The following is a 109,826-nucleotide window of genomic DNA, read 5'->3' as shown; positions in this document are numbered from 1 at the left end:
ACCCCCCCCGCCCCCGCGCCCCCCCCTCCCGCCGCCCCGCCCGCCCCCCCCCCCGCGCCCCCCCCCGCCGCCCCCCGGTGTACGAGAAAAGGCAAATTCGCCTAACCCAGTGGCGGCGCTGAAGCTCGACCTGCCTATTTAGAGACAAACTGGAAGATCGTTTGGAAAAACAGTATAGCGAGCACAACAAACCCCGAGGGGCCATGCGAAACATATGACAGCATAGAATGTGGTGATATTACTGTCCCCAAACGCCGACTGTACCTAAGCAAAGAGGCACGTCGCCATCAACATAAACAGGTTGTAGTATACTATGTGATACCAGGGCTAGGCACACGTTAAGTTAAGTATAACGGAAACATGAAGTCTCAGAATCAGGCGACAGACTATGTATGTAGCTTCGAGCGGGATATGATAGAGCTATCCAATGAAAGCTCCATATAGTATACTGTGTAGTTGTTCGCTTTTGGCACATATTGAACAAACACGCGCATAAAAACAATAGCTAAGAGGTAGGTATCCGCACGCCACAACAGTTCTCGACGCTCATCAGACTGCGCCTTGAATATCAGCCTGTCTGAGTTAACGGCACTTGGATATCAAGTACAGAACTATGGGGAGGGGGGTTCACAACTTCTAGTTAACCTCAGATCGATCTACGAGTGACTCCGATTCCGGATCGTACTACCTATCCCGCCTTGCGATGATGTTTTTAATCGACGACAGGTAACCTTAGGTAGGTAGGTAGGTAGGTGGTGGTGGTGGTTGTGTGGAGGTGCTTCACCAGAAACGTTTACGTAGATCGGAGTGGCTTGACTTCCTCCTATACTCAACACAGTACATCATGCAATGTATCTAATATAAGTTCGGCATATGGATATATGTAAGTCAAGCCCCGTACAAGAAACCCCTGCCACCTCCACTCCCCCCCGGTATATGTAGGTAGGCATGTATGTACGTGTGGTCGTGCGTGTGTGCCCGGGGTACATACATTGAATAATACACTACATACCTACATACCACCTTAGATAGGTAGGTACCTAGTACCCTACACGACCCATTCACACTTACGACCCCCATGGCTCTTGCGCCCCGTCCTCGCGTCCACGGGGGACCATGTGATCGAATTCGGGATGTGGGAGAGAGTATTAGTCACTTTGGGCTGCCGCGTGATGGCTGCCTGCCTGCCTGGCTATCGGTTTCGTCTGTATGTATGTATGTACGCAGACATGTATGTACCTATGCAGACGTTAGGTTAGGTATGTATGAGTGGGTTATGCAGTCGACATATTCCGGTCCGCTCCCTTCACTTCTATTCCCTTTTTGAGGAGAGGAGAGGAGAGGGGGGGAATTCCTTCATATTTTGTCTACGCGCGTCGGTGTTTGAGGACTCAATTTTTTTAGGAGGGTGTGTGAAAGGAGGGATGGGATGGGATGGGATGGGGAGGGGCTGGTACTGTATCACACTTCCAAGAAGTGCGCAGTCTAATGCCTTAGGTATTTTATTCTCTTCTAGGGGATGTGGCGTCGAAATTTGCCACCGTGGGCAGACGGATTGCGTATTTTCATCTTCATATAGCCCCGTTTGCTTGGGGCAACTTCCATTCGCGGAGTTGGGGGGAGGTAGGCTGACACGATAAAGGGGGCAACGATCATCTGCTTGCACACGGCAGTATGCCATCATGATAGGAGTTTAGGTCTAGTTGAAAGAAGGGGAGGGCGAGGGCGAGGGCGAGGGCGAGGGGCTGATGGCTCAGTTCAACGTTCAGTTTCTCAGACTCGTTGCAATGAACCTCTCTGACAGCGGCGTGACCAAGTCAATCAGAGTATTCGTTCATGCCCCTTATGTTACTATTCAACTACATGGTGCATCAAATCCTTAAGGAGCTTCTCCGTGCACTTTGGCAATCTATAGTCTATCTCTGCTTTACAGTGAACTGAAGAATATGGCGTCGTCAATGGATTTACTGTCAGAATCATATAAATGATTTGATAATTCCCATAGTTTGTCTTCGTATGTATAAGATTATTCTCTAGCTTTACCAGGTCTGCGTTCATTTTAGTATTATTACAGTTTTGAAATGTATCTAGTATGGTGTTCCTGGGAGAGGCTATCAAGGGCAAATGCTTTGAGAAACTCTTGTTTGTTTCCTGTTCGTAAGGAAATACCAGGCATAACCAGATCATATTCAGCCGGATGAGCTATTATACTTTGGACTGCTAGTTACCTGTTATAGAGAACTATTCGTAAAAACAGGCGTGCCTCTCAACACAACTAGAGAGAAACTGTGAGTGGTATCACTCACAGAAACGTTTATTAGTCAACACGCTGTATAGGGCCAACTAGTTGTTAATAACATAGGACTCTATTTGAAAAGGATCGGTATTCTCTCAGAATAAGATTATAAAAGCATCCCTTTGTGCTTAAGGTATTATATTTATACCAATACATTACATTAAATTATCCCCGCCCCCTTTTTTCTGCCTCCCTATTCCTCTTTATCGTCACTACTCTCTACAGTGTAACTTTACTGAGAAAATTTTTCCAAGCACAATGCCTAATACTAGAGTGTTAGTGATATGGATATAACTACCTAGAGTAGAGGTTCATTGGCTACTAAAAAGGGTAGTTGTGTAGCTCGCTCGTAAGAGGATAGAAGACCAAGTGTTAAGTACTAGATCAACCCAATAGACTCTATTCACGACCTTGATACTCATTCCAACCCTGGCAGATGTAGTTGACAATTGTTATAGTATCTATCTAATGCTAAATTGAGGCATCGTGTCGCGAAATGAAGCCTTAGGCCATAGCTTATCGAACAAAATAGAACGATAGATGTACTCTAATAACGAATACCAAGTCTAGTCCACATCTACCGTTTACCCTGGAACCAATGAATAAAGCCGCTGAAAGTCCGGAGAGAACTTAGCAGGTCAACTAGAAACAGATACGAAATTAGTATACAGCATACACGTGCAGGTGTACCGAACAACTTACAGGCGCAGGGCCAGGGACAGTGTATGAGTGGAAGTTGGAGTAGATCTAATTAGCTATTAGCATGCCTATCACTAGGTAGTTATTGCAAATGATTCCAAGTCAGGAGACTCACGTTGGCAGTGTATCCAGGGTCGGTCTCCTTGAATGCGCCGGGGATCTTCACCGTCGTGGGGTTGTAGCTGCCGCTGCCGCCGGACACCTTAACCTGGGCGCAGGAGATGTAGAACTGAGGAATACCTGCCGGCCACGGGTTGTGGATGGCCAGGCTCTGGATTCGCAAGAGATACTCGCCGTCCTCGATGCAGGTTGGGATGGTGTAGGAGTACGAGCCTAAGCGACCTTGTGAGCTTTCGTTGCTATTACGAATTTTGCTATGTTGCAATAAGGAAGTATATAGGTATGCTTACCTGACATGTCCCATTTGGCTTCACCAGTCGAGAAGTCAGGAGCTGTAAACAGAAGTTAGTGGTCGAAACACCGAGGATTTAAGTTAGGTATTTGAGGGTCGCTCACCGAAGTCCTTGATCTTGAACCATTCGCCACTGCCGTCGTAGTCCGAGGCAGCACTAGGGGCCTTTGACATGTAGCTGGCGATTCGTTAGTATCGCTGGGTACTAGGTAGAGTACGGAATTCATCGATTGTTCCATACATGGAGATGGGCCCTTGGTGGTACACGGGCTAGTGAAGGAGTCAGTCATGATGCTATACAGACGGATCATGCCCAAAATGAACCACATACGGTATCAAGCGTGAAGGTGAAAGATTGACCGGCTTTCACTGGTACCGTCTCGGTGCCAGCACCCTGAGCACCGACATTGCACCTCAGGTCATTCGAAGCCAAATCTATAATAGGTACTTAGTATAGGCCGAGAAGAAAATTGAGGAAGAAAGGTTCAATCTTACCCGTAACGGGAGAGTTGTAGTTGCTGTTCTGTCGGACTATTCACATCGCATTTGCATTAGTCTTCGCTCCTATTATGACACATATAGCAAGGTTAAGAGTCCTATCCGTGAGACGTACTATACTCGAAAGGCGCATATTTAGCATCACCAAGAGAGAGCTGTTGGAAGATGTAGTGGGCGGAAGCACCATTGGCTGCGAGCGCAGCAGCGGCGGCAATGCTGGCGAAGTTCTTCATGGTGGATTAGGGGAAGCTATGAAGTCTAAGTATGACCGTGACGATGATGGCGCTGTGCTTGGTGTTTCACAGCATTTCTAAGACGGCAGAGAAGCACTTTATATAAATTATCCAATACCGGCGTATCCAGGATAGCGGCATCGGTGATGTCACTACCAAACGTTCGATAGCATTATTCGTAAGCGACTGAATTGGTATTCTATCCTGTTCTCTGCCTAGGTAGCTAGGTAGGTAACTATAGGAATCGTATTCCTCCCACCCGGCGTTTCAGACGCAGCTTGAGCGGACCGTCGTTCCATCGTCGGCGCCCATTATTGCGACAAAGCGGAGTCCGCTACACGGTAAACACATAAGTTTTCCGGAACGCGGACGCGCGCGGCGTGTCTTCGTGGGCTGTCGTGGGGTAGCTGTGGAGAAAAGGAGGCCGTGAGATGTCCGAAAGGGGCAATGCCGGAAGGACGTTGGGAATTTTACCCATTTGGCAGGTCGGTATAGCGTATTTCCATCTATTATATATACCAATAAGTGCGAACTACCGCAACCCACCTTGTCGGGTATAACTTATATTACACGCCGCATTGGAAATTAGAGAGCATCCTGCAGGCGACCAAGAATAGGAGAACCTTGTAGACGACGGGTAGGCTCATCACAGCCAGAAACGGCCGATTTATACCTTGTTCCCCATGCGAGTTTTCCGATTTAGACCTGCGATTTCAAAATACTACCTGGAAAAATAAAGAAGATGCATTTCGCGTGGTAGAGTAGGCCAATGCTTTGTTACCATTAGCTATTAAGAGGTGATTCTATTTTAGTCCTTCGGGCCGAAATATCATCGACTCTCATAACATTATGCGTACGTCTAAGACGATTTCATACCCAAAATATCGAGGAAAAGTTCTCAGACGCATCTTCCACCATCCACCTCGATGTTGACCCCAGTGATAAAGGCAGCTTCGTCGCTAGCCAGATAACAACAAGCGTTAGCGACGTCCTCCGGCGTCGAGCCTCTGCCCAGCGGAATTAGAGACTCGAAGGCTTTTCGGTTCTCTGCGGTGTTGGGCTTGCCGATAAACAGGTGCGTCATCCCTGTGCTTCCCACCACCGGAGAGACCGCGTTGAACCGGATTTGTTGAGGTCCATACTCGACTGCCATCGTCTATGATATGATATGGTTAGTATTTACGTATAATCTTGGTAAAGTCGTTCCGGGTTAGAGGAAGAAGATGGTTGTGGACGATGTATGTATCGTACCTTGGTAGCATTAATGACAGCTGCTTTCGAGGCGTTATACCAGGTAAGCCTCGGGCGTGGCCGGACACCGGCAGTGGAAGCGACCTGAATAAAGTTCCCAGGCTTCTTCTTCTCGAGAAAGTAGGGTAAGATGACGTTGGTAGAGATATATACGGACTTGACATTAACGTTCATGACGAGGTCGAAATCTTTGTCCGTCACCTCCTCGGTTGGTTTGTTGGCATACGTCGCTCCAGCATTGTTCACCACAATATCAAGCTGGCTGAACGTATCCAGAGCCATCTGGAGAAGGCGTTCCCAATCCTCACGCTTCGTTACGTCGGTCACTGCGAAGGTACATCCCAACTCCTGAGCCACAGTTCGACCAGCTTCCTCTGAGAGGTCGGCGATGATGACGCGAGCCCCTTCTTCCACGAATTTAGCAACAATTCCCTTGCCGAATCCCGATGCGCCTCCTGTTACGATGGCGACTTTGCCTTCTAGACGGGGTCGAGGAGCCATGGTTTCGATTGATGTCGAATCTCGTTTGCTTCTGGAAGATCGTCCGCGACTTGTTTTCTAACTATGCGGGAGTCTCGTCGAAAGTCGCGGACGAATATCGAAATATCAAATCGAGGTATCAAGTCAAGCTATCAAGCTGACGTATAGTATAGCAAGAGCTGCCTGGATTCATTATAACAACTGCGCCCGTAAGAAAGATGGCGGCGAATAGCGTGCGGGGAATGTTGGGGAATTCCAGGAACTATCGTGAAACCTTGGGACTTCGATGACGAAGATCCCCTCAGATCCTGCCGTTGCGCATGTAGTCATTTTTTGCCTATTGTGTTTGTGTCGTAGGTTGTAGGACAAGATGTTGTATATATCTCTGTCCCTTGTGCATTGATATAGGTATAATTATGAGATGTTGTAATGAAAATAGTTTATGTTGCAATAACACCGATAACTACTTATTACAGGAGGTATCCAACAGGTAGTTACTATGTAGATAGTTACAGTATATATTCGTAATTATACTATGTAAAATATACGTTAGGTATCGTTGTACAAGATAAAGAAAGGTAGAGTTGACTTTTGCTAACTAGCTAAGATGAGAAGTGAGGCCGTACGCGATACCACATCAAGTTTAGCGAGGATTAGTTCAAGCATCCAGCTCTGGGGAATTTGATCGCGCTGACAGGCTGATAACTAAACTAGGATGTTTCGAGTTCCCATATCCTTGTTGATTTACCTGATCTCCTTACCTAGTATGTATGCACTTTGGTGGAAGGATCCGGTTTGGAGATAAGAGAGCTTCATGTTATCAGCATCTTCGACAGGGGGTCTCTCGTATACCTGGTATACGTATAACTAACAAAAAACAACTCTCATAAGCTTCGCGATGCTCACCCACTCATCATTCTTTTCTTATTCGCATCACCAGTTTTTATTTTTATTTTTATTTTTTCACATATGCCCTCGTCGTTTATAGAAAACATCGCTAAAGATGGGCGGACATTCTATTACCAGCGCTGGACCCCGAAGGTCTCTCGAGGTGACGGCAGCCGATGACGCACTCGCTAAGATGGGATATAAGGCCGAACTGCCTCGAAGTTTGAGTATGCTTTCGGTGCTTGGCTTATCCTTTGCTATTGGTATGTACGGAAGAACGAGAAAAAGATAAAAAAGATAAAAAAAATAGCTTTATTCTAGCATAATAGGTAGACAAATACTAACTGCTTGTCGATAGTACGTGATATTATAATTATTCCTTTCTTTCTAGTAGAGCTTTTGTCTATATCGGATTTCCATTCCAATAACATCCCCTTATTCCACATACATAGTATATCAACAGCCATGTTTACCTAGCTGCATTAGGTAACTTCTATATAGCTTCATGCAAGTTACTAACATCAGGTATTATAACTACCTTATAGATGGCTGTTCCGTACGGCCTCAGCACTACATTTTACATATCCCTAGCGAACGGACAATCCGTTACCATAATCTGGGGTTGGGTACTGCTCTCCCTTCTTTCGACTGCTATCGCCGCTTCGCTAGCCGAAATATGTTCGGTCTACCCTACCGCAGGTGGTGTTTACTACTGGGCCGCACTGTTATCAACGCCTCGCTGGGCTCCCATCTCCAGTTGGATCACCGGTTGGCTGACGTTGGTTGGCAACTGGACCGTTACCCTCTCGATCAACTTCGGAGGTGCGCAATTGATCCTCAGCGCTATTTCCTTGTGGGACGAGGACTTCGTCGCCAACGAGTGGCAGACCATCCTGATGTTCTGGGCCGTCATGCTCCTGTGCTACCTGATCAACATATTCGGTTCCAAGTATCTGGATCTTATCAACACCGTCTGCATATATTGGACCGCTGCCTCCATCGTCATTATCTTGGTCGTTCTCCTAGTCATGTCGCCGAGCAAGAGGAGCGGCGAGTTCGTGTTTGCCCACTATGATGCCTCGGCATCAGGCTGGCCGGTCGGTTGGTCATTTTTCGTGGGTCTATTGCAGCCTGCCTATGTGCTCACGGGCTACGGCATGGTCGCAGCCATGTGCGAAGAGGTGCAGACACCTGAGCGCGAAGTCCCCAAGGCTATTGTCTGTAAGTGATCTATCATCCCCTATTTTCCCTCTTCTGTTTTTCATATAGGTCCTCTTATAGACGAATGCGGGATCACCCCTCTTTACGGGCTTCTTGGCTCGTAGATTCAACACACGTTGACAGCTTTTCTTTAATAAGTACCTATATTTGCTAACTCTGATCATAGTGTCGGTCGTAGCGGCTGGTATTACTGGCCTCGTCTACTTAATTCCAGTCCTCTTCGTGCTACCGGAAGTCCAAGCGCTTCTCGAGGTTGCAAACGGCCAGCCAATCGGCCTCATTTTCAAGACGGCAACTGGAAGTGCTGGGGGCGGCTTTGGCCTGCTGTTCCTCATCTTGGGAATTTGGCTGTTCGCTGGCGTCGGCGCGTTGACAGCTTCGAGCCGCTGCACTTACGCCTTCGCACGCGACGGCGCAATCCCCGGCTCTGGGCTCTGGAGTAAAGTCGACAAGCGATTCGACATCCCATTGTTGGCTCTCACTTTATCCGCGATCGTTGATTGTCTGCTAGGCCTTATCTACTTTGGCTCATCTGCGGCGTTCAGCAGCTTCACGGGAGTTGCCACGATATGTCTCTCTACGTCGTATGGGCTGCCAATCCTAATCTCCGTCGTACGTGGTCGAAAGCAGCTGGAACATGCATCATATTCGCTTGGTCGCTTCGGGTTTGCTATTAACGTGACAACGCTTCTATGGATCATTCTTGCTATCTTCCTATTCTGCATGCCCACCAATCTTGCTGGGCTGGACGCCTCCACGATGAACTACGCCAGCGTAGTATTTGCGGGCTTCGCTGCCATCAGTATCATATGGTATTTCGCATGGGGCCGCAAGCATTTCTCTGGACCTCCAGTATTGAAGTCCGAAATGGCAGAACATGGCGTGGGAGTGGTGAGAGGACAATCCCTGGACGAAGAGGTGGGGGGAAAGGAAGCAAGCACCAAGGAAGGGTTTGATTCGAAAGATGTATAATAATATCTAATGGGCATAGCCACCTGACCTAACCTGTCCTAGCCTGACTTAATATTGATGATTCGAAAGACTCACTACCATCTCCTTGCCAACATTATAAATACAGTATTCTGATGTATTAACGCAAAACCCTCAAGCCTTCTACATTTTAACTAAGCAATCTGCATCATAGATCTTTGGTAGTAACATGGAAGGCCTCATACCCCTTGAACCCCTCCACGGCGCCCCGGAACTCGCCAACCGCATCTTTCCAGGCATCGGTTTCGCGCACCTCTAAGTGGGCTTGAACGCTCTCCCATCCCAGGATAACGACCAGCACGCGGGCCTTCTCGCCCTTGTAGTCAACGTCCCTCTCGACCGACCAGCCGAGCGAAGACTCGCCCGTCAAGCCCGCGAATTCCCCTCCAACCAGCTTCGCCACGAAGTTCTGCGCACGGGCAAGCGTCTCGGCCCCGTCGGCGTCGGCGTCGGGCGCGAAGTACATGAAGAGCACCTGGGCAACGGGCGTCCTGCCCTTCCCGCCGGCGTTATCCAGCACGGCAGGCGGAAACGGCGCCAGCTGGGCGTGGAACAGGAGAGGGGGGAGCTTGGCGCAGTGCGGCCTGGCGGCGTCGAGGAAGGCGTTGTAGGATGCCGCTTCGCGGGTCCGGAAGGCGTGGTGCGCCTCGGCGCTGTCCCAGTCCATGAAGATGCCGACCTGCTCGGGGTGCTCGTGGACGGTGGAAGCGCGTATGGCCCGAGCGGAGGATTTCTCTTTTATGATGGAGAAGGCGCTGTAGAAGGACTCCACGTCTGCGTCTGGCTTGAGGGTGTGGAGGACGATTTCGGTTACGGGAGCCATGGTTTGTGATTTTTTTTTTAGTTGCTAATGTTTATCGAACGCTAGGATAGCTGGCTACAATACAGCTTTTAACGGGGGGATTGCGACTATATTTATACAGCTACCTCTTTCAGGACTATTTGGGCACGGCAGTACTAGTCTTTATAGCTATATTTTGTGCATTGTCGACGTGCCAGTAGTTTTCGAAGCGGCACTGAAGAGTCACCCTTAAGCATGCATTACACCCGTACAGTTGCATCGGCTAAGCGTTTATTCCACGGATTCGACGGCAATCAGGATAAGGGAATAGGTATGGCTTTAAGGAGCTCTCTACGCTCTTACTGCCTGGGGCGTCGTCATCATTTCACCGGAAATTCCAACGTATTGCTCACCACGAGTACCTTGGAAATAATTCGATGCGGAATACAGGGTTTACTCACTTTATGGTACTTGACCCTCGAGCTAGAAGTCTGACGGGTTAGCCGGGTTGACTGCAGCAATAGTAAGACCAGTGATCATGTTCCTTCAAAAAGAACCACGGGATTACGGAGTTAATGCGTGAACTGCCATCATATGATAACCTCTGATAATATATTACCTCGTAGGACTACAAACATCTGGTATTGGGTGGGGTAAAGCCGTCTATCTCCTTATCCCCGTTGGTTATTGGACGGACAGATACGTACAGTACCTGACTCATAGGAAAGTTCTGTCTCTTCCCAAGGCCTTAGTATAGTCCACTTAGACAACAGGCACATTATACTGTATTGCCTACGTCTACGATACTCTCTTTGCTAATACCACATTATCACCTCATTCTTCATCCAACTCGTCCAGTATCATATCTCTAAGGATGCTCGGAGATATCACATCGAAATATTCTAATTTGGGCGCCATCTTCTTTAGAAGCTGAGCAATAGCGACGGCCTCCGCAGCTTTAGCGTCGTCTGTGACAGAAGAGGACGCTAGCTGCCTAAGCTCGAGAGACAATAATTGAGGGAGGGATACATCTCTTCCCGCTAGGTTCAATAGGTTATAGGTCCCATACAAGTCAAGTTCTTCTAGTTTCGCGCCGCCGTGCTTCGCAGCCTCCGCCAGCGCAGATTCCGTGAGCTGACACGAAAACATTAGGCGCAGGGCCTTGAGCTGCTGTTGGACTTCCATCATGCTAGCGATGTGAGTATCTCTGAGCATCGGGGCCTCGACTCTATTGCCTAAAATGCCGAGCTCCTCTAACTTGTTAAGTTTCGCCAACCTGATAAGAGCTTCTGGGGTGAGATGGATATGTTGACCTTCTTTAGTTCCATATTCCAACTTTAAAGTCTGTAAGTTGATGCAATGCGAGCCGATGTTGTGGATTACGCAGTCCTGGATTGGAGTCGAAGGAATGGGTTTATATACAACATTGACATCTAGGCGAGAAAGGCCAGATAGATGCAGCAGGAGGTTCGTGAGCCCACCGGATTCCGCGACACATACAAGCTCACGAAGCTGTGGAAAGAGTTTCTCCACGGTGCCCTGCCGGGCTTGTTCCGTGACGATTTTCGAGGCGAGATCTTCGGTGATGAGTTCTTGGAACTCTAGAATCTCAAGCCCGGGCTTCGTAGCGAGAGCAACAACGACGGAGTCAGTTATAGCTCGGCTCATGCCGTACATAACCGAAACTCTCTTTAGAGCTCTGGCGCCGTCGAGGAACCGAAGGAAGCCTTCGGGGGAAATCAAGTCCCGCGGATTATCGATGAGCAATTCTTCTAGCAGAGGGCAAGAAGCTTGCATCTTATCCAGAAAGACATCTGAGATAGGTCCTCCATAGAAGATAAAGCGCTTCAACTTAGGCTGAAGATACGGACCGAGAGAGGCATCGTCATTGTGATCCGAGGCATCCAGCCAAAGCGTCTCAAGATTAGGAAAGCTTAGATTTTTGAATAATTTGTGATGAGCAGATTCATTAGCAATGAACTCAAGATTTACAACTCTATCAGCATAGGTTTGTAAAATTTGGGGCTCATTTTCTGCGATGCTGGCGAGAGCGGAGACGGAGAGTTTTTCGTCTGACATTATTATGCGTTTTGTGTTGTACTGTTATAAGCCATTCGTTAAGAATGGCGTCCTTACTGGAGGATAGAAACTTGTTCAAAACTGCTCAGGCTAGGTAGGTACCTAATATAATTGGCGTGTGGCAATCGATAGGTAATTCTTTAATTAATTTTAAGACAGTTAGAAAAAAAAAAAGAGAGGTGGATTAGATAGACCCAGGAGTTGTACTTAGAGTTGTTGATAAGTCGATTTTGTTATGAATAAAATTTTAAAAAGGCAAGGTCGTCTAGGTTAGCTTAGGAGGTCGGTAGGTGTATGTAAGTGTTGGTTGGGTATGAGGAAATCGCGATGATAAACAACTTATCAGTTCATGGGATATAACCCGGTAGACTCGGCCCCGGTCCCTTCTTCTTTCTACTAATTCTATAATGAAGATATAGTAATATATTCAGCTCTTCTAGCTTTTCCGGCGTCGCATCTTCTGGCGTTGCGCTTTGCCTCTATCAGATTTTATTCCTCATCTATCATTCCCACATAATATATTCATTATCGTATTAGATCTTGTCTTGAGCTGCGTGCCTGTTCTCTGGGGACCCGATACTCAAGATACGTCTAGTTAACGCCTAAGTAATTCTATATATATCCCAAGTTAGACAGACATCTTCATAGGGATCGTCTTGTGAGGATCGTAATTCAGGACCACAATGTCCTCCACCTTCCACCCGTCGATCGAGCCGCCAGTATCGCGCTTTAACTGGAGTTCCGGGAACGGCCGCGGCTCGCGCTCCAACTGTACCTTCAAGGCGTCAACGTGGTCGATGTAAACATGTGCGTCGCCCATGACGTGCGTGAGACTACCGGGGACGAGGTCGCACACGTGTGCTATCATATGCGTGAGCAGCGCGTAGCTCGCGATATTGAAAGGGACGCCGAGTCCCATGTCGCAAGACCGCTGGTATAGCTGACAGTGAAGGTGGCCTTTCGGCTTCTCCTCTCCGTCACTCTCCCCTTCCCTATTCTGTCTCGGGTATGAAACATAAAACTGCGCGAACATGTGACATGGCGGCAGGACCATCTTCTTCAGGTCGGCGGGGTTCCAAGCGGAGAGAATTAGGCGGCGATCGTAGGGATTAGTGCGCAACTTGTGGATGAGTTCGGCTAGTTGATCAACGCCTTGGCCGGTGTAGTCTGTGCGCGCATCTACGTATTCAGCGCCGAAGTGGCGCCATTGAAAGCCATAGACAGGACCTAGATCACCAACTTCGCGCTCCTTGAATCCCAAGTTGTCGAGGAATTCTCGCGACCCATTACCATCCCAGATCTTAACGTCCTGCGCGCTGAGTGAGGTCGACGACGTATTCCCTTCAATAAACCATAGCAGCTCGGCAACGACGGCGCGCAGGAACACACGCTTCGTAGTTAATAGCGGTAGGATCGGCTTGCCATTGTCGTTGAGGCTGAACTTGAGTGGTCGTGGGGCGAAGATGGAATATGTCCCGGTACCAGTTCTGTAAAGGAACCATATGTTAGAAGCTCGTTCTCGAGTTGGGTACCTAATGTATTTGGATATACTAGGCTAAAATATAGTTAATTGGGTATATAACGATGTAGCTTACCGGTCTGGTCGTCGCTCGCCATGATCTAATATCTCCTGAACGAGATCGAGGTATTGGTACTCCTCGTGTCGTGATGTGGATGCCATTCTAACCAGAAATATTATATTTTTGGCTTTGCTAATATTAGATGGAGCTGACAGGTAGCAAGTAAATCAGCAGAACAAAGGCGGGAGGAGAGCTTGGCAACTGGTGATGAGAAGCGTAAAATATAGAGAATATTTGTTAGCAACGCGACGAGGAACGCGTCTTGCTTAATAGGGTACTTAGGTACTCATTACAGGGTCTTTTAGTGCGGGGTCCTAGTGGGGTAGGGCACTGCTCTGCCTCTGCCCCCAATTTATGTAAATGCAGTTCAGGGGTTCATTATTCAAAGTTGTAATTTACCTCTTCTCAACCGCTATGATTTGGATTTTAGCTACATCCTACAGGCACCTAGGTACGTAACATGAGGTAAATATCATGATAGGAGGTTAGAATAGCCAGTTGTTTACCTACTTAGGTAATTCACTAGTAATTATTTTCTAAGGGTTCGTCAGTGTTTTCTTACCCCTGAAGAAGCCGCTCAGTTTTCCCATCATTTGTCCCAACCCCCCGTTCTCACTCCCCTCAACCAAGCCGCCACGGATCCAACCAGGTAGCTTGGTCTTAATACGATCGGCTGCAAACCGTCGGTCAACTAGCACGATAGCTGCGTAGTCGTTTCGGTGACGAATGGCGCGTCCGATGCTCTGGTTCACCGCGCGCATACACGCGTTCTCGTAAAAGTCGCGAGCCGCCTGCTTCGCTATTGTAAGAGCCTCGCTTTTCGGCGTGGAAGGGCTGGTGGCTTTCAGGCGTTCGAGTGTGGTAGACTCGATGTATTCGATCCGGGCTTTCCAGTCCGGCGAATGGATATTCGGATATGGCAGCCCGACGACTACTACGCAACGACCTAACCGGTCGGAAAAGTTGATACCTTCGCTCATCTTTCCACCAACAACGCTTAATAGCAACGCTCCGTTTCTATTAGCTTGAGAGCTAGGCTTGTTCTCGCCTAGGATTGCTTCGCTATACTGCGCCAGCACCTCGTCGCTTGATCCCCCCTTTGTCTCGCGAAACACGGCTTTCTTAGCTTGCAGTCTCTCCCATAGGGGTTTAGGTTGGCCGGCAATAGCTTCGCTCCATATAGATACCACTTCGTCGAGATATCCGTAGCTAGGAAAGAAAATAACGACACCGTCAGGAACGACAGTGCAGATGTTGAGGATTGCCATTCCCAGCTCGTAGATCATCGACTTGTCGCTGCGCTTTTGAAAACTGAACTCGAACTCCACGCCCTTAGTATCTGACTTTGGTCTCGGGGATGATAATGTCCAAACGCAAAGGTTCGATGACGGAATCACGTGGCCGCAGCTGAGAGTCGTGATCTTACTCTGCGCCAAGTCCGGGAAAAGATGTGCTGTGTAATCCTCAAACGGCGACATGGTGCCACCGGCGAGAATGACTGCTCGTGCACTTGACGCTATGGAAGAGAATGCGTGTGTGGGCGAGAGAAGAAGGTAAGAGAGCTTGATATCATCCTTAGAAACCTTGTGATAGAAAATACGACCCTCGGAACTCAGGTTGTTCAAGGAGACAAGAAATGAGAGAAGACCGTGGAGAACCGGCGTTGATCGTACTGTAGATGAACCATTGCCCTCGCTATCGCCCTGTGACTCAGCGTGTGCCACATATCCTTCAATTTTATACGCGAGTTTTGAGTCTTGTATGTACTGAATAAGTTTATACATATTGATCTGGTCGATGCCCTTGGATTTCAGAAGTATGTTAGGGTCGACTATTCCTTGATCGCTCTGCGAGTTATATAAGTTAGCAATTTGACTGATGAATTTACGGGTCATTAGGTAGGTCTAGGTAGTTTACTCTCACCTTCATTTCTACAGCGCCTTCTAGCCATACCCTTAGACCGTCCACAACCTTAGCAACTTGCGCGACCATGACTCGATTTTCGCCCTTGAGCTTTTTCCCGAATTTTTTCACATAAACACCGAGCATTTGCCTAGCTCGTTTTAACTCGTTCAGACTGATCTCCGAGGCATACACGTTAGCTACTGCGTCCATGATATTATGGGCCTCGTCAATGATCACCACGTTACCCTCTAGCTTGATGCCAAGAGCATCCCTCGCCGTCTTTTGTAGTAGCAAAGGATAGGGAAGCGTGATGATTTCTGCGCCAGGTACCGCTGTCCTTGAGGCATAATACGGACACACCTGCAGCTTCTTCCCAAGCTCGAAGAGATCCTCGATATCCGGAAGATTGGCAAGGGCGCTGTCTCGAAACTGGTGCGTCGAACTCATATTATCTGCATTCGGTACAAATTGGCACCTGTCCTTCGACTTCGACTGTTGAAGCTCGGTGCAGCGATCATTGATAGCAGGAAGAGACCCGAGCCGAGAGACAGCCGGGTTTATGCAGAGGCGCTGACGTGAAGATAACGGAAGATGCTTGATACCTTCTGGTACGGTGCCTGAGTTGTCACCAAGAAGGGAATCCGGCAGTGATGTTGGAAAGGTTGGTCGGCGTAGTTCCGAGATGAATTGTGTTAGCTGTGAATGAGTTCTTGACGTATAATAGATCTATGATAAATTAGCTTCAGTCGTCAGGGGTACTACCTATGAGCTAACGTGCCTTAATACCGTTGTCGTTTATGTCTTCGTTTTCTTCCGAGGGTTGAAGACTTCCTAAACCTAATTTGTTCATCAGGACTCGCGTCTCTTTGCTGAATCCTGACGTGTTATCACCACCTTGGGATAAATCCTCGTCCTGGCCTTCATCTAACAGCCACTCATCATCGCCGTCGTCATTGTTGCCAGCCTTCTTAATATTTCTGACGTTGCCGTCTTCTAGTCTTCTTCGTTTCGACCCTCTCTCTTCTATTGCTTTTTCCTTGGCTCGTATTTTCCTTAAGCGCGCCTCTCTCTCTTCCCATTGCTTAAGTATCTCCTCCTTCTTTCGCTTTAGCATCTGATCGACAATCCAATCCGGCTCATCTTTAAACTCCTGAGCGGCCTCGGTAACTGAAGTCTCATACTTCGATCTCTTGTGGTTACGTAACCAGGTGAGAGCAGCGCATATGAGAGAAAGGGATTTTCCCTGAAGAAGTTAGCACGAGGAAAACTTGATTATAGATAGACGTTGACATACGGTTCCAGTTGGGCTCTCGAGAATTCCGACTTGACCATCTCCTCGCTCTAGAACTTGATATGCAGTGTTCATAAATTGTTCTTGTACGTCATATGGTGTATATGGGTGGTGGAAGTCGATCCTTTGGACTCGATCTATTACCTCTTCCATGGTGGATATTGGTCGTTTGACTGTTTCACTGATCGAAGCATGTCCTCAACAGGTTGTGTTAAACTACCTGTTTAAGCCCAGCGGCGTTTAGGCACCTCGGTTTATGAAAGTTTAGAACCTTAGACTTAGGTAGTATGTACGTTTCTGCATGGTGAACACAGCAACGGTCTACTCATACGTTTTTACGACGAGGAACGAGGAACCCCCGGCAAGATCCTCAAACATTCAAGATACATTTATGCTGGCGGCCATTTACATATTCGCCGCGGTTCATGCGTCCTCCAGTACCTTAGCAAATGGATAGGGGGCATGTACCTATCATGTATTCTTTGAGACGATGTCTATAAATTTTCCAAGGTTGCAATTGTGAATTGTAATTGGCTTGGAGTGTAGGTAACGGTGTTGGTTTAGGTACGGATTACGCGAAGTGGGGAATAATAGTGGCTGATAATATTTTCTTGTACCTTGTAACTGGATGTAGGTGGTCTGTGTGGCTTGGAATCCACAACTGCATGGGCACAGCGCCAAACCCTACCCAAAAAATTAAACGAAAAGAATTTCACAAATTCATTACAACATTCAAAACCCGCCCTAATCTTCGCAGCCCACCCCGAGTAGGCAATTTCAACACATCACAACAAGCCACTCATCCGACAAAATGCCTACCAGATTTTCGAAGACCAGGAAGCAGTACGTTTTCACCGATGCCAATTTACTACCTGTTGCTGCAATTATCGTCGCGCCCGTCCACCGTCAATATGCCTTGAATTTTGGATATTTCAATTGAGTAGCCGTGAAGAGGGAACGGGTAAGAGGAGGTGCACCTAGGATCGATACGAAGATGGAATTCGAGAAGATTGCGCGATAATATTGCGATAAACTCGTCGGGTCGATAATTCAAGGCATAGATACGGTATCCGGCGCGACGAATTGAGCAGCAACCGATTTTCTTTGAATCTTATTCGTATGCTAACTACTTGATAGCCGTGGCCACGTCTCGGCCGGTTACGGTCGTGTTGGCAAGCACCGCAAGCATCCCGGTGGTCGTGGTTTGGCCGGTGGTCAGCACCACCACCGAACGAATCTCGACAGATACCACCCTGGTTACTTCGGTAAGGTTGGTATGCGATACTTCCACAAGCAACCGAACCACTTCTGGAAGCCCATCATCAACATTGACAAGGTACGTTGATCCAATATACATATTGTCTACCCCGAACCTGGTGGAATATCGAACAGAGAACAAGGAGCAAGAATTCCATGTTCTTGTTGTTGTTCGGGACCATATGGTTTTGAAGCTACTTGACTTCATTTTCAGATATACGTATTAACCCGATATTTTGTAGCTGTGGTCGCTTGTCCCTGCCGAGACCCGCGATGCTTACCTGTCCGGCGAGAAGAAGGACACCGTCCCTGTCATCGACCTCCTTCCCCTAGGCTACTCCAAGGTCCTCGGAAAGGGCAGAATTCCCGATGTTCCCTTACTCGTCCGAGCAAGATGGGTCAGCAAGCTAGCGGAGAAGAAGATCACGGATGCTGGTGGTGTTGTTGAGCTGGTCGCGTAAGGATGCGCAGGCGGGATGGTTTCTATTTGCGGAACAAGGGAACGGATACCTGACGTTTGGGACGGTTGTAACTCACGGGCCTGCACATATAGCAGGTAGTCTTGGGCTTTCTCGAGCATCGCATGGCATGATCGGATTCTGCGAAAGGGAGTTCAGCTGAATACAAAAAAATGCATTTTACTCAGTTGAGAAGGCGACCTGGTGCCCTAATTGCGATTTTCGGGAGCTAGACAGAGAAGGCTTCGCCGAGGGTGAAATCGGTTCTGTAGAGGATACTAGGTCTGACCAAGGCCATGTTCTTCTTTTTAGTGAATAACTAACTGCTTTACAGAATACCTAGCTTTTGACTGTAGCAGCGCACGGTCTTTGCTGTATAGTGATTGCGGTGATTCGAATGTGTGATGACTTGAACGGCGCCCAGAAATATTGGAGGTCGTAATTTAATAACCTTTCGTTTTGCTGTTCGCTACTTGGGGACATTGAAAACTGCGGGTTTTCAAGTTGCCCGGTTCGCCGAGAGGGCAAAAGGGTTAATGGAGTCAATGGAGTCGACGGAGACAATACGAGACAATACGAGACCCTGATATACAAACCTACCTAGGTATATGCGGCTCAATGCGAGGCTCAATAAAATATCGGACTTAAAATAATATCTACCTAGGTAGGTACCTGATGTACCTCTTCAAAAGTTGGAATATTCTCTCCGACTTTCGTCATCTTTATAGATCTGGCATGTGATTATGGTCTTGTGTATGTATTTTGCGTTTCGGTCAAGTGACTTGATGCGACTGATGCGACTGATACGACCCGGATAAGACCGTGCAAGCGGATTAGGTACCTAAGTACACATATGACACTGGCGGCTCCGCGTTTCCCGCTCTGCCGCTTTGATCGATAATTATAATTGGGTAGGGTATAATAATTGCTAGAATGATGATTGGAAGTACTTAAGGGATTAACGCACTGTTACATACCTTTCTCAGGTACGGACTTTTGTAGAGTTTAACCTTGCATCTACCTATCCATACAGGAGGCCCTCGGGGTCCCACGTCATTTGAGTGCTACATTTATCGATAAGTATACGAATAGAATACGATAAAGCCTGTAAGCTTGTGCTAGAGGTAGATAACGGGCAAGATTAGGTACCCGTGGACTTTACTGTATTGTATTGTAACGTACTTACAGTGCTTACTTCATATCCATTGTACAATATAATACAGTACCTCTTACACAGTTGCACAACAAGCTGCAGCACCTGCGATGTGATCCCGATGCGCAGTGCAGCACTTATCCTAGTTTATCCCAAGGTTGTTCCCAGGCTACCGATTCTAGGCTACATTCATCCACATGCAACACGCTTCCTATAAGTCACCTACTTCGGCCAATCAACTGATTCCTTCCCATCATTCCCATCATTCCCATCTAGTCACCCTTCCCCCCGGCCTGAGCACTGAACAGTCGTCGTATCTGGCGTATCTGACTGTTCAAGGTCTAGTAGCAGATAATAATAAATTAATACCAATCATCATTATCTGCTTCACATTGTCTGCTTATCCGCCTGCCCGTTCAGTTCGCTTTTGTTCACCTGCTTTCACCTTTTTTTTTATCGACCTTTCACCGTCGACCTTCGAACTTCGACCTTCGACCAAGTATCTCCCATCACCTACCGTATCGCCTTTTCGATGATGCAGAACAACCGTTAAATCTGTCGCGTAATCTTTTACGGGCTAATTCTTGATTCGATAGTTCTTGAGTCTGGCGTAACCTGGATTTTCTTTGTCTTTAACCCTTCCTAGGTCGTGGACCTTGGCAACGTTGGCTTGGATAGCCGTGTCCTTCTCCCATTCGCCTCTCGTTCGTGTAGCCTGTACCTGTACGACTTACTCGACGAAGCTAATTTGAGAACTTGGGCTTCCACTCCGGCGTGCGGAAGTCGGTAGTTCTTGAATATAACCCGGGTCTCTGTTCCAACTTCCAACTATGGCTCCCTCTTCAGAAGAGAGTGCCGCGCATTCGCGCGTTACTAAAAAGATCCACAAGAAACGTAAAGCTGATCACCGACCGACGATGGAACTCCCTGAACGTTTGAAAGACCACGGCGACGATGCGGATGAGGATGTTCTGTTACCCAACCAAGGCGCTCAGATGTTCATGAATATGAACCAATCGATATTCGGACTGATTGCCGCTGCCGGGTCGAATGTGGATTTTAACGATCGGTTCGAGGGGCAATCGAGCGACGAAGACGAAGATGTTGAACGAACCGAAAGACACGGGAAGCGTAAGGAGCAGGAACAGATCGCGCAAACCACAGTGTTAAAGAAAAATTACTCTGGAAGAGAGAAGGGCGATAAACAGCGTAGGAGATTATCGGGGCAGCTCTTACGCTCGTTGCCCCAACTTCCGCGGCTGGCCACGCGGTCTAAATCTAAATCATTTAAACCATCCGGTCTTCAACCCTCCAACTCGAGCGCTGGGGGCGAAGGTGGCGACTCGGGTCCCCAAACCGCCGTAGACTCGTACCCACCTACATTTGATATTTCGAAGACCGACCGCGAAGGTAAACTTGCTCCAGTCATGAGCCGAATGCTAGAAGCGAGAGAAGAAATGTCATCGAGGCCGAGTTTTGATATCGAGAGGCTATCCGGGGATCATCGAAGGGGTGACGGAGATGAAGCCGGACCTAGTCTACTAGCTCGACAGTTGAAACGCATATTTGAGTTCGATGAACCCGAAGAAGTCATAGAAGGTATTACTCCACCTCGTATCCCGCTGGCCGTCCAACCGTGAATCGTGAGATATGAACTGCAGCTAATTGCGCCCTCTCTTAGAATACCCTTGCTGGCTCCTACAAAGTGTCCTTTTGCAGGGCTACATGTACATCACCGCGAAGCACATTTGTTTTTATGCTTACTTACCAAAGAAAGCTGTATGGTTCTCCTTCTTAGAATATGGCGCTTCTACTTTCCTTCTTTTCCCGCGCTAATGGCTATAGCAGCACGAAGTTGCGAAATCTGGTTACTTATCGAAGAGCGGTAAACGGAATCCCAAATACAGCCGTTACTGGTTCCGTCTGAAGGGGGATGTATTAGCCTACTATCGCGACCCGTCGAATCTCTACTTTCCTCATGGTCAGATCGATCTAAGCTACGCTATCTCAGCAAGTATCGACGACAAAGAAAAAGATGGCCTATCTTTTTCCGTCGTCACACATCACCGAACATATCATCTCAGAGCTGATAGTGCCCCGAGTGCCAAAGAATGGGTCAAGAGTTTGCAACGAGTCATTTTCCGATCTCATAACGATGGCGACAGTGTCAAGATTTCCTTGCCGATAGATAATGTTATCGATGTTGAAGACAGCCAGATGATCGAATTCGCCGATACGTGCAAGATTCGTGTCATCGATAACGACGAGACATACGCCATTGACGAAGTAAGAAAGAAACTATTTACTAAATTTTATTCGTAAAGAATTATATTGTACTAACAGCATTTAACAGTATTTCTTCTCATTTTTTAGCTTTAGCAAGGAAGCAATCAACGTCCTCAAGATTTTGGTCGACGATGCATCGAAGCAAACGAAGTCAGATTCGTCACGGCAACAGAGCCAAGAAGGAGCCTCTCGGCACAGCTCCGCAAGCTTAAAACGGGATCGCGGTCCTGCTGCGTTAGAACTCAAATCCCCAAAGATCCGCGAACATGTTAGAGCGACATTGGTCCCTATATCGCCGCATAGTCCGCGAGAACTAAGCCCTCGACCCAGCGGCGATGGAACCCGTAGCAGTTTCGACGCATTCCGTCAATTCGGACGGCGGAGTGTCGATTTTGATACCCTAGCGCGGGATGCGTCACCTCGTCGAAGCTTTAGTACTGCCAGCAGATCACTGAGTAAACATCGTGTGCACGATAACACCGCACCGCAGGACAAATTGGAGTCCTCCGAGTCATACGTACAGTCTCTAGAAGACCCAAGTATGTCTGCTATAGCATCTTCGTCGAACGAGGACCCTTCGGGCAGCCAAATCCTTCGAGGCAGCGAAGTCTTTCATAGGCCTACTCTGCGTCGATCTACCTCTGCTTCACGAACTTCGAGGCGTGACAGATCAACCGGCACAAGCCGTTTACGCGAGCAATCGGACGAATCGATTTCTGATCATAAAGAGCGTGCCGTCACTACAGGACACATGAATGATACTGGAGTTAGTGAGAAATTTGACCAAGCATCGGCAGCTACACCGGGACTAAACAAAATCGCAAAAATGGGAGCTTATCCGTTGCAACGTGCAGGTTTATTTGCTAACTACTTGAATCAAACTGGCCGTCATATGAGTAACCTATTAGCCACAGAGTCGATGGGCTACGTGGAAAAAGTATCGGGCATGTGGAAAGGTGGTCGCAAGCACTACCAGGAGACTCCTGCACTTAAGCCTGACGGCGAACTAGACGACGATGACGGCGTTGACATGGATCGGTTCAGGGCGCATTTCGCCCTTCCGGAAACCGAGAAGCTCCAGGCGACCTATTACGGCTATATCGTCCGAGTATTGCCGCTCTATGGCAAGGTCTACATAAGCGAACGATATTTCTGTTTCCGTAGTCTGTTGCTGGGGACCCGGACCAAGTTAATCCTTCCTTTGAAGGATATTGAGACTGCCGAGAAAGAGAAGGGATTCCGCTTTGGGTATTCTGGCCTCGTAATTGTTATTCGCGGCCACGAAGAAATATTCTTCGAATTCAACAAGGCAGAAATACGCGATGACTGCGCGGTAACCGTTCTACGGAGTCTCGAGACGACGCGTTACCTCCGAGAAATTGGTATGTTGGATCAGGAAGAACAAGAGAATGCAGACGAAGCGATGGCCGAGCGCGACGCGCTCCACAAGGCACGGCTTCAGGGGAATATAGAGCACGAACTAAAACTGCCTCACGAGACATCTTGTCTCAGTGATTCATCACCAACGATTCTCTTCGACGACCCTAAAGCGTCGATTTTGAATTTCAAGCCCTCAGAACCAATGAAGATCACCTGCTTGACGATCGGATCGAGAGGAGATGTTCAACCCTATATTGCCCTCTGCAAAGGGTTGATGGCCGAGGGCCATAAGCCTCGAATAGCAACGCATGCCGAATTCAAGACCTGGATTGAGGGGCACGGCATTGAGTTTGCACCGGTAGAGGGCGACCCTAGCGAACTCATGCGCATTTGTATCCAAAACGGCACATTTACGTGGGCTTTCTTGAGGGAGGCCAATTCGAAATTCCGGGGCTGGTTGGACGAGCTTCTCGCATCTGCCTATACGGCATGCCAAGGTTCAGACCTACTTATTGAAAGTCCGAGCGCTATGGCTGGGATTCACATCGCAGAGGCCCTCGCTATCCCCTATTTCAGAGCTTTCACGATGCCCTGGACCCGAACACGTGCCTACCCTCATGCTTTCGTTATGCCTGAACATAAGATGGGTGGCGCTTACAACTACGTCACGTATGTTATGTTTGACAACGTATTCTGGAAAGCGACAGCCCACCAAATCAACCGTTGGCGGAACAATATCCTCGGCCTACCTAACACCAACTTGGAAAAGTTACAGCCGAATAAGGTGCCTTTTCTCTATAACTTTTCCCCGGCAGTCGTCGCACCTCCACTTGACTACAGCGACTGGATCCGCGTTACAGGCTATTGGTTCTTGGACGAAGGGACTGAATGGACCCCGCCAGATGATCTTATGCACTTCATCCAGCAGGCACGCAAGGATGAAAAGAAGCTGGTTTATGTTGGTTTCGGATCAATTATCGTACCTGACCCGGCGAAGATGACGCAAGAAGTTATTGATGCAGTATTGAAAGCTGACGTCCGATGCGTCTTGTCTAAGGGGTGGTCAGACCGCCTCGGTAATAAGGACGTCGCCGTGCCCGAACAAGCCCTTCCACCCGAGATATTCCAGATTAAAAGTGCACCTCACGACTGGTTGTTTGCGCAAATGGATGCCGCCGCTCACCACGGCGGTTCTGGAACTACAGGTGCTAGCCTGCGTGCCGGTATTCCTACCATCATCCGTCCGTTCTTCGGCGACCAGTTCTTTTTCGGTAGCCGAGTTGAGGATCTGGGTGTTGGTATCTGCTTGAAAAAATGGGGGGCCAATAGTTTTGCCAGAGCACTATGGGAGACCACGCACAGCGAAAGGATGATAGTTAAGGCTCGGGTATTAGGCGAGACCATCCGCAAGGTAAGATTATCTGAAGATTGGGTCAAATATACGTATCTAACAACGATTCTTATAGGAAAATGGTGTTGACACGGCGATTCAATGTATCTATCGGGATCTTGAGTATGCCAAGAGCCTGATCAAATCTAAGGCTGGGAAGAACGCAGCTACGGCAAGCAGTCCTGATGGCACTGTAGCTGACGACTCGGAAGAAGAGAGTTGGACATTTGTTGGGGGTGACGACATAGATCCAGAGCTCGTTGTTAAGAAAAGCGCGCTCTCCCAGATGGAGTCCAGCATGAGCGGAATGGCTGGGTCTACTGCATTGGGTTCTAGGTTGCTCGGCGGTAGAACAGGGACGAGTCTCGGCATAGTTAGACCATCGCCGACGGTGACGAGTTCTTAGGGAGACTCCTGCACGGTCGGCTAGTACCGTGGCGTCTGGACCAGAACTAGGGATTTTCTCCAGGGGACCTTTGATGATATTTGCAATTCAAGTGCGCAAACTGAACAGGGGGATACTTTACCAGGGCATTGAGCGACTCTTGAATTTTGGTACAAGACGTTACCTTTTGCACTGTATACCTGGATCAACACATATGGCGCGGGGAGCTTTATAGGATTCGTGGATTTTACATTACGCATCAGGCTGCGCGTGCATAGATTGGGCTCTCCGCATTGCCAGCGCGGGCGTTTGGGGCTGCTTGCGTTTTATTTTTATTTTTTCGTTGCTACCTATATCTCATAATGACTGTCTCAGCGTCTTGCAAGGAAGTACAGGGGTAAAGGGGTAATTAGCAACGGTTATGCATTGGTTTCATTGGGTATAGGAAGCTTATAAGGAAAGAAGTAAGACGATAGAGACCGGCCCGTCTCTATCACACTATCATCAATAATTGGTATTAATAGGTGATGACTGTGGTATGGATTACGGATGGTATTCTAACTTGAGAATTGCGGCCGCTTGAGATTCTGTACAACACGGGAATGCATAATGTGCTGCGATACTACCTCTAGATCTGGCGAAGCTGTGATATACCCATAATCAACCTAAGGTGACGAATGTTTAAATAGAGACCATATGGTATTCTGGTCATTTTTTTGAGAATATAATATCGCATAAAATAAAAATATGTTACCTCCGTTAATCCCTATGTAAGGTTGGTTTGATCTATGAAGTACCGTACCTGGATCATTATTTATTCTACACCTTTTTTTCGATATGAAAGATGGATATATCATAAATGTAATCTATTGCTATTCGAATCTGTATGATGTAAATCGACATCTGACGATCCTACAAGGTACGACCCGTCATATATAAGAGGTACATTACCTATGTACATTATGTAATCATGATTGTTGAAAGAAGTACCTAGCACTAGCCACGTCATTTACACATCCAATCAAAATGTGTATACGGCATAGCTTTCCCCCCGCAAACGGACAAGGGGCCACGAGGGGTGCAGCTCAGCCCAGGTTTCTTGCCAGCAGGTACAAAAAGGCCCCTCATCCCCAAGTGAGATTTTTAAGGGGACACCATCTCGCTTGTGAATTTTAGGGAGAAAGAGGCGTTTTGTTCGGTGGCTTGTGTCCAGACGAACGTTTCTTTATTCGTTCTCATCATCATCACCTTCACTTTTTTTTTGTCTTTCACATTTTCAGCATCCTGCAATTCCTTTCAGGTTTTCATCCCATCTAACTAACCTAATTACATCCTCTGAACTTTAACTTGGGGTGTTTACCTACCTACTTTAAGCATCCTAGGTATACATATCTCATACAAATAGGTATGTATATGTACCTTTACCTTTATAGCCTTTAAACAATATGAGCTAGGATAAGTTAACAATTATCATCTGTATAGGCATTTAACTTTTATACTTCTGGTACATCGATTTAAACGATCACCTTTAAATATTACGCCACCATCGACTACCTGGTACTGCAGTACCGCGGAAGTTTCACGCCCAACGCATTACCTTCAACATCCATAAGGTAACCTTACTTTACTTACATTACCTCTTTACTTTACCTACCTTTAGGTACCTCTGGTGGTTGGTTGGTTAAGGGTGTTCTTCTGCATTATTAACCCTGCTATTGACCAATTGGGGGTAACTCCCATTCCCCATTCTCCAATCCCCCGCCACGGAGCATTGAATAAAGATCGAGTTATTGGTTTCTTTTTTTTGCTGCTGCAGCCAATAAGTTGTCAAGGTACTCAGGTACCCAAGGTACGTTCGAACGATACATTTCTTTATGCATACAAGTTTCTTTTTAGTTGAGGCTGGAGCACCCGACTTCTTCACGTCATATGATTGGAAGAGGTATTTTGTACGTACTCATGTACAAAACAATGCCATCATCATCCTATTTTCTACTACGTGCAAGTGCCGGCTTATCTACTGTTATTTCATCCCATTGCTTTATTCCGCTATTCCGCCGCATCAACCACAGCAACCGGTGGAAGTCGGGTCTAGCTGTCGTACTATTTAATAAGTACTGCTCGGACGCCGTTCTACCTACTTCCACTACTGCACATATGCTTGGCAGAGGTACTTCCCATATCATATCTACCTTACATACTATGTACTTACCTAAGGTACATTTATCTATCTCCCTAACCTTTAGATACATAAAATCCATTATATGTACCTAATCTTACATAACAACACCCCTTATAAACCTCCATTCAATTCCACTCACTTACCTTACCGCCTAATTCGTCTCACCGAAGAAGCTTAGAAGCTTAGAAGCTTGGATCATTGATTGAAGCTATTTCCCCAATTAGAATCGTTACACAAGACCGGGATAAACCGTACACGTTTATTGGTTCTTTTTTTTACATGTATTACCACGCATATTCCCCGATTCCCTATCAATTGATCTAGCCCATTTACTTTTATTTAATCAATCTGACTAACCTCCTTTGGCCTTTTCCAGACCATTTCAGAAGTATTTCAGAAGCATTTCAGACCCCCAAACCTGGAAGCTATTGCAACGCGCGCACAAGCAATAAGCTCATACCTTCTCCTAAAGGCATTCACAACATTTCACACGCACGCCTTTAAATATTTACATCAGGTACTCACATACTTACACCTTTCACATCCTCACGTCTTCACATCTTTACATCTTCACGTCTTTTCGTCTTCCTTCACGAGACTTTCAACAAGAAAAAACCATTGTATCTTGTGGCGCGACTTTGTGTCAATACTTATTTGACATCACATCACCAGAGTACGAGTATTAGAACTGGCCGCTTCGCATCACAACAACTTATACGACGAACGTCCTATTTACGCTCTTCTGTTGCTGCTGCTGCGATAACCCTCAACCTGCCTGTCAGGTGTGCCGTCGCCTGTCAAAAGATCTCCCCCAATCCCAAGTGCAATGGGCAGAACTGAAGCTCTTCAGCTCAACCTTCAGCTCAACCCAGCCTTCCGCAGCTTTCGCCATCGATAGAGTGGCACATAGAGGTTAGTTACTCTTAACTCTAACCCTAACTTAATCTTTATTTTTTTTTCTATTCAGCGCACAATACAAAGTACATGGTCCTTCTTTGTCTTGTCTATAGTGTGCATACCTACCTAAGGTATTCTCTCGGTCACAGTCACGCAGTTTTAATTCTTTTCTTTCTGCTCTCCCTGCTAACTTACCTCAAATACCTCACCTCGAACAAGGGAGTCTGATTTATTCCCTGATGCACACTCCAACTTGAGCTACACATGAAGCCCGTCCGTACCGATAAGTGCTAACATTTCGTCCTTTGTCCAGACTTTAGTTCAGGGTACTTGATCATTCTCGGACCCTTTCAACACACTGCCAACCATGGCAAAAACGCTCCGACTCGGAGCTCGGCTCCGTTACCCCATTACCGTGTCCAAATTCCTCAAAAATCATGGCGACGATGTTTCCAAGCAAGAACCCATCCTTCGATATACCTTCAACTTTAAGCGCAAGATTGGCGACCCGACTATAAACGAAGAGCGTGAGGTAGAAGAAACAGGTGTCGCAGATTGGGACAGCCCTGCCGAGGGCAAAATCAAGCAATGGCGGGTTAAGATAGGAGACGTAATTAAGAGTGATCAGGACCTTGTCACTATCGAGGAATCCTGCAGTCACGAAGTACAATACGCTGGTCTTTGCGCCATATGCGGTAAAGATATGAAAGAGGCGACGTATGCCAGCGAGTCGCTCGACACTGAGCGCGCCACAGTCGCCATGGTGCACGATAATATCGCCCTGACTGTCAGTGCGGATCAAGCCGCACGCGCCGAGATGCAATTGCAACGCCGATTGCTTCAAGACCGGAAGCTCAGTCTTGTCGTCGATCTGGACCAGACGATTATCCACGCCTGTATCGATCCTACAGTGGGTGAATGGCAACGCGATCCGTCGAATCCCAATTACGACGCAGTCAAAGACGTGCGAAGCTTCCAGCTCGATGATGGTCCGCGGGGTGCGGCCAGTGGCTGCTGGTACTACATTAAGATGCGACCGGGCCTGGCTGAATTCCTCGAAAGGATATCCCGGCTATTCGAATTACATGTTTATACAATGGGGACTCGCGCGTATGCTCTCAATATCGCTAAAATTGTTGATCCTACGCAGAAGCTCTTTGGAAACCGGATAATCAGTCGAGACGAGAACGATAGTATAACGGCCAAGAGTCTGCAACGATTGTTTCCTGTAAGCACCAACATGGTCGTGGTCATTGACGATCGAGCGGATGTCTGGCCACGTAACAGGTCGAATTTAATCAAAGTCACCCCGTATGATTTCTTCACGGGCATCGGAGATATTAACTCTAGCTTCCTACCCAAGCGAGAAGACATTATAGCCGCACCACCACCCCCCGAGATGAAGTCGGCCAGTGGTAACCCCGCGCGGCCTGACATCAATGGAGGCAATACAACAAATCCCATACCGGATAATCAGAGAGCATTGGCTAACGGTAGCGACGAGAGTGCGATTCTACAACTACAAGCAGAAGAGCAGGAGCGTACTCTGGAAAAACAACTGAAAGACCGCCCCTTACTACATCTGCAGGAAGAGCTGGATAAAGTGGACGAGGAGGCCGAGAAGAACTCTGTAGAGAATGGCGACGGTTCGGAACTTGCTACAAACGGAGAGTCGGAAAGCCCATCACATCAACGGCATAAGCTTTTACGGGATGACGATAAAGAGCTCAAATATCTCGAACAACATCTCACCAGCCTCCACCACTCGTTCTACGAGCAATACGACGCTCGATGTGCGAATCGCCGAACTGGTGACATCGTGCCAGATATAATTCCCGATGTGGGATCAACTCTCAACTTCCTTAAATCGCAAATCCTCAAGGGCACGAAACTTGTGCTTTCCGGACTCATTCCGCTAGACGTTGACGTACGCAGATCCGAGATCGGGATGCAAGCTGAAAGCTTTGGGGCTGAGATACGGACGCGCGTGAGCGATGAGATTACCCATCTAGTCATTAATATGTCACGCCCACGAACTCAAAAGGTTCGGCAGGCGGCGCGCATTCCGACGATTAAAATAGTAAACCAAAATTGGCTTGCGGATTCCATCGCACAATGGGTGAAGCTCGACGAAACACCGTATCTTATACAAGTACATCCTGCCGATCGAAATGCGGAGACACCTTTAGAGGAAGGCTCGGCCTCACCTCCGCGGCCGAAAATCACCATCGTCAACCCAGGCCGTCCATTATTCGAAGACGAATTAAACGATGCCGTCGATGATGGCGATGCAGACGGTTCAGGGGAAGATGAAGACGACGATGAAGACGAAGAAGACGAGGATGACGAAGAGTTCAATGACCGATACAACGTAATGCCGCCCGAGATTGGAGACGGTCAGCATAGTCCCATAGACGACCTCGATGGGATGGAGTGGGGCGATGTCGATAAGGAACTTGAGGAGTTCATGGGATCGGATATGGACGACTCCGATTTCGAGAGCACTCAAGGGACTGACCACGGCACGGATACGGACTCTGAGGAACCTAAGAGCAGAAAGCGTAAGCTAGGCGACGATGACGACGACGACGATGGTGTCAGCGAAGAAGCTGAAGGAAGTGTGTTAGCTAAGAAGCAGCGCATCGCGAAAGCGAGGACTACGGGTCTTCGAAATGTAAGAAACGCCACAGACGAAGAAGATGAAGAGGACAGCGGATTGCCTACGCCGATGGGCACTGGAGACGAAGATGATGCCGCGCGAGAGGCAACTCTCAAAGGTAATGGGGAAGCCAACGATGACGACGAGGAAGATGACGATGACGATGACGACTTTGCCGACTTAGAGGCCGAGCTAGAGGCCGAATTACAAGCAGAAGGCGAAGGGGGCTGATTTATCAACCTACTCTTAAGAGAAGCACGATAAGGGCTAGGGGTTGGTAGAGAGGCAGGAAAGCAGTGTTTTGTTTTATTTTTCGACAGGATTGTCCGTCTGTATCACGAGTGGACGAATGCATGACTCTGGCGGCGCATAAAAAAAACAGGCACATCATCATAATCATGTTTATCATCATCATGCTGTGTAAGACTCATTACCTATTTCCCCTTTATCATCGCGCGAGGACATGATATACTCGGATCAATCGTAATCGGTACCTATTCATACTTGATAAATCTCCGAGGGGAGTTATTATAAGAGGAGTTATTTTGTCGCAGTAGTGCAGAGACACATAGGAGTCGGGGAGTGTAGGCTGGCTGGCATTTAGGTACCTCCTATGATATCCAACCTTGAATTAAAGGGGAGTTGTTAAGTGGGAAAGAGATGGGGGGGTTCGGTTCTACTTGAGAGGTTTGGGTTGTTTTTTTTGGAGGGGGTTTTTTTCTGGCTGCATAGCGCTTTTATTTTAGTTGAACCGTTCGGGGGACTATACAATACACGAATGTTTTTCTCCGCTTGGGTTTGTCGTCGATTACCTTGGGAATATGTATTGCATGTACATAGGTGCCTACCTTGGATTGTGCATAATTTATGAGCTTATACTCATAGTTACCTTATACATGATAGTTACACAATATCTACCTAACTACGTAAGGCCTCACGTGACATTGTTATGTAATCGTCGCAAAGCTCCGGTCCAGTGAAAAGTCGCGAGATTTCGAACCATCAACCGTCATCAAATCGGAGCTTTGACCAATTGGTTCCACCCAATTGATTGATTGATTGATTTCCCCGACGAGAACAACGAAAAAACAACGGAAAAGACCGACGACGACGACGACCATATCTTCTAAGCAGATATAAACATAAACCTATACGGAAAGACACCCAATTGCAGCTGGCCATAATGCCTCAGGATCTACCCCCCATCGGGGGCTACGGCCCTGTGCAGTACAAGGTCAGTTAATTTTATTATCTATGATATTTATTTATTACTTGCGTTGAACCTCTTTTCCCTTTTATGCCTGGCGATGAATGGCTAACATATGATCCTTCTCTCTCTCTCCCTACCTACAGCGCAACCTCCCCGGTCCCGGCTTCCGTCCGGCCACGCTACTCCTCGCCATGGGCGCCGTCATGACCTTTGGTTTTTACAAGTTGGGACAGGGCATCCACGAGCAGAAGTGTGTTTTAAACCCCTCCCCTCCTCCTCGCTTTTCCACCCACCCCCGGCCCGGCTACGATCAACCTACCTAGCCCCTCATTATTTATTCCAAGATGAGACGAACGAACGAAGATACATATACGCATACAAACATAGGTCCGTGGTGGCTGACGACCGTTACAGCGAGCTCGCCCGCGAGAAGATGTGGGCGCGTATCCACCTGATTCCCCTGCTGCAAGCCGAGGAGGACCGCGACCTCGTCCGGAGACATCTCGCCGACCAGGCCCGCGAGAAGGAGCTGCTGGGCGAGAACATGCAAGTGTACAACTCTGGAAAGTACGTTGATTCCCAACCCTTGCTCCTTTCCTTTTCTCCATATCTCCCTACCTCCCTATCTCGAGCAGCAAATATTGGGGAGGGGGGAAAAGAAAGAGGAATAATGGGAGATAATGATTATAATGATGACGACGATGAATGCTGACTTTTATGCACGCTGCTTAGATACGTGAGGCCGACATTTGCTATTACACCGTCTACCGTGACGAAATAGGGGAGGAGCAGGAGGAGGAGTATAGGGGAGATAGATGTACTAGGGAGTGGGCATATGGGCTGGCTTATATGAGTTACCTACCTACATAGGCAAAGATGCGAATGCAAATGCAACTGCGACTGTGAATGCGAACGCGAACGCGATGTTCAGCTGGCTGCGAGCGGAAGAGCTCCCCGGAGTCGGCAACGGGTGCAGGACGGGGGAAGGGGGAGGGGGAGGTGTATATAAAATAAAAGAGGGCGTATAAGCTAAACTAAGCTAAGCTATTAAAGCTGTCCAACTGATGAGTCTTTAACGCAAGACTACCTAACCTAAAGTAACCTATTTTTTTTATTTTTTTTTTTTAAGTAATCAACTGTCTATGATATATCTACCAGGTACCTAACCTACCTGGTAAAAGTACTTGGAATTTTCGATTTCCACGTTATGGGACGACTCCTTATTAATTGTTTTTTATACTCGACTCTCTTAAGTACCTACTTTCAGTCGGCATCCGTAAGTTAATATACCGAGTCTCGAATTAGCCGAGGCAGAGGTTATACTATACATCTTCGAGTTGCGAAATAACTGCTGCCATAAATCAGATTTGTCAATGTATGTATGTATGTATCCCTATAAATCTCCTGAAAATCTCTTGTGTGTAAAGGCTAGAGGTGCTCTTTTCATTTTGTAGATCTGTGGTATCCTGAATTCTAGTAACGTATTCAATATTAGGTGAGTATTGCAGCAGTAACAGAACTGGAAATAAAGGTACGTATGTTATAAACTACTGATTTTATACGATCGTTATAGTACCTCCTCACACAATGACAGAATCGTTGGGATAACTTTGTAACTAAGAGGGGACACCGCTCTAATTTTATCATGAATTATCATTTCGATAAGTACATCTCCCCTAAAAACAAGGAGTATCATATCGTAATAACCAAACGCCGGACTCCTCCCACGGTCATTAACCTATTCATACGTGTCGCAGGTATAGCTTCTCGCTTGCTCGTTCGAGAGGATGCGTTATTGCAAACAGGGTTATTAGAAAAACCTAAGCAGCGGCGTGTACCACCTTGAACCCTTCGCTCACCACCTTCGTAATATCCTCATTCTTATGTTGAAGCAGTCCAAGTGCGAATGCAACGTCGTTCCATTGGCGCTCCGTTTCGCAGCGTGGAAGACGAGCCGCCAATTTCTCCGCGAGCTGTTTTGCGTGCTTGTCCTGTCATATTGTCAGCATTCCCATATGATAAGGCATAGAGAGCATATTAAAATGCTGGACAGCACAAGGATCGATAATGCGCACAAGACTCACCTTCTCGACAAATCCCAGCAAGAACTTAACAATCCGTCGGAATGCATCCTCCTCCATCCGGCGGTCCGCGGACAGCAGACTGAACATGTCCACAAAGTGGTTATACACCGCATTATCCTTGGTGCTAAGCTCCGTGAAGAACATACGCGCCAAGTCGGCGATTCGCTTGTCTTCATCCTCCAAGCATTTAGCCATCTCACCTAGTTGTCCCTTCACCTTAACTTGTCCAGCGAGGATCAAGAAAGTTAGCGTCATCAAGCACGTCCGCTTAACGGATAGGTCCTTGTCAGCTAGCCGTCGGTATAAGAAGTCTGTATTCTCATCGATAAGATGGTTAAAGCAGACTGCCATATCGCCGAGTGCGATGACCACGTTTGACCGTACCGTCGCATCAGGCGATCGCTCCATAATAGTGATGAGTAGTGGCAGATGAGCCTCGCAGTACTCGCTACTGACGCACATAAGCTTCGCGAGGCAGAGCGTTGCCGCGGCTTGTAAGCCTTTATCCCTATATATGTCGCTGCGTGAGCAGATCTCGGCTACCATGGGGCCAAAGTTAGACAACAAGGACTGTGGTCCATACAAAAGCTCCTGCTCGCGTATGTGCGCCATAGCTTCTGTGAAGTCATCTTCTGTCGTACCGCCAATTAGGTCCAGCTCGTCGCCTGCCTCCTCTGCAGCCGGAGCGGGTGTCTTGCTCTTTCGGCCTACGGATGGTCGTGGAGCAGCTGGTTTCGCAGCGGCGTCCTTCTCCTTCTCTTGCTTCCGTCGCTTGAAATCGAGCTCGCAGAGTTCTAGGTGAACGATTTGCTTGATGGCTACGTGGCCAACTATGAAAAGTAGCTGAGATAGAGCAATCGCCGCCTTCTGTTTAGGTCCAGCCGGTGGCTCTGGAGTTAACCGGTTAACGGTTTGAGTTGGAGCGTCGAGACCCATGGTAACGCCTTGGGTCATGCCTTGGTCAGCAGTGGCAGTGGCAGTGGCAGTGAAATCTTGGTCCCTCGATCCAGGACGAGATGCGGAAGGGGATTTCTGCTGGGCGGCGAACACGGCCTTAGTCCTACGTCTAATTATCTCAGAACATAGCATATCTGGGTGTTTGGCGAGAGTATAGATAGCGTTGATGGCCTGTTCGGCAACTCCAAACCATTCCTTGCTGTCGCTTGGTACCTCGGTAATCGCCGCTAGCCTTGCTAATACGGCGTGCTCGTTCGGAAGGCGGCTGAACTTGACTGTCGAATCCTTGGCTTGTCGACCTGTAGGATTGAGCCTCTGAAGAGCAATGCACGTATACTTGGCTAATTGGAGATCAGCTCGACCATGCGACCCAAGCCCCGTCCGAAGCATCGTTTCCATTTCGCCGACGACAATCTCTGGCGCGGCCGTTGCGAGCATGCCTAATACGATGATAGCACCTCTTCGTTGGGATCGGGAAATTTCTCTTTTGTGGAAACCGTAAACCTCCCATAGTTTTGTTACTACCCGGTCAGAGATCATCCCGCCCTTCATCATGGTCGCGAGGAGCTGTTCTAAACTAGTCAGTTCGGCTGGTGTGGTGCCTGATGTGAGACTGATCATGTTCCTTGCGATATAGATGGCGGCGTCGTTCGGACTAAAGCTGTCTGGCGCTTCGAAGAATAGTCGCCGGTAGCAGTCGATAAGGTGCGTCTGCACACCCTTGCCTTCGTCGCTGTTGCCTTTCGTCCAGATGAGGCGCATCATTCGTCGGATTCCGACCATATTATCTTCGATGTTATACGCATTTCCAATTTCCAGGTAATCCATTGCTTCAATCACTTCCGACTTGTTCTTGGATCCGAGAAGCTGGCAGACGGTGGAAGTAGCTTCATGTAAGACTTCGATAAATTTGAGGGCATCAGTGTAATATCGCTTTGTCAGAGTTAGCTTCTCGATGGCCTCCGATGTGGCAGCGTCTTCCCGAGCTTTCTGGACTGCCGCTATCTTTTCCTCATCGGTCATTTCTCTAGGCTTCTGAGGTGATTCTGACTCTATTTGAGTTGGCTCATCTAATAGTGCCGTATTGTTAGCCTTGTCCTCTCCTAAGCCAGGCTCACCAGCTGGCGGCTTCAAGGCGTCCAGCTCGGCGTCGACCTTGTCGAGTCTTTCCTGCCAATCCTTGCGAGAGAGTTGAGCCCCATGAAGCACGGTGAAGGGGTGAGTCTTGATCAGGGTCCCGAGAAGCTTTATTGCATTCCTTCTGACGTGACTACTCTTGTCCTCGAGACTTCTGCAGGCAAGTTCGGCGGCTTTCTGTCTGCGTTTGGGGAATTTTTGTTCGAGTTCGCAGAGCTTCGTGTAGACCTGCATAGCTCTACACCTGCAGTAAGGATTGATATCTAGGAAGCGCTCTTCCAATACGTCAAAGAAAGCATTAAGTTGAGATTTGTGGTTCTCGCTACGCTCTTCCTGGGTAGTAAGATGCGCTATCATGTTACCGCAGACCTCGATTAGCGAGCATCGCAGGGTGTACGACTGATTCACGTTAGGCTAGTTGGACATAATTCGGGGTCACACATACCTCGCTATCTAATTGTTTGGCAAGCATTGTCATCTGTTTGATCACTAGGCGGGGAATAAGCTCGGAGAGCTTGACGATAAACGAGGAAACCGACTTCGGGCCCCGGGTATCATTGCTGTTGAATTCCTTGTTGCTAATCTCTCTTAGAACCTCGTCAGCTAACTGAGGGTAGTCATATTGTTCAGCTAGAATGTGTAGAAACTCGGCCATCGGCTCGGACAGGTGTTCAAAATATGTCAGATTCTGGACGATGGATATTTGTGCCGCTATAACAGCATCAGCATTCAACCTCATGTTACTTGGACCGTCATAGTCCGCTTACCGTAGCCATGACCGTGGTGCTTCACGGCAATGCATAGAACTTTGAAGGCATGCATTTTTATGGCTGTATTCTTAACCCTTTGCTCACTTTCCAAGACCATGTAGACGGGTCGAGTAAGGAGACCGATGAAGGTATCGCGCTCGCTGGTGGTTAGGAATATTTTGCCCAACTTCAACTTAAGAACTTTAGACATGACATCCAAGGCTGACTGAAGCTGGGCGGCGCTATCCCAGTTACCGTCCTTGTCTTTGCTCGTAGTCTTAGACTTGGCACCTTTGCCCCTGGCGCGCGAAACGGGAGCGGTAGAAGACTTCTCGGCGGCTTTCGTCTCGACGCAGGCGATTGTCCATTGTAATAGAAAGGCGTATATCTCAAGTAGAGACTTGTGGTGGGCGATGATCTCTTGCTCGTCGGGGTTCTCGAGGTCGTGGTTGATGGTATCTGCCTCGGCTGCCAGGCCGCTCATAATGAGGTCAAAGATCTTGCTCAGGGCGTGGGTGGGCAAGAACTGCGTATATCTGGATTGCAGGAAAAGCTTAGAAATAGGTTCTCGCGATTTCGAGACGGAGGACTGTGAAGACTGGAAATCATCAGGGGGAGCAATGGAGGTGGGTGCACACTTGAGAAGGAACTGCAGCGAGTCAAAGTAGGCGCTGCGCATGATAGCATCTGGATTTCCGGCGACAGCATCGACGATAGGGTTCAAGACCGGGTTAAGAAGCGAGGGGTTAGATAGGGACTCGGGATCGGACTCGCAGTCGACTAAGGCGCAGTCGGCTTCGGGAGTAGCAATACTCGCTGGGTCACTCATGTAGTGCATGAGCGCCTCATTTATATCGAAGTTGACCGGATCCATCGTGGCCGGGATTTATTTGCGCCTGACAAGCGCAAACGGGAAAGGAAAAAACGTAGATGAAGTTGAAGCTGGAGGAATATATTCAACAAAAAAAGAATAATTTAATTATCTCGTAGAAAATCAAAATTTGATCGCTTGGAACATTCAGGAGAATGACATAAAGGGGGGGGATGAGGGGAAAAAGGAAGAGAGGGGTGAATATCTCGGGTATCTTTAGAAAAGTTGTTGTTATTTCTTTTTTAGAAGATCATAGCGGCATAGCGGCATGGTTGTATGGTTGCATGGATTAGAGATCAATGTTTTGGGGAAATTCTATGTGTGGAGACTTGAGTCAAGTGCAAAAAGCTGCAGGTGCTTTAGCAACGGTTTTGTTATTGTTTAGTTCCCGATAAGGCGCGACCGCCAATCATTTTCTTTCCTCCGTAGAACCCCGCGCCTAACACCCCTGTTCCACCTAATGAAAACGCGTCCAAAAAGAAATTCGGAGAATTCCCAGTGCATCCCGTCTTGTTGGTTCAGGTACCATGTACCACATTCATACCACATTACGTCCTACTTTCTATGGAATTTCCAACATTGAAAATAAGAATTCCAACTTTAAAGCCATGAAACATTAATTTTTACCACAGCAATTTACCTATCATACCTTGCACTCAAACTATAACCTCTCACCTCTTCCTTAATTGTACATACACAATTGCCAGATCCAATTACCTGATCCTCTGAAGTCGTTCCTGAAGTCGTTCCCTATCAAGAAGATACCTACATTACCTTCGTTTTCTCGAAGCTTTGCGATATATAACATAGAATCAGACAATTCCGAATTGCATTGGGTTATGTTCGGGGGGGAGGAGATAGAAGAAAAAAAAAAAAAGAAACAGGAAAGAAATCTTACAATCTTAGGATATGGCATCTGCCGTTCATCGTCGAGTGGCCAAGGCGCCCTTTCAGATCCATCACGACCAACCTAGAGACCAAACCTCAGATACCGAGGAGCCTATACAGAGCAATGCACGAAGAGCCGAAGAAGAATATGACGACCACGACGACCACGATGCTCATGACGATCATAATGATCACGATTATTTATTAGCGGAAGAGGGCGAAGACGAAGAACAAGAACAAGAACAAGAAGAAGAAGAGAATCCAGCCGAGGAAGACGACGGCTGCGAGACAGACTCCTCCGATGATAGCGACGAGATCGATCTCAGTGTTCAGCATGATATGGACAAATTACAGGCAGCTTTCCCTAACTTCAAAGATAATTATCGCCTGATAAAGCGCATTGGTGAAGGAACCTTTTCCACGGTTTATAAGGCTGAAGACATACAATACCACCGGTACGAGAATCGTTGGGATATAGACGCGGTAGAGAATCAATGGAGACCTCCGCCTCTTAGAAACTCTCGATCTAGTTCTGCCTCATCTCGCACTCGCCAAAAGCCAAAATTCGTCGCGATCAAGAAGATCTACGTAACATCTTCGCCCGCTCGTATCCTTAATGAGCTCGAATTACTTCACGATCTACGAGATTCCCACTCTGTCTGTCCCCTGATTACAGCTTTCCGCGAAGCAGATCAGGTCCTAGCTATCCTCCCATACTTCCGCCACCAAGACTTTAGAAAATACTACCCCCATATGAGCGTCTACGACATGAGAGTATACTTCCGATCCCTCTTCACAGCTCTCGCTGCCGTACACGAAAAAGGCATTATACATCGCGACATTAAACCCACAAACTTTCTCTACGATCCGGATAAGAAGCGCGGGGTTCTGGTAGACTTCGGCTTGGCCGAGCGAGAGGGTATAGACACTAAACCATGTCTCTGCCACGAAGATCGACAGGTGAGGAAGCAGAAGTTGCAACAGTCCGTCGCATTCAGCTCAGTTCAGGCTGGTCCGCAACCAGGCTACCCGGTGAATGATACCCGTCCTTCTCGTCGCGCCAACAGGGCGGGGACCCGCGGATTTCGAGCGCCCGAAGTTCTATTCAAGTGCACGGAACAAACGACCAAAATCGACATCTGGTCTGCCGGTGTTATTCTTTTAACCATCCTCTGCAAACGCTTCCCTTTTTTTAACAGCGCAGATGACGTCGAGGCGCTAATCGAAATCGCTACTATATTCGGCTCCAAAAAGATGAAGATGGCGGGACAGCTGCACGGCTGCGTCTTCGATACGAACATACCTACTATCGGCGAGAGGGGCTTTACTTTTGAAAAGATCATGCTATGGAGTACGTGTAGGAGCGACGTTAGCAAGGACGGTAGACCCAGCACGTTGACGGAAGAGGAGAAGGGCGCCATCGAGTTTCTGACAAGGTGTATGGAACTGGACCCGACGAAGCGGATCAGCGCCAAGCAGGCGTTGGCCCACGAGTTTCTGCAGATCGACGCGGATACGGAGCCGGAACCGGAATTAGAAGACGATGTAATGATGTTATGATAGCTCTGAAATAAGATGGTGGCATTTTATCTACCTATGAACGCTATACGGGATGGGATACAGTATCCTCCTTCGAAAGGCAACACGGATAGAAAATCAACCTTCGCGATTGTGTACTCTTATGGAGATTCTAGGACTATGTATATGGATGGATCCTTACGCGCACTGCTGTTGCCGTGGCCGTGTACAGGGCGTTTGGAATAAGTGAACGCGAGAGAGTATTAGGAGTTGGCTATCAAGCTAAGCTGTCACCTCATAGAATATAGCAGTAGAGCGGCAAGAAGCCTAGGTACCCAGGTAATCAATGTGCTCCGATCTAGAGCTTGTACTCAATAATATAAGCTAAATGCGAATAACTTTATATTGCTTTTGTTTAAGAATTTAGGGGTGGAAACTGGGAATAGGTGTAGGCACCTAACTAGGGCAATTAGATACAGACGCTGGTTACGAGGTATGAGAGGTATAGATCAGGTTCATGTTGGCTATCTGCTGCAACACACACTGTGGATGCTATCCGATATATAAATATGGAAGAGAATTTAGTTGTCCATTGCTAAATTGGAACTCACCAACCACGCCGCCCCTACGCCTATACCCTAAATACATCACTTCCATGGCTCCACTATCTTGAGATGCAATATCATAGTATGTACAAGTGCCCAAGTTATAGTTACCGAACCCTGCCTATCCACGTCCTGGAATTTCCTAAACCATCATGCGCTGCTTTTCCAAACCATCTCCTCCACCACCTACATCCAAAGACATAGCTTTCCACTCGAAGTTCCACCGGCCTAACGGACGCCACGTTAGTTAGTATTACAATTTACTCTGAATCGGCGGGGCGAGAAGACATCAATGCCGGGAAATTCCAACAAAGAAAAAAAAATACATACCAGCCAATTCAACGTAGGATGGAACTCAGCAACCGCAGGCACAGCAGTGATCCCTTCCCCATCCAGCTGACCGAGCTGCTTCCCTCGACTATCGTAAATATCCACGAACCGATTCATGTTGGCGATGGCGAACTTCTCCACGCCGTCCGCGGGGTCGATCTGCCATTGCGGCTTCAGAATAGTCACCCAGCGGCCCGTCTGGTTGTTATGCGGGATCGCGTGCGCCGGCTTCATCTGCTCGTCCGAGAGGTCTTGGCCGGGCTTCCACTTCATGGCGTCGGTCATGTCGTAGACCTTGACCGTGTCGTCGTAAGACGAAGTTGCTATGTAGCCGCCTCGGCTCCACGAGGCATGCGACACGGATAATCGAGACTGGTGTTCGCCTAGTAACGCGGGACGACGAAGGTCGCCTTTTCCTTTAATCATTCTCAGGTCCCATATCTTCAGTGTCCTGTCGAGCGATGCTGTCGCTACGAGATGAGGAAGGAGGGGATTAACGGAAAAGCCACCGATTTTATTGTCGGACAGGCTCCAGATATCGGCTTTGCTCTTTGCACGCCTGTCGAACCTCCCTAAAGTGCCTTCGAGGGTCGAGAAAAGGATGGTGTCTTTGGCCTCGGGCGATAGGTCAATGCATGAGATACCCATGTCTATATCATCATCGTCGGGCTGCCATAGCTGGGTGCTGACTTGAGACTGCAAATCTAGGCAACGTATCGAGGAATCGTAGGAGCTGGTGATGACTGAATTTGGATCGAATATGGGCACTTTTATGGAAGTGATCGTCCTACTATGTACTTCGAAGGCACCCACTTGAGGCAGAGGAATATCGACGTCTTCGTCGTCGTCCTCGGGATAGGTGGGCTTCTCTTGCGATGCGTCGAAAAAGCCCAAGGTGCCCTTCTTGTCACCTGCGAGGATGATCGGCTTGTCCCGTATAGGGTGAAACGTGAGAGAATACACTCGTTCAGGGGTAATTTTGATATCTGCGTACCTAGTGATTAATACTACGATGCTACACTGGATGTATACCTAATATACGTAATATGAACACCTACCGTTAGGTACCCAGCCGTCATAGAGCGTAAGATCACTCATCTCCTTCCTGAGGTCTTTTAACTTGCTGTCTGAGGTATCCTTGATATCATCCTCGGTAAATGTTCGAACGCCTGGTTGGGCTCCCTGCACGAAGGAGGCGAGAGCATTGGTGCTTGACCACCTCTGGCCTTCGACTTGAAGATTGGATAGTTGTAGATCGCCACTTGTGCGAATGCGCTTGGGTTCGGGCGGCTTCAACTCGGCAGGGATATCTTCAAGCTTGAGACTTGCTTCGGCACCAGCTCCCGCCAGTCTTGCACTTTGTCGCGTGGGCATAACGCGGGTACGAGGAGTTGGCTCGGCGGCTCTCCTCTTCTTGGGCGCAGTTGCCCTCGGCGGCGGAGCGGCAGCTTTGCGCATCTTGGCCGCGGCCTCGGCCGAGTCTTTTAGGAGTTTCGCATTGTTCACAACGTTCGCTCTTCTTCGAGCCTCGAAGGTGCTTAGCTCGGGAGCCATTACGACTACCTAAGGTAGGTTTTATGAATTATAAGGTTGATACTAAGGTAAGGGTAGGTGGGCGATTACTATTCGAAACGAGTAGAGAAAAAAGAAAAAGAAAAGGGAGAGTTTCGCACTCGAGAAGGCGTTGAAATTGGCGATGCTGAATGGGCAATGAAAGTGACGGAGGGGATAAATTAGGCTTCAGTCGCCTCGGATGGAGACGCTATCTTCTTTCTGAAGGATAATTGAATAGCGATTAAATTACAAACCCATTTACGTACCTGGGTAGGTAGGTAGTTACCTAGGTATATAGAGAGAATAGCAAAAATCAGTTAAGAACATTGAACATTTCAGCTTGAAGACGCGATTTACCCACGCGATGTCAGACGCTAACCGCGTATCCCCTGCACATACCTCAGGTACAGTACCTTTTACTACGTCATTCAGGGTACCTACATTAGGTACCTACATTACCTACATTACATATGTACCTAAGCAGATAATTAAAATACCTTCATTCCTTTCTTTGTATGATTTCCAGTTATTTTGAAATAAGCTTGCAATGGCGTTTTCGAAGACATTCAGACTTCAAACGGTATAGTATGATAATTTGGGACTTATACAAATGGAGAACATACTTGCTAATATAAACATTTCTATCTAGTCGCGGAATTGAAGCGAACTTCTTTGTCTTTTAGAGCGGGAAAGGCTCATACGCCAGTACGCCTGGTGGGGGTATCCACCTTATCGATATCTTAGCACTTAAAGTCTATAGACTGGGTACCTGCAGGTACCTCCTATCTTATCGATAGACTACCCACCTCCAAAAAAATCATATTCCATATTCCATTTCCCATTCAACTAGCAAAAGACTTGCAGCGAAAAACAAAAAGAAAGAGAGAATTCCTTTTTGGGGTAATTCCTATCTTCACACCGTTTCTCAAAATGACATCGACCTTACTACCGTTCCTTTACCAGACGAGGACCATCTTACGAGGTAGTCTACGAGGTAGTCTACGAGGTAGTCCTCGAATTTCCTCCTCACTTTCTCGTTCCTTACATGCCACGCCGCGACAATTAAGAGAGGATGACGAAATCCCATTTGCCTCTTATGTTCCCAAAGAGAGACTCCCGCCGGACCAAAGCTTTCGTAGTGGCACCATCACCCCGTCAGAGAGACGCATCTTCGAAAAAATCTTCGCGGACATAAGAGCCCGCGGCCTGAAGCCTTTCGTGCCTGCAGATTCACGGCAAGCAGCTTCGCCCGCCCGTACCGCCATGTCCAGAATGCAGAAAGCTGCCGAAGACGATGCTAACAGGCGTCGCCCGGCTACCGTTACCACAACTGGTTTCGATGGCCTTACAGATGATCGTCGCAAGGCTCTTTTAAAATTTCCACCTGAATTGCGCGCCGCTGCTGGCAAGGCGTTCGATACTATCAAGCCTCCAAAAAGACGTCCTGATGATGATGACATCAAATACGACGAAGCTTCTATCGCGGCCAACCAAGAAGATCCTGATAGCGACGAAGGTTGGAAAGTGCCCGACAATGCCGTTGATCGCAGTATGGAGCTAGAGGCTCAACGCTCTCCCGAGCGAACCCGTGTTGAAGGGTTGATTACTGCTGCTAAGACCGACTTCGAAATTTGGGATGTTCTAGAGAAAGAAGTGTTCACAATGCCTGCCAGACTTGGTTTCGGCAAAGGCGCACCAAACTTGAAAGAATCGGAATCCGAAGAGGAAGAGGAAGAGGAAGAGGAAGAGGAAGTGGAAGAAGAGGAAGAAGAGATAGAGGAGGTTGCAGCTGGCGAGGAAGTAGAGGATCCCGAAGATATGGCCGCTGCTCTCGAGACGATAGATATGCCAGAAACAATTCCCGAGGAGGTAGATGATGCTGTATCTGCTGAAAGCGATCCTACAACCCAGGAATTGGATCTCTACATACATGGGCCGCTATATCCCGAATATCTCTTACTTGCGCTAAGACGTCTGAACAGCGCATTTCGTACCCCATCGCCTCTCGTCTTCTCCATCTTGCCTCGAATCAAAGAGCTAGGACTCGAGTCGTATATGCTTGGTGTGTCAACACCTTTCTACAATGAACTTCTAGAGATTTACTGGACTCGCCGCGGCGACATATCCGGGATACTGGAACTGCTAGAAGAAATGCGCCATTGTGGACTCTCTTTTGACGCGCAAACCGCGTCTCTCCTGGGGAGAGTAAATACGGTGGTAACTAAGTTAGCGACTAAAGCGTCCTCCGGTTCCTTTGGGAAGGCTCTCATGACCATGCCTGAATACGATCGGTCAGTGCGACTTCGCGTAAGGGATTGGTACGATGCTGTGGACACTTCAGTCAGCCAAAGCAAGGCATAAAATTAGATTTCAAGAGTGTACTTCAACTGGAGTAGCAACTGTTATTAGTTAATATGCGATTTGATAAGTGGGATGCATTCCGCTTCCAAGTTAATGGCAACTTACGTCGCAACTCTATCGCAAGCCGTGTTCAAATTTCTCGAATGATACCGAAGTTTATTCCATACCTTAGGTACCTGCTACCTGTCTAATGTTTGTCCTGTTAAGGCGATAATTATCAACAAGATGGTTTAATGCCTAGGACAATTTCTAGGCCAAAAAAAAAAAAAAAAAATCAACTCAATCCTAAGTACACGACATAGATGCTTTCCATCCTTCTTGATTCGAAACCAAGATAATTGATATTTCCCTCCTATGTGTCTAATGTGATATATGTTGATTAATACCTAACTACGAAGATGGTGGTAACAGTCTTCGGTCCTCGGATTTCGCAAAGACTCGCGTTGTCATATGGCAGGGCCCAGTTGGAGTAAAGTGGGATTGGCCAAACTTTTTTTTTTAATATTCGTCGACGTGAATTCCCATTTGCTGATCGATATTATAAGACGACACAACCCTTAACATCCTGGAATTTTATTACGCCATCATGGATTTTGATGAAAGTTACGATGTCGTGGTTATCGGAGGAGGTAATGCCGGATTCTCGGCGGCCATCACCGCAGCGCAGGCCGGCGCTCGGGTCTGCCTGCTTGAGAAGGCGCCCTTCGAGGACGCCGGGGGTAATACGTTTTACACGGCCGCTGCGTTCAGATGCTGCTTCGACGGCTTGCAGGATCTGCTGCCCAACCTGTTCCAACCCGACGGCACGAAAGGCCTCCCGCGAGATCTTGTTGAGAAGATCGAGATGGCTCCTTATACGGAATCGGACTTCCATGCGGTAATCTTCTATTCTTCTACTGTATCACACTAGAGGCCTGTGTTACTTTAGGTTAGGTAGAGGTATCTATGGCTGATTTAAATCGAAGGACATTAATAGGGTTACGAAAGGAAGAGCAGACCCGGCGCTTGCTGATGTCCTCGTGGAGAATTCGAGAGAAGCGGTTCAGTGGCTGATGGATCTCGGAGCCAAGTTCACACTTTCGTTCAATCGACAAGCTTTTGTTGTGGATGGCAAGTATAAATTCTGGGGAGGAATGGTCTTGACCATGGCGGGTGAGGGCTTTACCTGTTATCCTTATCCCGTCTTTCATCCCCCCCCTTTATCCCGATACTAATACTTGGTTGGTACAGGTCAAGGAAAGGAATTATTCGAGTTTCACTTGCATGCTGCTAGGAAACATGGTGTGAATGTTCATTTCGACTCCCCGGCAGTTGATCTAATAGCTGATCCTTTAACAAACGGGGTAATCGGTGTCAAGGCCTTTAGGGATGGAAGCCTGAAGACCATTGGCGCCCGGGGGGGTGTTATATTGGCCTGCGGTGGCTTCCAAGCATCTCCGGCCTTACGCGCCCAATATCTTGGTCCTGGTTGGGATTTGGCTCACGTCCGAGGGTCCAAATACAACACCGGCGACGGCCATGCGATGGCCAGAAAGCTTGGGGCTAAGCTGGAGGGGAACTACTCGGGTTGCCACTCTGTCGCTTGGGACGCCAATTCGCCCATTGCGTCCGGAAGCCGCGTATTGACTAACAGATACACCAAATCGGGCTACCCTCTCGGTATTATGGTGAACGTCGACGGCAGACGGTTTGTGGACGAAGGCTTTGACCTGCGCAATTTTACGTATGCCGTTTATGGAAGAGAGATCTTGAAGCAACCTCAGGGTATAGCCTTCCAGATTTGGGACGCGAATGGCAGTAGGTTTCTGCGCGAGGAGGAATACGCAGACGACGTGACTGTAAACCTGAGGGCCGGAACGCTCGGCCAACTTGCCGACATCCTCGTAAAGAGGGGGTTGAAAGACAAGGCACAACTTCTCGAAACGATTGCCGAATTTAACGCCGCTTGTAAAAGCTTCCAGAAGGAATGCCCGCCCGGAGCTAGGTTCGACCCGACCGTAAAAGATGGCATGTCGACACAGGGCAAGTCGAAATCACTTGGGATTGGCAAGACCAACTGGGCTTTGCCCATCGAGCGTGGCCCGTTCCAGGCGGTAGAGGTGACGTGCGGCATTACGTTTACTTTCGGTGGACTAGCAACTACACGTTCCGCCGAGGTCGTGAGCGAGGCTACCTTTCGGAAGATAGACGGCCTCTATTGCGCGGGTGAGCTACTGGGGGGACTCTTTTGGGATAATTACCCCGGTGGCAGTGGTCTAACCATGGGCACTGTCATGGGTAGGATAGCAGGAAGAGAAGCTGCTGGTAGGATAAAGACTTGTCATCCTGGTGACGGTTCGATACGAAATAGTTAAAGAGATCACCTATTTCTGACTGAAGATTACTTGTTTACCTTGAGTACCCGATGATGCATATGTCTTATAGCATGTCTGCTTCCTGAGCATTATTGCGTAGTGAATTATTCTATACCTAATCCTAACCATGTGGATGGAAAGGGACGATGAGATAAGGGGTTAATACAGTGTGAACGCTCATCATACACGCCCAAAATAAACTGTACGGGGCATCTGAGTCTTTTTGTCAAAGGGAGAGAGAGAGACGACATTAAGAAAAACTTTTTATTTTCTGTGGCAATTACATCACTCGATTTACCATCTTACTAGTTCTAGGCCCCTGCTTGCTCCCACTAACTAGCAAAGTAACTCTATACCAGGTACCTATGTCTTGGACCTAGAACTTTGGGGCTTTATACGCTGACATGTATGGGTTAGGTCGTCTCATTTTCAAATTTTCTGTCTGCCCTTGTTCATGTGATATCACGCATACCTCTCTCATCGGCCCTTTCTGGCGAATTTCGTACATCGAAGAAATAAGCTTTTTTTTTTTTTTGGGGAACCCAAACTCCGGAAACATTGGTTCGCAGGGCTGGTTTCTAAACCTGCTTGCTGTCGTTGCGTTGCCCCTCACATTATACTGTCACTTAGCGATTAGCCTTCTCCTGTATTCTGTCTATCACCCAAAAACCTTATATATTAGGTACTCTTATTGAGTGTATGACAGGTACCTAGTAATTACGACTTCACAGAAAATCTGTCTGTGTACTATCTACAAAGTGTATAAAATTCTACGTTCTTCAACCCCCCCATCACGATGTGGCAAGGTGGGCAGGACACACAGGATGGGCAAATTCCGAAGAGCAAAGATGCCGAAAAGACAGTCGGACAAAGTGACTCTGTGGAGTCGAAAAGCCATGCACCACTAAAGAGGTTTCGAGAGACTTTGGCGAAACTAATATCGGACGGACCCATCGAAGACCGAGGAGTTATGCCAGTAGCGTTGGAAGACCGGACAGCCACCAATTATAGCAGCTATTTTTCGATATGGGCATGTATGAATATTAACCTCTTACCGTAAGTCTTTGTCAACCTTGCGTTATCAACCAAGGCTCGAAAAAGTATATTGATGTCTGAATTAGTATCACGTTCGGTATGCTGGGACCGACTTACGGGTTAGGTTTAAGAGACTGTTCTCTGGTTATCATTTTCTTCTGCCTTCTAACTGCTGCTATACCGGCTTACCTTGGAACCCTCGGCCCCAAGACTGGATTGCGCCAGATGATCCAGGCTCGCTTCTCATTTGGGAGGTACTTCGTTTCTGTACCCGTTATCTTGAACTTGGCTACGCTCACCGGCTTCTGCGTCGTCACTTGCGTCATTGGGGGTCAATGCTTATCCGCCGTAGCCGGAGGTTCTCTTACTCCTGCCGTAGGCATCGTTATCATGGGTGTTATGGCCCTGCTCATCTCTTTCTGCGGATACGATATCCTGCATCAGTATGAGCGCTTCGCCTGGATTCCGGCTTTGGTAGCTATCATCATTGCTACGGGTTGCGGGGGGCAGGGTCTCCGCGAGCAAGCCCCGGCAGAGCCTGCGACTCCTGGTGGTGTCCTTAGCTTCGGGATGATCATAGCATCGTATATGATACCCTATGCTTGTCTTTCCTCGGATTTCACAACATATTTAAACCCCAAGTTCTCTTCGTAAGTCATCGTTGTACCTATGCCCCGAAACTGTTTGGTCACTGTACTGACCGTTCCTAAGCGTGAGGCTCTTCTTATATGGGTATGCGGGTCTCGTATTCCCGGCGGTGTTACTGATGATATTAGGGGCATCTATCGGAGGCGCTGTACCTAGTATTCCTGAATGGGGAGAAGCTTACGAGTCGACGCAGGTTGGCGGCGTCTTAGCAGCAATGTTGTCGCGAGCAGGCGGTTTCGGGAAATTCGTCGTGGTCGTGCTTTCTCTTACCTTACTTGGGAATATCGCGGCGACGATGTACTCGATCACCCTCAACTTTCAAATCTTAATCCCGCAACTTGTCGTGGTACCGCGGTATATGTTCTCGATCGTAGTCACAGCCATCGTCATACCGGTGAGTATCAAAGCAGCCGTGGAATTTTTCGCCAGCCTTGAGAATTTCGTCGCCTTGATTGGATATTGGTCTGCCGCATTTGTGGCAGTGGTGATGGTAGAGCATAGCGTCTTCAGGGGTGCTAAGTACCACACGTATGATCACGATAGTTGGAACGTGGCATCCCGCCTCCCCTGGGGCGCCGCGGCTCTGACGGCGAGTGCCTTGAGCTTTGCGCTGGTGATCCCCAGCATGTCGCAAGTGTGGTTCGAGGGCCCAATTGCGAAAAAGTCTGGCGACATTGGGTTCGAGATGGCGTTTGTCGTGACAGCGGTCCTCTACCTACCTCTCCGATATCTCGAGAAAAAGCTGAGCGGACGATAGAAATGGATTTTGGTTGAATAGCTCATAGATGGATACCCGTTATTCATACTAGATAGACATAACAATATACCCAAAGAATAGGACTGTTTCATGGACGGGACTCCTTTTATCTCCCAACATCAAAGCTTTTCAATGCTGAGACGGTACTGTATTTTTCCCCATATGGTTTAGGTACATTTCCATTAGACATTTTACTACCGAGTTCACTTCTAGACTTATACAGTATCCTTCTTGAGCTAGTTTCTGCTGATGTACGATGAAGGAGCAGCGCATGTCTGGATAGTCGATAGACTTTGAAAGCTTTACTTGTTAGTTGCCCGTGCATTTTCTTTCCAACACTAGGCCGACCATTTTAAATAGGGACGGTGCTGTTCTGTGGTATGCAAGCTCCGTAGAAGGATTTCGTTAGCGACTCAGTCGAATTCTTGACAGCTGCACCTAGCGCAGTGGTTCCACACCTAAGGCCCAACACGAAGCTCCCAGCCATGACGTCGGCCATGTACGCTCCTGTATGCGTGTGGTCTTTTGGATAGTTGGCGTTGACAGTTGACGGGCCCAAGTTCTTCATGGCTTGGACTGCATACTGCTTATGCGGGACATGGTACACATTCGGGTTTGCTAGTTCGGCAGCCGCATGCCTTTTGAGATGATCAGCGACACCATAAGGCTTTACTGATCTGGGACGCTTACCAAGCATAATAGTCAAATCTTGACACGTCGTCAACACACTTGCCGCTCTCGCAAATGTTGTTCGGGGTAGGAGAGTTCAAAATGACCTTCGCTCCTTTATCCAGAAACAACTTCGCGGCGTTCTTATAGTAAGCCGGATATGTTAGGACCGTCTCCTTAACGCCGTTATACGTCGTCTGGCAAGTCTGAGCGCCATCTCCGGGGCAGTCGGTTCTGCCGTTGTCGTTGCTTAGACTGCCCCCGTCGTTGTGGCCAAACTCGATAACCACCCAATCACCCGGCTTGACCACGTTAGCTACTTCCGTGAAGCGGCCTTCGCGGGTAAATGACCTTGCGCTCCGCCCGCCGATCGCAGCGTTGTGTACGACGTAATCCGAGCCGAAGCTGTACTTCAGGTACTCGCCCCAGCCCTCTGTAGGTATTCCCGAGCCACCGCCCCCCTTTGCCATGGTTGAATCGCCGCATAGGTGGATAGTAGTAGGGGCTGTTGGTGCGGCCGTGGCTGTCAGAGCTAGCAGCCACCAGAACCCAAGGAAACCCATGTTGGAAATATTAAAAGGAGGAACGATGCGATGACTCTGAAGACGATGATTTGTCGAATAGGTGCCTTCAATGGAAAGGTTGTTGATCAGGCAGTGTTTTTCCAGGTAGGGGATGCCAATGGTATTATAGACTTACACAGCATGAATCTGTACCCCTAAGTAATCTCCTTTACGGGCATGAGAGCGTGATCCACTGGCGGTTCCAGAGAAACACGATCTAGACCGGACCCGCATCGCGATGCAACCATAGCTTACAGGTTCGGGGTATTAACAAGTATGCTTAAAAGGGACTTTATTGGCTTGGTAGTTAGACGTAGTTAATTATTCCGTATCTTAATCAACACCGCAGGTAGGATCATACGGAGAGATGCCCGGGTAAGACAGGTGGGGTGCGAGGGGGGCCGGAGTGGGTAGGAGTGGATAGGGGGACGTTTGCCGGGAGGTCATCCTCCGCAAATTCAACGGCCAATTGCCTAAACAGTGAACTTTGTCCGCCTCGTATAATTCTCCAATAGGCAGGGAAGAAGAATTATTCTTGGCGAGGCCTGATAATTGGTGGCTTTTCAGGAATTGATTGCCGCCAGTAGTTCATGTCGTCTAGAAGTACTCATTCTTGGTCCTCTATTTTCTCAATCACGTTCTAATGAATCTGCTACGACTTAACTACCTAGGTAAGGGTATAAAACTGAAAATATTATTTGTACCATCATCGCTAGCGCTCGCTGACATCCAGAGATGACGTAAATCTATTAGGTTTATGGTTTATACCAGCCATGCGCATTATTCTGTAGCCCCGGGTTTCTACTGCAGCTCATGATGCGTCCCCCATAGTGCTCAGTTTTATGCTTCATACGATAGCCATGTGAATCTGGAGGCCACTTTTGCTCTCTAGTTTGACCGGAATACCTGGGGCGATGAAAAAGATGAATCCCTCTTTGAGCTGGTGTTGTGCACCGTCGGCGTGCATCACCCCATTCCCAGAAGTTACAATCATCACGCCGGGCCCGTCGCTTTTAGTAAGTTCTTCACTCTCGCCGGCGCCCAAGTCCGTCTTGAGCATGTCAAATTCACTCATCGGTGGCTTATATACCATCGTCTTTCCGGTTTTGCTCTTGTCCGACTTCTGGCTCGGAAGATACACGTCGTCCCTGCTATGAGCTTTGAACGTCAGGGTATTCACAAACAGGTCGACGTTGTTGCGGTCTCCAGGTGGACAGAAGCCGGTGTTGAGCACGTTGTTGCTTCGAGCCATGCACTCGACGATATCGCCGGCCAAGTACGCATGGATCCCGTCGGCGGGAATCCATATCGCGTCTCCGGGATTAAATACCATGAAATTCATGCACAGAAGCGCAACTAGGCTGCCTGCGTCCTCTGGGCCATACTGATCCTGGAGACGAGGGAGCAGGTCCAAAATATAGGCCGCATCACCTAATTTGTCTCTCGGGATTGTTGCGAGTTCCGTCTGAACTTTTTTAACCGTATCGAGATCAGATTTGAGTAGATTCCCGGTCACGGTACGTAGCGTCTCATCTGTCCATTTCTCTGGCTGCTCCGGATTGAACTGTCGAAGTTGTGGTAACTGGAAAAGGGGCGCTATCTGCTCAAGCGGTTTGAATCCGGCGAATACTTCGAATTTAGACAGTGCGACCGCAATTTCAGGCTTGTGATTTGGATCGGTAAAGTTGTCTGGATCTTTCTCGTGAAGCTTTTTTGCGAGTTCTTTATTCGGGTGAATCTGTAGCGGAAGGGCTTTCGCTATTGAGAGGATCTACGATCATTCGTGAGCTTTTTTTTTTTTTTCTTTTTTTGTACTGCTTAACGAAGCCAGTTTTAGTTTGGGAATAAGACGCGGATCTTACCTTGGGCAAATATGGTAGCTGGGCGTCCAGTTTCTCAGTGACCTTCTTCCCGAGGAGCTGTTCTTTGTTCCCCTGGAGCACTTCGGCCAGCGGCTCACCCGTATCTAGCTTACGAGCAGGGAAATCTGGGTAATCTCCAAACCACATCTCTGAATAGAACTCGTCATCTTTGATATGGAAACCCGTCCCGGGAGTCTGTGCGCATAGTTGTGCTGCTAAGGATTGCTTTCCCTTCTTGCCCCAGGGGTAGTTATTACAAGAGCCGCTTAGTTGGAAAACGAGTTGGGACGTCATTGCGGTGTTCGCGGCGCGTGTTAGCTTCAATTAGGGTTTAACTAGGTAATTACCTAGGGAAAGGGATGATATGATACGTTGATAGAAAATCTAAGACCGTGATTGACAATTGGTTATGCAGATTGCTCTTCTCTTGATAGGTAATAGGGAATACCAAGGTAGATGAAATAGTACAGCCTTTATTTAGCTACATGAATTGTTGTTTGCTATTATCATTGCTCTTCCATCTTTCTATATACACCTACTTGGGCACATATTTGTACTTGAAAATCATCCAACTGTAAAGGGTGAATATGCGGTATTAACATGTCGTCATAGAAGATGTTTGTAATACATAGTAGACCTCAGACATGTCATTATTATGTGTGGGGGTCTGGGGGTTTGGGGGTTTCAAAATACGTCTACTATGTACCTACCTACGCAATAGTAGGAGATACCTATCGATATCTGAGTGGCAATTCGACCTAGAGCTCCTTTGGAAAAATTACCTTCCAAATAGTAACAACGAATTAGGTTTCTTCTAGACCAGATTTCGAAAACAATGGAGAAATTTATATCAACTTCATATTTACTAATTAGTATGACATTTCTTATTTATTTCACTGTTATCTGGTAGTGTCGTTTTCTTTCTGTGGCTTGAATCGATCGTCTAAGTGCGGCTGAGCGCTAAAGCCGAGGGGAGATGCCATGGAACCTGTTTTCATGCGACTTTGCGCCGACGAAAACATACCTAAGGTAAACATCGGCTTCCTTCTATCAACCAATCTCAAGGTTGTTTGAAATCTCATACTCTTTCAATCAAAACCGACGTTCTTGGAAATGACCTTCCTAAGAATAAAATTTCAATCAAGTATTAGCCCCGTACTATGTATATAGAGAACCGGCTCCGCGCTAAAAGGGGTTCGCCTTCCAGATCTTCACCACCACCAGACTTTGTTCTCCAGGCTCCAGAAAAGCCATCGACGTCATCGGCCTAGCTAATTGGTAGAATACAAATGTCACCCTTTTATATAAGACCCAAGAATCATGGATAATTCGAAAGCTAGGCGTGTATTAGAGTGGGATCTACTCTCAGTTCCAATTTTCAAGTTCCAAGTTCCAGCTCCACGTTCTATAAGTTGCGAGAACTCCCACCACCCGATGAATCTCATACCTGAGAATTAGGCAGTTGCTGTGCGCTGATTGCATAATGTCAACCGATGATGAGCGAAAGAGAGAAGGTCCTCTGGGCGAAAACATACCTGGTACCAAGCTCACGGATGTCCTTCCCATTCCTCCAACGATGCAGCCTGTCAGTGAACCCGAGAAGCACGAAAAGGCAAACGATATAGGCGAAGAACCTACTTTATCGCATGCCTTGGCGACGACCGATTACGAAGAGAAAGGTTTAGCCCAACAAAAGCATGAAGAGGAGGTAGTTGATTTAGGTTGGAATGAGAAGAAGCACGAGATCCCAGCGCCTTTAGTCGGAGGGTTGGACAACGAAGATTTATGGCTCCTCATTCGTAGGTTTGACAAGGTATGGCACAGTCGTTCGGATTAGTGTTCGCGATTACGGAAGTGCTGATAGAATTGGCTCATCTCATCAAATAGCAAATATACCATGTCAAGGAAATTCCTACTGTGGTACCTGGAGATCTGGATCTAAATATCGCCGACGACGAGGAATTCTCTCCCGATAAACTACGCTCCAATACCGAGCGTTTTTATATGACAGTTGTGGTAGGATTACTGGCGGCTGTCAAACATGTTGCACGCTTACGATCGTGGCGCGAGACTCAACGGACATCATGCTTTTGCGCGGTAAGCCACTAGACGATGGCTATGGGGGAGTTTCCACGTTTCTGACAGGAATACACAGGCTTATTTCATCGCATGGGCGCTCGATTTACTTGTTCCGCTTCTAACATTGATTTTGGTCTCCTTGATTGTCTACCCGCGGTCGAGAGGTGTTCTATTTCCACCAGCGCCCCTTGCTTTGGTAGACACCAAAACCGGTGGCGTGCAGAAACCTAAGGCGGGCGTTCTTGGTAGTACAGAAAGCCCGACTGGAGCACCACAGAACTTGAAGGGCGAAGCTGTTGAACAGGAAGCGAGCAACTTCTTCAACAGCTTTACTTCCGTCGTAGTTACGAGCGCTACGGGGAAACATCCACAAGCATCACCCTCGGCAGAGGAAGGCTCTCCTGATAATGCCGTACCCGATCCTACGGGAATAACGGTGGCGGCTGCTGAGGCTAAAGATGTCGCAGCCGGAAGTAAAGGTAGTCCGGAACATGATAAGACTAAGGTTCCCGTCGAGACGGCAATGTGGACAAAGATGAGGCCGATTATGCACGGCATCGCAGATGTATCGGACACTTGGGAGCGATTTGCAAATGCTCTTTCTCCTACATCGCCGTTCCCAAGAGATGTATACAGACTCAGGCTTGCTGCCTTGATAGTTCCTCTCTTCCTCATATCACTCTTCGTCACGTCGTACATGTTCATGAAAGGAATGACATTTGGAGCAGGCTTCGGCTTTTTCGGGGATCCGGTTATTGCTCGCGGATTGAAGTGGCTTAACCTCGCATTCCCCCGCTGGCAGAAGCTCCTAGAGCTTCGCAATACCGTTCTCAAAGGCGTGCCAACTAATGCGCAACTGGCACTTACACTACTTCGGATAGGCGAGGCGAATAAGGCACCCCTACCGCCTCCTCCACGTATCAGCGAGCCGCCTCCCGAGCGACCTACGGAGGTAACCGACGCAGAATTACGGGCGACGGGGGCCGAACCGCCACTAAATGCGACCGAAGAGGAACTTCGAAATGCTATGGAGCACGATCCGCAGATGGCGTACGAAACCGGTGGTTCGGATATAGACGCCGCGAAGGATTCATCTAAGAATAGCAAGCGTGGAAGTAGGATCATTGGATTCTTCAAGGGAACAACAAAAGGCGCAGTGAAGGCGGTCATAGGAACCGATCACGCTCGGGCTAAGACGGGATCTCACCACGCTAGGAACCGTCTGGGCGCTGTTCCACGGCCGAACGCCAGCCGCGTTTCCGGACCCATCGACTTCAAGGGTCGCTGCAACGGCAAGAAAGGACATGTATATATCACGACGAAATCTACGATCCCCGCCGTATCATTCAGCACAGACGAAACAATCGAGAAGATCGGCTCGGCGGATCGAGAAGATTTGCATCCTTTATGGACTGTGGCAATCAACGATATCGCTGAGATTAAGAAAGTTGGTGGATATGGATGGAAGGCTAAAATGGTTGTCGGCTGGTCTTTGGGTAGGGAGGTGGCCGACGGGCTTGAGATCACGGATCGGATGGGGAACGTGCGTCGCGTTATGGCGCTACCGATGAGGGACGAATTGTTTAACCGTCTCGTGGCGATCGGAATACATAAATGGGAGGCCTGGTGAGAGGCCCAGGGCCATCAACGTCCTGGTATTTCCACGTGTCTAACAGAGAAGGTTAGTACAAAAGCATGTCCGGGCGATTGATCCATCGCTATAGATTGAGACATGACCAAGACATCTTATTTATGTATCTCGCTGAGAATGTGTATGATAACGATGTACGATATTTTATTCTAGGTCTTGTAGTCTACTTTACAATCGAGATACCAGCCAGTGACTAGAACTCTGCTGATACGGAGGATGTTATAGTCCATAGCGCTGCTTAGATTTCGAATTGGTCGTTCAACCGCTCTATTCCGTATTAGAGTGTCCGCACACTATCAAGATTTTCACAAGATTTGCGGATATGAAATAACCATAAGAGGTACCACGAATCATATCCGGTCTATCGAACAAGATCTTCAGAGTTTTGCCGGTGATGCGGGCTAAATTGAAGTCATAATGGTCATGCAGGCAAAGTGAGGTCGCAACGTTGCTAATACAGAAAATTACAGAAACAAGAAAAAAGAGAGAGAGAGAAAAAAAAAAAAAAAAAAAAAAAAGAGCCCTGCCATGATAGCATGTTCTGCTGATGCAGGTTTATAAAAGGGCGTTCGTTTCCGTCTCTCATCAACATTGGTATGTCAAAACCAGAAAAGGAATCACCCGCGGATACACCAAAAGCAATCGATTCGGCTTGGCAATATACAAAGACAGGGCAGTCATTAGCCACCTAACATAATAGCCATTTCCATGCATATTCATCTCTTAATCATAACGTCCCTCCTTTCCATTGCAACATCACAGCAATCCGGATGTGTGGAAGGAACCAATTGCGAAGCCTGCGGTTGGTATTGTAACCAAGGCTGCAGCGCACCACTGGTGGGCAGCGAATGCAATCGATGCCTGTATTGTCGGCGCGAAAGTTCTTCGTGCGGCTTCATTGACATCGGCGACACTTGGACACATGATCCCCCGAGTAAGGAGTTGTGCGCTGCTTGCGATAGGGGATGCTGGTGCCACGGGGACTGGTATTGTATGGATAATGCTACGGGCCCTCCTCCACCCTCCCCTCCTACTACTACGCCGAAGGGAATCATAGCTGAAGCCACGAATTTACCCGGAGGGGCATAGAAGGGAAGGGAAGAAGGCCAAACTGTGTGTGCATAAGTGCTTCATTCACACGGAACGAAAGTCATGGAATCTGTGTCCGAGTCTATGGGGACTTGGCTAAGGAGTAGGATGGCTGATTGATGGAATAGAGTTCGATGACCACCTAACCTAAGGTACCTTAGGAACCTACCTACTAACCTAAGAGCTACCTACCTAACACATGAGTCTATACGTATAAGGCTCGACCCTTGATGTTGTTGCAAGCTCTTCGTTGTGCATGCTTTGGTGATTCATAATGGATCTAATGCCAACGAATCTGATGTCGCAATGGAGTCTTCAATGGGCAAGTCAAATGATTTAGAGGCTCTAGCAATATATGCACCGTTATGATATTTTTTACTATTATTTTGTCTTCTCTTTTAGACTTGAAAGCGGTATCATAGGACTCCGGACTCCTGGATAGCAAACTGATCCTTTTCAGAGTCCAACACAGCCAGTGCGTCGAATGGTAAGGTAACCATCGGCGACGTATGTCCAAAATCAACATTGAATAAGATAGGGAAGCTCTTCTTGGCCAGCGGGCCATCACACAAGAGGCCTTTTATAACACTGATGTATTCTTCTCTCTCCGCAGGAGAGTCGTACCCGAACGGTCGTCCTACCACTAAGCCGGCGACTTCTTCGAATACGCCCTGAGCAATAAGGTCTGCGATGCCAGCTCTCACGCGATAGATTGGATTGCCTTTTCCATACTCCTCCCCTGTAGCCGTCTCGATAAATACGATTCGGCCCCGCCAATCCGGAACAAGGGGTTGTATTCCGTGGAGACGTGCCATAACTGTCAAACAGCCACCGAAGAGCCGTCCCTGCGCCTTACCTGGCCGGAGCCATATCCAACCGGGAGTGGAAGCGAGCTCTGTTGGCTGTGTTGATTCCGGCTCGAGGTACCAAGCAGGGAGCTTGTGCGCATACGTCAGCGATCGGGGAATGTCACCGACAGGCTCGCGATCGGCGATGACATGGAAAAGATGCTTAACAGAAAATGCGAGCGGCGACGTTTCGTCGTCGACGGATTCGGCCGCGCCAAGTTCTGGTATAATTCCTGGTCCGTAGAAGGTGCGGAGTCCCGCGAACGCATATAAAAACCAGTGCAGACCAGTGATATCGGAATAGCCTACGACTATTTTAGGGTTGGCACGAATGGCACTGTGTAAATCCCGATCGGCGATCAGACTTGGTAGAAGCTCCGTGAAGGATGGCCCGCCGATGGTGCAGATAATAGCGGAGACTTCGGGATCTAAAAACGCGGCGCGCAGCTCGGATAAGCGGTTGGTAATGGACGATTGGATGCCGTTGTCCTTATTGTAGAATTCTCGAATCTTGTAACCTCGTCCTTCCAGGACGGCAGCCCCTCGAGACATGACGGCGGGGTATTTGTCATTGAGTCGAGCCGAGGGTGAGATGAAGGCGATTGTTGCACCCGGCTCCAAGGCTTTCGGAATTATAGTGGAAGGCATTTGTTACGATATCGATAGTTATTATTGTGTTATTATTGTGTAGGATGGTAACTACCCAGGCTAGGTAGAGGTAGGTATCTAATTCTAATGTCCATCATCGTAAAGACGATTAGATGGACTGGTAAATCATGTCAAATATATAAGCCAAAGCCTTGATGGTAAACCAATAAAGGGCGTAGGTCAAACCAACGATTATGCACCTTTCAGTTAGTTCATCGACTCAATCATGATAGCGAGGTAACGTCTACCTACCTAACGTAATATAAATTCGGGATATTGTGATTCCGAAGGTATTTAATATAAAAGAAGTTCCCTAGATGCATGAATGCGTGCCATTGATTGATGATGCGTGGGGGTGCGTTGAAAAGGAAGCGGCTCCGTTCAGCTGGGAACGACAAGCTACCTGTAACCTTAGGTAACCATGTCAAGTCCGGAATCGGAGATTTCTAGATATTCGGGAAAAAAAGTGTTACTGACTCATCATTTGTATACCTAGGTACGTGATAATTCAAGCCTCAGGATAGCCTGTGGCCTACAAGGTACTTTAGGTTTAAAATACGAATTGCAGTGAAGATGTGCTACCTAACCTGAGATGTCACCTTGAGTTAGGTAATTATTTAAACTAATTACCTCATAAGAGGGAGCTGGTTACTTGGATTTAGGTAACATGGTGGATATAACGCAATTGACCCACTCTGAAACGCTTGATGAGTTGAGCATTTTCTTTTCTTTTCTACAAGATGACTAACAACCAGTAAAAAGAAAATTTCCCCTTTTCCATGGAATTCAAGGCCAACCCACTTAGACCTTGGTACGTACGAAAAAAACCACGTACGACCACAAGTACTATTTTATCAGGTATCCTATCTTAGTAGGTAAATTCACTATCCGTATAAAGTTCATTCGCGCTTCGGATTAATCGATTTGCACTTTTTATAGAGTGTATCCATATCCATATCTTGAGGGAGGATAGCGTTGGTGTAAGTGGTGGGCCACGGAACGCGTCGACAAACCCGATGTGCGAGAATCACGCGATGGCGAGAAAGAGTCTAAGCTAGGGTTAGCGGAATAGTGATAAGGAAGACGGACCGTAGCCTGTGGAGATTTTGGTCTAAGCAAGGCATGCACAAACCCCGTAGTGACTTCTGTAGTAACCCGTAGGTGCCTTCGTTTGCTTCCAAGGCAAGTTCCAAGGTTGGCAGAGGTTCCATCCGTGTAAAGCGTAAAGTGTAAAGTGCGAACGCCGCTCGAGAGATAAGAAATAAAAAGTATCAACTATTTTCCCAACCCCTTCCCTAAAAAAAAGTCTGCTTCCTCCCTAAAAACTCTACCATAATTAAGTCCCTCTACCAACTTTTTTTTTTAAACCATCCGCATTAAATCATTCTATCCCATCTCATCCGACAAGGACAAGGAAAGATAAAATCCCATACGCGTAGTATTATCGTCAACTCATCATCGTCAACAATGTCTTCCGCTTTCGTTCAGCGTCCGGCTCCGGCCTTCACTGCCACCACCGTCTTCCCTGGCGGCGAGTTCAAGGACGTTTCCTTGTCGGATTACCTTGGTCAATGGTTTGTCTCTCTATCATCTTATCCCCCTCTCTCATCCCGATCCGCCTGTCTGCGTTCCCGTCCGTAGCCTGGTTTCGCCGACTCGTTACGTGTATGAGCTTATCGTTCGATACTAATCCTCCTCGTTGATAGGGTTGTCCTTCTCTTCTACCCTCTTGATTTCACATTCGTCTGCCCGACTGAGATTATTCAGTTCAACGACGCCCTTCCCCGTTTCCGTGAGATCAACACCACCGTCCTTGGTGTATCGACCGACTCCCACTTCTCCCACTTGGCCTGGACCGAGCGACCTCGCAAGCAGGGCGGCTTGGGCTCAGACCTCCAGCTTCCTCTGGTGGCCGACAAGTCCCACAAGATCTCCCGCAGCTACGGTGTCTTAATCGAGGAAGAAGGTGTCGCCCTACGTGGCCTCTTCATTATCGACCCCAAGGGTGTTCTCCGACAGATTACCATCAACGACCTTCCCGTCGGACGAAACGTCGAAGAGACTATCCGACTTGTCCAGGCGTTCCAGTTCACCGACGAGCACGGCGAGGTCTGCCCGGCAGGCTGGCAAAATGGTAGCAAGGGAATGAAGGCTGACCCCAAGGGCAGCCTTGAGTACTTTTCTACTCAGGGTGCTAACGGAACTGGTGAGTCCAAGAAGCGTCTCAGAGTGGATTAGATCAGGAGGGTTGCTTTTTGCTTTGCGGAGAAGTTGGAGAAAAAAAGAACAAACAACTGACTTATTTAATTGGTTTAGTATAAATGGCCATGTATATTAGGGTTTTATGCATCATGCTCTGCCGATGCTTTAATGCTGGAGGAGTAATTAGACCGTGCAATCTATTCTTATAGAGAGAGCGTACGTTCTTCTATGAAGCACATAATAATAGCTAAGTTTTATTATTACATTTCGGTATTAAGTCTAGGTTCCTGCGTGTTGCATATCTTACATCTTGTCCGTGTTTTTTTGGTGGTACTATGGAGGTACTATGGAAGTACTAAGGTATGATGCGCCCGACATTCTCCAATTTGATATCTCCAATTTGGAATTGGAGAATGAGGAGCGTGAGCTCCATCAGGCCTCTTACGTCTTATGTGTGAGTATATACATATTTCAAGAATTATTCATTTTACCGAGTCTAATTTAGGTACATTTGATCATGTTCATACCTGCAACAACCCCCTCTCTCTTCGTTTCCCTTTTAATATACCCTTTCATAGGTAGGTATTTTCAAAGTCATGTTACGAGGCGGGGTACCTGTTGGCTTCCCCGCCTCCAGGACGGGCGCATGTGTAAACTTACCTAGGTACCTAAACATTAGGTACCCGGTATGATTGCGAATGCAAGTGGTAATTCAAATTCATAAGAGATTAATTACAAGCGAATGATCATAGGACGAGATCTAACAGCAGCTATGATGGGATGAAGGTGTGACGGGCTTTACCTTATGTACCTGTTATTAATAGCTAGCTGACGGAGACTGATTCAATAAGCATGTTAAGATAAAAAAAAAAAAAAAAAAAGATTTATCTAAAGAGTTAAATTACGACAGTAGAACTTCGTCGTCTGGTTTCTATAGCCTTTCGATCTGATGAGCTGGTGGACCGACCTTGTTACTTGATCCCTCATTCGCCTTAATTCGTCGCCGAGCTATTGACTTTACGAAGTGACGCCCATCTGCTCGAGCACCTTTTCAAAGCTACCTCTCCAAGTCTCCTCGACTACCTTTCCAAGTCCCACTCCGATCTCTCTCTTGAAACTGCCATCTTGGTCAAGCTGCTCTAAGGTCTCGAACACTTTGTCCATATACTCTTTCAGGGGCATAGCAGGAAAAGCCTTTTCTGGGCCGCCTTGCAGGTTGGTTACGTGGTCGCGATGTGCATCATCGAGCCCCGTGTCAACATATGGCGGGATGATTTCCACTATGTTCAGATTCTTCGCCTCTTTGGGGCCGAAACTTAGCTCCTGCCGTAAGACCTTGGCCAGCGTATGGACGCCAGCTTTGCTCGGGCAATACGTCGGGTAGAACGGGAGCGGCACGTACGCCAAAGAGGACGTCGTGACGAACAAGTTGGTCTTGTCTCCCGCCTTGGCCAATTCTAAGAGGTGCGGAATGAACAAGCGAACGAGAAGAGACGGGCCCGTCAAATTCGTATTGATCTCGTTGATAATTACTTCGGGGTCGGAAGTTGACGGGTCGAGCATGCTGTAGCTTCTCTGGACCCCGGCGTTAATCATGACGGTGTCTAGACGGGGGTAGTCCTTCAAAATGCTATCTACGTTGGGCGCGAGGCAGGTCAAATCTGCGATATCGAACTTATAGGGTTAGCCGGAATTGGAGTATGCTACCTGGGTTCGGAAGGCTTTGGTTTCTTACCTGGCGCGTATCGAGATCTTGCAGTTCTTGAGCCAACGCATCTAGCCTGTCTTTCCTACGGCCTGTAGCGATCACCTTTTTACCCAGACTGTGGAAGCGACGGACCAAGGCCTCGCCAATGCCGGAAGTGGCCCCTATGATGAGGATAGTATTGATTCTTGAAGTCATCTTGTAAAGGAGGTTGCTGAATCTGTTTTGGTTTCTAAATAGTACGTTGATTCTGGGATGCTGGAGGAAAACAAAAACCAGAACCTCGCAACTTTGCCTCTTATAGTCGGCAACGGCCCGTCGGCAGTTAAGAGTGACGATATCATAGTGGTCAGCACTCTATTTTCCATCAGGAAAATCGCGATTAAAAACACCGCATTCATCATAGATAAATATGCTGGCGCCGGAATTTAGCCTGGCTTTTATAATAAGCCCGATGGGACTGTCCTAACTCCGGTTTATCAACTACTATGTATGCTGTGCGACATTCGTACAGCTCAACTTTTGGGATCGAGATGACTGGGACGCGCCGGTGTCCGGTGTGAACCCAGCGGAGAAGATGACTCTACTTCGGAGACGCGATCATTTCTGGCGACGAAGTAAGCGACTTGGGAGTTAATATTACTATAATTAAATTGCCTTCACTGTTTAGCTAGGTAACTACCTAGACACAATAATTGAGGTATTGTTACAGATGGGAATGCTCAATCCCAACTCAAACAGATGCCACCTAGGCCGGCCTGTATGCACTTCATGAAATATCCTAACCCCTCGCCAAAATTGAGCCCAAGTGAAGAAGCAACAAATGGAAGTGAGGTAAAGAGTGTGGAATACCCAGTATGTGATACTATGTTGCCTACGAGACGGAGATTCCACTCGTTAGTATCTGGCGGCCTTCTTCCCAACCCCGGTGGGCTGCGATCTCAGCCACCGTCATTCCGGAGTCGTCTCTGACATCAAGGTCGACGCCGGCCTTATCAATAAGAAGCCTAAGGATGTTCGCATCGCCATTCTCGATGGCTTGGATGTAGGCGTTGTGGCCGCGGTAGATCTTATTCGGGTCTGCCCCATGCTTCAGGAGCAATTCAATGATCTCGGTGTCAGCTCCGCGAGCCCGCCGTAGAGCCTTCACTATAGGGAGATGCTCGCCGGGCGCATTTACGTCAGCTCCAGCTTCCTCCTAGACAGATACGATAATTAGTCATATCAGTAAATCCATAAATACATTTGAAGGTATGAGATGAGGAAAGAGAATCGGCTTACAAGCAAGAAATGCACTATTTCCTTACGATCTTCGCGGATAGCCGTCGTTAGAGGAGAGAAAACACCTCCATTGCGGTCCTCTACGCTTACACCTGCCTTGAGGAGCAACTTGACGCTCTCTAGCTGGTTTGCCACGACAGCCATTTCCATTACACCTTTGAAGGCACGCGGTTCAGCCAATGCCGGTAGTAGGCGCTTCAGGATCGCGGGCTGGTGTACTGCCATGCATACGGGCCAATCTTCTCCTCTGACGTTGGGGTCGGCACCACGGGATAGGAGAAGATCCTGTTAGGCGTCGTCAGCAACTGTCAAGTGCTTGGGTTGATACCTAGGTAGGTGTGCTCACCACCAAGTCAGGACGGTTCTCGCGGATCGCCGTAGTCAGAGGCGTAGCACCGGTCTTGGGCGCCTTGTCGTTAGGCGATACCTTCCCTGTGTCTAAAAGCCAGTATAACGCCTCTACATTTTTGAACTGGACAGCAGTCTCGAGAATTCCCTTTGGCGTGTTCAGGTCAGCGCCTGCGGCTACGAGCGGCGCCAGATACTCCGTCCTGTAATGCGTTACGCACTTGAACGCGGGATATTCTGCGCTCGGCACATTCGGATCTACATAGTTGTTGAGTACGAAGTTAGAGAATTCCTAATGCGGTAGATACTTTTGCAGAGGACCATGAAGAAAGTTGTGGCCGACGTGAAAATCATGCAGGAAAAGCTCACCTGCGCCATTCGCGAGAAGAAGATCCAATATATCGCTTCTATTGTCACGGATAGATGAGCAGAGTGGCGTATAGATGCCGTCCTTCTTGGAATTTGGGTCGACTCCGGCCTTTAGCAGTACACGAACCGCTTCTATGTTGTTAATAGATGTCGCCAATTCCATAACCCCGGGGGCTTTCTTAGGGTCAGCGCCCCGTGCGAGGAGTAGTTCGAGAATGCGAGGTAGCCCTGCCGCAGGCCAAAGCTTCGAAAAGTTAGCATTCCATACGAAGTATAATAGGGAGGCGAGATAGGATAGAGAGCTTTATATACCATATGCTTCGGCCCAGGAAGGTTGGGATTGGCGCCGCGGTCTAGAAGGCTTGTTACAATTTCAATGCGATTCGTCTGAATGGCTTCGAAAAGGGGGCTATGACCTTCTCTGTTCTTCGCGTTCGCATCGGAACCGTAGTCAAGCAGCATATCAATAACCCTTTTCGTTCCCTTTCTTATTATGGCTGTCAATAACGCGGTATTTCCGTTTGTCATGATATGGTTAACATCGCCTCCGTAGGTGAGGAGAAAACGAACGAGCTCAGGTTTGTCTTCGGCGACGGATATGGCAAAGGGCGTCTCTGACTGCGGGCCAGCCGCAAGGTTAGGATCTGCTCCGTATCTGGAGTCGAATAATACCCGTTAGTGAATTGCATTTCTCAGATTGTGTAGGTGCCCTGTCCTCCTTTTTTCACTTACTTGAGTAGCATTGTGACGGCATCCCGAAAAGATTCTTCAACTGCTAAAATCAAAGGGGTTACATTGCGGTTATCTGGAGTATTGGGGTCGGCTCCGAAGAGTAGGAGAATGCGGACGATTTCTACGTCGTGACGCATAATTGCCCGGTTGAGGAGATGAGCCTCCGGGCTGCTCTCGGGAGAAACGCCTCGGTCCAGTAGCTGTTCGACTACCTGATGGTTTCCCGAATCCACAGCGGTAAGCAGAGCTTCCCTTAACGCTGGCGTATTTGCTCCGGCCGTATTCCGCGGGCCCCATCGAGGCATTATATGGGGTTCGGCCTTCAATCGAACGACTTCATACGGCTCGAACGAGTCCAACTCTTCGATAAGCGTATCCACCTCGGTGTGACCCCCCGAGTTCACCGTACTATGCGCAATTGATCGGTCCATAGTTTCAACTGTATAAACTACACGTTCTCGGGCACCACGAGAGGACGCCCCGCTGCGTACGGTACAATTTGATATCGAAGGTTCACGGTGTATTTCGGGGAGGAGATGCGGTCCTGGACTGTGTACCTCGCGCCCCCTTAGAGATGAATGATATGAATGATCCGTAACCGAACCTTTGCTGTTGGAATATGGTATGGGCGGCATAGGCCAGATAGGTGAAACTTCGTACACTTGGTTACTAGCCACCGTGGTGTTGCTGTGAGACTTCACTCCGGTAATGTTTGTCGTAGTCTTATTTCTGGACATGCGGTCTAGAGCAGCGGCAAGGCCCGTGTAGCCAATTCCGACGGACTCATCTACCTTGGCATCGCCAAGGGACCATTGAAATACGAGAGCGCTCATTCTTAGAGCCTCCCGGGTCTTAAGCAGATTGTTTCTCAGCTTTTCGACGTCGTTATCCGCGAACATCTTGCGCCATCCTTTTTGGATCTTCCCCATTGTGCCCTTCTTCTCATAGTCTAGGAGCCGACCTAGCACATGATCGAGTGTTTGAAAATCGGTATGAGCGGCTTTGAATTTCTTTTCAAGTTCCGCAATCATGTCATGCGGGAACGTCTGATTAGTTCTAGAAAATTCAGTCAATCCAGCTTCGAGCGACCACATTATTCGGCACGTCTCTAGGAAATCATGCGCTAGCTCGTAGAACTGATGACTTTGCTTCTCTACGGTTCCCACATACTCGAGCATGTGGATGGATATCTTGTTCCCGAGGACTGTAGTCTTATGGCATACGCCAACTACCGATTCGATAGAGAGGCCCATGACCGCGAGAAATCGACCTAGCCTGGTAAGCGTACCTAAGGTGATATGTCTGTTAACGATGAGGGTTGGACTTGGTATACGCCTGCAGTTTTGCTTCAAATAAGTGGTAGGTATGTTGGCAAGAAGGAAAGATCTGAAATTAGATTCAAAGGTTCTTGTTGGGTGATCACCAACCCAAGAGGCCTTTATCTGAAAAGCTACATAGTATTAGCAACCCCCATCTCAGCTCTGTGGGCCCATTAGACTTCATCGGAAATATGGAAAAGCATGAATCCTGTCTACGATGTTTCCACGTGGTATGTGGTTACTAATCTTGCTCTTGCGCCAGTTAATATCATCGACTAATACTATGTAGGCCGTCGATACAGGTTTAGCTACGCTTTACTATGTATGTGTCAAGGATCAGCCCTGTAGAGCTCTCCTTATAAATCTAATCTGACAAGCAGATCGAGATGATTCTGATAGTTTTGTGCTTGAAGTAGTGTGGAGTCTAGATGCAGGTACGAACGGACGTTCTAGTATCGCCCCCAGACTCGCAACACTCCACATCGTGTGCATGTGAAAATAATTTAGTATAAGGTTGAATACCTTACGTACCTCCTACTCATACTATATTTTATTATCATTCTTATGCCATAGCAGTAACGCCTCATATAGCGAATATCTAACTTACCTAGGTACTTCATAAGGTAGGTAAATAAGTTGCAATTAATGATACACTTAACTATGTTGACTCTATCAAGATGTAGGTACCTAGGTAGTTTCTGAGCCCCATTTACGTTGAAACCAAGCCATATGCAAAGTCAACTATAGAATATCTCTCAAGATTCAAGATTTAATGTAATAGTGAGGTTTGGTAATATAAGGGTAAAGAGTCTTATCTGTATGTAGATGTAGATCGAATCCAAGTAAAGGAAACCCTGTTTCAATGCTCTCAAGGTTTTATCACACTAAAATCTGCATCGGCTTCGAATCCGGCCCCAAACAACGAGGTGCTGGTCCCTTGGTGATTTAATAGTTACGGAAGTTTTGCCCAGGCTGGCGTAGCCTATCCATTTCCCTATAGTCTAAAGTCAAAGCGTCATTATATAATATCGTCGCAAGGACTCTTCAGCTAGCTACACTCGATTAGCTAGATTGAATTCAGAGTAGCATCGGACACCTTAGCTTCTAACAGGGATTTGCATTCTTCCTTCCTCATTTATATAGTACACTAGGGCTGCACCGAGACGGCGAGACCTAGGTGGTTTGAACTTACGCAAAGCACGCGCTTAAGAGTTTCACTTTGGGTCTCGACTATGCGGCCGCTTTTGCATAATATCACACCGCGTTGAGGAAAGATTGAATATATCTAAGCGCCGTAGAAATATTAGAGAATTTATTGCTTTCTATTACCTTCGGGACTTGAGGTTTGCGCTATTCTTGATTCAAAAGTTTTGCTCGCCTTCGTGATTGTACCTAGTACGATAGCGTCTAAAAGCGTCAAAATTTGGTCATTCTCCCCAGTGTCTTATACTTTTGTCTAGATACGTAAGGTACCAAGGTAGGTAACCTATAAAGACTGGCGCATGCCATTATTCGAAAGGGGAAGTCGCCCCAGGAAGACTCGGGAATGTTTCTTCGAAGCGGAACATGAATTGGAGTAGGGTATCTTCCCTTCCCCCGCGAGCCAGCGCAAAGTGTCCGAATGGTTGCCCAACTTCATTCAATCTGCCCAAAGTCACAGTCCCAATCGACCATCCAGCCCAGGCTGCGTAAGAGACCAATGTTGAATTGGATGGAGCTAGGATGATATCAAGACCCATTACCTTGCATCTTCTAAGGCGGTGTGCTGAAGCATAATGCAAAGTTCACGACGTCGATCCCCCGTCATGTCGTTATCACAGGGCTTAATTATTCCAGTTTGGGTTTTATAGGCTACATAAACAAAATGTTCAAATCGCACTCTTGGCTTATAACATAATAAGGAGTGGTAGGTAACATGGCAATGTTCCTCGTTCGACTTGATAACATCGGCTAGTGATTCCATGCCCGAGTTGTGTTCGAAGTTGGCTAGAAATTCCTTCAATTCCCAGGGAACTCATAATCTGGTGCTTATCAGTAAAATTGACTTGTCTTGAGAGTGTATGAAGAAGTGTTTCCGTATAAGCAACCATGCTAGGTTTTCAGCGCCAACGCATAGTGTTACCGTCACCAATATTATTCAGAGGGTATGTTATTTTGGTTCCTTTGCCTTTAAGAATGAGAGGAACGTTTTCATATGTAGATTTCTGTGCTCGAATTAGTAAGAGGTTTTTTTTTTTTTTTTTTTTTTTTTTGCTTAATCTAGGGTCTGCACGCAATGAGAAAAGGGGGTCGCAGGCGTGAGATGTACCATTTCTTCTCGGCGCCACTTCTCTGCGGCATGTGCTACACCCCAATAATTGGGACTATGTCGACACCAAGTCCTTCCCAGGATCCTAACGTTCGTGAGGCCATGCCATATGGTGTCGTTTCGGACGAAGCCTCTTTCTTTATAATGATCTTAGCGAGCAGAGCGAGATCGGTAGGCGTTCTAGCTAGAACACCAATAGTATCGAACGACTCGCTCAGTTCAAATACTCCTTCAATTGAAACTGAGCCTAGGGTAAGTTCCATTCCGTATAAGTCGCAGCAAGATGCAGGATAGACGGTTGGGCCAGCTGTCTCTGCTTCGATCGCTAAAGGGCAAAATCCAGTAGCAATGGTGCCCGCCGGACCAGAGGACGAACCCCCAGAAGTTTGTAGGCTGATTTACCAGAATTGTCCTTCGAGTTTATATGGATACTCACGGGCTGTTTCTCATCTTCTAGATTTGGCAATCTATGTGTGGAAAGTGTCTGGCCCATATACGCGCTCCAGCTGAGAGGAGTATCCTTCAATCTGAATAGTTAGTAGATGTTAGCTGAAGTTGTTCTCTGTGAAGCCTAGGGGAAGATGACAAACTTGAGACCAAGAAGCTCCCGTGACATATTAGAATATACCAGGTAAAAGGACTTGGCTTACGAATGCGCCCTGGATATTTGCCGTTAACTTGCCCTTTCCGAGGATGATCATGCCGCCATCGATAAGCTATAGGGACGGTGAGTTATTTGATCTAACCCTATTTTCTTAACCTATATCAAGCTATACCTGATTTACGAGCTGGGCGTTACCCTTTGCGCGCATTCTAGCGAAGCAAAGCGATCCTACAGTGTCGGTATTCCTAATTCGAGGCCAGTAACAATGCAATCTTATGCCACGCACGTATTAGAGTTATTAGGGCAGACTTCTTTCGAGACGTCTTGCTTATATACCTTGACAATAATGGATATTCCGTGTATAATGTTTCTTATCTTGTCATCCTTCCTCGCCGCGTCGAGACGGTTTGCCCTTTCTCAAACTAAACTGCGATCTAGAATAATAGATATAACCGCATTAAGACGCATTCCATTGAGTTGTGTCTCTCTCGATCTGATTCATGAACCCCTTAACAAGACGAACACTGGTGACTTCGCTAGCTTCTAGCTGCTGTGTAGTGTGGTAGCAGAAGCTGTTAATAGCCTGTGATGGTGTTGAGTTCTATGCGTGCTTACTCTAAAACTTGCCGTTTCTCTGTCGTGGCGTAAAGTTGTTAGAAGTAATTTATCTTCACCTGTCTCCTCACTTTACCTATCTGCCTACCCTGACCTCATATTGAAAAGAGACTCATAATTTGGTATCTTAACTCCGGCGGGGAACTTCCTTGTTGAGGATAGGTTATCTTACAACCACGTTCCCGGCGGAATCCGATAAGTTTGCGGCCTTGTGATATGCAGAGCTTTGCGGGGAGATCAGATAACCCGCTTTCCTTCAAAACATTCGGCATCGAACGGCTACCTAGCCTAAGTCCTGATAATTATTCCGTTGTGTTTGCATCCAAGATCGACCGACCCTTTCGGATTGGCAAGCCATCATTTACAGAATGGCGCAAACTTATCTCATGTGGGTTGGGGGTAAAGAAGAACCAGGCGAGGGGGAGTTGTAAGTTGGCATTAATTCGGCCAATTGCTAGCACAGAGTAATAGATGTTTTGTTGTTAATGAATGGGATAGATTACCAGTAGAAGACCCCGCGACTGGGGAAACCTTTGCATTGTAAGTTTTCCCATATTCCACAGCTATGCAATGTTATGAGTATACGTAACCTAATTGCGTTCTTCTATTTCTGACTAGTTGTCACACGGCATCGGCGTCAGATGTCGAGCGCACTGTCGGTCTCGCCCAGGAGGCTTTTAAATCAGGCATCTGGTCCAGGTCCTCGCGCCACCACCGCGCCGATATTTTAGACAAATCTGCAGCGCTTCTCACGGCGTCTCTGCCGAGTCTTATCGCGCTCGAAGTGCGTCAGACCGGCCGGGCGATCCGCGAGATGAACGCTCAGGTTCCGTCGTTAGTACGCTGGTTTAAGTACTATGCCTCGCTTCTGCGTGTGGAGGAGCAGCCTGTCTTACCGACAGCGGGAAAATTGCACAATTTTCTGCAACGCGTGCCGCTCGGTGTTGTGGTACAGATTACCCCTTTCAATCATCCCTTGCTTATTGCTGTGAAGAAGCTTGCGCCCGCACTGGCCGCTGGAAATAGCGTCATCGTGAAGCCGAGCGAATTAACACCATTATCGACATTGCTACTTGGCCGGATCCTGAAAGAGGCTGGGGTACCCGATGGTGTTTTTAACGTTTTACCTGGATACGGCGTCACCACCGGAAAGGCGCTCGTGCAGCATTCCCTAGTGAAGAAAGTAGACGTCACAGGAGGGACGGTGGCGGGGAAGGAGATCGGGAAAATCGTTGGAGGAAATCTAGCAAGATATACGGCAGAACTTGGTGGAAAGGCGCCTTTGGTCGTATTTGACACGGCAGATGTTCAAATGGCTGTGAATGGAATTACGTTCGGTAGTTTTATTGCCAGCGGACAAACCTGTATTGCAAGCACGAGGATTATTGTTGACAACAAAGTCTTGCCGCAGCTGCTAAAGAAGCTAAAGGCGAAGACGGAGTCGATCACACGGCGTATGGGTGCACCCAGCAACCCGGAATCAATGATGGGGCCGTTGATCTCGGCAAAGCAGCTCGACCGAGTTGAGGCGTTAGTAAACGACGCTGTAAACAGTGGCAAGGCGAAAGTGGTAATAGGAGGAGGGAGGATGCGTGGTACCAGCTCGCTAGATGGGACTGACTTCTCTAAAGGGTACTTCTATGAACCTACTATCCTTGTCTCTAAAGAGGGCGATGACATTATCGAGACTTGTATTTGGCGTGAGGAGGCCTTCGGTCCTGTAATTGTGGTCTTGGGGTTTGACACAGAAGATCAGGCTGTCAAACTAGCTAACCAATCTGAGTTCGGCCTCGGGGCCGGAATCTGGACCCAGAACCTGGCGCAAGCTTTCCGGGTCTCGGAGCAAATTGATGCCGGAATCACCTGGGTAAACACGCATCATCGGAATGACCCAAGTAGTCCATGGGGCGGTGCTAAGCCGTCGAGTGGTGTCGGAAGCGAGAATGGCACGGATGCTTATAATGCGTATACGCTGATTAAGAGCGTGATCATTAGTTATGCTTCAACTGAGGAGTCACTCGTGACGGATGATTGGTTTAGCGACGGGACGGGACCTGTTAGATACGGCTAGGGGTCGGGATAGATGATATTTGGGGTAGAATTTGGCATAACCCGTGTGTCGATTTCATAGTAGTGTTTTTTTTTTTTTTTTTTTTGATCACTTGGGTCCTTCACCCTTTACTATGCATGAATAATAAATAATAAACTCGGCTACAAATGTAATAACATCGTACGATACTGCACGCAGCATCTTTACTCCGCTTGGGTTGAAAATCTCAATAGGAGCGAAGCTATGTAAAAGGGGAAAAATGGTTTTTTTTTTCCTCAATCACTCATGCTCAAGAGAGAGCGATGTGGCTCATGAGTGGCACACTCAAAAGATGGCGGGCATTAGCATGTACTTAATACTTATCCCACTCCTTAGTGGATCTTACAACCGTACCAACTTCCGCTCGTTCTTGTAAACCGTTAATTCACCGTCTATTCACCATTTATTTATTTTTTTCATTAAAAAAAATTCCAACTTCTTGAACGTTGAATAACTTTGGCAAGCGTTCAAGAAGATCTCAGATATTCGAAGTGCTTTCAAACGTTTATATTTTTAAATTATTAAAATTTAATGAAGAATTTAATCTTTTAAACGTTTGAATTGACTTCGAACGTTTACGCGTTTACGAAAAGGGGTACAAAAGCCTCAACGGGAGCCACGGGAGCTAACGGGAAGGTATATTAGGTACGTATATACGTACAAACGAGCGTACAAACGCAATTAGAAGCAGTAGGATTCTGAGGCTATTGAAGATTCTACAATTCTACGATGCTACGATGTTACGATGCTACGTGATGAGGCTACGTGATGAGGCTACGGGGCTACGATGACTCCTGGGTCCTAGGTCCTGGCTACAGTGGCTTGGCTGGCTGGCTGGCTGGCTGGCTGAGGGTTGAAACTTAGAAGAAAAGAAAGAAGAATCGCTTTCAAAGGAGGGAGGGAGAGGCTTTTATATAGACGATTCCGAAGACTTAATCAGCTAGGCCTCTTGCCAGGCCTCTTGCTACCTACCTACCTAGGTACGTACGTCAAGACGTATTGGATCAAGGTAATAGGGACAACGGCAAGGAGATAAACGCCTGAACGTTCGAAAGCCTTTCGAACGTTTGAATCATTTAAATGATTAAAAATATCTAAAGTATTAATATATTTAAGTATTTCAACCCCTTTCAAACGTTTATTATTAAAAGCGTGTCAAACGCTACTTTTATATAAATATTTAAAATAATAAATATTAATAAATATTAACTGTAAAAAGACGGTTTATAATTACGAAACGGTTAACTGGTTCCAGCAGAAGTTGGTATGGAACCTTTACATTGCAGTGCAGTTATGTAATCGGGTAGGCTTCGTTCACTAACTAAAAAAACGTTACCAATACAACATCAATTTGTCCACATAACAACATCAAGAATAATTACAAAGATTCCATGGCAGTTAGTGATAACAGCGGAGTTAAAAGGTTTTAAGTTTCCGACGACGAAAGTAAGCAAGCAAGCGGAGCTCTCGGTTTCCGTGCGGATTTGTTCGGACACACTATTTAGAGGTTCATAAGTGGTACTGGAAACGCGAATAGGCGCGTTGGAACTGGCCAAGTTACAAATCAGATTTTAGGAAGTGAAGAAAGATGTAAACGCGACTTAAAATTGATCACCCATTGGGTACGGTACTTCATCTATCCGCATTTCACTTGGATCTGTTACTAAATTTCGAGAACGGACTCGGATGTTTTCCGTCCTGGAGAGATTAGATACCTCCTAGGCCGGATGTGTTAATTGTTAAGCTATACAATAACTTCCAGCGGAGTTATGGTCTTCGAATAAGTACTCATATAACCCTATTGCAGGGGTTAGTTATCTTGTGGGTAACTACAGTACATATACTACGAGGTAAGTGGCTAGGTACCCAGTTATCAAAACTCAGGAATAAGCCATAGCCTACCCGATACACGATGTCATTATATTAGGTGTAGAGAATAGACTAATTCCACATTTCACTTGTTCTATATTAGGTGCCCGAGCAGGTACCTAACTGTCAACAGCGTCAAAATAAGGACATAAAGTTGGGAATCCCCACATGTTTTAACAGCTCCTATGCGCTATCGCCGAGCTTTATGACGCTCGAGTCGACGGCGGAGCAACTACATTCCGATTATATGACTATCCCGGACCCGTGAGTTGTAGAAAAAGTAGGTAGAGGCTCGATCAATAATACGTATAGTCTGATAGTTGATGTATAAATACAGGCAGGCGCCTAACCCAAACATCACTTATTATTATTATCTTGTAACAAATAACACAGACCGTTCTACAGTTTCAAGACCTACTAATTTACCAATTGTTACATATTCTGAATCTACCTTAGGTAGCTGTTACCCTTAATTCGACTATGACCACCGAATCTCCGGTTCCGATTCCCGAGGCACCACATCTCCCAATCCTGGGATATGTGACAGGTGTTGACCCGGAGAACGCAGTCCGTTCCTTCACTAGATTCGCAGAAAACTACGGCGAGATCTTTCGAGCGCACGTACCAGGGGTTAGCTTAGTATGGGTCAGCACATATGCTCTACTCAACGAGTGTTGCGACGAAAAGAGATTTGGGAAGAAGATTAATGATGTACTAGCTCATCTCAGGAAAGGCTTAAACGGTACTGTCATGGCGAACACGTAGTCATAGGTTATACGTTACTAATATCCATTCAGATGGGTTGTTTACGGCAACGAGTGATGAACCGAACTGGGGCATTGCTCATCGCGTCCTGATGCCGGCTTTTGGACCCAAGGGTATCCGGGACATGTTCGACGAGATGAAAGACATAGCCTCTCAGCTTGCCCTAAAATGGGCCAGACATGGACCACACGCAAGGATTAACGCACCTGAAGATTTTACGCGACTCACTCTCGATACGATAGCTCTTTGCTCTATGGGATTCAGATTTAACAGTTTCTACTCCGAGAACCTACACCCCTTTGTCAACGCCATGACAGAATTTCTTCTTGAGAGCGGTCGTAGGGCGCAAAGGTTACCACTTCCTTCATTCGTCTATCGGACACGAGACAAAGCATACGAATCTCACATAGCTGTACTTGTCGATACCGCCCAAGCAGTCCTGAGTGAGCGCCTCGCAGACCCGGAGAACGATCGAAAAGACCTCCTCTCCGCTATGATTAAAGGGCGCGATTCGCTCACCGGGCAGAAGATGAGCGATGCGTCTATTATCGACAACTTGATTACATTCTTAGTTGCTGGCCATGAAACTACGTCGGGCATGTTATCATATGCTATGGTAAGCTTATCCTTAATCTATATTCGTCTCTCTTCCTTGTCTGTTTTCTCATACCTTCCGAGTACCTACTGCATGCTTGTACCGCGAATAAACTTGGTGAATGATTTACCTAATCTATCACCGAATCAAGCGAGATTTCTTTGCGATTGCTAGACAATTCCCTGGATTCCTTGCTAACATATTATGTCGCCTTTTATAGTATAGATTATTGAAAAACCCCGACGCTTACCGGAAAGTGCAAGAAGAAGTCGACCAAGTGTTAGGCAAAGGTCCTGTAACAGTACAGCACATGCAAAAGCTCCCATACATCACAGCAGTATGTCATATCTCCCTCCAGTCGTGTAATAGGCACCCCCTCGGGAACGTCGAGCTAACTGTAATAGGTTCTCCGAGAAACACTACGCTTGGATGCGCCCATACCAGTGTTTTCAGTTAGCCCCTTGGAAGACACTTTACTCGCAGGAAAGTACAAGGTTTACAAGGGAGAATTTATTCAATGTCTCCTTGGTAAAACGCAAACCGATCCAGCAGTCTTCGAGGACCCCACGGCTTTCAAACCGGAAAGGATGCTTGATGAAAACTTTAGCAAATTGCCAAAGAACGCGTGGAAGCCATTTGGTAATGGTGCCAGAGCTGTAAGAAACCCAGTTTCATTCCCTTTTCCATGTCCTGAAGACCATGTTTGATGTATGGAAGACCCTATACTAACCGACGAAAAACAATCTAGTGTATCGGTCGAGCATTCGCGATGCAGGAGGCAATTCTTACCATGGCCATCCTGTTCCAAAATTTCAATTTCGTCCTGGCTGATTCAGACTACGAGCTGAAAAACAAGCAGACCTTGACTATGAAGCCTGATAATTTCTTCATAAGGGCTATATTGCGCGACGGGTTAGATCCTGTCAAACTGGAGCACCGACTTTCCGGAACTGAACAAAATTTTAATAAGCCGAAAACACGCACGAACGGCTCAAACCACGAGCATGAGAGTCATGATCGGCAGCTGACTATCCTATACGGCTCTAATAGCGGCACATGCGAGTCAATAGCCCAGCGTTTGGCTTTTGATGCCGCATCCTACGGATATAGAGTTTCCACCCTAGATTGTATGGATGCTGCTATGGAAAAGCTTCCAGAAAATCAACCTATCATCATAATAACGGCGAGTTACGAAGGACAAGCTCCCGATAACGCGGCCAATTTCGTTCATTGGATCGAAAATATCAAAGACAAGTCAGCTCTGTGCGGATCATCTTACGCGGTTTTTGGATGTGGTCACCATGATTGGTCGCAGACATTCCACCGAATTCCTAAACTTGTAGATACAAGGCTAGAAGAAATCGGCGCGACGAGGATCACAGAGTTGGGCCTTGCGGACGCCGCCCAGGAGGATCCATTCGTTGCTTTTGATACCTGGGAAGATGTAAGTGCTTGCCAATTAAGACAGTTTGAAACCAGCATTGAAGTCTATCAAAGATAGGAGCTGTCTCGGCTCATTATTCTATACATTAGGTACCTAACCTACCTGTTATACTTACGCTAACGTGTCCAGGTGCTCTGGAAAGCCTTGGATAACTCAGGGACTGGCCAGGAATCGAATGTATTACTCAAAACGCAGCCCACATCACTGACGGTAGAGATATCTAATACACGACCGGCGATACTTAATCAGAGCGTGGAGGAAGGACGCGTACTCGCGACCAAGCTCCTTACAGCGGATGGCGAACCCGCGAAGAAGCACGTAGAAATACAGCTTCCCGCCGGCGTTAATTATGCACCCGGGGACTATCTATCCGTTTTGCCTATCAATCCCAAGGAAACGGTCCATAGAGCCATGCGTAGATTTGGATTGCCGGTAATGTGGCCAATTTCCTTTTTACCTATGATCATTGATACCTCTCATCCCCCGCCATATTTAATATCTAGTACCTCATTTTTTTTGAGCCTTTGACTAACTCGTCTTCATCACCTTGATAGTGGGATACAAGCATCAAAATCTCAGGTGCTGGCATAAGGCTACCTACTGACGAACCGGTCCCTGCTAATAGCATATTGAGCGACTTTGTCGAGCTCGCCCAGCCGGCCACCAAAAGGAATATTCTCGCACTGGCCGATAAAACAGAAAGTGAGGAGGACCGTCAAGCACTAAAGAAGCTGGCGACGGAAAGCTACGACGCAGAAGTGTTAGCAAAGCGAGCATCCATATTAGATTTGTTGGAAATGTTTCCTTCAGTCAACTTAAGTTTGGGATCTTTTCTAGCGATGCTACCGCCTATGCGTCTTCGCCAATAGTGAGTTTTCCTTACATCACTCCCCAAAAGCGCGTTCAAAGCATTAATAGGGAAAACAATAGTTCTATTTCCTCATCACCCTTGGAGGATCCCCTGAAGGCGTCTATCACTTTTTCTTTAGTTTCGGGACGCGCCAAATCTGGCCGGGGAAATTATATTGGTGTAACGAGCTCCTATCTGGCCAGCCTCGAAGTCAACGACAGGCTCCGAGTGTCGGTACGGCAGTCTCATATGGCATTCCATTTGCCAGACGCACCGGAAGAGACACCGCTGATTCTCATTGCAGCGGGAAGTGGCATAGCTCCGTTCCGCGGGTTTATTCAGCATCGCGCTGTAATGATCAGATCAGGTCGGAAGTTGGCACCAGCTGTGCTTTATCATGGCTGCCGGGAACCAGGCAAGGATGATATTTATTCAGAAGAGTTTGACGAGTGGGAGAAAGCTGGAGCCGTCACGATCAAGCGTGCCTTCAGTCGAACGCCAGAAAAGTCGGACGGATCCAAATACGTGCAAGATATCGTATGGGCAGACCGACTTCATTTTCTTCAGTTGTGGCGAGAGGGCGCACAGCTCTATATCTGTGGGTCACGAAAGGTCAGCCAGGGTATTGAAAAGGTTATTATAAAGATGCGACAAGAAGAATCGCAGCTTAATGGCGAGCATCTGAGTGACGAAGATGCGAAGAAATGGTGGGATGAGTTGAGGAATATTAGGTATGCTACCGATGTGTTCGACTAGAATGGCGTAACATTCTCACGGATCATCGCGGGGGTGTACTGAAAGGCTTCCGCAATGTCTTAAAATAGCACGAATCTCTCATATCATTAATACAAATACTCAACTCAATAAAGATATCCTAGATTGAAATAGCGCATGCATACATAGTCTCATATGTACCTAGTATACCATGGCCGATTCAAATTAAGGCGGCAGATGGGGGTAGTCTTGCGGCGACGACCGGAGAATCCTTCGTAAGCGCCTCCCAATTGTGAGCAACTAAAGCGGCTTCGCGGCTCTTCAGGACAGCATCAAGGGTCCGCGGCAGCATCTCAGCTTCGTAGGTGTCAATGGCTACCTCCTGATCTATTTCACACCTATGTATCTTCTTCAGTTGGTCTACTAGTAACGCTGCATCCAGAATCCCGTGGTTTGCTCCTTCGCCACGGTACATGGTCATAGCATGAGCGCTATCTCCGGCGAGTGTCACGCGCCCCTTGCGATTGTCCCATTTTCTAGGAGGATAGTCTGCTAGTTTGAAGGCAGTTGTGGGACTTAAATCGTCAGGAATATCCATTACGATGCTTCGGAGGGGTTCAGCGAAATCGTTGGCACGCTTCTTCATAAGTTTTATCCGCTCCTCGTGGGTATCTGGTATGGCATCTGAAAGTGAGTCTCTCACGATCCAAGAGATTATGACTTGCGCGTCGAAGGAACGTTGGCCGTCTGGTTCCTCAAAGCAATCCTATCATGCTGACTGTTAAAGAGCGAGTCAAAGTTAAGAATTGAAATGACTCACGTGTATACTATACCATAGGTAATTTCCAGTTTTCGGGTGAAGACCTTGGAAGAGTAGCGGGTCGAGCGCTCGAACTGAAGCTGCTTGTTCCGGACTGAAGTGGCGTATTACGCCTATAAGGCTCACTGGCAGAGGGTGTAGAGCGTAATCGTTAGGAAGAAGATGCTTGCGAACGTTGCTATTGCTTCCGTCGGCCCCTATTAAAATTGTCCCGTCCGCAAAAGTGCCATCTTCAAAATGCGCCCTAACCCCACCCTCGAATGTTTCCACCGATGCCAACTTTTTGCCTTCTTGGATATTGATTCCGCTTGCAAGTATGGATCTTAACCTCTTTCGGTTCAATCTAAGTCGAGTTTTTGAAGGCGGAATCTTATAGCGAATCTCGCTTAAGGATGTCGTCTGTTGTCAGTATGGAGCGTCGAGAAAGCATTGGAGGGAGGACTAACGCTGTTTCGCAATTGAAGAACAGAAAGTCACCTGCATCGTTGCTTAATGACCCGTCAACTGTGGCCTGTTACCGCTTGGTGATGAGAGACAATGTATACCACTCAGGTACCTAAGGTATGTACAATACCTAGGAGGAAGATTTACATACGTCGGAAACCCTACTCGCGACTCTTGAACCAACAGTTCTCTTTAGAGAGCTTAAACACCAGTGCAGTGTTAAGGCCCAACCCTGTCTAAGATTTCCTGTCAAGGTGCAAACAATCAGGAGCTTTTCGCTTTAGAAGACAGCGATTACTTACCCTCTGTCGACTTTTCGAAAACGGTGTAAGGTATGTTATTCTCGCGACATCCTTGAGCTATGGTGAGGCCAACGATTCCGCCGCCCACAATCAAAACATGCATCCCTGAAGGGTTTTTTTTTTTTTTTTTTTTTTTGCTTAGGTAGGTATGTCAGAAATAAATGGGATAATTATTCGAGAAGATCTTGGCGAGCTTCATCTATATAGCTACTATGCCATTACTCTGGTAGGTATTAGCTATACATTGGAAACCTGATCGCATAGAAGTGGGGAAATCGTGTTTGATTCAGTGAGGCACTGAATGAATAGCCTCTTTTTATCCAGTAGCCAGCAATTTAGGTACCTAGGTACCTACCTAACCTAGTAATAATATCATCATGTGCGAGGTTTGTTTCTGCAACGCAATATCGGACCTCTCTCCTACTCGCTAGCGAAAGCGTGTATTGCTGATGCTCGGTGCAATGACAGGATACGGATTGGAAAACCCCGCATATGTGAGGTGATAGTTCATAAAGCTCATATCCCCTTAGTATGTACGGCGGGTGAGCTGGTTGTCCTAAATGCGTTCGCCCTCCGGACAACAACAGAGAGGGTAGTTGTTTGCTAACTTTAGTGGGTAGTAACATATCATTATCACCTTGCAACAACGACGTTACGTCTGGAAGTTATCTGGACGGGAAAATTAAGGGGCACTTGTGCCACAATCTGTAAACATGTTCGATGAAGCTCAGACAATAAACTGGCTATATAGTAAGGAGTTGAACAAGTAAATTTATTTAGCAAGGGGTGATTGTTCTGCTGTAGGCATTTGGCTCCTTGAGTTACTTGTTTAGAAATGGTGTCTCGCGTTCATTGGACCAATTACGCACCTTAGGGATCTGACTTGGGTAGGTGGATTTGCCATAACTTGCAAGTTACCTACCTACTTAAGGTAGTAAGGTAGGAAAGCACCTAACCAGAAGGTACCTAGGTAATGAGATATACATAGATATCGTTGTTTTGAGGCTGTTACCTCTGTAGGTCGATCGGTGAACACTTCGTAGCTTTATAAACCCAAGAAGCGGGAAGAACCTACTTGTTTCTGGTGTTCGAGACAATTCGACTTTCTTTAAATTGAGACGATGGTGTATAGTACAAATGCACATAAAAGTCTGAGGAAAGCCATATTATCTGGCTTTGCGGCCTCTTTATATTTCGCGTCAATTTCACCAGTATCAGCAGCGGCCGTCAAAGGTTATCGGGACACAGCAGTATCTGTAAACGAGTGGGACCCCGTGCTCCGAGGAATTGAAGACGCAGAATGCGCCGACCTTGCGGTAATTTTCGCTCGCGGCACCTTTGACAAAGGGTATGGCAACCTGGTATCCGACGTAGTTCACGAAGTCTCCGCTAACACATTTAACTAGAAATCTAGGGCCCTGGGTTGGTGGTCCGTTCCGCGATGCTTTGGTTAGCAGGTCGGCAGACATCAAGCTAGCGATCCAAGGTGTCGACGTAGATAGTTATCCAGCAGATCTTGCCGGTTACGTTGAAGAAGGAGGGTCAGGCAGTTGCGGTGCAAGTATCGGAGAGAGCGTGCAGACTTACGTCTCTCATTGCCCAGACGCGAAGGTCGCTATTTGGGGATGGAGGTAAGTCAAGCTAATTAGATTCAGTCTCATCAAGTTTCCAAGGCTGATGTGTTTGATTTTAAAAATAAATAGCCAAGGAGCCCTGTGCGCACACAAGGCGATGGGTGAACTGGGCGATGCGGCTACGAATGTCATCGCTTTGGGTGTTTTCGGCGACCCGGTCGGCGTTTGGCAGGATAGCGTAGATTATCCGGCGATACCAGAAGGTGTCAATTTTCTATCGTACTGCGAGAAGACAACTCCAGATCCTCTATGCGCCAACCCGACGGAAGACTTCCCGCATACCCCTAAAGCATTTATCGACAGACTCAAGGATATCTGGGAGGAGGTAGATACGACGCACATGAATGACGCCCAGAAAGGAGCAGTCGGAGAGCTCTTGATTGAACTTCCCAAACAAGCCGTCAAAGAACTTGGCCAACTGGCGACGGACATCGCAGGGGGTCACCTTCGACGATGGATGCTGAGTCCGCAACACTTTTGGTATGGCATTGACGGGAAGGTTGAGACAGCTGCAGATGATCTTCTTCGTGTATATAATAGTCAAAAATAGTTTGGGATTTAGAGGATATAAAAGAAGTATCTAAGGTATTTAGATTTATATAATTAGACCCTTTTTTATGACACCTCGGGCTACTACCTGGATGACCTAATGGTAAGGCAAGTTTTAGGTAAACCTTGGGCAGGTCGGGGTAGTGGCTGGAGGCGTTTAGGTAGCTTCAGGTAGTACCTACTACCTAAGCTGCTAAGGTACCTGATAGATACCTGTCTTATCGATAGCCGTAACTCACGTCACTTTGGTTCCGCAAGCTGACAAGTACAAAGTAAGCATCAATTCCTCTCCACATGAATTCCAATATTGAACTTCGATTAACTCTCCGTCAGCTTCACAACACCCTCAATTGACGCCGCGATCAAACCAACTCTTCACGGTGGCCTTAGGTGACATTCCGCGATGAAGGCCGTGATCGCCGTCCCTGCGACGCTCGCCCTCGTTTATCGGGCTTATTCTCACAATTCCCTAACACCACTTGGTATTGTAACCGCTGCGTTGACTGCTGCTGCCCATGCCGTTCACCCCTGGAATCTACCCTTCGTTCTCCTCTGCGTCTTTTTCCTAGCCGGTACTCGTGTCACCAAGATAAAAGCAAATGTCAAAGCAGGCCTTACGCTCCACTCCCAGGGGAGTACCGGAGGCGAAGGCCCAAGAACACACGTTCAAGTGCTTGCGAACTCTCTGATGGGCTCTATTCTAACCCTTTTGCACGCTTACCAGCTAAGTGCACGGAGAGATGCGGCAGTTATCAATAAGGAGGTTCCCGATGGCTCGTTCTGTTATAGATGGGGTGGCGATCTACTAGTCCTTGGTGTGATCGCCAATTATGCCGCCGTTTGCGCTGATACTTTCTCCTCCGAGCTCGGCATATTATCCCGCACCCCCCCGAGATTGATTACTTCTTTTTCCCTGCGTAGGGTGCCTCCAGGTACAAACGGAGGCGTTACGTTATGGGGATTGTTCGCAGGCTTCTTGGGATCTGTGATCATCGTCACTAGCGCTTTGTTGTTTCTTCCGTTTTGTGGCGAGGATACCAAGGGTAACGTTGGCGGCGGCAAGAGCTGGACTACTGGCCAGAAAGTTACGCTTGCATGTGCATTGAGCTTATGGGGTGCGTTAGGTAGTCTGCTGGACAGTTTACTTGGAGGCTGGTTCCAGAGAAGCGTCCGAGACGTGCGCTCAGGAAAAATTGTCGAGGGAGAAGGGGGCTCTCGCGTATTAACGTCTCTGTCAGGCACTGAACCTTATAAGCGCCAGGATATGAAAGTGAACGCTAGTACTGCCACAAAAGCTAGTATACTCCATGGAGAAGGAGAGAATGCTGTCGAGAGCCGAACGGATCCATCCCAAGTTGTTGTGGGCGACTCTTCCAAGGATCCCTACGATCCGAAAGATAAGCATCGAATTTCTCATTTTGGCGATCGGAAGCCTACGCGTGTGACGGAGAGCGGCTTTGACTTACTAGACAATAATGATGTCAATTTCCTAATGGCCTTTACAATGAGCGTCGGCGCTGTTGTTATCGCTGGTTGGTATTGGCATGTACCTCTGAGGGATATTCTGAAAGTCTGAATTCGGTACAAAGGAAGACGAGAGATATAGGAACTAGATGGCAATTGACCATGGCTCATGATACTCTACGTTTGTCTGTTTAATCAACCCCTCTTGTTCGTTAGCCTCTTAGCATAACTACGACGGCGCTATGCGGTTTGTCCATATCATGACAATACCATAAAGGTCTCTTATAACCTTAGATAGTTCGGCGTCCCTAACCTACTTGTTGAATCCCGGCCTTCCACGGCCTTGAAGCCTTTCGATATCGCACACAGAATTGTCGCCAATTACGATATCGTTGAAGATGACGGGATTGGCATAGAGAACAGGGTTAACAAATCCCGCAGTCGACTTCCCTGCTGCAAGTCTATCCTCATTGATGCGATTGAACATGGCATCAGCCAAAGGAGTAACGGCTCAGGCGCCGTCGTTGATACTGGGCTCACCTAATACGGCCACAGCAACATTTCTATCGAGGGCTGCGATGTCGGAAAACCCACGACCGGAGCTGTTGTACATGTATGCGCGGCCTGGGTCATGCTCGGTGAAATGGGGAGAAACAGCTGATTATTGATATGCTGGCGTCGGGAAAAACTACGAGAATCCACCAGATGAGGTCTAATTAGGAGCTTTAGCTACTGTCTCGTTCCCATCTGGTACACAAATATAACAAAAGTGTGCGTGCATCCCCCATTTTAGGTAGCCAGTGACACGACGCGACGTCAAGATCCAGGGCAGGCTGACTAAACATTCGGATCATCTTCATTGTAAATGCCAGACGGCTTGGTTGATGCTTACGTTCAGGGGTCGAGTTCCCTGGGGTATGTGAGTCGCATAGATCTTAATGAAGACGCTGACATTTTCCCCCTAATAGTTGTTACAACGTCATTGGCGGATAATTCTGTACAAAACCAGCTTTGCAATCTGCGTTCAACGGACATTCTCTTCTAAATCGGGGATCAGCCGGAAGTCATCTGACAATCGTACACCATGCTCAGAATTGAGAGTGATAATCTCTAAGCAGTTTATTGACCGAGGGATATCTTCGTTGATAATATCCATGTTTTTGTTACCTAAAGTTGCCAAGGCGATCCTCAGCCCGCCTAAATGTTAGCCAGGGTGGACTCGGTAGGTTAATACATATCAGATCAGATTAGATTAGATCTTAGTTGAATTGTCAACGACCAGCTCAACAGGTACTGTATTAAAATATTACGTACTGATATACGTATTCTTGACTCCTTTGCGGGCCTAGCAAAGTAGACTTCCATCAAATCGTTATCACGTATGGTTGCTTTGAAACTACCTACCTAGTTCATCACGAAGATGCTTCTCTTCAATTCACGGTCAAGGAGCTACCCACCTTGGTATTAAACCCCACTCGGCTGCTACGTCGGTATCCCATCGTCTCCATTTGAATCTCAATTGGGGCCAGCGAGGGTTCTAAAAGACGCGCGGCTCATTATAGCCATAGCAGCATCGTTAAGGATACGGCATTAGGAGGTAGGTTAGGTACTTACCTATAGGTATATTAGGCAGGATCATCCTCCGGGAATTTCGCTTTTAGTATGAATTCATTTTCATCAGCTAAGCACCTCCCCTTAGCCAGCTCCTTTAACGCGTCGTATCTAATCACGCGCCTAATGATTTCCAGCCGCAGAATATTAGGCTTGAGTGCCTTAACAGGTGCTGCGACAGCTGCGTCGCTGTCCGACTACTGTACACCCGCTTATGCTGCAAGCGCGTTGCCAGTTCAGAACCTCGGCCTTGGTGTCACTATCGACGCCTCGTCGGTGTCAGCGATTCTCACAACTAACAAATCAGTTAGCTCCGATTGGTTCGAGGGTGCCGTCATCGACTACTGCAATATCACGTTTGCTTATTCTCACGATGGGATAGGTAATGATATTGTTCACGTGTCATATCTGGTTCCGCCACCAGATAAGTTCCTGAGCCGATATGTCTCCACCGGAGGAGGCGGATTGGCTATTAATTCCGGGCTGTCGTTCAGTCCCGTCGGCGTCATCTCCGGTGCCGTATCCGGCATGACGGATGGAGGATTTGGGAACTTCAACACCCAATACGACAAAGTATTCCTCTTGGCAAATCATACGGTCAATTGGCAGGCAACGTACATGTTTGGATATCAGGCCCACCACGAGCTAGCTACACTTGGAAAGCAGTTGACAAGAAACTTCTTCAACGTATCCGATAGCCAAAAGATTTACTCCTACTATCAAGGGTGTTCCGAAGGTGGCCGTGAGGGGTGGAGTCAAATCCAACGTTTTGCCGAACAATTTGACGGGCTTGTCACTGGTGCACCTGCATTCCGCTTCAGTCATCTGCAAACGAATCATTTATCAGGCGGTGTCATAGAAAATTCTATCGGTTACTTCCCGCCTCCTTGCGAGCTCGAGAAAATCGTCAACTTAACGATCGCTGCTTGCGATGGCTTGGATGGTAAGGTAGACGGGGTCGTTGCGAGATCAGACCTCTGCAAGTTGAGCTTCGACTACAATTCAACCATAGGCCAGCCGTATTACTGCCCGGCATCTAACAGTGGGCTCCCGGGAGCTTCCTCTTCCGTGCGTCGGCGTCAGTTTCCGGGACTCAGCCCAACGCCTGAACAGAATGGTACCATTACCGCCGAAGGCGCAGCAGTCGCTTCTGCATTCACAAATGGCCTAATAGACTCCAAGGGGAAGCGAATATACATCAATCCTCAACCCGGCTCTTCCTTCGCAGACGCCACAAACCAGTTCAATGACGAGACGGGCAAATGGGAACCCATTCTCTCGGGCCTGGGACCGCAGTGGATAACCCGATATCTCAACCTCGAACAGAAAGACTCACTTGATAGCTTCGAGAATATTACCGCAGATACGCTACGAGATTGGATGGCGCTCGGTATGCACAAGTACCAAGACTCGCTCCAAACGACTTGGCCAGACCTCAACCCATTCAAGACGGCCGGGGGTAAAGTCATCCTCGTCCACGGGGAGGCAGATTCTGCAATCCCTGCCGCATCTTCAATTCACTATTACGATTCTGTCCGAACTACGATGTACGAAGATCTCAGTTACGACGAGAGCATAGCTGCCATGGACGAGTTTTATCGCCTCTATCTCGTCCCCGGCGGATCTCATTGTGGGAGTAACCGAGACCAGCCAGGCGGTGGTTGGCCCGCAACTACGCTCCAGGCAGTCATCAAATGGGCCGAGGATGGAGTCGCGCCTGAGACGCTCGATAACGTGGGCGATATCAACACCTTGTGTAAATGGCCTCTCCGTCCATTATGGTCAAATAACGGGACTCAATTCGATTGTGTATATGATTCTAAGTCGACAGAATCATGGACTTATACATTTGATGCCTTCAAATACCCAGTCTATTAGACTGTAATAGGTTGTCTAATGTCCATTAATTACTAAATCTACTGGAATCCTCACTTCGGTACATATGTCTATTAGCCACCCATGTACTTGCTATGCCGCAGAGAACCAATACGGATGTGATAGGTAGTATTAAATGAATGTACTCTACCCCCCTAAGTCGTAAATCGTACAGGTATTACTTGTGTCTGCAACACCACATACCCATCCTTTTATACCTCTATGTACCCTAGATAGTTATGATAGCCTGGAAAAAAGGCGGTGATCGGAGTGTTCCTCCTCTAGAAAATGTCCACGCCTGCATGAACCACTCTAACGGGCGATGCAAGCCCGAATGATTCCAACCACATACCAAAACACTACCCCTACTCTAATAGTTAACCATGAAACTCACATCAACCTAATACTTCTAGGCTTGTGACGGAGATGTGCCCTTGTTTGCCTCGGCTAATGACCCTACTGGGATGAAACCAGTTATAGGCAAATGAGACAAATACCATTGGGAGCGCATCCAAGCAGTACAAATAAGCTTCCTTCGACATCAGCTCGCCATCGGAACCCATAATGTACTCTATTACACGATACATGGATCGAATCATGATCAGAGTACTAGAGAGGTATAAGATAAGAACGAGCTTCCTCCACGGTGTCGGTAGCGCTAGAGAGACTCGAGTAGGATTTTTCGAAATACGTCGGTCGAATATAAATGTAACTACCATGAAAAAGCCGAAGAAGAGTATCTGAATGCAGAGACCACCAATGATGATGTTTTCGCCCCGACGAACGGCATCCAAAGTTTTCGCTTGCGTTAAAAGACCGCCACCTAGACACAAGGACGTAAGTACACAAACGGGCCTCGAATAACTATGTAGGATATTTACCTCCGCCTTGAGCAAAAAAGGATAAAACGTCACCAAGAACGAAAACCTTTGTTAACCATCGTGGCTTAATGATCGAATAGGAATTGGCTTCTAGGAGAACAATTAAGCGTCCTAGAATCATGTATATGGAAGCCGCGAAGAGAGTAGGTCCTAGAAGGAGGAGGGTCGACTGGATGATATAAGGATTCTTAGTGAAGTTGGGATATTCCGGTGACGACATTGCTCTTCCGACGTAGCCAACCGCCTCGACTATGTAAAGATTAGTTATCGTGAAAAACTAACTTAGACACGCAGGTGTAGAATCATTAACCGAAGGTAAAATGTGGAATACTTACAGAGACACCCGATTACGAATGGAATGAAATACCATGTTCTTTTCCGGAATAGCAGTATTATATGCCAAATAGCTGAGATGGTGAACAGAAGAATGAATATAATCGCGGCAGCCATAGAAGGCTTGTACCGATAGAATACGTAAGATGGCACTTCGTTAGCCATATTTTAAATCGTTAATCTTCGTGTCTTTGAGGGCGAGGGCTTTCGATACAGTAACTGTCAATATGATTCTTTTATTCGGCATCAGCAAGTGAAGAAATCTTTCCTGCAGACAATACATATCCCGTAAAAACTTCAAGCGGCGAGCACACTCTTATATTCCCAACAATCGATATCTTCTCATCGGACGAAATGCATAGCCTCCTAAATCTAAGACCGCCTAATAGGGGAAGGGAACCCAATCAGCGTAACTAAAATTTGGGATACATCTTTTTTTGGACGTTCAAGATACGAATTACTACGCGTACTCGCATACTCGCACTTATGCGGCTTAGAGTACCGCCACGTTTTAAGCATGTTCGCATTCTCGTACTTTAGGCAACGAGATTCTACTAGGCGCAGATGTCACCTAAACGTTCTGGAAGGGCTAACAAATATCTCTATCACTCTACCGGCACGATCTGTCTGAAACCAGGTGCAGATCTCCATCCACGTCCATATTCGTATGAAATACGTAATTGCCATCACGATGTTTACAGATACCCGACTGCGTACCGTATGGGTGTAGATTATCTAGAGAAGGAATCAGTACATAGGTTATCCACCTCATTATCCGCGCTCTTGTCTTATATGGTCATGTTTCTTAGCATAGGACGTCTCATACTTGAGATAGCAAATCAAATAGATTACGCAGTCTCAGGGATTGCTGGCTCTCATAATTCACACTATCAACAACTTTTTTTTGGGTACCTACTAGGTATTCCACAGTCATGCTAACGTCTAGCTTAGCGTTTCAAGTTTCACTTTTTTTCGTATCTTGTATGCATTCGTACCCACCACCAAGTCGTCTCGCATTAAAGTACGAGTAATGCGAGAAGCCCCCACCTATGTCGTATCTTGACGCGAACGTTAGTTATCTTAAGTGCGAGAAGAAGGGCAAGGCAATATTATTGGTCCAAGCTTATTCAAAGAAAAAGATTTTTTCCCCCACAAACAACAGAGCATGAGAGCCACGTACGCGGCTAATCAGTGGCACACTCACACTTTCTCGAAATCCCACCATATTGTCAACTATTATTGTTGTGTCCCATTATTAGAGATGACCTCTCAACCCTTCTCTCTTGTTACCTTTGGGTTCAATCATAGGTAAACCCGTCGAGGTATTAGGTATGAGATACTAGATTTTAGGTACTTTTTGCATGTAAATGAGCCTTGGGGATATTTAAGCAATGCCTGCCCAACTCTTCTAGCTACATGTAGTTAACGTTAACCATTCTCGATAGTTTAGCACCCTGCGCTTGCTAGACCTATCAATGAATCAAGTGATATTTTGGGTATCGAGAGCTTTAGAGAAAGCATAATCAGCAAGAGAAGGATATCCAAATTTCAAAATAGGAATGGTATTTTTCTTTGGTTCAACTCTTTTGAGGCGCACATTGGGATGGGACTAGGTGTTTAGAGTTCTGTTGAGACTTGTTATGCAACACCTTTGATGACCCCAAAGGAGTTTTAAGGCTGATAAGACATTCATGTATCATATTTATTATTTCCTTATAATAGTAAATAATGTTTACGTCTTAGAATAGGTATCGAATAGCGTTGAAACCAACGGTCCTATATACTCCTAGCGTTATGCTACATATAAAATCATTTTAGATAGCTTCAGGGATGTTTCATACGAAATGATTTTTTGCTGCGTCTTCGGGTTGTTGGCAGAGTTAGACTTAATACTACCTACCTCCTAAGGGAGTAAAGACCGACTTCCGTAATGTTACCATCTCGAAGCAGCATTGTCACTCTATGATACCTTTATCAATACAACTTACAAGGTTGGTCTATGAATCTTACCCTATAGATTATTAATTAAGCTCAATTGCTTGCATAGAAACATCTTTTATGCACTCAATAATGAAAAGGCTATTGAGGCTGAAAGTCGACATTGGTTATGTACCTCTCAGCCCTCTCAAGAATCTCCCGAATCCATAAATATAGATTTATGCGGGGAACCCCTGAAAGATGAAGACAACCTTGGAAGACTTTCAATTGCAACAACATCTCTAGTATTAGCTACGGGAAGAAATTCTATATGTAAAAGATGGAATTGAATAAATTATCTCCAAAATGAACCCGGCCTCTCAATTTTCTGAATTCTATTCGTAAAGATATCGCGGAGTGACAAAGCCGCTGAATGAACGTTTTTGGTGGGAATTTCGACCCCACTAACTGCCGTTTTGCGACATCATACATTTCAGCCGCAAACTTGGTTAATGGCATCTTCCCTGCAGCTTCTCCCACCATGTTGCCAGCATTGGGACTGGATATAGTTGATTGTTGAGAATATGCTGTAGAGACAATTCTCATAAGCGGATGAGCCGACACACTTGGGATTGCACTTGGGACAAGCATCGGCATAGGTATCAGCTTGCTTTTTGCAGACTGATAAATCCGGGGGCCCTGTAGGTGTGGGGATATCGGTGCTAGCTGGAGAAGACGTCTAGAATAATTAGAAGATTGCAAGAGAAAAGTTTACACATGTTGAATCATAGGTACCTGAGCGAGCGCCACAGCAGGCAATGCTAGAACAACGATTGATGCGAACTTCATGGTGAAAACGTTATCGAAACTTCTCCCCGAAGAACGACTCGTCGGATTAATGCGATTATATTTTAGAGTAAAGAGTGATAGTTTTTACATTTAGCTACAAGAAGAAACGAAATATATCAACTTATTTATACTTCATCTTCACCCTGCTCTTTGAGTTACTCACTCTAGTCCAAGCTGATTTAACGTATCTGAGTGGTTGTGAGGGATTGATGTTTAGATGTGCTCCATAATTGAATCTTACGGTGAAGAAGAGAACACACGGTTATCATTGCCGAGAACCTGCCTAGAAAGTCTGCGGTACGAATGGATTTCTCTTTCGAGGCGTAACACTCGCAGGTTTTATTCTTGAGAGTTCAACTCCACTTCTCCTGGCATGTATGATGGCCAACCACGCTGAATTAATTGATCAGAATGAGGACATATAATACCCAACTGCAGCAAAGAAAAAAATAGAGAGAGAGAGAGAGCAGAGGCTTAGATGTAAAATTGTTAGTAATAGAGATAAGTAATAGCGGGTGGGTTGTACACTAAATATCGTCAAGCAAGGATCGATGCGCATTGAGGTGTAAACATGACATGATAAAGAAGATGGCATCCCTGTGCCTTCGATTAGGGGGATAGCTCCTGCCTAAATAAATAAATATATTTCTCTACGCTCTATGAAGCTGTACGCTCAATAGACTCTCCAGGATATCGTGCGCTCCAGTCAGCATTGGCGCAGCAGTATTGAGAGGCCAACAAAAGCTGCGAGCACCGGTAGACTAAACTAAGGAACCCCTCAATGGAAAAATCGCAATACCCGCTCATATAACTTGAACCCCCTGAGCTATTTTACAGCCTTTTACATACCGGGGAGAGAGGTGAGCCCTACGGGGAATAGCGTTAGCCAAAATGCCTTCGGACGAGAGGCTCACACGAGATGACTTACATCCGTCAATGTCTTCGTTGACAGTACTCTTGACCTTGCATGCATTCATCTGCTGCACGCTCTGGGAAGCCAAAGGTCTACCATTCTCGCAAGCTTGGAACATGCAAGACGAATCCATGGCGCGCTGGAGCGCGTCGCCCTTCCAGCCGAACACGTAGTCCGCGTGAGTACCGTATCCCTCGTTGTCGCCATAGCTCAGCGTGAAAGGCTGAGAACCGTCGCTAGGCCACATGTTATTGAACTGAGTCGTATCCCATAAGGTCTCATAAGCTACCTGGGGTACTCGGATCGGGTGACTGCTGGGGCAAGGTCCAGAGTTTTGGAAGGCATCCTTCACGGTGTTATACATGTGGGATTGGTGATCCGGGCTGTCCAGGTTCTTGCCATCCCAGCAGCTACATTCCATACGGTTAGCATAAAAAAGATAATACAAAGCGGGATTTACTAACGCGGGGAAGTGGTGGACTGTCATGATACCACCCGCACAAGGCTTTGTGGGGAAGTCATCGAGCTCGGGAAATCTGGTTCCCTTGTTTTGGAGACAGACGAATTTAAGACCAGGTCCGTACTTTGAAGTCGCGGTAGGAGTGCCCACGGTCATACGGAAACCCTTTGTCGGTTAGCCTCTCACAGCGACTAGACGCCGTCGCATTCCGACTTACCGGCTTGAAGGCTGTGATCTTCTGGTTGCCGTTGGAATAGAAGTCCTGCTGCGTGTAGTAAATTGTCATTCCTCCGTTGATACCGTCAGGCAACGCGGTGTTCTGCATAATCTTTTGGCAGAGAGTTAAGTTAGTTAAGCGTACGGCGAAGTCAGGGGTTAAGTTCGTACAGGAACGCGTTTGTATGTGCCGTTAGGGTGTTTGAAGAACATGACGGCAGTCCAATAATTAGAGAAGTCTTCGGAGAAAGTGCACGTCGTACAAGTTCCCCTATCCCCGATGTCGTCTCCCATACTAGCGTTGAAGGCATTTCCACCAACAATCTGGTGAAGATGGGCCGATGGAACCTTGCCAGGCTCGACGAGGGGATCCAGACGTTGGATGCTCACGGTCGAGCATCCGAATCGAAGTGCAGCCTGAGAAGGCGCGACGAGCGCTAGAGTGAGAGGTAGCCACTTCATCTTCGCAGTTGGTTGTAGGGTTAGAGATGTGTTTCCGCGACGACAAAACGTTTACCACGAGTGCGCGACGAGGTGCTTGATATCCGTCCATATGTACTAGCATCAAAGCCAGACACTTCTCTGGCGTCGAGATTTGCCGACAGCCGGATACCGAGGAAAGGTCTAGAAATAGATTGACCGATCGTCATTCTTTAATAGGTTTCTGCTATTTTACCGTCTTGTTTAATTTTCAATTTAGGCGAGTTCCAAAAGGTCCAACTCGGGAGATGCGTCCCCGCATCTTTCATATCGGGTGAAGCGTAGCATCATCTCATTATCGAATCAAATATCAAGGAACTCGATGGCCAAGACAACAATTCAGGGCTGTGACCCAAGCCGACTCAAGAAATTATGAATTGGGCTCGGTCTTGAATCTGGCATAGGGCGTTAGCCGGGTACGATATATGCGTCACCACAACATTATCTATCTAGCTAGGTATCTGACGAAGCCAAAAAGGTAGAGGCATCGGGCGATACTGTTACAGATCGAGCCAAGAACGATGCCAGCGGCGTAGAGTCTATGCGACGAGGTATAATAGTAGGGCCGAAGGCAGTATGTGGGTGGTAGCCTTACAGTTCACCGGGTTAAATCTGCCGGACTCGGCAATCATGGTAGCACGGTTGTTACGCCTCACGCGGGCTTCGAGTATAATTTAACTTTGAGGCTTGGCTAGAGTTTGGGCCGAGAGTATGGAGATAATTCCAAATTTTGGCTTCAGCAAATAAGTTTGCAATTTCTTTTTCTCGAAATAGATGGAAGACCTGATAAGGACTGACATATACCTTAGGTATTCAATCGATTACTTGTCCTTGAATTTGTATAACGTGTAATATCGAAGATACCTAAATACCTACTTACCTGGGTAAGGTGACGTTGGTTCTAGGTAGAAAGATTTGCCGTCAGACGCGCAAACGATGGGTATCGGGAATTATAGCGGATGATCGACACTATACCCCGCTACGATCTGGTAAACTTTATCCGCCAATAGGTAACATGTACCTAACCTAAGGTACAATACCTTACCTACCTATTTAGCATTAGGCAGCACCCTACTATGCGCTAGCTTAGGTACTATGTAGGCTGCTAAATTTTTAGAAAGCACAACATATCAACAAACATACCGTCCATCATATTTCTAATGTCAGACATTTTCCTGAGACAAAAGGGAAGGTAATGCATCTTCGCTTCCAGATTTTGACCCTACTACCTCGGAGAAAAAATGGCAAGGCGACCAATTATTCTTTAGCATTCACACAAATATGCAAGCCCTACGTCCATAGGTCCATAGCGCAGCGTCTTGTTAGTGTTTGTTATTTTGGTGCTATCTCGTTTCTTAGGAGGAAAATATGAGGTACCTAACCTAAGCTAACATACAACCAAGAATCACCTAGCTTTATACGCCGTCGCTCCCACTATATTCAATTTCTCCACATCCCGATTGCACCCATAGGCCCTGTCCGGGAAATACATTCGATTGGGTTTGGTATGTGAACCCAAAATCGCACGCTGGTCCTCCACTCGGGGCTCCGACGTAATATAGCCCACAGAACCCCGATATTCCCGCCATCATGCCGACGCACCCTTCATTGTCCTGGCAGAGCTGACAACAAGCCGCCGGTTCTTCGTACTTTTCTTCCGGGATATATATCACCGAGATATTCTTCGCATACTCTCCGGACACCAACCCGAACTCTCCAATACCCGAAATGACGTTCGTTGGCGCACATTTAGCAGCAAAGGTTGTGGTTGTTGTTGCCTCACATCCTGTACTAGTCGTAGCAATGCTCGTGGCGACATGGTACGATGTTATTGTACTTGTGACGGTCGTACCATACGTTGTAAAGGTGTAGTACGCTGCGGCCTTCGTGACGGTTGTCGTGGGAGCTGTTACCGTGCTAGTAGGTGTAAATGTCACAGTTGTCACCCCGGACGTCGTCGTCGGGATCAGAGACGTAAACCACGTTACACCTGTCTTGCATATGACCTGCGAAGGATACGAAGCTGGTGCAGTAGTCACTTGGCCCGAGACTGGATCATAACTGCCTCTATACTCTGTTACAGTTGACGGAGTTATACCGTTCGTGCAGACAGTACTAGGCCATGTAGCTGTTGCAACTGTCGGTTGCGCTGTATTCCATAGTGTCGTCGTTGGCACCGTTATGGTTGAGATGCTCCAGGTCAAAAATGTTTGAGTGAGTACTGTGGTAGTAACAGCATCAACCGTAACCTTGGACGTCGAAGGAACCGTTACTTCTTTGCCTGTGAGGATAGACGAGACGGTGCTGATAGTCGTAGAGGTAGGAAGAGACTTAGGTACCGTGCCACCTGTACCCCAGACCGTCGAGCATTGGCTTTCAGTCTTGAAAGAATATTCCGTGCCTGTGGAGGCCTGGGCCAATGTGCCGCATATGGCAATAGTAGAGACGAATAAGCTTAGCATGGTGAAGTTGGCGGTGTGCTTGTTGGCTACCTAGGTACATAGGTATTTGATAATACGCACAAGGACAACATCATAGTCTCTCACAAGAGGTAGCGAGCTGGGCCTGTAAGTATTTATAAATTCGCCAATACTCCCTCGTCAATTATTAAAGTCTAACCCCATCATTCACATACAGGAGCACCAGGGCCAACATACGATTATCGTACAGCATGCTCAGGTCTCATTGCCTGCATCGATCGGTGAACAAGTCAGAAGCTTTGTCATCAGGTAGGAAAGAAAACCCGCTGTTACTTGACTAAATGAGCAGGTCTAGAACTAGTTTGTGCCGAAAATCTGTTCCGGCCCGTCGTCCATTAGGGAGAAAAAGGCAGGAGAAATCACCAAGGTGAACCAATTGCAGTATAGCGTATCAACTTTGAGTGCAAGGCAATTAGGCAAGCTGTATGTAAGCAGCATAACCGAATTGGTGATGCTAGAATGGGTCCTTGAACGGCACAGCTCACTACCTACCTGGTATTTATTGCTACCTACACACGGCGCGCGAGGCCGCCTTCCGGCCCTAGTTCAATGCGTCCGGGAGCATACCATACCAGGTCCTACAACATGGGGCTCCCCGAAGGAATCACTTGGACCGGTGTTATTCCCAATTCGCCAGGTCCTACCTTAGGTAATTTTAAATGTCATGCTTCATGCTGGTTGAGTAAAATTGCTCACCTACTCCTACCATTTTCAAAAGGCTTACAAATGTAGCACGGGTATCTAAGAACCTGAAAACGTCGAAATATTCGTGGAATGATTTTTTTTAGTTCAAAACGAGTACTGAGAAGTGAGTAACGATAGTGTTACAATAATAAACTTCAACCCTTACGAGGTAGGTATCTAACTCGCACTCAACTCGCACTCGATAAGGCTTTCTGTCCGGTTGTCGACTCTCCACTGCGATAGAGGGAGTTAGCATATTAGCCCAATAGCAGATCCGTTAGGTATGTAATCTCTTACAATATTGCAGGCACGCAGTCCAGATGATCGCAGTAGATTCTCTCACTCGTGCCTCGTCCGCTCTCGAGACGAGAAGCCAGTCATCATAACCATGTCCAGCGCTGTCGCTTCCCAATACGCACCCACCGTGGGGATTGCGTATTCATTTATTAGCAATTTACTATATCTGGGTTTCATAACCTTGGAGAGCCGCGTTAGAATTTTGACGCATTGCTCATCAGGCCAGTCGTGAAGGATGGAATGCATGTAGTAAGCCCTACTACCTAAACCACAAACACCACCAAGTTAGCGACAGCCTTATAGGATATATCGGTATCGGGTTGGTTACCTCGGATCGGTTACTCTTCAAAGAAATCGTGCGGCATCCTCTCTATCCGCTTATCTAGGCTGCTAATCTGATCAATCACCGCTGGTAAGTCTTGCAATATGAGGCGCCCAGGTACATGTGAAGGTTGAAAAGATCGCCAAAAGGAGGCCGTCCTTGGAGATGCTCGAAAAAGTCCTTGCTTGTTCCGTAGGCATATTGGTAAGGACCGTCTAAGGCATTGCTGGGAACCCTATATCCCGTCTTTCTCATGTATTCGTGCAAGTTGATATTCGAAGCTAGGAGGCCGCCCGACCTTTCGCCCCACGTCAACGGGTCACTCTACCCTACCATAGATAAATAGGGTGTCTTACATGAATGGGTAGCCAGCACTGATTATAGGTAGGCATAATGATCTAGTAAAGTTCGTTGGCGCATACTCGTCGGCGCCAGTCTCTTTCACATAACCCATGGCACTCAAATGGCGGAGGAATCGCCCTGGGTCTATTAGCCGAGAGAATTCATACCAATATACATTCTCTCTCGTGATACTCACCGACAAGAGCAGAATCGGCACCTACAGCCCCAGTAAGGTCGGTCGATGTTTTGCCTTTGCCGTCGTTTTCTGCCATAACCTTGAATAGTCCCAACTCAACGCAGGTGGTGAGAGCAGTCATCGCCGAGGGCTAATGTATACATTAAAATGCTTATCAAAAAGAAGATATAGGCGCATACCTGTGCCCAGCAATGCTTTATCATAGTCTCACGAGGCGTTTCCAACGCTCGTACTAAACGCCGAGCGGCCGCCACAAGCTCAAGTCTTGCACCATTGTCGACTGCAGAAACTGAGGATGATAGCTCATTGATCCTCCTAACGTGCGTATCAAGGCTAGCTAAGTCACAGGGCTTCAATGCGATCTCGGGGACCGTGGCTTGCCTATCCAAGTGTCCGTTGTCGGTAAGATGTTGCTCAGTCATTTCTAAAGAGACCAAAACGAACTTAGCAATGCAAGATGGAGACAATATATGGTAGGTACAAAACGAGAATGAGGCACGGATAGAATGGGCGAAGTTAGAAAGGGAGATAAACTGGCAAGTATGAATGTCGAGCTTAAAGTCTTTTATTTATGTACCTCCTAGGTACATCCCCATTCCTTATCTTACGGCTGCTTATAGTACTTGGTCCTAAGGCCTCTCTTAACGCCATCTTCCTCCCTCGCTCCCCGTCATGTACCCTCGTGATCTCGCACCCGGCACTTCTCTCCTATGGTCCTCCAGTTATTGGCTCTCTCCTTCTATCTGGTAAATATAAATATCTATGTTTGGCAGGTCTCTGGTCAGATCGAACTCTATTATTCCTAAGTATGAGCACTATGGCCTTCTCATGGGCTGGCGGTGATCACGCACTTCTTTGTTTCCGAATTTCGCATATCGTGGCATACCCCCGCGTTTAGCACTTGCATATTTTGAACCGGCGAACAACTGCTAATCTTTTATATCCGTTCTCGATCTTAGGTACTCATATCGTGCTATTTACCTATAGGTATCTAGTACATAACTCCAACGCCACACCTTTAATGGGTGCGGTCGTCGAGTTTGCGGAAATAGCACTATGAGAGGTAGCTAACTCATCTAATTTTGTTATGTTCATGTTGCACTAAAACATTTAATTGAATTTCTACCTCTCACTTTTATCCTGACACGCTTGAATATTTTGGCCTCTTTATTGACGTTGAGGATTCCCTTTAGCCTTGCTTTACTTCTACCCAACCTTATGCGTGCTTGCGATGTATCAACCAGCGGCTAGCTAAAACAATCAAATTCTAACTGCTCTTAGAGATAAAAGGTACTGGGTTGAGGGATTTAATAGCCGGACGGAGAGTATTTCAATCTGAATTGGACGGATAGCTACACCTACAGACGAGGACGGTGCGAGTTGGTCTCTCTATTCACATTCTATCCAAGCTAATGTCCAATGGAAAAAAGACCTCTCTGATCCAAAAGGTTATACTCAGCTACTTTACTGAAAACGAGCGAATGAAATTTTTATATAGGAGGTACCTAAGTAAATGAATGACCTATATGAACCAATTTGTTTTCTAACCCATTCAACGCGGACACTGCAACACATTTGTATGAACTTACACAATATAACCCCATAATTCCGACGAATTGGTAAATGTCGCCTATATAAAGTGATTCCTACGAGAGATCAAGTCATTGTAAGCGTATCAACAACCACATTAAGCACCAGCAGGCTTTTCTTGGCCCTGCTGCCAGTAGACCTTTTGCTCCGTTTTCCAGTCGTAGTTAGAATCCCCAATCCTGCTCTGGTCGATCCAGATGATCTTTCCAACCTTGGCGTTGTCAATTATACGCTCGAGCTCTATGCTCCAGAAAATCCCATCGGCCTTGGGGGTCTGGCTGTGCGGGAAGACGAGGTACGCAGTGCCCTTAGTCTGATCCGCGTAGTATGTAGAGAAAGCCCTCTGGAAGTCCTTGAACTTCGCGTCCGAGACCTTTGGGTATTGACCCTTGTGGACAAAGTTGTCGCTGTTCCAGATGTTGCGTACGGACGTGAGGCCGACCCCATTCGCCCATATTACAATATTGTTGATGTTCTTGTTGCTCTGACCGGTGAAGAAGATGGCCGTATCGACTTTTGGCTCCCCAAGTTTGGCCCAGGAAGAGAACTTGCTGGGGTCCTGGATGAGCTCGTCTACCTGTTCCTCGTTGGGGATCGTGAGAGCGCGAACATCGACAAGGCTGGACGTGTCTGTAGGAAGGGCGAGAGCAGTGGAGGCTTGCCAAGAAAGCAAGAGAATGGAGCTTAGGAAAGAAAAGAAGAAGAGGAAAGAAGAGCCTTCCCGGAACGCGGTGAACTTCATGTTGCAACGATTTGTGGTGTATTGGGATATGTGTCGTGATATGACTAGTGATTTCAAAGTGTCTCTGTGTTGCGTCTTGTAATGGCTACATGGGCATGTTGAAGTAGGTGGACGCGGAGCATCTTTATATCTTCATCTCGATTTACTACTGTACGCAACAAGTATTCTTCCTTTTGGCTTTCGCCTGTGATATTTACTACGTCAACCCACACAAATTTGAGTCTCACTCGCAACAGATGTTCCTTCCGCTAATGATAGTCACCCAAGTTCTCTTGTGAAGATCCGATAACTCAGACGTAACGCCTAGCAAGGCTTGTAGCGAAGTACCAAGCCGCGCCTGATCTACAAAATACCAGGAGCATACGTATGAACGTGGAATGGTGACATCTTCACCATCAAGTCTATAATTAACAACATAATGTCAATATCTCGAACACGAAGCTGACTTCATGGCTGATCTGCTGAAGATCTTGGTTATAGTTTCAAGCTGAGCTCAACCTACGGTGCTGAATGGGAGCCAGGACTTATGCCGATCGTTATCACGGCCTGAAGAAGGATTTTATATTGATCCCATATCCAAGCGGTTCAGCCCCCAAGAGCCTCATGCGGGGCTGTGAAGCGCAAATTAGCTATCCAGGTGATGTAGATCGATTACTATATGGTTATTTCCTTGGTTGTATAAGCAGACGTCCCGGGTGTTAGCATGAATGACATAATGCGGCCTGGCTGTTGGTGCAATGTGTTAAAGGCGCAGCATAGTAGTGGTCAGCATCAGGAACGCCTTTCTGGTTTCGTGTGCCTCGTGCAATGGCAGCTATTGAAGGTTGTATAAACACTTGGTAAGGAGAGCCAAAGATATGCGTTATACAAGGCTGACTATCCGTCATTGCACTATCATTTCCAGGCATAAGATAATCTCAGGGCGCTGTGGTGTCACTCATAGGATTTTAATGCGGTATTGTATTACACCAAGTATTGCTATGAAATCCTTACGTCTCTATTCTCTGATGTCATAAGTAGATCTCACTTTTAACCACGCCGTGTGTTATAATAAAGTGCTTTAAACGCCTAACGTCGGGTTAAAACCTACCTACCTTACTACCCACTTATTAGGTGATCTATACTTAACTCCTTAATTGTAACACAGCTTTTCCTTGTCCAAAAGCCAAAAAAGCACTATTTGTCTACCTTGGATAAAAACCTTGTATCGTTATAGCCGAAGCGAGCTCCTCACCATGTCGCCTTTTACTCCCCAACCTAATAGCCTAGAAAAGGCCATCTCGGAAAGCGATCTAGCAGCTGTCCAAACCCTGTACGCCGGGACGGCACCTGCACAACAGCCGGCATTCCTTGCTAAGACTGCCGAGCGCGCGGCGCGCCGAGCCCAGATCACGATTCTCGACTGGTGCTTCCGCGCGGGGCTCGCGGTGCCACAAGGCGAGACTCTCAACAACGAACTGTACGACCAGGCTTGCTTCTCGCGCTCGCCAGCCGTGTTTGAGGTACTGGCTGCCCACGGTTGGGATCTCAACGCACATCACAGCGAATTTGTGGGTGACGCACTGAGCCTCGCGGCGTACCATGGAGACACCGCGCTCGCCGAGTTCCTGCTAGAGCATGGCGGTGTTGACCCGAACCAGGCCTGGGGTTACCAGGAGCACGAGGCCGGCGTCTGGGCCGTCGTTGGGCCGCATCGATCGCCCGAGTTTTTACGAACCATGTTGTCCCACGGCTGGAAGCAGGCCGACAGCACTGCTCATATCGCGGCTGCAGAGCACGGCGATATGGAGATCCTCCGCCTGCTCGTAGAGGCCGGCAGTGCCAAACTAGAAGCCACGGATCCCTGGTGGGGCAACCCGACGGAGATCGAGGCGGATCGGTGGGGCACGGCGCTGTACCGGGCTGCCTTAAAGGGCCAGGAGGACGCCGTGGCGTATCTTCTCGAGAAAGGAGCGGATCCTTCGTTCAAGGATGAGAAGGGGAGGTCTTGCGCTTGGGCGGCGAGAGAAGGGGGCAGTCAGAGGATTGTTGAGATGTTGGAGGAGAAAGGGGTAAAAGAGTAATGTAGGGAAGAAGAGAAGAGAATGTTAGTGGGGCGTTATCTATAGGGGCTTCACGAAAGGAATGGTAGTGCTACGAAATATGTTGCTTTCACCATTAGACAATTGGAATAAGTACCTCTTTACTTCATCCTTTACCATTCTATCTTGAGCGTCACATTGTGATCAATCTTTGAACCCCCAAAGCACACCGCCGACATTCCATACGAAGACTTGCAGCATAGATTAGGCACGTAAAACTCTTCACATAAGCATATACTCAAGACTTCATGGGTACGCATTTTACTCATTGCAATAGTGTTACGGACCATAGTGTTGATATAAGAAACCTGTAACAATCTATACAGTTGGCCCATCCCTTATCAACTGGTGCTCCGCAGCCAACGCGTCTGGGTTATTATCCTCAAACCCAAAATTCCAGATACGAACGGGTGTCCAGCCTCCACCCCTATAGGCACCATGGCTACTTTCCCCCCCAACATGCTGCATCACGACGGGCGTCAACGCCCAGCGTAAATCACCCGTCGCATCCGCATATTCTTCTATAAAGCTATCGGTCGGTACATCAGACCACCTATTTCTATGGAAAAGGGGCAACAGCACGTCAGAAACCTTGGCACGCGGAAACACGAGCCCTTGTCCACAGCACGCGTGATCAGGCATTAGATGTACACCCGTCGGTCGCGGCGCCACACAATTACCACCAGCGGCGAAGTAAAGCAGAATTAGGAGAGGGGTGAACACAAGTGTAACCAGAAGGAATACCGAGCGCGTAAGGTGTAAACGCGCTGCGGGTACATACCGCCGCATCAAAAGTAGGATGCATGTAGTACCAGCAACGACGGCAGAAGATGAGGTCATGTATTTTAACCAGTACTCCGAGTTCCAACCAAGGAGACCCTCATAATAGAAGAGCCGTAAATAGAGGACTGCTTTTGCGATCAGTCTAGTCGCACCAGAACTCACATTCTTTTCGTGTACTTACAATCCATATACCCTGCTTTCCATGTCTTGGTCGTAGCAACTTCTAATGCTCTTGCGATTCGATGCCACCACCCGTCCATAAAAACGACATCATCCTCAATCATTAACAGGTAGGGAGCCCTAGTCTTTACACACTCTTCCATAACAATCGAATAATCGAATTTGGCTTTGACCCCGTGAGATTCCTTACGCTCTATGGTTCGAGCCAGGTTTAGTCTGGCCGGGTCATCGCTATAAAAAACCATCTGATCAGCCATATTGGCAAGCCATGGCTGCTGGTGACCTTGGTGCTTTCTCAGGTCGGTATGGGCAAGAAGCACAACAAAGTAAAGATCTTCCCGCTCTTTTGCACTAAGGCCGTGTTGTAGGGAACCCAACGTTGACTCGAGGTACGATATCCCTTGCCTCTGCGCCGAGGGAATTCCAATACACAGTGCAGGCGGAGTACTGCTATTTCTTTGCAGATGTCCCTTGGTACCTTGTAGATTGGCATGCTCTATGCTCTGTTGTATTCGATACGTCGAATAGCTAGGGGCGCGCGCACGTTCTGACTGAAAAAATACGGAGGTTGGATCTTTCCAGCATGTTAATCGAAGATATATTATAAGCGACGAGTACTAAATTCTCACAACACTGTTAATATTTTGCCTCTTGGTATCCATAGCCAACCTACAGATCTTGAGATGGCAAACGGGTACTGACAAGAAATGAAAATCCCAAAAGCAGCCGTACACTAGCATGCATCCTACAACCCCAATGTTCAAATAATACTAGCAAAAGATACGAAAAGACAACGATTCAATAACAACAATAACACCAAAGTGAAAAGACTTAGTTCATCATAAAAGAGACGGTTTCTGGTCCTGGATAATAGGCATAAGAAAAGTAAGAAATTGCAAGCACTTACTGAAAGAAACTCCGAAGTCCTACCCTTCCTGTATTTAATTGGGGGCCTTCCACAAGTAGTGAAAGACAGCGCAGATCTAGCATTACGGAGATTTCTAAATCCTTTGTGCTGGGCTTGAGACACTGTGTAACATCATATGCCGTGTAGCCCTTAGGCGCCGTCCAGCCTGATCCGATGACGAAATTGACCAGTTACCGGCTTTTAGAAGCGTCCCGGCAGCGCGGATTAGTGCCCCCCTCGGCGCCGAGGGGGAAAAGGGGGAAGGCATATACTCAAACACCGCGCCTAACCACATCTAGAGTTGTCAGCTAAAAGGATTCCGCATGACATCACCAACGTCCTAGATAGAAAGTACGGAAAACCAACAAGCCAAAAAGCAAATGCGTGTAACACCCGCTGATACTTGCCCAATACGCATAAGATCTGAAGTCTTCATAGCCTCACAATGTTAACGTGGACGCCGACAACGCCGCAAAACAACGCCGCAAAACTGCGTAAAGATGGCGATCTTGCTTGAAGCTGTGACGACGTATTCTCAATCAATTACGAGAGAAAGGCTGATGGCGGATGGGAAAGAGCTTGAAGGTAAACGAAAAGTCAACGACACTTGAGATATAAAAGGGGTTGGTTTCGTCCAAACTTAGGTTGTGTATTATCTCTACCATCACATTCACATCTCGATCAATATCACCATCAATCAGCACACTATCTTATCATTTCGCTACCTAGTTTAAAAACCACCAAAAAGCCAAATTAACACTATCATCATGTTCTCCGCAAAGACCTTCCTCCTTTTTGTTGCCGCGGCCGCCAGCCCCTTAGCTACCGCCCTGGCCGAAAACGGGACGGTAGAGGCTGCCGACTTCTGGGCCATGTTCTGCGACGACACAGAGTGCTCCCAGAACTGTGGCCAGTCTGTACAAGTCTCGAACCCCGGCTGCCTCAACCAGAACGGCCGCCAGTCCATTCGATTCCACGGTGGCGACGTCGGCTCGGGTGACTACTCCCTGGTCATTTCCCCTAGCGGCGACTGTCCTTGCCAGGAGTCGTGTTCGAGCATTCCTACCAACACTGAGTGCTGGGACATCTCGCGATTCCAGGATGCCAAGTCATTCCGGTTCATCGGAGGCCACTGCGACGGCAACAACTGCTAAGTTTCGCTTCCACGGGATGCGCTAGGATGCTATCAGCCGCGGGCTTATTACCTAGGGCGCGAATCACGCTGCAAAATATTGGGTTTCAGTCAGGGAAAACCGTTAACTCTCTTTCCATTATTGAAGTTTTGATTTAAATTGTACATCATGTGTGGAGGGTCATATTTCAGGAATTTCATCGAAACGTTATCATAGAGTTTACTATTAGTCATTCGTTTCAATGCTATTTTATTTATACGATGGTTAGTTGGTTTTTTGAAACATGCTAACAGATAAATGGGTTTTATTCGTCTTTTGAAGTTACATGAGGCACCACGTCCGAGGTGCACAAAAGCCCTGAGTTTACGAACGTCATTCGTCTTAACGTCTTACGTTTTACGTCTTACGTTTTAATGGAAATATAATAACCTGTAATAACCTTTCGGGTATTATAAGTATCGTGGGTATCTTAGGTATTATATCGTATTAGAAATATTATATTGTAAATGCTTTAAATTTATAAAAGGTTATTATTATTAATTTATATTAAATTATTAAGTAAAATCGATTTTTTTAAATAAGGTTTTATATAAAAAATGAATAAAATTTCGGATTTTTAATTAAATATAATAAATATATTAAATAAAAAAGAAATTATTAAAAAATAAAAAAAAAATTTATTTTATATAATTTTATAATATATATATATTTTAATAATATTTAAAGTTAAAATTAAAATTAGGATTAAAATTAAGTAATTTAAAAAAAGATTATTTAATTTATAAAAAAAGTTAAAAAATTAATATATAAATATATTAACTATTTTATTTTTTAAAAATAAAAAATAATTTTATTATATATGGTTTTTTAAAGTAAAAATATATTAAATATAAAATATTTAAATAAAAATTTATATTAAATACTTTTATAAATAATTAAGTAAAAAATTATTTGCGTAAATAAAGTTATTAAGTAAAAACATGTAATTAAAATAAAATTAAAATTATAAAACTTATTTTTTTTACACGTTAAAATATTAAACGTTAAATGTAAGGTTTAATTATATTATAAAAAAAAACCGATTTAAAATATAAAAGGGTAAAAGCTAAGGGCCGGATTTTTTAAAAACGTAAAAGTTTTTAATTTAAATCGAGCCGAAATTTCGAACGAACTTTTTTAAAAAATTAAAAAAAAATTAATAGCATAAAAATAATATAAATTAAAGTTAAAGATTAATAATTAAAGGTTTAAACTATAATTAATTATTAAAGAAAAAAATATAAAATAATTTTATAAAAATAAAAAAAAAATAAAAAAGTTATAAAATAATAATTATATACTTAAATTACTTTTTATTATTATTTTTATCTTTTTAAATATTTTTATTTTTTGCTTTAAAGTTTAAAAGCATTTTAAGGTGGACTTTTTTATAAAAGCTTTAAAAATTACTTTAAAGTTTTTTAATATTATAAATTAATAAACTAAAAAGTTATTCCGTAATAAAAAGCGGGGTTCCATAATGTTAAGACCGGAAAAACCTTTAAAACACGTAAAAAAAATATTAATTTAATTAATTTAATGGATTTTATAAAATTTAATATTAAATTTAATAAAATTAATTAAATCTATTAAATTATAACGAACTTACATTTAAGTTCGTAAAAATGTAATAATTAACGTTTAATTTTAAATAAATAATAACGATATAAATTAAATGTTAAAATATTATTAAAAGCGTTTATTAAAAAAGCTTAAAATTTTTTCCTTTATATAAATATAAGATTTAAATTAATAGTTAAAAAAGTGTAAATGAATAATTAAATATATGGTAGTATTATATATCCCGTAAGCTTTTTTATTTTTTTATTTAAAAGTATTATAATCTTAATGATTTTAGTAATTTAATTAATTTCGTTAAAATTAACGAAATTAACGAGATTAATAAAATTATTACCTTTTATTAAATTATCTAAAGTTTATCCGTTTAATTGTACGTTTTAAAAACCTTGCTTTTATATAAAGTATGGTTTTCGCGTTATTAGTTCGTAACATTATCTTTTTTTTCTTAAGTTTTTTATCTTTAAAGATTTTTCGGTAAGCGTATTTTGTAATGTTCCTTTTTTTTTTTTATTATTTTTTAACTGATTTATTAAAATGTTAAATTGTGTATTTAAGTTCGTTACGAAAAGTAAAAACCGTGTTAATTAGTAAAAAAGCAAAAAACTTTAAGCTTTTTTAATTAAGTTAGTTAATACTTTACGCATATTGTGTTTAAATTATGTTTATTTTAAAAAACCCTTATATTATTTTTTGCCGAGTTTTTTTTTTATAATATTTATATTAAGAAAAGTTATCGTTTTAATTATAACGTATTGAAAATAAACTTTTTAACCAAGTTAAAATAAAAATTAAACTTTTTTAAAAATAAACAGTATTAAATAAAAAATAAAATCTTTCGTTTTAAAAAGGAAATAATAAATCGTTTTAAATAAATTAAAAAAAGTTAAAAAAATATTTCTTGTTACTTTATTTACTTTAAGGAAATTTATCATAAAAAAGATATTTTTTAATATAAAAAAAATTAAATTATAAAAAAGAGGAAAAAAAAAAAGTAAAAGTTAAAATGCTTTAAGTTTAATTAGTTTATTTATACTTTTTAATTTTTTTAAAGGCGATTTTAACGGGGCTACTATTTTTTAAAATGGTTTTAACTTAAAGTTAAATCCGTTATTACTTGTAAATAATTAAGGTTTTTTCAGTAAAACATTTTCACAAGTTTTTAAGCATTTTTAAAATATTTAATTAATTCTTATATATTTTCCTTTAATAAATAATTTTTTTATTTAATTAAATATTTAATTTAATTTTTAAATTTTTTAAAATTTAATACCTTTTTAATAACGTATTTTTAATTAGCTTTAATATTTAAAGTAATTTATATTAACGCATTTTCAGGTGCTTTTTTTAATAAAAAAATATAAAATATTAAATGTAACTTTATTTTTGCTAATAATAATAATTTATAATTAATTTCCGAAATAACTTTTTTAATTTTAAAAAGTTTAAGTTTTTTATAATTTAATTTATTATTTAATTTTTTAATTTTAATATTTTATTATAATAAATAAACCTTATTTTCCTTTTTAAAAATTAATCTTTTAATTTTATATTAATTATTATATTTCTTTATTTTTATTTATAAAAACTTAAGTTTATTTATTAAATATTTTTACGTAATTATAATTTATTTTATTATAATTTTTATTTTAAATAAAAATTTTTTTATATTTTTATTAATAGAGCTATTATATGTAATTTTTATTTAAAATAATAATTTTACTTAATCATTTTACATTTTATTAATATATATGCGAAAATATTATTTTAACATTTAATTTAAATGTTTTATTTATTTGTTTAATTGTAAATAATATACTGTAAATAATATACTGTAAATAGCTTTTATTTTACATTTATTTTTATTATTAAATTAATTTAAAATTTAAATATAAATAATTTATTTTTATTTAATATAATACATTTTAATAATTTATATTTATTAATTATATATTTAAAAAAAATATAAGTTAAATTTTTCGTTATATTAGATTTTTTATATAATATAAAATGTTTATATTTAATTAATTTATTAACTATTACTTATATATTATTATATAAAATATTAATTATAAGTTTTTTTTAATAATAATAATTTAATAATGAAATTTTACGTTATAATTTTTCATGCTTTATTTGGAATTTTTATTAATTATATAAATTCATATAATTTATATTTAATTAATTTTATTTTATTACACATATTATATTTATTAATTACTTTTTTAATTATTATTAATAAATTAAAAAAATTATAATTTTTTATAATTTATTATATAATTTAAAAAATATTTTAATATTTATATAATAAATGTTTATAATATTTTTTAATAAATTTATATTATAAGTTTTTAAATACGTATGCTTTTTTTAAATAAGTAATTATATTGTTTTTTATTTTAATTTCTTAAGGTAATTCTTTATTAAATATAACCGCTTTAATACGTGTTATTTAAATATTATTTTTTTTTATAAAATATAATATTAAAAAAATAAACGCTTTTTATTTATTTAATATAAATATTATTTTTTCTTTTATTATATTTTTAATACTAACGCTATTTAATTTATTAAATATATTTATTTACGTATTTACTTTTTTTATAATATAAATTATTTTAAAATTAAAATTACTAAAGTATTTTACTTATTTTTAAACTTTAAATTTTAATTTTTAAGTAATTATTAACGTTTTAAAGTTATAGGGTTAGGGTTAGGGTTAGGGTTAGGGTTAGGGTTAGGGTTAGGGTTAGGGTTAGGGTTAGGGTTAGGGTTAGGGTTAGGGTTAGGGTTAGGG

At 46.1% G+C, this 109,826-nt stretch overlaps 42 protein-coding genes across 42 annotated transcripts; 18 read left to right on the top strand and 24 right to left on the bottom strand.

The window, feature by feature from the left end:
* Nucleotides 1-2,926: 2,926 nt before the first annotated feature.
* F4812DRAFT_463617 (glycoside hydrolase family 61 protein) lies at nucleotides 2,927-4,138 on the bottom strand (the record flags this gene model as incomplete). Its single annotated transcript, XM_047938240.1, has 9 exons — nucleotides 2,927-2,938; nucleotides 2,999-3,043; nucleotides 3,111-3,328; nucleotides 3,406-3,447; nucleotides 3,512-3,585; nucleotides 3,649-3,677; nucleotides 3,739-3,842; nucleotides 3,903-3,938; nucleotides 4,021-4,138. The coding sequence occupies 9 exons, from the start codon at nucleotides 4,136-4,138 to the stop codon at nucleotides 2,927-2,929; spliced, it is 678 nt and encodes a 225-aa protein (XP_047785834.1).
* An 898-nt stretch (nucleotides 4,139-5,036) lies between these two features.
* F4812DRAFT_453479 (3-oxoacyl-reductase) lies at nucleotides 5,037-5,890 on the bottom strand (the record flags this gene model as incomplete). Its single annotated transcript, XM_047936491.1, has 2 exons — nucleotides 5,037-5,294; nucleotides 5,390-5,890. 2 exons carry the CDS (start codon nucleotides 5,888-5,890, stop codon nucleotides 5,037-5,039), a joined length of 759 nt encoding a protein of 252 aa, XP_047785833.1.
* An 804-nt stretch (nucleotides 5,891-6,694) lies between these two features.
* Nucleotides 6,695-9,033, top strand: F4812DRAFT_446405 (amino acid transporter). Its single transcript, XM_047935640.1, has 3 exons — nucleotides 6,695-6,984; nucleotides 7,116-7,978; nucleotides 8,145-9,033. Exons 2-3 carry the CDS (start codon nucleotides 7,303-7,305, stop codon nucleotides 8,948-8,950), a joined length of 1,482 nt encoding a protein of 493 aa, XP_047785832.1. The 5' UTR covers nucleotides 6,695-6,984; nucleotides 7,116-7,302; the 3' UTR covers nucleotides 8,951-9,033.
* On the bottom strand, nucleotides 9,034-10,328 carry F4812DRAFT_446399 (uncharacterized protein). The gene has a single exon (XM_047935639.1). It carries the CDS (start codon nucleotides 9,789-9,791, stop codon nucleotides 9,117-9,119), a length of 675 nt encoding a protein of 224 aa, XP_047785831.1. The 5' UTR covers nucleotides 9,792-10,328; the 3' UTR covers nucleotides 9,034-9,116.
* A 5-nt stretch (nucleotides 10,329-10,333) lies between these two features.
* F4812DRAFT_241838 (uncharacterized protein) lies at nucleotides 10,334-12,142 on the bottom strand. Its single transcript, XM_047930638.1, has one exon. The coding sequence runs from the start codon at nucleotides 11,826-11,828 to the stop codon at nucleotides 10,584-10,586; it is 1,245 nt and encodes a 414-aa protein (XP_047785830.1). The 5' UTR covers nucleotides 11,829-12,142; the 3' UTR covers nucleotides 10,334-10,583.
* On the bottom strand, nucleotides 12,143-13,647 carry F4812DRAFT_241837 (thymidylate synthase). Its single transcript, XM_047930637.1, has 2 exons — nucleotides 13,424-13,647; nucleotides 12,143-13,315 (listed from the first exon to the last, which is right to left on the bottom strand). Exons 1-2 carry the CDS (start codon nucleotides 13,507-13,509, stop codon nucleotides 12,457-12,459), a joined length of 945 nt encoding a protein of 314 aa, XP_047785829.1. The 5' UTR covers nucleotides 13,510-13,647; the 3' UTR covers nucleotides 12,143-12,456.
* A 135-nt stretch (nucleotides 13,648-13,782) lies between these two features.
* Nucleotides 13,783-17,250, bottom strand: F4812DRAFT_446394 (DNA repair helicase). Its single transcript, XM_047935638.1, has 4 exons — nucleotides 16,608-17,250; nucleotides 16,092-16,556; nucleotides 15,332-16,039; nucleotides 13,783-15,255 (listed from the first exon to the last, which is right to left on the bottom strand). Exons 1-4 carry the CDS (start codon nucleotides 16,755-16,757, stop codon nucleotides 13,945-13,947), a joined length of 2,634 nt encoding a protein of 877 aa, XP_047785828.1. The 5' UTR covers nucleotides 16,758-17,250; the 3' UTR covers nucleotides 13,783-13,944.
* Nucleotides 17,251-17,415: 165 nt separating this feature from the next.
* On the top strand, nucleotides 17,416-18,322 carry F4812DRAFT_463610 (ribosomal protein L18e/L15P; the record flags this gene model as incomplete). The annotated part of the gene is made up of 3 exons (XM_047938239.1): nucleotides 17,416-17,447; nucleotides 17,742-17,940; nucleotides 18,104-18,322. The coding sequence occupies 3 exons, from the start codon at nucleotides 17,416-17,418 to the stop codon at nucleotides 18,320-18,322; spliced, it is 450 nt and encodes a 149-aa protein (XP_047785827.1).
* Nucleotides 18,323-20,155: 1,833 nt separating this feature from the next.
* Nucleotides 20,156-24,944, top strand: F4812DRAFT_241734 (glycosyltransferase family 1 protein). Its single transcript, XM_047930636.1, has 5 exons — nucleotides 20,156-21,071; nucleotides 21,154-21,251; nucleotides 21,321-21,758; nucleotides 21,826-24,549; nucleotides 24,605-24,944. The coding sequence occupies exons 1-5, from the start codon at nucleotides 20,303-20,305 to the stop codon at nucleotides 24,932-24,934; spliced, it is 4,359 nt and encodes a 1,452-aa protein (XP_047785826.1). The 5' UTR covers nucleotides 20,156-20,302; the 3' UTR covers nucleotides 24,935-24,944.
* Nucleotides 24,945-27,986: 3,042 nt separating this feature from the next.
* On the top strand, nucleotides 27,987-31,567 carry F4812DRAFT_446385 (uncharacterized protein). Its single transcript, XM_047935637.1, has 2 exons — nucleotides 27,987-28,007; nucleotides 28,195-31,567. Exon 2 carries the CDS (start codon nucleotides 28,360-28,362, stop codon nucleotides 30,880-30,882), a length of 2,523 nt encoding a protein of 840 aa, XP_047785825.1. The 5' UTR covers nucleotides 27,987-28,007; nucleotides 28,195-28,359; the 3' UTR covers nucleotides 30,883-31,567.
* Nucleotides 31,568-31,659: 92 nt separating this feature from the next.
* Nucleotides 31,660-33,155, top strand: F4812DRAFT_446383 (GRIM-19). Its single transcript, XM_047935636.1, has 4 exons — nucleotides 31,660-31,885; nucleotides 32,005-32,111; nucleotides 32,276-32,428; nucleotides 32,594-33,155. Exons 1-4 carry the CDS (start codon nucleotides 31,835-31,837, stop codon nucleotides 32,640-32,642), a joined length of 360 nt encoding a protein of 119 aa, XP_047785824.1. The 5' UTR covers nucleotides 31,660-31,834; the 3' UTR covers nucleotides 32,643-33,155.
* A 241-nt stretch (nucleotides 33,156-33,396) lies between these two features.
* On the bottom strand, nucleotides 33,397-38,018 carry F4812DRAFT_241647 (condensin component). The gene is made up of 5 exons (XM_047930635.1): nucleotides 37,427-38,018; nucleotides 36,807-37,324; nucleotides 36,485-36,750; nucleotides 33,946-36,438; nucleotides 33,397-33,852 (listed from the first exon to the last, which is right to left on the bottom strand). Exons 1-5 carry the CDS (start codon nucleotides 37,660-37,662, stop codon nucleotides 33,682-33,684), a joined length of 3,684 nt encoding a protein of 1,227 aa, XP_047785823.1. The 5' UTR covers nucleotides 37,663-38,018; the 3' UTR covers nucleotides 33,397-33,681.
* Nucleotides 38,019-38,163: 145 nt separating this feature from the next.
* F4812DRAFT_446378 (kinase-like protein) lies at nucleotides 38,164-40,558 on the top strand. The gene has a single exon (XM_047935635.1). It carries the CDS (start codon nucleotides 38,569-38,571, stop codon nucleotides 40,105-40,107), a length of 1,539 nt encoding a protein of 512 aa, XP_047785822.1. The 5' UTR covers nucleotides 38,164-38,568; the 3' UTR covers nucleotides 40,108-40,558.
* Nucleotides 40,559-42,909, bottom strand: F4812DRAFT_446376 (WD40 repeat-like protein). The gene is made up of 3 exons (XM_047935634.1): nucleotides 42,059-42,909; nucleotides 41,001-41,986; nucleotides 40,559-40,898 (listed from the first exon to the last, which is right to left on the bottom strand). The coding sequence occupies exons 1-3, from the start codon at nucleotides 42,552-42,554 to the stop codon at nucleotides 40,857-40,859; spliced, it is 1,524 nt and encodes a 507-aa protein (XP_047785821.1). The 5' UTR covers nucleotides 42,555-42,909; the 3' UTR covers nucleotides 40,559-40,856.
* Nucleotides 42,910-43,344: 435 nt separating this feature from the next.
* On the top strand, nucleotides 43,345-45,255 carry F4812DRAFT_446373 (uncharacterized protein). Its single transcript, XM_047935633.1, is given in 2 exon segments — nucleotides 43,345-43,530; nucleotides 43,543-45,255. 2 exon segments carry the CDS (start codon nucleotides 43,485-43,487, stop codon nucleotides 44,913-44,915), a joined length of 1,419 nt encoding a protein of 472 aa, XP_047785820.1. The 5' UTR covers nucleotides 43,345-43,484; the 3' UTR covers nucleotides 44,916-45,255.
* Nucleotides 45,256-45,501: 246 nt separating this feature from the next.
* On the top strand, nucleotides 45,502-47,269 carry F4812DRAFT_453467 (FAD/NAD(P)-binding domain-containing protein; the record flags this gene model as incomplete). Its single annotated transcript, XM_047936490.1, has 3 exons — nucleotides 45,502-45,792; nucleotides 45,881-46,067; nucleotides 46,146-47,269. 3 exons carry the CDS (start codon nucleotides 45,502-45,504, stop codon nucleotides 47,267-47,269), a joined length of 1,602 nt encoding a protein of 533 aa, XP_047785819.1.
* A 658-nt stretch (nucleotides 47,270-47,927) lies between these two features.
* On the top strand, nucleotides 47,928-50,120 carry F4812DRAFT_241454 (permease for cytosine/purines, uracil, thiamine, allantoin-domain-containing protein). Its single transcript, XM_047930633.1, has 4 exons — nucleotides 47,928-48,325; nucleotides 48,391-48,954; nucleotides 49,016-49,960; nucleotides 50,097-50,120. The coding sequence occupies exons 1-3, from the start codon at nucleotides 48,066-48,068 to the stop codon at nucleotides 49,707-49,709; spliced, it is 1,518 nt and encodes a 505-aa protein (XP_047785818.1). The 5' UTR covers nucleotides 47,928-48,065; the 3' UTR covers nucleotides 49,710-49,960; nucleotides 50,097-50,120.
* F4812DRAFT_241317 (carbohydrate esterase family 12 protein) lies at nucleotides 49,886-51,353 on the bottom strand. Its single transcript, XM_047930632.1, has 2 exons — nucleotides 50,400-51,353; nucleotides 49,886-50,347 (listed from the first exon to the last, which is right to left on the bottom strand). The coding sequence occupies exons 1-2, from the start codon at nucleotides 50,939-50,941 to the stop codon at nucleotides 50,062-50,064; spliced, it is 828 nt and encodes a 275-aa protein (XP_047785817.1). The 5' UTR covers nucleotides 50,942-51,353; the 3' UTR covers nucleotides 49,886-50,061.
* Nucleotides 51,354-51,545: 192 nt separating this feature from the next.
* On the bottom strand, nucleotides 51,546-53,439 carry F4812DRAFT_446360 (mannose-6-phosphate isomerase). The gene is made up of 2 exons (XM_047935632.1): nucleotides 52,804-53,439; nucleotides 51,546-52,712 (listed from the first exon to the last, which is right to left on the bottom strand). The coding sequence occupies exons 1-2, from the start codon at nucleotides 53,095-53,097 to the stop codon at nucleotides 51,789-51,791; spliced, it is 1,218 nt and encodes a 405-aa protein (XP_047785816.1). The 5' UTR covers nucleotides 53,098-53,439; the 3' UTR covers nucleotides 51,546-51,788.
* Nucleotides 53,440-53,809: 370 nt separating this feature from the next.
* F4812DRAFT_446352 (uncharacterized protein) lies at nucleotides 53,810-56,817 on the top strand. The gene is made up of 5 exons (XM_047935631.1): nucleotides 53,810-53,947; nucleotides 54,011-54,616; nucleotides 54,691-54,900; nucleotides 54,959-56,563; nucleotides 56,687-56,817. The coding sequence occupies exons 2-4, from the start codon at nucleotides 54,287-54,289 to the stop codon at nucleotides 56,510-56,512; spliced, it is 2,094 nt and encodes a 697-aa protein (XP_047785815.1). The 5' UTR covers nucleotides 53,810-53,947; nucleotides 54,011-54,286; the 3' UTR covers nucleotides 56,513-56,563; nucleotides 56,687-56,817.
* A 1,013-nt stretch (nucleotides 56,818-57,830) lies between these two features.
* F4812DRAFT_241549 (peptidase) lies at nucleotides 57,831-59,701 on the bottom strand. Its single transcript, XM_047930634.1, has 3 exons — nucleotides 59,596-59,701; nucleotides 59,371-59,521; nucleotides 57,831-59,318 (listed from the first exon to the last, which is right to left on the bottom strand). The coding sequence occupies exon 3, from the start codon at nucleotides 59,116-59,118 to the stop codon at nucleotides 58,039-58,041; it is 1,080 nt and encodes a 359-aa protein (XP_047785814.1). The 5' UTR covers nucleotides 59,119-59,318; nucleotides 59,371-59,521; nucleotides 59,596-59,701; the 3' UTR covers nucleotides 57,831-58,038.
* Nucleotides 59,702-60,585: 884 nt separating this feature from the next.
* F4812DRAFT_463596 (thioredoxin-like protein) lies at nucleotides 60,586-61,356 on the top strand (the record flags this gene model as incomplete). The annotated part of the gene is made up of 2 exons (XM_047938238.1): nucleotides 60,586-60,692; nucleotides 60,825-61,356. The coding sequence occupies 2 exons, from the start codon at nucleotides 60,586-60,588 to the stop codon at nucleotides 61,354-61,356; spliced, it is 639 nt and encodes a 212-aa protein (XP_047785813.1).
* Nucleotides 61,357-62,337: 981 nt separating this feature from the next.
* On the bottom strand, nucleotides 62,338-63,223 carry F4812DRAFT_463595 (NAD(P)-binding protein; the record flags this gene model as incomplete). The annotated part of the gene is made up of 2 exons (XM_047938237.1): nucleotides 62,338-62,994; nucleotides 63,056-63,223. The coding sequence occupies 2 exons, from the start codon at nucleotides 63,221-63,223 to the stop codon at nucleotides 62,338-62,340; spliced, it is 825 nt and encodes a 274-aa protein (XP_047785812.1).
* A 676-nt stretch (nucleotides 63,224-63,899) lies between these two features.
* On the bottom strand, nucleotides 63,900-67,008 carry F4812DRAFT_463594 (ankyrin repeat-containing domain protein; the record flags this gene model as incomplete). The annotated part of the gene is made up of 6 exons (XM_047938236.1): nucleotides 63,900-64,223; nucleotides 64,307-64,591; nucleotides 64,653-64,912; nucleotides 65,024-65,267; nucleotides 65,336-65,678; nucleotides 65,756-67,008. 6 exons carry the CDS (start codon nucleotides 67,006-67,008, stop codon nucleotides 63,900-63,902), a joined length of 2,709 nt encoding a protein of 902 aa, XP_047785811.1.
* Nucleotides 67,009-68,521: 1,513 nt separating this feature from the next.
* On the bottom strand, nucleotides 68,522-68,973 carry F4812DRAFT_241254 (uncharacterized protein). Its single transcript, XM_047930630.1, has one exon. The coding sequence runs from the start codon at nucleotides 68,811-68,813 to the stop codon at nucleotides 68,583-68,585; it is 231 nt and encodes a 76-aa protein (XP_047785810.1). The 5' UTR covers nucleotides 68,814-68,973; the 3' UTR covers nucleotides 68,522-68,582.
* Nucleotides 68,974-69,417: 444 nt separating this feature from the next.
* F4812DRAFT_463593 (uncharacterized protein) lies at nucleotides 69,418-70,194 on the bottom strand (the record flags this gene model as incomplete). Its single annotated transcript, XM_047938235.1, has 4 exons — nucleotides 69,418-69,707; nucleotides 69,785-69,902; nucleotides 70,033-70,098; nucleotides 70,159-70,194. 4 exons carry the CDS (start codon nucleotides 70,192-70,194, stop codon nucleotides 69,418-69,420), a joined length of 510 nt encoding a protein of 169 aa, XP_047785809.1.
* A 557-nt stretch (nucleotides 70,195-70,751) lies between these two features.
* Nucleotides 70,752-72,791, top strand: F4812DRAFT_241245 (aldehyde dehydrogenase). The gene is made up of 3 exons (XM_047930629.1): nucleotides 70,752-71,028; nucleotides 71,100-71,141; nucleotides 71,220-72,791. Exons 1-3 carry the CDS (start codon nucleotides 70,970-70,972, stop codon nucleotides 72,670-72,672), a joined length of 1,554 nt encoding a protein of 517 aa, XP_047785808.1. The 5' UTR covers nucleotides 70,752-70,969; the 3' UTR covers nucleotides 72,673-72,791.
* Nucleotides 72,792-74,557: 1,766 nt separating this feature from the next.
* Nucleotides 74,558-79,058, top strand: F4812DRAFT_241138 (bifunctional P-450:NADPH-P450 reductase). Its single transcript, XM_047930627.1, has 9 exons — nucleotides 74,558-74,839; nucleotides 74,897-75,301; nucleotides 75,357-75,940; nucleotides 76,140-76,256; nucleotides 76,324-76,575; nucleotides 76,668-77,363; nucleotides 77,493-77,795; nucleotides 77,918-78,231; nucleotides 78,294-79,058. Exons 2-9 carry the CDS (start codon nucleotides 75,040-75,042, stop codon nucleotides 78,967-78,969), a joined length of 3,204 nt encoding a protein of 1,067 aa, XP_047785807.1. The 5' UTR covers nucleotides 74,558-74,839; nucleotides 74,897-75,039; the 3' UTR covers nucleotides 78,970-79,058.
* F4812DRAFT_241083 (FAD/NAD(P)-binding domain-containing protein) lies at nucleotides 79,059-81,041 on the bottom strand. The gene is made up of 6 exons (XM_047930626.1): nucleotides 80,849-81,041; nucleotides 80,494-80,716; nucleotides 80,343-80,437; nucleotides 80,194-80,258; nucleotides 79,748-80,132; nucleotides 79,059-79,693 (listed from the first exon to the last, which is right to left on the bottom strand). Exons 2-6 carry the CDS (start codon nucleotides 80,594-80,596, stop codon nucleotides 79,148-79,150), a joined length of 1,194 nt encoding a protein of 397 aa, XP_047785806.1. The 5' UTR covers nucleotides 80,597-80,716; nucleotides 80,849-81,041; the 3' UTR covers nucleotides 79,059-79,147.
* A 573-nt stretch (nucleotides 81,042-81,614) lies between these two features.
* F4812DRAFT_463589 (carbohydrate esterase family 5 protein) lies at nucleotides 81,615-82,677 on the top strand (the record flags this gene model as incomplete). The annotated part of the gene is made up of 3 exons (XM_047938234.1): nucleotides 81,615-81,841; nucleotides 81,900-82,124; nucleotides 82,197-82,677. The coding sequence occupies 3 exons, from the start codon at nucleotides 81,615-81,617 to the stop codon at nucleotides 82,675-82,677; spliced, it is 933 nt and encodes a 310-aa protein (XP_047785805.1).
* Nucleotides 82,678-82,969: 292 nt separating this feature from the next.
* Nucleotides 82,970-84,433, top strand: F4812DRAFT_241024 (integral membrane protein DUF92-domain-containing protein). Its single transcript, XM_047930625.1, has one exon. It carries the CDS (start codon nucleotides 83,080-83,082, stop codon nucleotides 84,250-84,252), a length of 1,173 nt encoding a protein of 390 aa, XP_047785804.1. The 5' UTR covers nucleotides 82,970-83,079; the 3' UTR covers nucleotides 84,253-84,433.
* Nucleotides 84,434-85,224: 791 nt separating this feature from the next.
* Nucleotides 85,225-87,629, top strand: F4812DRAFT_453454 (feruloyl esterase-like protein B precursor; the record flags this gene model as incomplete). Its single annotated transcript, XM_047936489.1, has 2 exons — nucleotides 85,225-85,240; nucleotides 85,933-87,629. 2 exons carry the CDS (start codon nucleotides 85,225-85,227, stop codon nucleotides 87,627-87,629), a joined length of 1,713 nt encoding a protein of 570 aa, XP_047785803.1.
* A 347-nt stretch (nucleotides 87,630-87,976) lies between these two features.
* F4812DRAFT_468607 (RTA1 like protein) lies at nucleotides 87,977-89,138 on the bottom strand. The gene is made up of 3 exons (XM_047938802.1): nucleotides 88,843-89,138; nucleotides 88,508-88,756; nucleotides 87,977-88,449 (listed from the first exon to the last, which is right to left on the bottom strand). Exons 1-3 carry the CDS (start codon nucleotides 89,003-89,005, stop codon nucleotides 88,022-88,024), a joined length of 840 nt encoding a protein of 279 aa, XP_047785802.1. The 5' UTR covers nucleotides 89,006-89,138; the 3' UTR covers nucleotides 87,977-88,021.
* A 2,112-nt stretch (nucleotides 89,139-91,250) lies between these two features.
* F4812DRAFT_463585 (uncharacterized protein) lies at nucleotides 91,251-91,606 on the bottom strand (the record flags this gene model as incomplete). Its single annotated transcript, XM_047938233.1, has 2 exons — nucleotides 91,251-91,496; nucleotides 91,553-91,606. The coding sequence occupies 2 exons, from the start codon at nucleotides 91,604-91,606 to the stop codon at nucleotides 91,251-91,253; spliced, it is 300 nt and encodes a 99-aa protein (XP_047785801.1).
* Nucleotides 91,607-92,215: 609 nt separating this feature from the next.
* Nucleotides 92,216-93,657, bottom strand: F4812DRAFT_453453 (uncharacterized protein; the record flags this gene model as incomplete). Its single annotated transcript, XM_047936488.1, has 5 exons — nucleotides 92,216-92,234; nucleotides 92,456-92,929; nucleotides 92,984-93,144; nucleotides 93,197-93,307; nucleotides 93,367-93,657. 5 exons carry the CDS (start codon nucleotides 93,655-93,657, stop codon nucleotides 92,216-92,218), a joined length of 1,056 nt encoding a protein of 351 aa, XP_047785800.1.
* A 1,045-nt stretch (nucleotides 93,658-94,702) lies between these two features.
* F4812DRAFT_446297 (uncharacterized protein) lies at nucleotides 94,703-96,805 on the bottom strand. The gene is made up of 2 exons (XM_047935630.1): nucleotides 95,079-96,805; nucleotides 94,703-94,996 (listed from the first exon to the last, which is right to left on the bottom strand). The coding sequence occupies exon 1, from the start codon at nucleotides 96,135-96,137 to the stop codon at nucleotides 95,091-95,093; it is 1,047 nt and encodes a 348-aa protein (XP_047785799.1). The 5' UTR covers nucleotides 96,138-96,805; the 3' UTR covers nucleotides 94,703-94,996; nucleotides 95,079-95,090.
* A 301-nt stretch (nucleotides 96,806-97,106) lies between these two features.
* On the bottom strand, nucleotides 97,107-97,899 carry F4812DRAFT_446295 (uncharacterized protein). The gene is made up of 2 exons (XM_047935629.1): nucleotides 97,815-97,899; nucleotides 97,107-97,756 (listed from the first exon to the last, which is right to left on the bottom strand). Exon 2 carries the CDS (start codon nucleotides 97,380-97,382, stop codon nucleotides 97,179-97,181), a length of 204 nt encoding a protein of 67 aa, XP_047785798.1. The 5' UTR covers nucleotides 97,383-97,756; nucleotides 97,815-97,899; the 3' UTR covers nucleotides 97,107-97,178.
* Nucleotides 97,107-98,418, bottom strand: F4812DRAFT_468603 (uncharacterized protein; the record flags this gene model as incomplete). Its single annotated transcript, XM_047938801.1, has 4 exons — nucleotides 97,107-97,756; nucleotides 97,815-97,938; nucleotides 97,997-98,126; nucleotides 98,176-98,418. 4 exons carry the CDS (start codon nucleotides 98,416-98,418, stop codon nucleotides 97,540-97,542), a joined length of 714 nt encoding a protein of 237 aa, XP_047785797.1. The 3' UTR covers nucleotides 97,107-97,539.
* A 1,265-nt stretch (nucleotides 98,419-99,683) lies between these two features.
* F4812DRAFT_463581 (uncharacterized protein) lies at nucleotides 99,684-100,328 on the bottom strand (the record flags this gene model as incomplete). The annotated part of the gene is made up of 1 exon (XM_047938232.1): nucleotides 99,684-100,328. The coding sequence occupies one exon, from the start codon at nucleotides 100,326-100,328 to the stop codon at nucleotides 99,684-99,686; it is 645 nt and encodes a 214-aa protein (XP_047785796.1).
* A 1,170-nt stretch (nucleotides 100,329-101,498) lies between these two features.
* On the top strand, nucleotides 101,499-102,459 carry F4812DRAFT_446293 (ankyrin repeat-containing protein). Its single transcript, XM_047935628.1, has one exon. The coding sequence runs from the start codon at nucleotides 101,564-101,566 to the stop codon at nucleotides 102,389-102,391; it is 828 nt and encodes a 275-aa protein (XP_047785795.1). The 5' UTR covers nucleotides 101,499-101,563; the 3' UTR covers nucleotides 102,392-102,459.
* A 195-nt stretch (nucleotides 102,460-102,654) lies between these two features.
* Nucleotides 102,655-104,496, bottom strand: F4812DRAFT_446289 (uncharacterized protein). The gene is made up of 3 exons (XM_047935627.1): nucleotides 104,075-104,496; nucleotides 103,374-103,989; nucleotides 102,655-103,317 (listed from the first exon to the last, which is right to left on the bottom strand). The coding sequence occupies exons 1-3, from the start codon at nucleotides 104,114-104,116 to the stop codon at nucleotides 102,728-102,730; spliced, it is 1,248 nt and encodes a 415-aa protein (XP_047785794.1). The 5' UTR covers nucleotides 104,117-104,496; the 3' UTR covers nucleotides 102,655-102,727.
* A 95-nt stretch (nucleotides 104,497-104,591) lies between these two features.
* Nucleotides 104,592-105,889, top strand: F4812DRAFT_446287 (uncharacterized protein). The gene is made up of 2 exons (XM_047935626.1): nucleotides 104,592-105,817; nucleotides 105,848-105,889. Exon 1 carries the CDS (start codon nucleotides 105,047-105,049, stop codon nucleotides 105,431-105,433), a length of 387 nt encoding a protein of 128 aa, XP_047785793.1. The 5' UTR covers nucleotides 104,592-105,046; the 3' UTR covers nucleotides 105,434-105,817; nucleotides 105,848-105,889.
* Nucleotides 105,890-109,826: the final 3,937 nt, after the last annotated feature.

The sequence above is a fragment of the Daldinia caldariorum genome (assembly GCF_022478825.1).
Source record: "Daldinia caldariorum strain CBS 122874 unplaced genomic scaffold F4812scaffold_26, whole genome shotgun sequence".
Classification (NCBI taxonomy): domain Eukaryota; kingdom Fungi; phylum Ascomycota; class Sordariomycetes; order Xylariales; family Hypoxylaceae; genus Daldinia; species Daldinia caldariorum.
Note: the sequence above shows the minus strand (reverse complement) of the source record. Positions and strands in the feature narration are given on the sequence as shown.

Excerpts from the sequence above, each read along its gene's own strand:
- F4812DRAFT_446405 (XM_047935640.1), top strand. The coding sequence starts at position 7,303 with ATGGCTGTTCCGTACGGCCTCAGCACTACATTTTACATATCCCTAGCG. Across the intron at positions 7,979-8,144 it reads AGTCCCCAAGGCTATTGTCT|TGTCGGTCGTAGCGGCTGGT; the intron begins GTAAGTGATCTA and ends CTCTGATCATAG.
- F4812DRAFT_446399 (XM_047935639.1), bottom strand. The coding sequence starts at position 9,791 with ATGGCTCCCGTAACCGAAATCGTCCTCCACACCCTCAAGCCAGACGCA.
- F4812DRAFT_241838 (XM_047930638.1), bottom strand. The coding sequence starts at position 11,828 with ATGTCAGACGAAAAACTCTCCGTCTCCGCTCTCGCCAGCATCGCAGAA.
- F4812DRAFT_241837 (XM_047930637.1), bottom strand. The coding sequence starts at position 13,509 with ATGGCATCCACATCACGACACGAGGAGTACCAATACCTCGATCTCGTT. Across the intron at positions 13,316-13,423 it reads GGCGAGCGACGACCAGACCG|AACTGGTACCGGGACATATT; the intron begins GTAAGCTACATC and ends GTTCCTTTACAG.
- F4812DRAFT_446394 (XM_047935638.1), bottom strand. The coding sequence starts at position 16,757 with ATGGAAGAGGTAATAGATCGAGTCCAAAGGATCGACTTCCACCACCCA. Across the intron at positions 16,557-16,607 it reads TCGAGAGCCCAACTGGAACC|GGAAAATCCCTTTCTCTCAT; the intron begins GTATGTCAACGT and ends TAACTTCTTCAG. Across the intron at positions 15,256-15,331 it reads AAGGCGCTGTAGAAATGAAG|AGCGATCAAGGAATAGTCGA; the intron begins GTGAGAGTAAAC and ends TATAACTCGCAG.
- F4812DRAFT_241734 (XM_047930636.1), top strand. The coding sequence starts at position 20,303 with ATGGCTCCCTCTTCAGAAGAGAGTGCCGCGCATTCGCGCGTTACTAAA. Across the intron at positions 21,072-21,153 it reads ACCCGAAGAAGTCATAGAAG|AATACCCTTGCTGGCTCCTA; the intron begins GTATTACTCCAC and ends GCCCTCTCTTAG. Across the intron at positions 21,759-21,825 it reads AGACATACGCCATTGACGAA|TATTTCTTCTCATTTTTTAG; the intron begins GTAAGAAAGAAA and ends AGCATTTAACAG.
- F4812DRAFT_446385 (XM_047935637.1), top strand. The coding sequence starts at position 28,360 with ATGGCAAAAACGCTCCGACTCGGAGCTCGGCTCCGTTACCCCATTACC.
- F4812DRAFT_446383 (XM_047935636.1), top strand. The coding sequence starts at position 31,835 with ATGCCTCAGGATCTACCCCCCATCGGGGGCTACGGCCCTGTGCAGTAC. Across the intron at positions 31,886-32,004 it reads ACGGCCCTGTGCAGTACAAG|CGCAACCTCCCCGGTCCCGG; the intron begins GTCAGTTAATTT and ends CCCTACCTACAG. Across the intron at positions 32,429-32,593 it reads CAAGTGTACAACTCTGGAAA|ATACGTGAGGCCGACATTTG; the intron begins GTACGTTGATTC and ends CACGCTGCTTAG.
- F4812DRAFT_241647 (XM_047930635.1), bottom strand. The coding sequence starts at position 37,662 with ATGGATCCGGTCAACTTCGATATAAATGAGGCGCTCATGCACTACATG. Across the intron at positions 36,439-36,484 it reads CCAAACAATTAGATAGCGAG|TCGTACACCCTGCGATGCTC; the intron begins GTATGTGTGACC and ends AACGTGAATCAG. Across the intron at positions 33,853-33,945 it reads TGCTGGGATTTGTCGAGAAG|GACAAGCACGCAAAACAGCT; the intron begins GTGAGTCTTGTG and ends ACAATATGACAG.
- F4812DRAFT_446378 (XM_047935635.1), top strand. The coding sequence starts at position 38,569 with ATGGCATCTGCCGTTCATCGTCGAGTGGCCAAGGCGCCCTTTCAGATC.
- F4812DRAFT_446376 (XM_047935634.1), bottom strand. The coding sequence starts at position 42,554 with ATGGCTCCCGAGCTAAGCACCTTCGAGGCTCGAAGAAGAGCGAACGTT. Across the intron at positions 41,987-42,058 it reads TGACGGCTGGGTACCTAACG|ATATCAAAATTACCCCTGAA; the intron begins GTAGGTGTTCAT and ends CTAGGTACGCAG. Across the intron at positions 40,899-41,000 it reads ATCCTACGTTGAATTGGCTG|GCCGGTGGAACTTCGAGTGG; the intron begins GTATGTATTTTT and ends GGCGTCCGTTAG.
- F4812DRAFT_446373 (XM_047935633.1), top strand. The coding sequence starts at position 43,485 with ATGACATCGACCTTACTACCGTTCCTTTACCAGACGAGGACCATCT.
- F4812DRAFT_241454 (XM_047930633.1), top strand. The coding sequence starts at position 48,066 with ATGTGGCAAGGTGGGCAGGACACACAGGATGGGCAAATTCCGAAGAGC. Across the intron at positions 48,326-48,390 it reads ATGAATATTAACCTCTTACC|TATCACGTTCGGTATGCTGG; the intron begins GTAAGTCTTTGT and ends TGTCTGAATTAG. Across the intron at positions 48,955-49,015 it reads TTAAACCCCAAGTTCTCTTC|CGTGAGGCTCTTCTTATATG; the intron begins GTAAGTCATCGT and ends ACCGTTCCTAAG.
- F4812DRAFT_241317 (XM_047930632.1), bottom strand. The coding sequence starts at position 50,941 with ATGGGTTTCCTTGGGTTCTGGTGGCTGCTAGCTCTGACAGCCACGGCC. Across the intron at positions 50,348-50,399 it reads AGATTTGACTATTATGCTTG|GCATGCGGCTGCCGAACTAG; the intron begins GTAAGCGTCCCA and ends TCATCTCAAAAG.
- F4812DRAFT_446360 (XM_047935632.1), bottom strand. The coding sequence starts at position 53,097 with ATGACGTCCCAACTCGTTTTCCAACTAAGCGGCTCTTGTAATAACTAC. Across the intron at positions 52,713-52,803 it reads AGCTACCATATTTGCCCAAG|ATCCTCTCAATAGCGAAAGC; the intron begins GTAAGATCCGCG and ends GAATGATCGTAG.
- F4812DRAFT_446352 (XM_047935631.1), top strand. The coding sequence starts at position 54,287 with ATGTCAACCGATGATGAGCGAAAGAGAGAAGGTCCTCTGGGCGAAAAC. Across the intron at positions 54,617-54,690 it reads TCATTCGTAGGTTTGACAAG|CAAATATACCATGTCAAGGA; the intron begins GTATGGCACAGT and ends CTCATCAAATAG. Across the intron at positions 54,901-54,958 it reads GGACATCATGCTTTTGCGCG|GCTTATTTCATCGCATGGGC; the intron begins GTAAGCCACTAG and ends AGGAATACACAG.
- F4812DRAFT_241549 (XM_047930634.1), bottom strand. The coding sequence starts at position 59,118 with ATGCCTTCCACTATAATTCCGAAAGCCTTGGAGCCGGGTGCAACAATC.
- F4812DRAFT_241254 (XM_047930630.1), bottom strand. The coding sequence starts at position 68,813 with ATGGGTCTTGATATCATCCTAGCTCCATCCAATTCAACATTGGTCTCT.
- F4812DRAFT_241245 (XM_047930629.1), top strand. The coding sequence starts at position 70,970 with ATGGCGCAAACTTATCTCATGTGGGTTGGGGGTAAAGAAGAACCAGGC. Across the intron at positions 71,029-71,099 it reads GAACCAGGCGAGGGGGAGTT|ATTACCAGTAGAAGACCCCG; the intron begins GTAAGTTGGCAT and ends TGAATGGGATAG. Across the intron at positions 71,142-71,219 it reads ACTGGGGAAACCTTTGCATT|TTGTCACACGGCATCGGCGT; the intron begins GTAAGTTTTCCC and ends ATTTCTGACTAG.
- F4812DRAFT_241138 (XM_047930627.1), top strand. The coding sequence starts at position 75,040 with ATGACCACCGAATCTCCGGTTCCGATTCCCGAGGCACCACATCTCCCA. Across the intron at positions 75,941-76,139 it reads GCATGTTATCATATGCTATG|TATAGATTATTGAAAAACCC; the intron begins GTAAGCTTATCC and ends CGCCTTTTATAG. Across the intron at positions 76,257-76,323 it reads AGCTCCCATACATCACAGCA|GTTCTCCGAGAAACACTACG; the intron begins GTATGTCATATC and ends TAACTGTAATAG.
- F4812DRAFT_241083 (XM_047930626.1), bottom strand. The coding sequence starts at position 80,596 with ATGCATGTTTTGATTGTGGGCGGCGGAATCGTTGGCCTCACCATAGCT. Across the intron at positions 80,259-80,342 it reads TCGCGAGTAGGGTTTCCGAC|GCCACAGTTGACGGGTCATT; the intron begins GTATGTAAATCT and ends AAGCGGTAACAG. Across the intron at positions 79,694-79,747 it reads ACCTATGGTATAGTATACAC|GATTGCTTTGAGGAACCAGA; the intron begins GTGAGTCATTTC and ends TCAGCATGATAG.
- F4812DRAFT_241024 (XM_047930625.1), top strand. The coding sequence starts at position 83,080 with ATGAAGGCCGTGATCGCCGTCCCTGCGACGCTCGCCCTCGTTTATCGG.
- F4812DRAFT_468607 (XM_047938802.1), bottom strand. The coding sequence starts at position 89,005 with ATGGCTAACGAAGTGCCATCTTACGTATTCTATCGGTACAAGCCTTCT. Across the intron at positions 88,757-88,842 it reads ATTCGTAATCGGGTGTCTCT|TCGAGGCGGTTGGCTACGTC; the intron begins GTAAGTATTCCA and ends ATCTTTACATAG. Across the intron at positions 88,450-88,507 it reads CTTTTTTGCTCAAGGCGGAG|GTGGCGGTCTTTTAACGCAA; the intron begins GTAAATATCCTA and ends CCTTGTGTCTAG.
- F4812DRAFT_446297 (XM_047935630.1), bottom strand. The coding sequence starts at position 96,137 with ATGCTAAGCTTATTCGTCTCTACTATTGCCATATGCGGCACATTGGCC.
- F4812DRAFT_446295 (XM_047935629.1), bottom strand. The coding sequence starts at position 97,382 with ATGCATTCCATCCTTCACGACTGGCCTGATGAGCAATGCGTCAAAATT.
- F4812DRAFT_446293 (XM_047935628.1), top strand. The coding sequence starts at position 101,564 with ATGTCGCCTTTTACTCCCCAACCTAATAGCCTAGAAAAGGCCATCTCG.
- F4812DRAFT_446289 (XM_047935627.1), bottom strand. The coding sequence starts at position 104,116 with ATGCATGCTAGTGTACGGCTGCTTTTGGGATTTTCATTTCTT. Across the intron at positions 103,990-104,074 it reads TTTTGGGATTTTCATTTCTT|TACTCGTCGCTTATAATATA; the intron begins GTCAGTACCCGT and ends GTGAGAATTTAG. Across the intron at positions 103,318-103,373 it reads GAAAGCAGGGTATATGGATT|TCCTCTATTTACGGCTCTTC; the intron begins GTAAGTACACGA and ends TCGCAAAAGCAG.
- F4812DRAFT_446287 (XM_047935626.1), top strand. The coding sequence starts at position 105,047 with ATGTTCTCCGCAAAGACCTTCCTCCTTTTTGTTGCCGCGGCCGCCAGC.